This window comes from Dreissena polymorpha, chromosome 6, assembly GCF_020536995.1.
Source record: "Dreissena polymorpha isolate Duluth1 chromosome 6, UMN_Dpol_1.0, whole genome shotgun sequence".
Taxonomy (NCBI): Eukaryota; Metazoa; Mollusca; class Bivalvia; order Myida; family Dreissenidae; genus Dreissena; species Dreissena polymorpha.
In genome coordinates, this window is record NC_068360.1 from 36,712,062 (window position 1) to 36,856,240 (window position 144,179).

At 35.5% G+C, this 144,179-nt stretch overlaps 2 protein-coding genes and 1 long non-coding RNA gene across 9 annotated transcripts; all 3 read left to right on the top strand.

The window, feature by feature from the left end:
• Window positions 1-8,922: 8,922 nt before the first annotated feature.
• LOC127835028 (uncharacterized) lies at window positions 8,923-16,683 on the top strand. Its single transcript, XM_052361216.1, has 2 exons — window positions 8,923-8,981; window positions 14,320-16,683. Exon 2 carries the CDS (start codon window positions 14,398-14,400, stop codon window positions 16,498-16,500), a length of 2,103 nt encoding a protein of 700 aa, XP_052217176.1. The 5' UTR covers window positions 8,923-8,981; window positions 14,320-14,397; the 3' UTR covers window positions 16,501-16,683.
• Window positions 16,684-27,168: 10,485 nt separating this feature from the next.
• Window positions 27,169-102,178, top strand: LOC127835025 (uncharacterized). Of its 7 annotated transcripts, XM_052361213.1 has the most exons (10): window positions 27,189-27,206; window positions 52,097-52,179; window positions 56,153-56,291; window positions 62,235-62,368; window positions 65,993-66,079; window positions 73,689-73,827; window positions 78,908-79,041; window positions 86,817-86,898; window positions 92,880-92,954; window positions 98,102-98,237. In XM_052361213.1, exons 1-9 carry the CDS (start codon window positions 27,191-27,193, stop codon window positions 92,906-92,908), a joined length of 843 nt encoding a protein of 280 aa, XP_052217173.1. In that variant the 5' UTR covers window positions 27,189-27,190; the 3' UTR covers window positions 92,909-92,954; window positions 98,102-98,237. The 7 variants fall into 7 exon arrangements, with proteins under 7 accessions (XP_052217167.1, XP_052217168.1, XP_052217173.1 ...); XM_052361207.1 differs by lacking the exon at window positions 86,817-86,898 and having other exon boundaries at window positions 27,169-27,206; window positions 98,102-102,178; XM_052361208.1 differs by lacking the exon at window positions 86,817-86,898 and having other exon boundaries at window positions 27,169-27,197; window positions 98,102-102,178.
• Window positions 102,179-113,799: 11,621 nt separating this feature from the next.
• Window positions 113,800-130,221, top strand: LOC127835036 (uncharacterized). The gene is made up of 3 exons (XR_008028315.1): window positions 113,800-113,912; window positions 114,194-114,288; window positions 130,053-130,221. It is a non-coding gene; the product is annotated as an uncharacterized LOC127835036 (long non-coding RNA).
• Window positions 130,222-144,179: the final 13,958 nt, after the last annotated feature.

The following is a 144,179-nucleotide window of genomic DNA, read 5'->3' on the forward strand; positions in this document are numbered from 1 at the left end:
GAAGAAATTAGCACAGTGCGAAATGCATCCAGATAACTTATATGAGTTCAAGTGCGCCGACCATGAACAGCTTATCTGCAGTAGATGTCTCTCAAGATATCATAGGACATGTCAAGGGATCGAGGATCTGTGTGAAAGTCCAAATGTGTCGGACCAGTTGTCGGGTGAAACAGAGACATTGCAAAACCTTTTAGATTTTTCACATGAACTGATACTTACATTTGAAGAACGTGGTTCTGAACTAGTGACAAACAACAACGAAATAGAACAAGCTTGTAATGAGTTAGCGGAATCAATCAAAAACGAAGTTAACACAATTAACGAAGACACTAAGTCACACGTTGCCGATATTATAGAGAAGGAAACAACGGAGGAATACATTAATCTTTGTAGACTTAAGGATATGTCAGAAACAATCGTTACGAAAAATGAAGACTTGCTTGAAGTGGCTAAATCGTATGGCCGTCAACACGAAAAAGCAGCAACAATAAAATATTCGAGAGAAGAAATTCAAAATGTTCAACAACATATTAAGACAGAGAGTGTTCAAGTTGTGAAAGGAAATTGTATTTCTGTGGACGCTGCATTGCTGAGTTTGGAGTCGCGTTTGAAAATTACATCGAATTGTTCCGACGATCTGAATATATTTAACAGGGATGTAAATAGGACTGATAATGGACATATTCAACCAACAAACACTAGTTCGTTATCAGGTAGGGAATGCACTGATAAATTTAGCAGTCAGGCCGTTTCAACTGTATGTAACCGTCAGTCTGTTTCGACCTTGGACTTAAAACACTCATGCGTAATGCCAAAACTGGTTACAGCCAGTTCATTTATCGAGAAGATCAGTGGCAGTGTAGATAGTTACGAGGAAAGGTCTTCACAGACAGAAACAGCGTGCTCAGTTAATGTTGACACGGGCGACCTTAAACCTTTCATGATGAGAAGTGTTGGGACACATACAGGGTTCTGTATGAAAATCTCATCTGATACAACACAGTGCTCACTCAAGGCTTTAGCCTTGTTACCAAGCCGTGGAATTGTTCTTCTTGATGTTGCAAACAAGAAGATAAAGATAGCATCTGCTGATCTTAAGGTCATTTCTAATATGAAGTTATTTGACTATCCAACGGACATGTGTATTCTTATCAAACAGGTTGACGTAGTTTGGATGTGTGTTTCGTTTTCAAAGACAAGGGAAGTTAGAACATTTAAAATTAAAGACGATGTGCATATTCATCATATGTTTACTGTACAGACCAGGTTTCACCCTGTCAGTTTAGCAGGTTTCAAGAACGATGTGATAGTTCTGTCGAGGAAAACTCTTGATGAGGAATCTACAATTATGATGATGGAACAATTCACTGCTCCGGGCAATCCAAGCACTGTTTTGATCAATGTCGACGGTATAAACGACGCAAGTCGCATAAAGCCCGGAATAAATTTGTCGCTTTTAATTTTAAGGGACAGACACGTGTCCTGTTTGAAAATGCATAATGTCAATGGAAATATTAAACTAAGCAACGAACTGTGGTATTATAAATGTCATATGAATAGGGTATTTAAAGATGTAACTGATGTTACAATAGATAAAGAGGGAAACAAATATATATGTGTAAAGGATGCAAACAGCGTTCATCAAGTTTCTTACAGCCGTTTTTCTAACAATCGAATTATAATAGACAACATCAATACACCTACGTGCATAGTGGTTGACACCAATGGGTGTAGAATTATTCTGGGTTATGAAAAGGACGATAATCTATATGAATATCCTTTTGTTTAAAACGTATGTTCTTGTAACTCTTTTTAATAAAGGCTAAACGTGTCATGTGTTGTAATGGCTGTTGCATCAAATATCAATATTTAATTCCTTAGCAGACTCTTTATGCTAACTTATAACAGGTATAATATGTCTTGTATAAAAATGTTTCTTTAAACGATAATAAAATGTGATGATATGAGTGTCTTTTCAATATAAAACGTGTTTATTAACACATATTAAATGTTCAGTTTATTATTACTATAAGTTTTCTTCATGTAAGTTCATGTTAATAAAAGCAACATAACATTCTTGTAAATGTGTCATTACCGCTAAGCCGAGAACATATTCCATCGTAAAGATGGTCATTGATTGTAGCGTTTAATCTTTTCAAATATTTAAGACAACGTGCAAAAATCTACCCCTTGCTGGCTAACTTTGTCGGGAAAAATATGCAGTTATACGTTAAAACGCTTAGACGCTTATAGTTTATTTATATATTGTGAAACGCACAAAGTTTAAAAAGCTCATCATACCGGACATGAGTTTCTGATTTTTTTTGCCGTGATAACCTGACAATAAAATAAGTATGTTTTCGATTCTATTTTTAGTATAACTTACTTGGTATATTTGGTAAAACATAACAACATAAAGTATAATATGGAAATGTTTTCATGTGAGAGGCAATTGATGGTCTAAGCTTGTGTAAAGGTTTACGTATTTTCCCTTGAATTGATATGTTCAATTTACGAAATAATAAAGAAGACTGATAAATTGATTACAAGGTACGTTCCGAGATTTGAGAAAATTGATCAGGTGAGGCTAAGAAAATGAAAAATGGGCAATTTTTTAGTAGCGAGCCGTATTTTCTTTTTACGGCGGTACCGTATTTTATCTAAACAACATACACACTGGACATACTTGTGCCCAACTTTCTTCAATTTATGTTATGATGAGACCGTAACGTGTGTTAATAGAATTACAGAACTATGGTATTTGGCCTACAAACCGCGGCACGAATAACACTGATTATGCTGACAGAATGGCTCATGTCGACCGTAACATTATTTGTACAATAAGCTACCGCTTGCCTGTAATAATATATTTGTTTAAGTTAACAAGGAAATAGCAAAGTAGATGGAGCTTATATTCACTATAATATCGTATGTACAACTCGTATTGTCATTTCTAACCGACTCAGATACCGTGAATTAATTATTGAATCATTTTTAAAAGAGCGTGAGGTAACGTTGTGCTAATAAGTATTGACACACACATGTGTATATGAGCAAAAAAATAAACATAAGAACTTCAATGGGTAGCTAAATAAATAGAGGGATATTTGTTCATGTCAGTGTAAGATCGTTTGTTATTTCACGAGTGATCATAGAAAATATGTTTTTTGACGAGTAGCGCAGCCACAAGTGAAAATATTATTTTTCTATGATCACGAGTGAAATAACAAACGATCTTACACTGACATGAACACATTTTCTGTTTCTTTTATGCCTTTTTTAAAGAAATTTTTTAACAGCTGTTCCCTTTCGCTGAAAAGTTACCCTTTCTACCCGTGGCGTGCCTCAATACTTTTCAAAACACAAAATGACGTCATTAGTGTGACGAAATGACGTCATTATACCAGCGGAATTCTCCAGTTTAACTCTCTTACAATGTAAATAAACGGTGAAAAATCATAAAATAAAAATAAAATATGTTGGGTTCGGTGGAATGTCAATTTTAATTCACTCGTGATCATAGAAAAAATATATAAAATTATTTATGATAATCTAAAAATAGAAAAGGGAGTTCCGAAAATGTGTTCTTTTCACCGGTGAAAAAAACAATTTGTTTATTTTCAGTGCTGTTATTTCACTGCATATATGCCATATTTCATCATTAGGTATAAAAGAAAATTGTATCATTTTTCTGTTTCTATTTATATATTTTGGTATTGTACTGGTCTTGTAAAAAGAATAGCATCGTCTGTTAATTTCCTTATATAAAATTTTTCGTTTTTTCGAAGCTTGAATACGACTAATGCAATGTTTATGATAGCCCCGCCACGAAGTAAGTATGGAATACTGAAATTACCATAAATGTATTACATGCCTCGGTCACAAGGTTTAAAAGACTAATATAGCACAATAACTTCAAGAACATATTCCTCCGAAACCACAGGTCCACAAATCTTTAATATTTGGTGTGTAACCTTTAACAAATCTTTTTAACTGGAACCAAACTGTACTAATTATATAAAACATAGTCAATTCATAATATACAAAGCGTTGAAAACCCATACTCATGTTGTAAAAACAAGCAACGCTCAAAATATATATTTTCTATAAACTTCCTACATGTTTGGACACGCGAATTTGAGGCTATTTTTAATCATTTTGGGACACGCTATTTGTGTATAAAGTATAAAATGGGGTCAGATAAATCACGTTACCGATCATCTTACCGGCCCATTTGTTATTCATTTATGATAAACAATTTAATAATAATGTTAACGCCAAATATCTTTGTAAAAGACAATAATGGTCTCTATTCAACTCGAAACACACATCTTTTACAAATATGTGATTTATGCAATAGCTCGCTCAGTTAATAGAAAAGCAATCATCCGTGAAAATTTACGTTATTAAAAACTTACACATTCGAATGATTAAAACTAACATTTGGTTCCATTTACAAGCGTATTTTTCCAGAAATACAAATAGTTTTCGTCATTTCGGGATATGTTTGACTGAAAAAAATGATGCCAGGTCGCAAGATTTGTTTTGCATGCTGGATGCGATATGAATTTTGCAATAGCGCATCGTGTGTGTGCATTGTGACATGACACATCGTAAGGTGAATAGGTTGAAAGAACAAAATATCGTGTGATCATAACGGAACACCGTATCAAACCATAGGATAGTGCGTTTGTGATATCTCAATATTTAAGCGGTAGAACATTTATGATATGTACGGATAAATAAGCGAAATTTCAATGTCAGTGTAGTGAATATGACAGATTTATATTTACATCTTTTTAAGCAAGTGCTACTTTCTAATTTAACAGAATTTCTAATTTTGTTAATTTCGACATTGACTATTTGTTTTCATCCGTTGAGACACTGTTTAAATGAGAACGCACTAATAAAGGTTATTTAAACCCGGGGTTTCAAAAGCGCCTAGCGCCTTTCAGTATTATGTGTTTGTCCATTTTAAGCGATGAAGATGTTTATGTTTTAAAGGGCTTGTTCAGAAATTGACGAGATTACAATTTTACAACATTTTGAGTCAGATTCAGAAAAACACAAATAAAAAGACACACACACACAAAAGATATATACAGAGTTTTCGTTTTTTGAAAGAACACAAATAATAACAATATAAGTTTGATACAATTATAAAACATTACAAACGCGATATAATTGAATCATTTAAAATGTTGTATTATTTTCACATTGTGTAAAACAGTGGATTGCTTACATACCGTTAAGAACAAATGCTACAATATAACGGTCAGGTTGGTCAAGTGGTTAAAGCCCTTTGATTTAATCAACCGCAGTTTGAATCCCATTGGAGCAAAATTTTTTTATCTGATTTAAGATACAAATAATTATCACTCTGGCATGATAGGGCTCGTAAATTGCCTTCATTTTATCACAGCAGATTGAATAAATAAGTGGTACATATAATAAACCTTCGATTTTAGTAAATGGCTGAGATGATGATTCTTCTTGGGAGATACAAAACACTCCCATAGCAGCAGTTTTGTATTCATAACATGACAAGTGTCAACTGTTATTTCATTTGCAACTGTGTACCCTAACTTCTTTGATATTCCTTGCGTTCGCCATTCCTATCAAAAAGTATCCCTTTTTTAACTTATCTATACATTTCATGATGAACTCTTTTCACATAATGCAACGAACTAAAGGTACACGCTATGTTAAGTACACATTTATCATGCGTCGATAAACACTTATTAATATTAATACAGATGAATTCCGTATCTAATAGATTTGCGAAAATAACAAGTAAACGTAACAGGCATTTTTTTTTATAGAAAACAACATATTAAAACACAATACGCTATTGTCGGCTGAACAATAAATATCCCTGAAGCCCGGAGCAAAGCTGTACGTGATATTTATCAGAATAGTGTTTATCAACTGTTTTCGTATCTCAGGCAAAACACGCTGTAACCAACAGCCAAGCCTTGTAACGTCCATTAAATCATTATCGGAATCGGATATATGAGTGCGAGAATCGTTTGAACTTGCAGATATTGTTTATTCGTCCATTCTCGACAAAATGAGTGAGTGCGTTCGTTGTTCTGAAAGCTTTCAAAGGGGTTGAAAGCGATTTTAAACAGCCAAAGTTAAGCGCTTTTCGAGGGATAACTAGTATACTCCATAATGCTTTCTGAATACACTCTTTCAAATGACAATTGTTAGAAAGAAAAGGATTCAACCGGGCATTAACTGTTTTAAAGGCCCCGGTCATACCTATATATATATATATATATATATATATATATATATATATATATATATATATATATATATATATATATATATATATATATATATGGGCAGAATCGTAAGAAAACGGGTTTTTATTGAGAATATCACTGAAAATCCGTTTGAAATCGGTTGAAAACAAACAATATAGCGATTTTTAATTTGGGGGTCGAGTACGGTTAAGAAACGTTAAATCAATCTTAACAAACACAATTGCGGATTTAGCGGAGAGAAAGTAAGAACAAATGCAAATACATCTGTTACAGACGGAAACTGAGTTGCAACACTACGTTTTTGCTAAATCTATGTATTTATCTTCCATATGCTAATAATGTCTAGCGAAAGCTAAATATAGATATAATTTGCATAACTCGCGACGCTGCAATGATTTACGTCTATTGCCTGTATTTATGATATAATAATTATATATTATTTTATAGATTCAAAACCGATTCTGACCAGGTTTTCGATGTCAACCTCGATAGAAAATATATTTCAATGAATCTATGTAAAGTTTATCTCTCGCTATACGATCTATATGGAAAACAACGATCTATTCCGCGAACTGTCACTTTTAATTATGTTTATTTCCATACAAACACTCAAAATCATTATATATGTAACTGAAACACAATTTGGTACGGTCACATTCATCTGATTTATTTCAGGTATCGGAGGTATTCCTACTCACATTCTTTATATACTATTACAATAATAACTCAAAATCATATAATCATAACTGATATTGGATTTGGAGTTAATTGTTTCTTTCACGAAGAACAGCACAAACAACACCAGTGCAGACACCAACATGAACATCAACAAATTTGAAGAAGTGACCAGTTTCAATTACTAGGTACCAATCCTGGACACGACTTCCTGACCAAGACTCTGCACTAGGGCTAGCTACACGGAGGTCGCTGTCGAGGCTGTCAGAAGAAAAGGATAGACAATTTAGAAGAGTGGACGTCTCGCCCCATGGATGAGCTACTCATAGATGCCTACAACAGATCTGACTTGCGGAGAATCTCTGTGTCATTGTCTCTGATTCGCCCACCCCCCAAACGGTCAGACCGGTCACGGGAAGTATTATGATGATGATGTTTCTGGATAAAGATTGCGTGAAATATGTATAAACAATTGCTTGCCGCTTTGTTTGAGTGTGTTATCCTGGTAATAATGATCTCACACTAAAACATTTATTGAGATGACAAATACCCCGCATTGGCTAATGTAAAGAAGTTGCAAAACGTAAATATACGTAAAATAAATCTCCAAATGCGTGTTAAGTTTCGTGTTGATACGTAGAAAACTGAAGAACTAGTTCAGGACAAAGTACAGATGAACAATCGTGTAAGTATCCAGAATATGCAGAAGTTCAAGAGCACACGATCTTTAAAATAATATCGTGACCAACTCGAAAATTACATCTTATACTATGTATAAACAAAATATCTCTACGTTTTATGTTGATACGCAGAACACTTGCAGACAAGTACACGGCATAAAGTTCATATGTTTAGCGTGATATACAAACTGACCAACCTACAGACAGGGTTTTGCCAGTATACCATCAGAAACTTTGCTTGAGGGGCTATAACTGATATTGACGTTAAAATTCCATCTGAAAGAATTGACCTATTATAAAACTTTGTTTATGAAATTAAGCAATGTCAAAGGTTAGTAAGAAAACTCCACTTAAACTAAATTTGACTAGTTTATCATTCAACTGTTATTAATATGTATGTATTTATGTAACTCATAAGTTATACAAAACATTTAAACTTTTACGTCATTTGATGCGCTTAATTTTCTTATTTCGAGTCATATCTTAAGTTTACCAACTGTTTAGTTGTTGAACTTTTTTAAGCATAGTGGCTACTACTATTAACTTTGGAACATAAGAAGTAAAGTCCACACTTTAATGACAGATTAATATATTACAATTATAAACACACCAAATCACGGATAACCATGTCCTTGTCTTACCAAAGCAAATTGGTCAAACCAATTAAACAAAAAAAGTTATGTTTATTTGTTCGTTTTCCCATGATTATATCATATGAGATATTATTTTCATCAGTGGTTAGCCATTTAGTCACAAGTTGACCATGAATCATAAACATTGCGTACTAGCAAAACCATGTAACATTCCCCGGAAACATTCTTACAAGTTTTCGATTTTCGCAATCAAACAAACCGAACACCAATTTTTCTTTAACCATTTAACAACTTTACGGCAGATATATATTGTTTAAGGTTATTGCTCAAAATTATTTCTATCCAGTGAAATTAAAGACATGTTCACCATATTTTCAAGGTAAAGTTGCATTCACAGATTTTTTAAAGTTAACCCTGTTTTCAACAACTTTGAAAGGTTTGTGTGGCCAATGTTTTAAAGCATAGTTTTCTCACCGATGGCACAAACGTTGCAGACAACTGACGTGCTTACTGCAATTGGTATCGATTAATCTCTTTTCACATGAATGGCAGATTGTGAGCGTCTACCTTGCAACAATTTTGCAGGCGAACAACGTATATCTTGAAACCGAGTATTTCTGCACAGCTAGTTTTATCGATAGTTTCAACAAAAGTCGTTAGGAGTGTAAAATTCGTACGGACTCTAATTTATCCGCTATAAGAGTTTACGTGGCCGGAAACAGACAACTGTTGTGAAAGCTTTTGTGTACACTTGAACAAAGGTAAGAGTAGCATACATTTGTAAATCTCAAATTTGTATCGTGTTGATTACATGCTTTAATTTTAATTCGGCAGTAGTTTAGGGAAGATAAACTCTAAATCCATGTAAATTTATCATTTTAACGCGACTGTAGTCTTCTTAAATGTTAATCGAATGGCCTACTGTATGTAAATTTGGTATACGGAATATACGGACCATGGACCATACGGCCCAGACTATACGGCCCAGATAAGTAGACTATACGGCCCAGATTATCGGACTATACGGCCCAGATTTGCGGACCATACGGCCCACATGTTTCTTTAGGTCATGTACATTATTCTAAAACACAAATACACAACAATACTGTGCTACCATTGTACTATGAATGTGTTAAAAATAAATACATGCTAGTATGTGTTTCGCTTTTGAAAATAAATAACACGGGAAATGAAATAGTTATTATTTCTCTCAGATTTTAAATTCATTTTAATGTTGTCATCAACTATTTATGTAAGCAGTACACATCACGCAAACATTCACTTTAATCGACAGAATATATTTTAATAAAGTTGTAAATTAATACTTGTTAAATTTAAAACATGCCGCGTGGTGAAAACGGTAATAAAAATTTATAACATAATTATTAAATTTAATATATGCCGCGTGGTGAAAACGGTAATAAAAATTTATAACAACTATAAATTTAATACATGCCGCGTGATGAAATATATTATAATTGCAATAGGGGTATGACACTCGAATAAGTGACTCGTACGTTTGTATATTGGATACGCCCTATTTATGACACCTACTGATTGATCTTATCTATTACAGTAATTGATAATAGACCCTAATGGATTAACACGTCTGTAAGTACCAATTAAAGGTAAAGTGTGATAATCGTTATAATTGTATACAACAACGGCTTATGAAGCGAATGAAGTACCTATGCAGTGCAAACTCATCAAGGAAAAGAAATTGCAGCGGCATCAGAGTCGGCAAACACGTGCCACACAAGGGCGTTTGTGCGCGGCTTGGGACCGGTACGGGAAAAAAGAAATTAGTACGAGTGAGCTTCTGAATGAGTGCTGTAGACTGTATGGACCTGTGTAAATGTGTACGTGTGTTTGTTTGTTTGCTAGTGTGAACGATTGAGTGAAAATGTATATAGCTGTTTGTTTGATTGTATATAAAATATATTTGTTTGATTGTATGTATGTTATACAACTTTGTTCTTGTACATTTGTTTGCTCACATTTCACAAAATTGCTATAAATGTTGTTTTTTGTTGTACATATATATGTATTTGTTTAGAAGTGTTCTATATATATGTGCCTGAAATTGTTTTTTTATTTCTTGTCCATATATTAGTATTTGTTGTTTATTTTGGATGTCGATATTATATTAACAAACAATACAGGAATTTACTAGGGTATCCATATTTGTGTCCTTACACGATGAAATAATATAAAAAATGCTTGAATGAAAATGAAATACTATAATTTTAATATGTTCTTAAATTTATTCATACAATATTTAAAGGAACACTAAAGAAATATTAATTAAGATATGGTCCGTATGCTTTGCAAATCTGGGCCGTATGGTCCGCAAATCTGGGCCGTATAGTCCGCAAATCTGGGCCGTATGGTCCGATAATCCTTACACGATGAAATAATATAAAACATGCTTGAATGAACATGAAATACTACAATTTTAATATTTTCTTAAATTTATTCATACAATATTTAAGGAACACGAAAGAAATATTAATTAAGACATGGCCCGTATGCTTTGCAAATCTGGGCCGTATGGTCCGCAAATCTGGGCCGTATAGTCTGATAATCTGGGCCGTATGGTCCGAGAATCTGTAAATTTAATAGAACATTTATCTCAAGATCTTTAACTAAACGCAACAAATCATTTAACACAAGATTGCTATAATTTACATTTGTGATTTACAAAGTACTCGCAATGCACAATGAAATCGTGTGAGATCTACATTTACCATGGGTCAAGGTTGTGATTTACGGTAGATCTGTGGGTCCTGATAGTTTAATTGCTGTTGAAATTATCTGATATATTTAACGCGATACTGAACATTCAAATGTGTAGATGATAATGTGTCGATTTAAGGATTTTTTTAAGTTTAAAAAGAGAGCTAGCAACGCGTATCCTTGGTTTAAATCGCATGGAAAGTCTTTTTGAGGAAGTAAAGGATCTTACGTGATTAAATCTTTGCAATAAATGTAAGCATAGATGTGCATGTATCAAATTTGAGCCAGGTAGATCTGGTCTGCATAATACGTCTCTACGTTAACGCAATCGTAGTGAGTTATTATGATTTTGTCATGAATATGGCGTTTTATATGATTCTTAAAGAAAACAAAGTAAGATTATATGAAAATTTTAAAAGACAATGGGTAGGAGACAATAGAAAATACCTTTAGTTTTAGTTAAAATACATATTGATAGTTTACAGATTTTTAAACAGTTGTAATCGTTTTGACGCACTTATGTTTTAATGGTTTAAGGTAGGATATGATATGAAACTCATGTATATAGAAATTTAAACTTCATCTGCACCAGCGGCAGAGAAACCTTACAATAGCACGTGGTACTTAAATTATGGCAGATAACCTTTTTAAAAATTGAAATCTCAATACATTAAATAGACTACCACATAAATGTAATAAAAACAAACACACATTAATAAAACATTTGACTCCGTCTTGAAATGGTAAATGCAAAGCATCTGGGATTTAATCCGTCTTTATGGAGCTCTATACTTGAAACTGGGCCAGAGCTATTAACAATGTATAACACTTACAAATACATTTAAATGTTAATACAAATAGCCTTATGGCAGTACAATAGCTTAATAATAGAATAAATGTTAATTCATTTATCAATAAAATGACCCCATCATGGCATGGTGAGAGCGACATTACAGCAGTAACTTTTGTAAAGGGCAAAATACATAGCTTGGTTGTGTAACTTAATGTTCAGCTTAATTTGATAGCATATTCCACAAAGCCACGCTGTGGCACGGAGAGGCGGCTGCATCCACTAACAATTGCAGACCAAAACATCATATGTCAGAATAAGCTAAGTTTCTGCAAAATCATGAAATAAAGGTAGCCTAAACCAAGTTTATTGTACATAACATTATATCATCTTCATTAGCTGAATACATTTAATCACGTTCTTCTTAGTGCGTATTCATGAAAGCATAGCTTGGTACCACTTTATCTATGGTTGCAATGTTCGTTGGAAGTGCATGACGCTGTTTTCTTCACACATCATGCGGCGTCTCATCTGGGTCTACGCTGTTTGCCAAGGCCTTTTTGCTAAACGCTAGGCATAAATGGGCTAATCGGTATTCAACCACACACCGACATTTACGATGCGCCAATACCATGTTGAGAGCAATGAGTACGCGAAGAATCTGTAATTGATTTTATGAAACGGAAAAAGTGTTGAACGTAAGTGATTCAGTGTAAAATCGCAAATGCACTAGACATGAAGAGACAAAAATGACATTTAACACTTCTTAAATACTAAATATATTGTTTCAAAAAGATAGCAGACACGTATTGAAATAAATTTCGAAAATAAATTACATACTAGTATTTGAATTGGTTCAAACATATCCGCAAGTTATTGATAATGTGCACGTCAGAACCGAGACCGCCTACTTCATCCGCATTTACGATGCTATTTATAGCTGCTCGAAAGTGAAAGTATCACATCATGTCATAGACGCGATAAGCTCAGAGATTGTGCAGATACGATCATTTGGACCAATATCACACCATCTTTCCTTTTAATATGATGATCAAGTAACATTCAACTTTTTAGCGTTTTTAAATAATCACCTCATTTGATGCAAAGCGCGGGATAGGACTGAAAATGATTACGTCATTACCAATTAAGTTTAAACCTTTTTATTTTAACAGAGACACTCTGAAGTTCGTATCCTGTAAAGAAAAAAATAATTTGTTCTTTGGAACAATCATAAGAAGGCTCTGATTTTGGATTGAAACCATATTTTGTCGATGGAAAGGCGAAACCATATCCACTTAAACATTGGGGCCTATAATTACCGATTAGTTTTTACTTTCTGAGTGACGCACCATGTACTTCATTTGATATAACTGTTTCGGTTTTAAACAGTGCTTCATAAACTGTAATATCTTGCTATCAAAGGTTTAGAGTTCGTAGAGAGTTACCTCAATAACTAAGAAATTATTTAAGCAAATTTTATTAAAGATCCTCCATTATATACGTTATTAGTTTATCAGGTTCTTTACAAAAATAACTTTAGACCAACATATTTAAATTCAGTTTTTTACGAAACTCTCAACCATATTTTGCGATTAAACGCATTCAAATACAAATAACAATTGCATTTAATTAAGACTATAATATCCAATATATGAACAAATAATCTATTGACATAAATTTATAAAATTATTTAAAGTGGCCTTTTCACAGATTTTGGCATATTTTGAAGTTTGTCATTAAATGCTTTAAATTGATAAATGTAAACATTGGATCTTAAAAGCTCCAGTAAAAAATCAAGAATAAAATTTAAAAAAGGAAAAAAAGGAGCCGGTACCAGGGCTCGAACCAGTGACCCTCGGAGTCCTAGAGTTAGTCTGAAGTAAAAACGCATTAGCCCACTCGGCTATTCCGCCGGGTATACACAGTATAATTATGATATACCTTATATAAGCAATCTTCGTAGTTTCGTAAATTTAAACGACAACAACAGAACTCTCCAAATTATTCAATCGTTTCGCGTCGCCACGCTTTATATTTAAGGTTTTCAAATCGTCAAAAGATACATATAATGGCTATATTGGACCATGGTAAATGTTCAGTAATACTGTTTCCTCACAAATATCATAACTAAAACGAAAATTTGCGAATCTGAAACACATTTTTTCAATTTTGTCAATTAACCAAACCGTGAAAAGATCCCTTTAAAACCAATATATTGTTTTCATTTTAAGCTAGCGTGTTTTAAATGGCATTGTCTTAACTATGTCTGTTACATATGTATTTATGTTTTCACTTGAATAATTAAACGCTGTCTATGGAAAAAAAATCGAACGATGTCACAAAAAAAATGTTCCCGCAAAACAAATCATTTACAAAGTGTGACCATAAACAAAACACGGTAAGTTCTTATAAGGGCTTTTTTAATTGTAAATGTATTACTTGATGGGGCGCTGTTTTACTACTTGTTCGCCCATGCCGTGAGTCAAATAGCGATTTGCCCATCTATTCGTCCGACTGTTCGTCCGAATTTGATAACTATGTGTTTTTTTACCTCTTATTCGTTGTCTTTTTAGTTTCGGCGGATTGAACAATTTGTAGCAAGAAGCAGAGATCCATTTAAGCTTGAAGTAACTAATATCAAGTCGAAACAAATGGAGCAAAGCGGAGAAGCATCTTGCATGGACTGTCCCAACACAAGTAAACCTGCAGATCCTCAACAAGTTGAGAACCCTGATGGTATTTGTATAGCTGAGGAACAATCTTTAGTTTCAATTAACACAGAAGAAACATGTGCAAATGAAACTAAATATTGCGATTTGTGTTTATTCGATAACATTGAAGAATGCGCCATCGGATTTTGTATTAATTGCACCGATTTTCTGTGCAAAAGCTGCCTCGCGAACCACAAAAGGAATAAAGTTACACGCTCGCATAACGTATTGCAAGGGGAAGAAATGCCTGACAATTTTGAGCCTTTTCGTGCACTGCGAGCTCTTGTGAAATGTGAATTTCACCCTGAATACGACATAACGTACATGTGTGCTGAACACTTCATAGATGTATGTGCAATCTGCGTGACAGATAAACATCGCTTGTGTAAATTGGAAAAAGTGAGTGCATTAATTAATGAAGAAAAAGGCGGCCTAGTGAAAGAAAAATTAATGAAGCTAGAATTGCACATTGAACAATTAACCTTAAATCAAGAAACATACATGACGCACATGCAAGAAGACCAGAAAAGAGCGATTTCAGAAGCTCAAGATATTGCACAACAGCTAATAGAGCACATTGTTACACTCACTAACAAAGTGGTAGATGAGATCACAGAAATTGGAAATACAGAAATCAGCTTGACTAAAGCAAGATCAAATGATGCTAATTATATGAGTCAGGAAATTAGAAGAATGCAACAATTAATGGAAACAGCCACGAAATATGGCAGTGCTGAGGAATGCATTTTAGCTTCGCGGAACATTGATGCAAATGTAAAAGAAATCCTAACAAAATTGTGTGCATTGGAAATAAGTGACCACAAATATTTCTCAATTGACATTCTTAATGAAATTCATAAGTTGGATCGTCTCTGTAATGTAAGCTTTGCAAGTGGTGTGCAAAATAAACTCGTCATTGAACACGCAAGCGATGGATTTAGGGATGTTCTTGAATGCGATATATTAGATGAACAGAGTGACAACTGCACAGTGCGAGACGTTGGTACTCAGTATGAGACATCAATTTCAAAATGCAATAAAGAGGTACAGACATTTACAATCGCATGCGCATCTGCATCAGACGTTCTGCAAGCAACTCGACCTTTAACACATCATTCAATGCCGTCTCAAGTTGCAAGCAAACGAAGTGTGAGACCTTTTATGGAAAGGTCTGTTTCAAAAACTTCTTCAAAATTTGAAATAAAATCCCTAAATGACGATTTTAAATGTTCCGTAACAGCTATTAAAATCATGCCCGACGGGAAGATGTTTCTTGCAGACAGACGGAACAGAAAGATTAAACTATTGTCCCCAGAATTTGTAGTTCTTGACGAGTGCACACTTTCTGGACATCCAATAGATTTGTGCGTTGTTGAGGATGACATTTATGTCTGTTGCGTTGATGAAAAAAAGATCTTTAAGTTTTCTTTTAATGGCTTGGGACAATTGTGCCAGACGGGTGGTTATCCAACAAAGTTTTGGCCTGTAAGCATATCCCGTTTTGAAGAAAGAGTGATGATTTTGTTCTTGGCAATGTCGGGACGTTTTGATTCTAACAATCATGATGATGTAGAAATTGAAATAAGAAACGGAAGCAAAATTGACGCCGGATTAGAGTATGGCCCAGACGACCCCAGAGCTTCGGAGGATGAAGCGGACGACCATTATTTTATAGATTGGGCTAAAAGGATCTTAACGTTAGAGAACGGTTCGGTTGTACTAGCAGAGGATAATCGCGTTTCATGCTACGGCATTGATGAGTGTCAAAAGGAGATTGGTGACAGAAAATGGTTTTATAAATGTAATAGATCAAATCGTTTGGTTAATGCAAGAGGACTCGCAAATGATAGCGAAGGAAATGTCTATATTTGTGGCTCAGTGTCCAATAACATTCATCAAGTGTCTTCAAAAAACTACCGCCACAACAGGATAATAATTTCTGATATAAAAAAGCCGTATTCTGTATGTGTTGATTCAAAAAGAGATAGATTGATTGTAGGCTGCTGTCGAGATAATAACATCTATGTATTTGACTTCCTATAATTTAATCGATTTGGTGAACTAGGGAACCAACACATATTACTTTAAAATTCCAATTGTGTTAATATATCAATATGGTATTCGTAACTGTATTCATCATGAATATATATGTTCATGTACCGGTATGTATCATTGTAGGTATTTAAATTAAGTATCCATTATCAGACTAGTAAACAGCAAATCAAGTATCAATTTGCATAGTTCGTCTCTTCTAATACAACCAGCAAACATGCGTCGTCAATACAACGTCAGGTTATGGTCGGATTTTGGTTGGCTGGTTATCAACCAAATGCCAACGTTGGTCCAACGTTTAAATACTAACATCAATACAACGTCAGTAATCAACGTTGTACCAACGTTTTATATTGGTAAGAGTTAACCTTGACGATAACCGAGCCGGGGTGTTTTAAACCACTCCAATTATGAAAGAAAGGTAAATAATGTGTACAGTAATCGCTACAAATCTTCAGGTGCCTGATAAAAACTCTCCTGCAAAAATATCGAAATAGGTGGAGCTGCATTTCAAATCACAGATTCGTACATAATTTATTATGTTGTTTTTTCGAATTTATGTTTACATAATAGTGAAAAACTCAGTTTTTAATTATGTTATTGTGTCTTATTCTGTCAAAAGAAAACACAAATAGATGGTACATTCATGTAAAACAATGAACATTAAAATGCGAAACTGTGGGGCATTCGCTTAGCGAACCGGCATTTTCAAAAACCGAATGCGAAAAATCATCCGAAGAAAAACCTCCGATTCAACGAAAAAGAAAGAAATAAAGTGACCAGGAAAGACATGTATTGATTGGAGATGAACAAAATGTTCAAATGTAAAAAAAACAAGAAATGTGTTTGTCAGAAACACTATGTCCCCTTCTGCGCCGCTTTGATTTATTAAAAAAAATCATTTGGCAGGTTCAGATAATTATCTCCCTTTAAAGCTTATAACTTCCCTTGGATTAGTTTGTCTGACCGTTGACCTTTAAGAATGACCTTGACTTTTACCACTCAAAATGTGCAGCTCTATGAGATACACATGCATGCCAAATATGATGTTGCTATCTTCAATATAGCAAACGTTATGGCAAAATGTTAAAGTTGGAGCAAACAAACACACAAACCAACCAACCAACAGACAGGGCAAAAACAATATGTCCCCCACTATAATGTTGGGGGACATAAAAATCAGTGTGCTATGCAACTCTAACTTTAAACAAATATTTTTTGGAAACCTTCAATTGGAAATTTTTAGTCCCATTTGGGAACAATTTTTTTTCAATTGGGAATGGGGCCGAATACCGGATCCGATTTTTAACGGAAACAAGAGATGTGTTTTTCAGAAACACAATGCCCCCTATTGCGCCGCCTTGAAGCCATATATTTAACCTTTGACCTTAAAGGATGACCTTGACCATGACCTTTCACCACTCAAAATGCGCAGCTTCGTGAGATAAACATGCATGCCAAATATCAAGTTGCTATCTTCAATATTGCAAAAGTTATGACCAAGGTTTGATGCCGCTTTGAGACATATATTTGACCTTTGACCTTGAAGGATGACATTGACCTTGACTTTTCACCACTCAAAATGTGCAGCTCCATTAGATACACATGCATGCCAAATATCAAGTTGCTATCTTCCATTTTGCAAAAGTTATTCAATATTGCAAAACTTTAACCGTTGTTAAAGTTTTTCACAGAATGACAGACAGACAGGCCAAAAACAATATACCCCCGATCATTCGATCCGGGGTCATAAAAAACACTCCAAGCATGGCATAACATACAACAAAACAAAAGTTAAAGAATGTCACTAGAGTAGTAAACAAGGATATAGTGTACTGATGCTCATTGTTTAATATAACTTTGCTCCTTCATCAGTGTCACCTTGCAGCAAATACGTGGTATTGTGGTAGTCATTGAAATTAAGCCCAATCAAATCAAATGAATGAATCAAGTGACTTTCAATATTTGTTTGGATGTTTAAGACATTATCCGATATTATTAATGAACTTTATAATATTAGACGAGAATGTGTTCAATTTGTTCGCCCAATACAAGTTGAGCCTCGCCAATAAAGCTCGAAACTCGCTTTATACGAGAAAAAGGCGGCCAATATGGAAAGAAACACGGCCAGTACGGAAAAAGTCAGCCAATACGAGATTCAGCCAATGAAACCAGGAAAAACACGGCCTTATATAAGAATCGAAAATTTCGACAATTTTGGACGCCATTTTGAAGTTGTATGCTTATTTTTGGTGCAAAAGTTTAAATCTTTAAAAATATACTTAAAGCACTCAGTCCCTAATATATTCACCTCCCTTTTTCGAATATAACAATAGTGCAGTGTTACCACGACAGTAAGGGTCAATATTTAAGCGTATATAAATAACAACAATCGGGAACACTCGGACAATTCCGCCATATCGGCGATCGTCCCTCGGGTGTATTTGGTGGAAAGATATGTCTAACGCCTCTAGGCGGAAGATATTACACCGAAAATATAGTTCGGGTTACACACCACTAAATTTGCACTAAATAAAATTTCTTGAAGTGAAAACAACAACATTATTCAAACTTAGAAGAACCAGTATTTTTTACATTAATTACAACATTGCGGATGTTCTGCGACAGTGTAACAATCTTCAGTTTGGTAATATTAATATATTAAGGCATAACTTTGCCCTTGGAGATGAACTCAATTCAGAATGGCCTCTCAAAATAAGACATACTGTATTGGAAATGTTAAAACTCAGCAGTGGTGTTGTTTAAATATATATTATTTTTATCTTAAGAAAATTTAAGACACATATCACAGACATGCCCATGGTTTTGGGCCGGTACTCTTTAGCTGGGCAACCAAAACACTAAATATGGTCGACCGTGCAATTGTAAAAAGTTAGTTTCCAACACAGACTGCCATTACTGATATGAAAAATTTAACTGTAATATGTCTGGCAACATACTGTTCTAAAGAAAAATAATTAAAAAAACTAATATCCATATCAGTGTTAAGGCATTGGGAATGGATATGGGTGTGACAAGTAACAAGAACTATACACATTTACATCACAGAACATCTGACATCTACAATTACTGGAAATATATATTGAAAGTTAATATAAAGAGAGCAATACTAAAGAATATACAAATGTAGTAATACAGACAAAACAACCAGTTTTTAATGTTGAGATCTATGTAGTTGTTGGCAATTAGAGAACAATAGCCATTCTAAACTTTGAATTTTAAAAGTGTTAATACATGTATGTAAATCAGAACATAAGAACTTTTTTCCAGGTCACTTTGAGCTATATAAGTGCGTGCCAAAGTTAACACTCAGTAAATTTGTAAAACAACATTACATGTGCTTCTAAAAAATGACATATTAAAATTCTTTCAAGATCACATATCACCAGTAAATATTTGAATGAACCTGTTGGTAGATATAATGGATCAGCCCTGTTTTAGCATTACGTGTAAATTGGTTATTCAAATACTGTGCAGACACCAATAACACCTATGAACCAATTAAGAATACAGTTTTTTATGCCCCCAATAGGGTGGCATATAGTTTTTAAACTGTCCGTCAGTCCGTCTCTCTGTCAGTCTGTCCTTCCGTCCGAAAACTATAACACTGCCCATAACTTTTGCAAAATTGAAGATAGTAACTTGATATCTGGCATGCATATGTATCTCATGGAGCTGCACATTTTGAGTGGTGAAAGGTCAAGGTCATCCTACAAGGTCAGGGTTGGCATATTGACCGGTCAATTGAGTATTGAGCGGGCCGGCAGTCTAAACCCGGTTAAAACCGGTCAATACTAGTCATTACTGGTCGATTAAAAATTATAGCATTTAAACATCACAAAGGAAAACTTTAAGTTATTATATATTAAATCAATGATTATTCTGTTATTGATTTACTTTTTTGAGTTATTTATTGCTGTGAAAAAAATTACTTCTTTATTACTTATGGAAATGGCCTCAAATACATAAGGACTAAGGCAATATCTTTATCTCAGTGTATCACATCTGTTACTTAAGTATTATAACTATTGTAGTTACTATAGTACATCACTGATCTACAAGTGTATTGATATATCTATTTGAGAAGCAGATGAACACACAGAACTCTTCTGTTTTCTAGGGTTACAAATCTGGCCCCTAAACCTTAATTGGTAATAAAATGCATGCAGTGTTATGTCTCTGATATTGACAATGAAGCAAATATGCCCTTATGCTATTTCGTATTACTCAAACAAAAGGAGATACCTTGCTGTTAATTTAATAGTTACTTCTCACTTGTCTCCTTTCAGAGTATTAAGATGTTGTTTTTTCCTTTCATATTTAAAAGTTCAATTGGTCTTCAAATGAATAAGAAATCAAAGTTCTTAATTTTGCCAGCAAAAAATGTTTTCCAATTGTGGGTCTGCTCTAGACTCTTAATCTTTTAAATTATTTTTTTTCTTTAATAATTATTTATTATTATGGTTTTAATTTTTATATCAATGAAATTTTTCTCTCACTATTTTAATTAAGAAGAATTCTCTGAACATTCACTAGAATTGAAAAAAAGTTCAATCAACCACAAAAATCATATTAACCAACTTTGACTAATTTGCAAAATTTTGAGAGATTGACCTACAAATTGCATGAACAGGTTTAAAATAGTGGGTCTTAATAGCTTAAGACATTATTGGCAACATGTCTGTGTAATTTATATGATCAATAATGTTTAATTAAGCATGGAATAATAATAAAAATTGAGGGTAAAGTTCAATCGACCAGTATTGACCAGTAATGACCACTAAGGGAGTATTGACCGGGGCGGTTTTAACCGGTTAACAAGAGGGCCTGAAAGGCCCAAAGTCGCTTACCTGAGATAAAAAGAAATTACCTGTTCTTTGCAGCTTAAGATATCAATGGAACAAATGTTCTAACCAAGTTTCATGAAGAATGAACAACAAATGGCCCCCTGGCGGCCATGTTTTTTTTAACAGACCTGAACCATTTTTGAACTCTTCCAAGATATGTCTAAATTTCATGAAGATTGGGCAAAAAATGTGTCTTCTAGACTGTTCACATGTTTTCACTTTATACATATAAACAAAACCGCCCCACCCTCTGGCGGCCATGTTTTTCCACTGATCACGACCATTTTCAAACTCGTCCGAGACATCCACATAACTAATGTTTCGACAAAATTTCATGCTGATCAGGCAAAGCATGTGACTTCTAGAGTGTTCAAAAGCTTTTTTACTATATAAATATAAGGAAAAACACCCTCCCCTGGCGGCCATGTTTTTTTACCGATCCAAACCATTTTCTAACTCAACTGTCGTATCCAGGTGTGATAGTGCGGTCTCGTTCGCTTACGCAAGTGAACAGGTCACGGGACTGTTACGTAACTTAGTGAGCACTTATCTAATGCGGAAATATTTATTCGACGAACGCTTATTTCCGGTCAGGATGACACCACTGACTGGTTGTTATTCAATTAACTAAAGGCGTCCAGTCAGATACGCCTGAATACACTCAAAGAATTTATCTATAAGTGAAAACCAAAGCAGCTTTAACGAAAATAACTAACTTTTATTCTAAGAACTCGGAACATGAAGAACAATGACAGAGAATTAAGAACAGGTACAAGCCAAGTCTAAAGAATCTAAGTATCGTTACAAAAATGAACAAAATACAGCAAATACCTGAATGAATGTAAAAACAAGTTCACAATCCGTCAAAAAACTGATATAAATATTAGATAGTGTAAGTCTAGAAGTTGTTTCAAAAATCTAGTTCAGAAAATAGGTCTAACTTAATCTAAAGAACACAATTTATGGAGATTAGGAAACTTCAGTGAGTCAAATGTAAATAATAAGAAGAATTTACTTACTATTTATTGAAATAAAATAGAGTCTTTCTAATTAGAAAATACCAAATAAAAATAATCTAACAGTGCTCAACATTAACGGTTGTCCTATTGCCCCTGGCAAGTAAATGTTGGGTCCGGGCAAGTTATTTTATAATCTAGTTGTCCCCCCGGGAAAGTGCAAAAAAGAACAGAGCATTTAATTTAGACTTTAATAAGACTTTAATTGCTGTAATCATTTTTACTTCATGATGTCACTTTGCAGCACACTTTGAGCGTCTTCGGCTTCACTTACAACTGAGTGGCAATTTATTTCTCCAGTTCAGTGGTTTTCTCTTTCTTTATAGATCCAACTATTTCTGAACCAATCAGTTTCAGGACAGGTTGGGACACAGTGAAGTCCTTAATCTCTTCCTTATCGTATTGTTGTACATCTCCATGTACAACTTCCGGGCATTTGGTCTCCGCTGACATGGTCCCTTTGCCATAACCATCCTCTTCCGTGCTGAAATCAATCCGACTGATTAAATCAGCGCTAACATCATCCAGTATTTCACTCCAAATATGAATGTCAATATAAACATTTTTTTTTGCTGTTTTCGAACAATGTTCCGTGCCTGCTGGTAAGACACCCCTTGCGAAGATATCAATTATTGCAATGAGATAAAATGCCTCATACCGAAATGATAGAATTATTCGATATTAAACTAGATAAACAATACAATTCCACTCAATATCAGTTAATCTTTCCAATTATTACACCCTTCAACGCTACCATAGTGTTTAATTCAAATGACTTCAAATAGCCATCACACACAGTAAACAATATATATAATAATAACCCAGTCAATATGACTTCTATGGCCCAGCACGAACATTTACAAAACCAATATGACATTTTGGCTCACCATAGATTCCCCAAAATTACAATATTGGTACCACATACAATTGTTTACATTTGGTAAAAACTTAACAGCCCACCATAGAAATTGGTCTAAATGTAAACAAACAATGGTTAATAATTAGAACAAGTTAACAGGTGTCCCTTTTTATGCCCCCGGTAGGGTGGCATATAGCAGTTGAACTGTCAGTCCGTCTGTCTGTCTGTCTGTGAGCCCGTCCGAAAACTTGAATATTGGCCATAACTTTTGCAATATTGAAGATAGCAACTTGATATTTGTCATGCATGTGTATCTCATGAAGCTGCACAGTTTGAGTGGTGAAAGGTCAAGGTCAAGGTCATCTTTCAAGGTCAAAAGTAAAAAAATACAATCCAAGGGAAGTAATAAGCTTTAAACGGAAGTTAATTTCCAAACCTGCCAAATGATATATTGAAATTTTATTTCAAAGCAGCGCAATAGGGGGCATTGTGTTTCTGACACACACACACACACACACCCACCCACCCACCCACCCACCCCCCCCCCACACACACCCTCACACACACACACACACACACACACACACACACACACACACACACACACACACACACACACACACACACACACACACACACTTCTTAATGATATCATTTCAGCTGTTGTTATACATGTATTTATAATATCACATGCCAAAGTCGAAAGCGAAAGTTGGTGTAATATTTGTAAACATATAAACTTATAAAGTATTCAATAACCACACTATTTAGCTATTATCGATAACTTAATTTACTTTATCTTAAACCAAAACAAAAATTCAAGCTAAAGTTAGGTTATCCATAATATACTGACAAAATCATCCTGTAGGTTATTACAAAGAAACATCATAGTCGATTTGAGCGAATATAATATTAACAAGTTAAAACAGATCACATATGAATTTTAGTAAAACGAAATTGCTAAAAAGGCCATCTTCAGTTACTGTTAATGCAAGACACACTAGATGTCTACTCATTGTCAATACGGGAAGAGCCATAAATTGCATAAATTTGCAGTGCCCGATCACTCTGTACAGTTCAACAATGAGCTTATTCCTTTTGGATTCTGTTTTTTTCACAAAACCAGAGAGTATGGTTCACAATACTGTCGGTGAACTTGTAACAGATTGTACATTTACTTGCAAATTGCCTCGACATCGCCATTTTTTTACTTAGGATCTTCGTTTACTTGTGGTTCACAGAGAGTGACGATGAAGTCTTAGAAATGACGATGGCGGTAAGCGGTCTATCAGCATCAAATAGCTTTAAATCCTCGCGACATGTAATTTTATTTGCAATGTCTGAGCGTCTTTGTCTGTTTGTAATTCTAACACTGTTTTTTATTGTCCGTTTCCATGCCATCTTTCCGGGGAATACACCACTTTCCAGATATGTTTCTAGGGTAGGCATCAAACTGTACTTTTGTAATAGTCTGTAGACGTCAGGAATAAGCCCTTGCATATTTATGCACCCTAAGCAATATCGTGTTAGTCTATGTATGAACACTTTCTTGGCCAAGAATCTAACTGGAAGCCGACACAGTTGCCCGAAAAACTCAAGCTTCTCAAAGTCTATCAGTTCTTCCGCGGATTCAATGTTTAAGCATGAAAATGCAACATCGGTGTTTGTGTACCTACCGACGCTAAGAATTTGTTTAAAACATCTTCTATGGGATATTTCAAGTTGATTTATGTCACCATTAGAATAGTTGCACCATAGCGGCGAGCCATATAAAGCTTTGGGCAAGACCACATTAACATATATTTTACGAAGTGTTATAGGATTAAGTTCAGCAGGATTAAATCCACAATGAAGGATAGAATTGAGAGTACCTCTCATCTTTGACGAAGCTTCACACATCAGTGCACCGCTCGACATGTTACGGTCACATTTCAGTCCAAGATGTGTGTACGTTTCTGCTTATTGTATAGTTTCATGCCCGGGTGTCCAAGTACGTTCAGGTCGACTGAATCGCTGTTCGTTGAATACTATAACTGCACATTTTGATGGATTATATTGAAAGCGCCATTTACAAGAATAGTCATAGCATATTTTCATCATGCCATCAAGTGCGTGCTTTGAAAATGCAATTAGAATCATGTCGTCTGCTACTGTAGGACGGTTCATATTCATTCCGTACATACAAAAACCTAGACCAGAATGTTCAAGAGCATTCATTAGTCCATTAATATATACAAGATAGCAGTTCGGTGAACTTTTCCCGCCTTGGCGAGTTCCCTGACAAACAGGGAACCATTTTGATGTATGGCCACGATTTTTGACACAACTAGTCATGTTCGCGTATAATTCCATGAATGCGAGCAGTGAAGTGTCGTCTATTTTTGTTTGGAGCTTGTAAAAGAGGCCGTCATTCCACACTTTATCGAACGCTTGTCTCCCATCCAGGTAGCACACGTATAGCTTTGATCCATGTTCACGTGCGAAATAGACACTTTCACGTAACATGAATGACGACATCAGACAGTCAAGGCCCTCCTGGAAACCACCCTGTTGAATGTTAATGTCAGCCATCATAATTGTACTACATCGTTGTAAAAGCACAGATTCAAAGATCTTTAACACAATAGAAGTAAGGGTTATAGCTCTGTAGCTATCCGGATTGACCTTTGGTTTCGATCCTCCTTTATGTAGCGTTATTATAACACCACGCTTGAGAATGTCAGGAATGTACACTGTACGAAGAATTGCAGTGAAGAAATTAGCCAATAATGGCGAAATAGCACTCGCTACTGGCTTCAGATGCTCGTATGTTATACCATCATATCCAGGAGCCTTTCCATTTGGACAAGAACGTATACACCTCTCAATGTCTTCGGGCATTACTGTGGCGTTGCTGTCAGGTATCAATGTCTCACGCAGTTGCCGAACGTTTTGTGACACATGATCACGCCATTTGTCATCAAAATGTTCAGAGTTAGATGGCGAATATAGTCTTTTAAAATTAACCGCAAAGTAAAATTTAAGAATAAAACTTTGTTAAGTAAAATACTTAATTTTACTAAATGCAAACCATTTGTAAGAATTCGCATAATACCTATCTTTTTCTTTCTTCCTACTTTATGTGTTAAGGTAATGACCCGCCCAAAAACTAGAAATCACACTGACTCGTGACCTGTGCAAATTTCACACCCTCGCCCGTCAGTTAACCGTGACACAAATGTTGTCCAAACCAATCGCCTCACCCCACCCCCACCCCTCATTAAATGGTGCAATCTATACTGTTTACCCCAAACAAACATTGCAAACTTTTTCTGTTGAGATGTTGGTGTCTTCGGCCTCTATCAGATGCTGCTTGCGACCAACGGATTATGTCCAATTATCGGACAAAAAAAACCCTCCATAACAAACAACAAGAATACTGAGCAATGAAACCATGGACACCCGCACTCTAACATGTTGCGAAGTATGTTTACCGGCTGAATACAACAGCCACGTCTCCCGGAATTCGACGAAAGTATGTCATTAACTTAAAATTAAACGAATTTCTTCTTTGATATTTGTTTTTGTTATTGTTTATCCTCGTCGCTAATAAAGTGTCTCTTTACTTCTGCTCCTTGGAAATTGCTAGTAACTTAGTGTGTTATAACTGTAAACTATTGACTTATAACTTTGAACATGAACAGAGTCAAATGCTCCCTCAAATAATGTTAGTTTAAAATGTGTTTAAAAGACGTCTTGTCTCGTCGAATCCCAGCAGAAAGAGATTTGCGGTTTATTGCGATTTATGTGCAACAATATTTCCCAACTGCTAATCACATCGCTAAAGGTTACCCTCTTCTAAATCCCGAAATCACAACAAATATTTAAACCGTTACGTCAAAACCCACTTGGACTTGGGCCGTTCTAACCCGATATTTTTCAACTTCGACGAAACAGCAATGGATGGTAATTTAGGTTTGTTGTTACTTGATATAACGTTATATTTTTTCGTATTTTACGCTGTTTGTTTGTTTTTAATAGATGTTTTAGTTTATGCGGGATTAACGTTTACAAGCCGAAAGCAAAACAAATGTTTCTGGACAGTGGAAGTGCACACTGAATTGGCGTCAAAACGAAAGTAGCCAAATTATCTGATTTAGTGATTAGGAATTTATGTTTGAGTGAGTTTTAAATACGTCACAAGATAAATGAACTGTTTGTTGGTGTAATATATTACAATCATTTGTCCTTAAATAAAGTATGGTATCACAGAAATCCAATTTATATGAAAAGTAACATTGAAACTGCAATTTGGTCTTTAGTGAATAAGTCAATAACAGACGCCTGAAGACCCGCATTCGCTATATTCCAGTAACCCATAATTCATTTCGGCATAACCAACTGATGACTTCCAGTTGAACGTAAACATTGATTCTTCTTGCGCAATAACGAAAATAATCAACTTCGGTGAATACAGCAGTGTTTGACACTTACTAATCTGAGTGAGGAGTCCAAGGACTCCTAACTGTTGAAATTTAAGAGTCCGGACAGATTTCAAGGAGTCCAACAATTAAGACACTTGTTTTATATCATATTTTGCTATTAAAAAATGTCAATCCATGAAATGTTAAATTTTTATGGTATGTTTGTTTTAAGATCAAAGTTGTAAGTGATTGCTGTTTAATATTTGTTATATCAAATTGCAAAATATTTAACACATTCCAGTGATATTTAAGTTAATAATTTACTTTATCATTGTAAGATTTCAACATATACTAATTTCTATTATTCATTATGATTGCTTGTATAACCTCGATATTCAGGTTAAAAAACATTATCGGAGCCTTCTGTTTTGTTAGTGTCGTAGTTACTTAATCACATCGTAAGGGTGTTACAGCCCTATATTTCTCATTGCTTTATATATATTCCTTGTAATATTTCCAAGAACGTGGAAATCTGGGAACGCAACATAATTCTTTTTTTATTGTAATTTCAGCATTAGGTTTTTACACTATGAAAACATGTTTAGACAATATTTTGCATGCAAAGCACCATATCCACGAGGATTACACCCTGTTGCCATCATCAGTCTCTTAAGTAACTTGCCACGATATATTATCGTGGAGGTGTACATGGTAGGAACTGATTAGTGTGGTTGGTATGACAATGCCTACAAACTGCAATAAACCACTGAAATCATCAATCGATAGTGACACGGGGCATTCACGCTCAAATGATTCACAGCCGGTCCCATCTTCAGTACCTTGGGGCCATAAAACATACAATGTGTAACAAGAAATATCTTTAAAAAAGATATGCGGCGTTGATTGTGGTTGGAGTTTATGAAAGGTAAAGAGTTAAACGAATGAGATCAAGGATAGCGAATGTCTTTTTCTGTGCAGTTCTTAGCTGCATAACAGGCAGTACGGGATGTTATGCTCAGTTTTTGTGGCTTATTTTACATTATTACATATTGCTGGTTATAAACCTATAGATACAAAACAAAAGAATAATGGAAGTGACATTAAAACATACGAATCAACCGCCCATACGCGAAGTATCCGTACATATTTTAAATATTTATACGCGCATTCTTCAAACAAACCTGTTTTAGTGGTTTGTCGGGCATTGCTATTTGATTTGAGTATTAACAGTATCGAGAATCGTCGCGCTCATGCTTAATACATTAGTCAATATGGTGGAATAATTCTTGTTAAATTAATTAAAAATAATATTCATCATGGTATTGTTGAAAACACATTAAGAATCTATTATTGTCATACCATAATTATATCACTGGATATGTTCATTTAACATCCGCGAACTCCGGTCAGCACATAAGGTAGTCGTGAAGACGCAGCGATGACCTGTATATAAACTCTGACATTAACACACACGAACCGTGAACTGACAAAGGTGTAGAATCTACGCACAAATGGTATTGATGTGAAGAGTTGAGTGTGAAACTGTTCTATCTTTCATGCCTTTTCATAAGAAATAAAATTGTTTCATACTGAACACGTAGTAAAACAAGTGTTAGAAAGACGCGGCCATGTTTCCAATGTTCTGGCGGTGTTCTCAAATCAGACTAAATGAAGTGTATTCATTCGTGGGTAGCCGCGGGCATTTTTATGAATGTAACCTAAAGGTCACCTAAGGTCAAAAGTCACGTTAAACAGCTACGCCGAAAAAAAATCAGGTATTGTGTTGATTTTAATAGTAACAAAAAACTGTTTGGCGAAGCTAATTTTCTACAGCAAAAATATCAGTGAAAAAGAACGGCCACGATCCTTTCATAGTTTGCATGTTCCTCTATTACAACACGCACGGACAGTGACAGGGAACCAAAATAAATAATTTTCAATTCTTTTGTTTTTGTCCATGTGTTCAAGCAGAATGATTTGTGGCACATTTTTCGGATCCACAAAAATTCGGACATTCTGATCTTGCCAAACAAATAAGGAAATCAACTGATTTTTTTTTAAATTCAAAAATTTTAAAGGAGTCCGGCAGACTCCCATGACGCAAAAACAAGGAGTCCGAGTCTCCTTTTAAGGAGTCTCGGACTCCGGGACTTCCGTTTGTGTCGAACGCTGTACAGTATGTATCAAAATGTCTTTTTTGTCAGATAATGAAGAATATGTTACGTAAATTATATTGAATTGTGTGTATATGCGCTCAAGTAATTGTCTTTCGATGGTTTTTCAGCCGCTTTTGATTTTTTAGTGGTACAGTAGTGGGTGGGGGTGAAACAAAACATTTTCATTATTCGTTTAAAATTTTAGGACAACAATTGATTCACAAATGATTTGATTCAGATTCTATTTTGGAATCCTTCAAATATGCCTAATTGTCATGGACAAATACATGTAGCATGATGGTCCTGCTAACCAAGACTTTTTGTATGCCTGAAAGTTATAAATGTCCAAGGCAAGTGTAGACTTAAACTAAATCCAGCAATTAATCTGAACACCTTATTATAAGATTCTAGAACGTATACCTCTATACTGATAATGTATAAAATTAACCAAATACTACATGTTGGAATACTGAATTAAGCGTGCATTGTTCAAAATAATTTATTTTTAACTGAACCAGGGGCATATGTTGTATATGTCCCAGACTGAACATAAGTATAAGTATAAATATACCAACCTGTAGAAGTTTTATCTATTTTCTTTTTAAACAGACATATTGTTTGTTAAAATATTATATTTAATTCATATTCACTTATTTACTTATTGTCAATTTCTAAATATAATAAATCATATTTTTGCTTTGTTATTTGTACACATATTTGTTTTTTGTATAAATAAACAACAAAGAAAGTAAAAGCACTCCAGTTAAAATGTGCTATTCTTCTGTTGTTTTCAGACTTGAAAAGGATAAGTCGAAAGATTTGTTACTGACTATAAGGTTTGAAGCTGTGTAAGAAGTACATGGACACCATCAAACATCACGGAAGGTGTCATTATGCAGCCAGTCAAATATTACAGCCGCAGTGACAGACAGGGACTCTGGTGTTAATGGAAAGCTTTTTATCTCCAAGAACTATATAAACAAACCATTTTATATTTATTTTTGCATAATCAAAACATAGTGTATGTATTAACATAAGTGTAAACATGTATTTATGTTTTTTGCTTCTTTGTTATTACTGTTATTGTTGAGATACATATGCAATCTGATTATGCATGTTAATACAACAGTGGTTTCATAACAAACAAGAATTGTTTTTGAATTTGTATCACACGAAATAAAAATTGTGTATAGGGATGGGTGCAAATTCCTTTATGTATGGTAGAATCCTAACAAAACATGGGGTTTCATGTAGAAATCTTCTATAGTATCTGAGATAGAGACATCATAAACAAATAACATTGGGCAATAACTCTGATTTAAGAAAGTGTAGGGTTATGGTTTTTGTGCACTACAATTCTCCTCATTGAAAAGTTTGTGACATACAGATGGACAGACAACGCCAATTCTATATCCCTCCTCCTATGGCGGAGAATAAAATATAAACCCAACGACGCTTGTTTTTGTGGTCTTTTAAGTTTCTTTAGTTTCCAATAACATGCTCACATGGGTTTCTTTACTATATCAAAATGAACACTACATAAATAATAATATTACATAATAGTAAGCACACAAATTTCACATGTTAAATACAATAGTAATTTAGTATCAACTTCATAAAGAAGAGCAGCAATATTCACAATGTAAGTTTAATTTTTCAATTTTTGAATTTGCAAATCTTGCTATAAAGGCACAGTAAATCTAAGCTTACATATCACATCATATAAATTTATGTCCAGCAAAAGATGTTTTCTAGGCTACGCATCTATTCGAAGTAAATGTAAATTTGCTGTTCTTTGTTGTGGTGCGCAAGAGAATGTCTGTCTGATATGTTGAATAGTAGTTTGCACACCTCCATGGTCCATGTGGCATCCGATATCTTAAAATAGACAATATATTATATAAATAAAATTAAGTATAATAGTTTAGTCAAATGAATTTTAATATTTGGTATTATAATTTTATTACACAAGTGTCCTTAAGTAAATAGAAATAACTTGTTAAGCTGCACAGTGACAATAATTACATTTTATTTCCAGTAGCTATTTGTCAACTGTTGTTTACCATAAAATATATTATAACCAAGAATGTTAAATGTAATAAAAAAATCATCAAATACGTATTAATGTATTGTTTAACAGCCTTATTGCTATAGTGGTTATAGTGGTTAAATTCTCCACACAGTTCTATTTTTCAATAAAACAGCATTAATATACTTTACCCGACCCACCATAAACATTGATTATTGTGTATTCAAAAAAGTTATTCATACAGTTAACAACACAACAAAATCAATATTATACATATTAAAAATAGTTATCAAACACATCCAACGATTATTTCCAATATTATTTTTAATGATTACTGATTTTCTTACCTAAAACAATGGATTGACAATTTGCTTTTACAACGGCAGTAACGGAATATCCGAATAACGTTGAAACCGGAAGTCATCAGTCTACAACGGCATTATGGTCTATTGAAAAGTGGAGAATTCTCGAGGATCTGAACGTTGTCTCAAACAACATATTGACTTGACTTGTGTTGTCTCATGTGCAATAATAATTGAAACTGTCCAAAAGAATTGGCAGTTGGGCAATAGACAATTAAATTAGAAAGATATATTTATAATTTTGCCATATTTTAAGTTATACAGTCATTCATGCAGTTCCAGATTTCATCCAGTTCGGCATTTTTGTTAATTGTAAGGCTGGTAAGGATAGAGTACGTTCAGAAAAAATATTTTTTTCTGTAGTGTCATGTTAAGTTATGATTGTTTCGTCAAACAAATGCATGTTTGCAAACATTGGTTAAATTCTTGGTCATCAAGCGCTTATAGTTCCATAACGAGGTTTCAGAACGAGCGATTTCCGTTCACGTTTTTTTTAATTTAAAGTTGGATGTAATTATTGTGTTGTTCTGTGGTTCAAAATACTAAAAGGTTGGTGTTATTTAGTGAAATAATGTATATTGTATGTCTTACCAGGGCCCTCGTTTGGCCGTTTTTGGGGCCGAAATTCGGCCCCATTCCCCCCTTAAAAAAGTATACTTTTTTCCCCTATTTAAACTAAAAATTCCCCCCTCCCAAAAAAAATAATTTTTTTTTTTTTTTTTTACTTTTATACCTATGTTGGGCCATCCTTAAAATTCTTTTGTTTGGCATAACCCAACCGACCCACTAAAATTGGCCCAACTGAATTTTTTTTGTCACTTTCCAAAAAAATTTTTTTTGCTCGCCGAAAAATCTTTGCGCTAAATTTTGCCTTTCCGCTTTTTATCCTTTCCGGTTATTTGCGTCATTTAATTGAATGCTCTTTCAAGGATATCTAGAATAGCAATGAACAAATATGCGTACCGGTATTTATTTGAGTCGCCTATTTATTTGACATATGCATATGCGATTAATTTGACTTTAAATACAATTAAACCGCTCCTGTTTTTCTTGTATCCCTTTAATTAAAATACGCTGCTGTCGTTCAGGATAGTTTGGGAGTAAAAAACAAATTGATTAATTATCACCATTCAATTTCATTCGGCAATCGGCAGAGATGTGTAATATTATCACCATATAACTAATTATTTAATTATCACTCTTTAATTCAGATCGGTAAATATTCGGAAGAAAGATAAAGTGGTCAGCTTAGAAATATTTATTGAGGGGTATTGTCAAGTTTTTGTTTCATTTGTTTATCGCTAGCGACCGGCTGCTATTTTGAAGGCAGACTGCGATATAAAATGTGTACTCAAATTATACAACATCTGCGCATAAATAACCCAATATTATCCAATTGCTCCACCCTTTCTCATGTTTCATTCAACAACGTCATGTAATGTGAAAGCGAGCTCAATTTTGATTGGCTAGCTACCATGCGCACTTCAATAAAATAAGGTCAGGTCAAGCGATGTCTAATCGGGTACAGACTGGTTTTTAACCAGGTTTTCTGAAGGAAAAAACTGGTTATTAGATTGGCGAATGCGGGCGGGCTGGCTGGCGGGCGGGCGGAACAAGCTTGTCCGGGCCATAACTATGTCGTTCATTGTCAGATTTTAAAATCATTTGGCACATTTGTTCACCATCATTGGACGGTGTGTCGCGCGAAATAATTACGTCGATATCTCCAAGGTCAAGGTCACACTTTGAGTTCAAAGGTCAAAAATGGCCATAAATGAGCTTGTCCGAGCCATAACTATGTCGTTCATTGTCAGATTTTAAAATCATTTGGCACATTTGTTCACCATCATGGGACGGTGCGTCGCATGAAAGAATCACGTCAATATCTCCAATGTCAAGGTTGCCACGACTAAAAATAGATTAATTTTCAAACAAACTTACAAAGGGGGTTAATTTTGTTTGTTCATTTTAAAAGTTCAGTTTGAGTTGTCTCCCTTTATCAGATTTTTTTTCACAATGAAAACCTGGTTTTGTGACAATTTTGTCCCTTGTTGTTAATTGTTGGAATTACGAACACTTTCATTGAAACAAAGAGACAAATATATAAAACCAGTCCGGATTAAAATGGCGGATGTTTTCAACGAAATTTTACTAGAGTTATATTTTTCTTGAGCCAAATTCTCAATATTTTTGCAAATGGCGCAGATGGCTCAAATGGTGAACGACAGCACGAGCATTGCAAACGTGTTATTATAAGAATAAATGCTCACTATTACAGGGCTCGCGCTGTCGTTCGCCATTTGCGAAAATATAGCAAATTTGGCTCAAGAAAAATATAATTTGGGAATATGCTAAAATCTCGTTAAATTTCATTGAAAACATCTGCCATTTTATTCCGGATTGTTTTTTTTAAACCATTTTTTAGCTCATCTATTTTTTGAAAAAAAATTATGAGCTATTGTCATCACCTTGGCGTCGGCGTCGGCGTCGACGTTGGTCTCCGGTTAAGTTTTGCGTTTAGGTCCACTTTTCTCAGAAAGTATCAATGCTATTGCATTCAAACTTGGTACACTTACTTACTATCATGAGGGGACTGGGCAGGCAAAGTTAGATAACTCTGGCGTGCATTTTGACTGAATTATGTGCCCTTTTTATACTTAGAAAATTGAAAATTTTGGTTAAGTTTTGTGTTTAGGTCAATTTTATTCCTTAAGTATCAAAGCTATTGCTTTCATACTTGAAACACTTACTAACTATCATAAGGGGACTGTGCAGGCAAAGTAATGTAACTCTGACTGGCATTTTGACAGAATTATGTGCCCTTTTTATACTTAGAAAATTGAAAATTTGGTTATGTCTTGTGTTTAAGTCCACTTTATTCCTATAGTATCAAAGCTATTGCTTTCATACTTGAAACACTTACTAACTATCATAAGGGGACTGTGCAGGCAAAGTAATGTAACTCTGACTGGCATTTTGACAGAATTATGTGACCTTTTTATACTTAGAAAATTGAAAATTTGGTTATGTTTTGTGTTTAAGTCCACTTTATTCCTACAGTATCAAAGCTATTGCTTTCATACTTGCAACACTTATTAACTATCGTAAGGGGACTGTGCAGGCAAAGTTATGTAACTCTGACTGGCATTTGGACGGAATTATGGGCCCTTTATACTTAGAAAATTGAAAGTTCGGTTAAGTTTTTTGTTTTGGTCCACTTTACCCCTAAAGTATCATAGATATTGCTTTCATACTTGGAACACTCGCAAACTGTCATAAGGGTACAGTAAATGGACAAGTTGCATAACTCTGGATGTCATTTTTACGGAATTATGGCCCTTTTTTGACTTAGTAATTTTGAATATATGGTTAAATTTTGTGTTTCGATCCACTTTACTTAAGTATCAAGGCTATTGCTTTCAAACTTCAAATACTTTCATGCTATCATGAGGTTACTGTACCTGGCAAGTTGAATTTTACCTTGACCTTTGAATGACCTTGACTCTCAAGGTCAAATTATTAAATTTTGCTAAAATTGCCATAACTTCTTTATTTATGATTAGATTTGATTGATACTTTGACAAAACTACTCTTACCTGACATACCACAATAGACTCCACCCAAACCATCGCCCGTGCCCCCCCCCCCTTCCTCCCCCCTCCCCACCCCGAATCCCCCCCCCCCATTTTTTTTTTTTTTTTTTTTAAGATCATCTCACAAATAACCACCACACTCTCACACTATACCCCCCCCCCCACCCCACCCCCTCCCCAAATTTTTTTTTTTAAACGGTTAAAAAACAAAACAATTTATTTTGATTATTTTATGTTTGAAATACCGTCAAACCATCGCACCCAAGAACCCCCCCCCCCCCCCCACCCCCCTCCCCCCCACCCCCCCACCCGAATCTCCCCCCCTAATTTTTTTTTTTTTTTTTTTTTTTTAAGATCATCTCACAAATTACCACCACACCCTCACACTATACCCCCCACCTCACCCCCCCCCCCCCAATTTTTTTTTGAAACTGTTAAAAAACACAAATATTTATTTTTATTATTTTATGTTTGAAATACCCTCCAACCATCGCACCCAAGAATCCCCACCCCCACCCCCCCCCACCACCCCACCACCCCCCCCACCCCCCGATTTTTTTTTCCCTTTTTTTTGCATTTTTTGAACATAATGTAATAAATGTCCACACCCCCACACAATGCACCCCTCTTCACTCCACCCCTCCCTCCTTTGTGATTGAAAATGAGAGTCCCTTCACCTTTAAAAAGAAAATAGATGAGCGGTCTGCACCCGCAAGGCGGTGCTCTTGTTTCTCTTTGTTTCCATGAACGTTTTGAAGCGCATATGGTAGCTGGCCAATCAACATTGAGTTCGCTATGGGGTAATATTGGGTAATTCATGTGCAGATAATGGAATACACAGTTGAAATTGTCGTCTGCCTGCAATATAATGGCCGATGGCAAAAGTCGTATAAAAAATAAGCAAATAAAAATAAGCGTAACACTCAATAAATTATTTTTAAGCTGATCACTTTACAACTTTCTACCGTCTATCGATCTGAATTAAAGGATGATAATTAAATAATTAGTTACATGTTGAAGATGTTACACCTTTCTGTTCTTGATTGAAATTAAAATGTTATAATTACTTTGTTGTTTTTTACTCACAAACTATGCTATTGTAAAGTAATATGTCAACCAAATAGTATATTAATTATGTATTTGCTAGGTTACTTGTTTTCATTTTCTGTAGTCAAACGATATGCACATTTTCATGTGCAAAATGCGTACAATTTTTCAGACTCTAGTTTTCGGATGAAGTATTTTTTTTGTCGATTACAGGGCCGTCAATCCATTTTAGGGGAAGCGGGTCGCTACCCATAGCAGGGGGAATTTTCGCGGCGTTTCCCTTTTGGGGGGGATTTTTTACTTACTCTCTAATTTTTTTTTTTATTTTTTTTTAGGGGGAATTTTTCCCCCAAAAAGGGGAAAAATGTATACTTTTCAGGGGGGGGAATGCGGCTGAATTTCGGCCGTGGACTTGACAGATTGAGGGCCCTGGATTATATTATATTTTTGATGTTCTTTATACAAAAAATAGACTAACGAATACACGTGCGGTGATACGGACAGTTCAGAAAAATATTTACCAATTTCGTTTCATGAGGCAGAGACTTGGAGCTTTATTTGATAATTACCTTTCAGTTTGGTATATGTCGGAGTTCAATTTCAGAAAAAAAAATACTAAAAAAAAATAGAATCCCTACCTACCCACCCAAATTTACATGGGTTGGACTATAGTGGGGGACATATTGTTTTTGCCCTGTCTGTTGGTCTGTTGGTCTGTCTGTTGGTCTGTCTGTTTGCGCCAACTTAAACAGTTTGCAATAATTTTTGCTATATTGAAAATAGCAACTTCATATTTGGCATGCATGTGTATCTCATGAAGCTGCACATTTTGAGTGGTGAAAGGTCAAGGTCAAGGTCATCCTTCAAGGTCAAAGGTCAAATATATGTGGATAAAATCGCTCATTTTATGAATACTTTTGCAATATTGAAGATAGCAACTTGATATTTGGCATGCATGTGTATCTCATGGAGCTGCACATTTTGAGTGGTGAAAGGTCAAGGTCATCCTTTAAGGTCAGAGGTCAAATATATGTGGCCCAAATCGCTTATTTTATAAATACTTTTGCAATATTGAAGATAGCAACTTGATATTTGGCATGCATGTGCATCTCATGGAGCTTCACATTTTGAGTGGTGAAAGGTCAAGGTCAAGGTCATCCTTCAAGGTCAGAGGTCAAATATATGTAGCCCAAATCGCTTATTTTATGAATACTTTTGCAATATTGAAGATAGCAACTTGATATTTGGCATGCATGTGTATCTCATGGAGCTGCACATTTTGAGTGGTGAAAGGTCAAGGTCATCCTTCACAAGGTCAAAGTCATCCTACGAGGTCAAACATCATATAGGGGGACATTGTGTTTCACAAACACATCTTGTTTAAGGATGGCCTTGCCAGCTGGTATCGTGCTATGAACCTTTGATTACATGTATATTTATGTAAATTACATTAAAATACAGCAATTTTAAGTGTTGAATGGTTGGTGATAAGACCTTCTAAAATTCCCCTTTTCGCCCAAAACGACGCAAAATTCCCCCCTCTAAGGGCCCAGGCCCCAATCCCCCAAAGTGTAGCAAGGGCCCTGCTTACAGTCATCAATATGACTTTCCACTTTCATTTAAAGAAGGGAAACGCCATTTTGTAAAGGTCACTAGGTGATCAATTCCGGTATCACGTGACACATAACTCAGGGGCCGTATACACGGTACTGTAACTTCAACATGCGTATTTCATGCATGTTTTACATATTTATTCTGCTGTGCACTGCCTATTTTTGGTCATTAAACTTTGTTTACATGCACAGCATATATTTAAATTAAATATATTCATAATATTTTCCCCCATTTTTAATGTAAATAAATGAACTGACCAAGACAAACTGGTATCATTTCAAGATATCTGTACTGTGAACTCATTCCTTTGCATCCAAACCTGACGTTATGTTTATTAAAATGAGACATGGATCTCAATAATATACTTCTTTTGATTATACCTGTACTGTAATGTATCATACAGTATGCTGTCTCAGAAAATATTTGCAGAATATATCCCAACTAAAAATTATTACCAAGATAAAGTTAGAAAATGACTTTAAATAAATTGTCGGATTGTTTTATTCATGAAATATTTGGTTAAATCCTTGGTATATCATTTATATTTGCAATTAAAATAGCCATTCATGGGAAAGCAGAGCGAAAGAAGATCACCTCAATGTAGTCTGGCTGTCAAGTCGCAAAATCTGTTAAGTGGGTTATTAATTCCTTACATCAATTAAATAATTATACAGTGAAAATATGTTCACTTATATTGTGCATCTCATAAGGATACACATACTAGTAATAATTATTCTTTAACTTCCATTTCAATTGCTGTCTGTATTCTAGATGTGAACTTTATAAAACCAGACTACAGTTACATACATATCTTAACTATGGATTTAAATGTATGTTATTCTCATGCAATACTGAATGAACATACAAGATATCAATGGTAATAGTCTGCCTTTAACAAAATCTAAAAATATACAATGTTATTAAAACATGAACTGTAATTACACTAAATATAGTAATGTGGTTTTAGGTCACATGATTACATTGTGCTACAAGACTAGCCCTGGGGCTCTATTTGATTAGCATGGGTCGGTTGGTCTGTCTGTCGGTCTTGTAGACACAAGTTGAATTTGATTTATCTCGGTGGCCTTTCAACAGAGTGGAATGAAATTTTATACTTATATGCAATACCATACTCATTTGCCCGTCAGTTTTTTTATGAATTCACTTCAAACTGAACTGGTAGCCATTGTTGCTTAAGGTTGAAATTCAAAACGGCCAACCTATCTGACTGGTTACAATTTTGCTGTGGCAAGGTACTGTATGGTGGTATTATTCACATTGAGTGATAGCTCTCGTTTAGATTTTGACCAAAGCGTCATCTCTACATTTCTCTAAATTTCAGAAATATATGGCACAGGAAATATTTCCACAGGGAAATGTCTTACAGTGGGACAAGCTTTTTGATAGGCATAGAGGTAAAAGAAAACCTCCATCAGACAAGCTTCTAAGAACAGTTCTGTTTCTGTTTTTTTCTTAGACGTCGTCTGTCTGGTGGAGAAGCTCTGGACAGCAGATGTGGTCCACAACCTGTATTTAGCAAAAAAGAGGAGGAAATAATGACAACAAGGCTTCAAGAATTGTCTCTTGCATGTTTCTTATTATCCAGTGTGTGCGAGTTAGCTAATTTATGATATTCAGTTAGCTCTTTTATGATATTCGAAGAGATTAAAACGCATTGTATCGAGTAATTAATATCTCTTTTGTCACAAGGCTTATGGAAAGTCATCTGCTTAATGATGCAAGTTGGTGTTAGGTTGTAAGGAGTTCAGTGTATTTGAACCATTTTATTATATGCCGAGGCACTGATGTTTCGAGCAAACTATTTACTATTTACTTTATTTCATATTATGATCTCTTTTTGCACCATGTTATTCTTTTGCACAGGTACTGCTTTTGTGTGCATAATATGTACACCCAAACTTTATTTTCCTACCAAATATGTGATAATATGATGAACATGCTGGTTCTTTGATTCTTTTAACTAAATTTATCTGTGTATATATATATATTTATTTGTTTAAACCTTTCAATGCTGAATTTTGATATTTGGATTATTGTGTCTATGGACTAGACCAAATAAAAAATACCCAGCATTGAAAGTGTAATGTCAACAGGCAGTTTACTTGTTAGAAATAAAACTGTAACACAATAACTTTATCATGTTTTTATTTGCAGCCCACATTGTGTAACTATGACTGTATATCTTTGTCTCTTCTCTGTACACAATCTGTCAAAAGTGACAGTCAAAAAACTCTTTGAGATGATCCCTGATTGCGCACAGCTATACACATCTATTTTTATATATGAGTGTCGAAATTGATTGACTAGGATCGGAATTGGATACGTTGCATGCGTTTTTTAAATGCGTGATTAACATACTTACACTTGCTTGCATGATTTCATTTAAACAGGACTTAAATTGTCGATAAAAGAATTATCTTTCATCCCACTTAAAAAAGAGAAATATGTCTTATGCAATTGTTGAATTTAGCGCGAAAATGCGAAAGGATGACCGGAACTGCATGAATGACTGTTTATCTGTTAATTATATCCCTTATTCTCATATTGTCGGCCCTCCTCAGTGTATCGTGTCTTTGACAAAAAACCTTTCAGAAGAGCTGGACAGTAAATGTTTTTCCATTTTTAGAAGTTTTGATGTATTTGCTGTTTATTAATGACTATTACAACGATCTTTCTCATGATTTCAGGTTTTTGTTAGAAAGTTTGTAATGTTTATTTCAAGCCTTTATTATTATTTTTTCACATAATTGTGTTAGTTTGTGTTTAGTTTATTAGTAGGTTTATAAAATGTTGTATAGGCCGCTTATTTTTGAAAACAAATATAAATAATTTATGAGAAACACAAACAAGAGTTTCGTTATCCCATTAGGAAAACTATATATAAACAAAAGAACATGTGCATAGTAACAAACCTTAGCAACCAATCACAAGAGCCGATATGAGAAACTGTGTACATGATTCTGATTACTACATAGAGCTTAGTCTCGCCAGTATTTTGTTAAAACATTAACGGTCTTTTTTTGTTATGTTCAAGAAAACATATTAAACTACACACTGACGTATTAAGCATGACTGTTTTTAGCTCGACTATTATATATGAAAAATATATAGTGGAGCTATCCTACTCACCCGGCGTCGGCGTTGGCGTTTCCATTGGCGTTTCCGTGAGCATGCATATGTTAAAGTTTGCGTACTACCCCAATTATTTTCATTGTCCCTTGACATTGCTTTCATATTTTGCATACTTGTTTACCATCATGACCCCAACCCAATCTAGAGCAGACAACTGTATCAAGCATTTTGACAGAATTATTGCCCCTTTTATACTAATAATATGCATATTATTGATAAATCTATGTTAAAGTTTGCGTACTACCCCAAATATTTCCTGTGTCCCTTGACATATTGCTTTCATATTTTGCATACTTGTTTAACAACATGACCCCAACCTATAAATAAGAGCAGACAACTGAATAAAGCATTTTGACAGAATTATGGCCCCTTTTATACTTAGAATATGCATATTATTGATAAATCTATGTTAAAGTTTGCGTACTACCCCAAATATTTCCTGTGTCGCTTGACAGATTGCTTTCATATTTTGAATACTTGTTAACCATCATGACCCCAACCTATAAACAAGAGCAGACAACTGTATCAAGCATTTTGACAGAATTATTGCCCCTTTTATACTTAGAATATGCATATTATTGATAAATCTATGTTAAAGTTTACGTACTACCCCAAATATTTCCTGTGTCCCTTGACATATTGCTTTCTTATTTTGCATACTTGTTTAACAACATGACCCAAACCTATAAACAAGAGCAGACAACTGTATAAAGCATTTTGACAGAATTATGGCCCCTTTTATACTTAGAATATGCATATTATTGAAAAATCTATGTTAAAGTTTGACAAAAAAACACTTACCTGATATACCACAATGCACTCCACCCAAACCATCCCCCACCCACCCCTCCCCCAGAACCCCCCCTCCCCCAGAACCCCCCCCCCCAACTCCCCCCCCCAACCCCCCCCCCCCCCCCCACAATTTTTTTTCTTTTTCTTATTTTTGAAAGATCATCTATTAAATGATCACACACCCACATTATACCCCCCTCTCCCCCCCCACCCCCCCCCAAAATAATTTTTATTTTTTTTATTTTTGAAAGATCATCTATTAAATAATCACACACCCACATTATACCCCCCCTCTATATGATGGCTTACATTATACTGTCAAGCACTCGAATAGTCGAGCGCGCTGTCCTCTGACAGCTCTTGTTTTAAATCTGTTCACTTAAGATATTTAAATGATTTTACAATCAGGGCCGATACTACTGATACACACCCAAGTCAAACTCAGTAATTTCGTGCGTCAGGTTATCTGGCGGTTTTTCATTAGCACCCTCTGTATTTTGTTTATAAACAAACCTGCATGACCTACATGTCAAATCTGACCGAAAACCTCTTTCGCTGCCAGTAGGAATTGATTTTTAGTAATTTAATGCCCTAAAACTCAGACTTTAACAATATTTTATTTTTTATTGTTAAATTGATACTTTTTAAGAAAAAAAAATCGCACAGTGCTTGTAAATAACTGTTTATTATTGTACTTGATGTCATATTCCATAATGCTATATTTAATTTTCTACATACCTTATTGATTGTTATCCCCCGCCAGAGGCCGAGGGATATTGTTTTGGCGTTGTCCGTCCGTCCGTCCGTCCGGCTGTCCGTCCGGCACTTTTGTGTCCGTAGCCATATCTTGGAAGTGCGTTGGCGGATTTCATTTAAACTTGGTATGAGTATATATATGCATAAGAGGATGATGCACGCCAAATGGCATTGTACACCATCTGTTAAAAACAGAGTTATGGCCCTTTGTATCTTGAAAAAATGCTTTTTACTATAGGCACTTTTGTGTCTGGAGCCATATCTTGGAAGTGCGATGGCGGATTTCATTGAAACTTGGTATGAATATATATATGCATAAGAGGATGATACACGCCAAATGGCATTGTACACCATCTGTTATAAACAGAGTTATGGCCCTTTGTATCTTAAAAAAATGCTTTTTACTATAGGCACTTTTGTGTCCGGAGCCATGTCTTAGAAGTGCTTTGGCGGATTTCATTGAAACTTGGTATGAGTATATATATGCATATGAGGATGATGCACGCCAAATGGCATTGTACACCATCTGTTAAAAACAGAGTAATGGCCCTTTGTATCTTGAAAAAATGCTTTTTACTATAGGCACTTTTGTGTCCGGAGCCATATCTTGGAAGTGCTTTTGCAGATTTCATTGAAACTTGGTATGAGTATATATATGGATAATATGATGATTCAGGCCGAATGGCATTGTACACCATCTGATAATAACAGCGTTATAGACCTTTGTATCTTCAAAAAAATGCTTTTTTTAGTGTCAAATATAACACTTTTGTGTCCAGAAGTATTTAGGCGGGGGATATCAATTCAACGAATTTGCTTGTTAATTTTAATTTCATGTCAGATCTTTGTCTGTTCATGTTTAATTTATATTAGTGCTGTTTAACCTTTTGACCATGGAATCATCCGACAAACAAATAAACAACACTGACAGACAGTGGTGGTGTTTTTGTTGCAACTGCAGTTTTAAAAGTTTTTGTCATTAAAAGGCGATTATCCAATGCAGTAAAGTCAAATATGTTTGTCTTTAAAATCATTTATCTGATATACGTACATTCTAGAATTTTCCAACGCCAAATCAGGACATTCCATTAAAATGTAGGGACATTTGACCAAAAAGAGGGACACCTAAAACAATCAATCATGCCACCTTTTAGTGTAGTCAGTAATCAATATATTACATGTACTTACCAAAACCGATAATTTCTTGCCAATAAAAGATTAATGTATTCTAGAATTTCATTAACACAAACATTTTTCATTTTTGGGAAGTGAACACACATGCAAAAAATACTCCATAAAGTCAAATGTGAGGCATGCCTCTATTTATAAAGCAACACACTTTGCCTCTGACCTTGAAATGAAATATATGTTAATCAATACATATAGATGCAATTTGAAAGTGTTCAAAATTGTCATTAAATCTATAGTCTAGTTAGCAAGTCATTTATTAATTTTCAAACGGTACTGCTTTTAAAACCGAAAGTAGGATTTCTATACGTATACGTCCATTTTGACAAACGCGTATATTTTTAAGTTTCAAAGCACAAAAAAAGATTTCTACCTTATAACCACCAGATATATTCTAATTGGCATAGATCAAATTAAATCTATAGTCTAGTTAGCAAGTTATTATTTTTCAAACGGTACCGCTTTTAAAACCGAAAGTAGGATTTCTATACGTATACGTCCATTTTGACAAACGCGTATATTTTTAAGTTTCAAAGCACAAAAAAAGATTTCTACCTTATAACCACCAGATATATTCTAATTGGCATAGATCAAATTAAATCTATAGTCTAGTTAGCAAGTTATTATTTTTCAAACGGTACCGCTTTTAAAACCGAAAGAAGAATTTCTAGACGTATACGTCCATTTTGACAAACGCGATTATTTAAATGTTTAAAGTGCAAAAAAGTCGGATTTCTACCTTGTAACCACCAGATATATTCTTATTGGCATATATAAAATAAGTTTCTTATTTATACTTAAATTTACTATGCCAAATAAGTTGTTTGGCTTTAACATCAAATCGTGACAGGCCCGAATTGAACACGAGTATATCATGTAATGTGATGTGCACGCATCGAGCACTTTTGTAAAGTACCCCTCTGTTTATTTAACCAAATGTCAATTAAATTTAGATAAATGCAATATGTACGACCTATTTTTTAAAAATCAGTTGCAAAATGAAATTGAATTTATGTAAAATATCAATGTATACACAATCGGTGCTTGTGACGTTTTTAGCCCTTGGTTGTATACCACAAAAAACCGCATAATAGTATCTTAGAACTTGATTTGGCCATGAAATACAAAAACAGTTGGCTTTTATTTCACTAGGATGTTTATCTATAGCAATTATCGACCCCTATGATAAAAACAAAATGGTGCTATTGCCTGATAAAATAAAAAAAAATCTGATAAATTGCTGATGAGGTGTTTAAACATTACAGGTGCATTTGAGTAGTAGATATTGTTTGTTAATAGGGGGCATTAAAGGGTCATAGGCTTGGCACCAATCGACCGTCCCCGGTTTTAACCAGCGGTTTTTACCGGTTAAAACCGCCCCGGTCAATACTCTCGAAGCAGCAAGTGGTCATTACTGGTCAATACTGGTCGATTGAACTTTCAGGCCTTTTCCGCTCCTTTTTGGGAAAATGCCACACTGGAATTTTGGGAATTTCGCGTCTTAAAACAAACCATTTTGGGAAAAAAATTAATCCCAAAACTGGCTCAATAGGGAATAATAATCGCATGTAAATAGTGTTTCTTATATTTCAAAGAAGCCGTTAACTGGTAAATAATGACTATTTTGATAACATATTATTAAAATTTTACAAAACATTATGAACATGTGTGATAAGTGCAGGTTTTTTATTAAATCTGATTTTGGGGAAATGGCCTGGCCTTTTTTTGAGGTAAAAAAAATCACGCGAAACGCCGGATTTGGGGAAAATAAGGAAAGTCTTAAATAATCAATTTAACATATTTTACTGTTTTTTAAACAAATTCAAGGCAACAGATAATTTAATTACTGTATGCAATTTTTTTCTATTTTCTACACTGGGTCAGTTTAACATAGTATATTGAAAGGTTTACAAAAAAAAAAAAAAAAAAAAAAAATTTCTTTGGAATTCGGATTTTTTTTTTCAATTGGGGAAAAAAAATAACCAGATTTGCATTGGGAATGGGGCCGAATTTCGGACCCATGGCCAAGGGCGGAAAAGGCATGACTTTACCCCCAATTTTGATTAATATTCCATGCTTAATTAAACAATATTGATAATAAAAGTTAAACAGACATGTTGCCAATAATGTCTTTAGCTATTAATACCCACTATTTTATACCTGTTCATGCAATTTGTAGGCCAATCTCTCAAAATTTTGCAAATTAGTCGAAGATTGTCAATTGGATTTTTCTGGTTGATTGAACTTTTTTTCGATTCTAATGAATTATGAATGTTCAGATAATTATGTGCTTGATTCAACAAGAACCTGTCAATTTCTGTGAATTACTGTAGTTGTTCCACATGCCCCACTGTCCCCACAGTCTTCTCACAGTCTTCGCACCTATACGGGTTGAGGCACCCAAAACTGATAATAGGGCCTTAAATGGCACCTTTTTGACACGACCCCTACTTGTCATGTATTCTTGCCTAGATTTTTAAAAATTCTTTTTAAACAAAATAATGAAAAAATATTTTATTTTCCATTGATATCAAAATAAAAAACATAATAAGAAATAATTACTAAAAGAAAAAATAATTGAAAACAAAATTCTAGAGTAGACCCACAATTGGAAAACATTATTTGTTGGCAAAATCAAGAACTTTGATTGCTCATTCATTTGAAGACCAATTGAATTTTTAAGTATGAAAGGAAAAAAAAACCTTAATACAGTTAGGAGACAAATTAGAAGTAACTATTATTATCTCCTTTTTGTGTGAGTGATATGAAATAGCATAAGGGCAGATTTGCTTCATTGTCAATATCAGAGACATAACACTGCATGCAGTTTATTACCAATTAAGGCTTAGGGTCCAGATTTTTGACCCTAGAAAACACAAGAGTTCTGTTTGTCCATCTGCTTATCAAATAGATATATCAATAGATCAGTGAAATACTATGGTAACTACAATAGTAATAATACTTCAGTAACAGATGGATACACTGAGGTAAAGATATTGCCTTAGCCCTAATGTATATGAGGCCGTTTCCATAAATAATGAAGTAATTTTTTACAGTTTAAGTGTTTTTTTTTACAATAAATAACTAAAAAAAAAGTTTATCAATTACAGAATAATGATTGATTTAATATAGAATAGTTTAAAGTCTTCCTTTGTGATATTTAAATGCTAAAATTTTCAATCGACCAGTATTGACCAATTGAGACCAGTATTGACCGGTTTTGACCGGGAATTGACCGGTGAATATGCCAACCCGGATAAGAGATGGTAAATATAAGCCAGACAAAACTTGAATAGGGAATTGTATTGTGAACTTATACAATTATGTTTTTTTACGAATGTCGGGACAAATTGTCTCATACTGGAACGCTGGGACACATTCCTGAAAAGCGGGACTGGTCCCACTGAGATAGGGACGTCTACGAATATTCCTAAGTACCGCAATAATACAGTGTTGCAGTATACTATCAGATAATGTCTTAAAAATCAAAACAAATATTGAAAGTCACTTGATTCATTCATTTGCAATACCACATATTTGCTTCAAGGTGCAACTGATAAAGGAGTAAAGTTATATTAAACAATGAGCATCAGTAAACTATATCCTTGTTTACTACTCTAGTGACATTCTTTAACTTTTTTGTTGTTGTTTATTATGCCATGCTTGGAGTGTTTTTTATGTCCCTGGATCGAATGATCAGGAGTATATTGTTTTTGGCCTGTCTGTCTGTCTGTCTGTCATTATGTGGAAAACTTGAACCTTTAATTTTTGCAATAATGAATAAGTTGTGCAATATTGACGATAGCAACTTGATATTTGGGCATGCATGTGTATCTCATGGAGCTGAACATTTTGAGTGGTGAAAGGTCTAGGTCAAGGTCATCCTTCAAGGTCAAAGGTCAAATTTATGGCTCAAAGCGGCGTCAAAACTTTAACCTTGGTCATAACTTTTGCAATATTTAAGATAGAAACTTGATATTTGGCATGCATGTGTATCTCACTGAGCTGCACAGTTTGAGAAGTGAAAGTTCTAGATGCAATAATTCAACTCTCAGCTTTATAGCCCAAATGGTTGCTGAGAGTTGCAATGCGCTCTCTCTTGTCCATCGGTGCAAAATGTTATCAACAATGCAAGGGTTAAGGAACACTGCAAGAACTTATTAAAGTTTACCTGTCTAAACCACAAACTCATCCAAATGGTACCATTAAAGCAAGAAATAATAGCTTTTTATTGACTTAGTTTTTCTTTCGTACGCTGTATCCGCCATATTGGAAAATTGGCTCAATATTGGTTAGGTCGCAGTACACCAATATTTTGCACGCCGGGTTATATGATGAAGCCTATTTAAGTCAATAACGATGTGGTATTCGATACAGAATACACTGTTTAAAATTTAAACATAAAAATGTCAGCGAGAAAAGTGTGTTGAAGCATCGTCGTGTTTTTATAGGGTGCATGCAAAGGATAACATCCGTAGGTTGCCATTCAGGTAAATTTAACATGTTTATGAAGTTTATTCATTATTTTCCTCGAACGACGTCTATTTAGTGAAGCGCACGGATTCCGTGCGCTGAACTGGACCCATGTTTATGAAGGGGTGCATAATTATGGACTACCAGAGCTGCCATAGCAAAATTTTCAAAGGCTCTGGGAGTCAGTTTATATGGACTAGTGAAAGGTCATTGTCAAGGTCATCCTTCAAGGTCAAAGGTCAAATATATGGCTTCAAAGCAGCGCAATAGGGGGCATTGTGTTTCTGAAAAACACATCTCTTGTTTCCGTTAAAAATCGGGTCTGGTATTCGGCCCCATTCCCAATTGAAAAAAAAAATTGTTTCCAAATGGGACTAAAAATTTCCAATTGAAGTTTTCCAAAAAATATTTGTTTAAAGTTAGAGTTGCATAGCACACTGATTTTTATGTCCCCCACGGTCCCACCACTATAGTGGGGGACATATTGTTTTTGCCCTGTCTGTTGGTTGGTTTGTGTGTTTGTTTGCTCCAACTTTTACATTTTGCCATAACTTTTGCTATATTGAAGATAGCAATTTCATATTTGACCTGCATGTGTATCTCATGGAGCTGCACATTTTGAGTGGTAAAAAGGTCAAGGTCATCCTTCAAGGTCAAAGGTAAAAAAAACAAATCCAAGGGGAGTAATAAGCTTTAAAGGGAGATAATTATCTGAACCTGCTAAAAAAAAAAAAATCAAAGCGGCGCAGAAGGGGACATAGTGGTTCCGACAAACACATTTCTTGTTGTTTTTTTACATTTGAATTTTTTTTTCATCTCCAATCTAGCCATATCAGTTCAACCTTATTTGAAACAAAACAGATAAACACTTCTATTCTCAATTTGAAGCATTATTTAGCAAAACAGCAACAACACTTATTTCCCAATTTTAGTCAAAATGCCGTAAAGGTGAAAATAACCCACTGCCCTTGTGAGTTTCTTATGTATTTTTGGTGGTTGGTCATGAACAAATTGCTGTAATATGTTTAAATAATGTCTAATATATAATTATGTGTATCTGTGAATCTTAAAAATGATAAACTGAGATTGATAATGTTTGTTAATATATCACTTATTACTCTCTATTGTACCTCAATTATATACCCAATCATATTCTTGTATCAAACTGATTTATTATGCAGACATGGCGAAAGACCGTCATAATTTACAGGCCAGACTGCCCGATTGGCTTAATACTTCAAACGTGCATTTGCCTTGGAGAGTAGATGACCCCTACAGAAATTGTGTTCACAAGGTTAAAGGTCAAGGTCACTATCACACTTAGTGTGAAAATCGTTTCCAATCAGTAACTAGTCAACGAATTGACCGAATGGCTTGATACTTCACATGTGCATTGGCCTTGGACAGAATATTACCCCTATTGAAATTTGGGTCACTAGGTCAAAGGTCAAGGTCACTGTTACACATTAAGAGTTCAATAGTTTCCGATCAATAACTCATCAACTGATTCATGGATTGGCTCGATACTTCCCATGTGCATTGGCCTTGGACAGTAGATGAACCCTATTGAAATTGGGGTCACTAGGTCAATGGTCAAGGTCACTGTTACACACTTAGTGTAAAATCGTTTCTGATCAATAACTCGTCAACTGATTCACCGATTGGCTTGATATTTCTCATGTGCATTGGCCTTGGACAGTAGATGACCTTTTTTGACATTGGGGTCACTAGATCAAAGGTCATGGTCACTGAATAATAAGTGGGAAAAGCTTTTCTAATCAATAACTCGTCGACGAATTGACAGATTGGCTTGATTCTTCCCATGCGCATTGGCCGTGGACAGTAGAGGACCCCTATCGAAATTGGGGTCACTAGGTCAAAGGCCAAGGTCACAGTCAAACTAAGTGTGAAAATCGTTTCCGATCAATTAGTGATCAACGAATTGAGCAATTGGCTCGATATGTCACATGCGCATTGGCCTTGGACAGTAAATGACCCTATTGAAATTGGGGTTACTAGTTCAAAGCCTGTTTTGGCGGGCATATGTCTCCGACCGCTGAACACTTGTTTTATTTTATTATACAAATCATAACCCAAAGGAATTGAAGGGATTTAAATGACACTATTTAATAATGCTAGGTAGACTTCGAAACGAAGTGAGCAGTACAAGACGGTTAGAAACATTACCCTTTCTTTGATACATGTATTTATGAACTTATTGCCCCTTTTTAATTGTTTGTGTGAAAAGCAAGCTTATAAGAATAAAATCGATTGTAATAACATTCATATATCAATAGTTTACATAGATATTTCAGTTTTTTTAATAAATAAGTAACTATGTTCCTCAATTTTAAGGTTAAGATCACACTTTTCGGTAAAAGAAAATAGGTGGAATTTTAGGTGGAATTCAGCACTTGAACCGGACAGCTTTGGTTTAATTTCACATTCAGAGTAGCAGGTTTGATTTTCATTTGGGGCTTGTTTTGAAGTGACTGGTTGCCCTCCTTACAGAATCAATGACTATTACCTGCCTGCCAAACACATAGCATTAAAGATTGGCAGTGATATCAAACAAAACTGTTGTTCAGTAAAAGTGTCACCTAATATAGGTCAAAATTGTTTGCCCCTTTTTTTCAATCCATAGGCAAGAGAATTGTTAATTATGTTGTAGAATATATAGGATCACGTAATGGGAAGAAATATACAGAGATTTCCTGTCAAACAATGCTATTTGGGAGTACAAGCATTTACATGACTGATATAAATATCCTTATCCTAGAAATTAAATAGTATTATATTTACATGCAAGAGAAGGGGTTTACTACCTTCAATAAGAGGGCTGAACAATAATCTTTGCTTAGCATGGGAACTTTTTGTAGATCAATAGAATAATCTTATTGTAAATTGTAATGTTTGCTTAAAATGTTTAATACCATTGCTGTTTGATTAAATTTTTTAACTTTCAGAAGTCTTAACGGGTTTTCTATCATAACATGTATGTGTCTGTGTGTGTATGTTTGTATCTATATAATGTTATGCATGGATTTGATTTACCTCTATTATAGCAATACCTGTTTTATATCAAGCAAGCTAAATTGTGAAAGGAACTTTATTGCATATTAACAAATTAACATGTAAATAAACAATAGGTTGTATAATTAATGGAGGTGAAATAAAATGTACAGGTTAAAAAAAACACAAAAAAACATTCATAGACTAGACTCGCTTAAACAAATACATGTACTAGCTTGGTAAAGGACCACACTGCATATTTTCAGAAACACAAGACACTGAAATGTTCGACTCGCACACACAGGCTGTGACTGTTGATGTTATGCCTGAAGAACAAATTAAAGACAAGGTGAGAGTCTCTTAATTTTCATCTCTTCAATTGCATGTTTTCAGATGAGCAACATAGGACATTTCGCCGCATTGTAACATACTACAATATTTTGTAAGACACACATGTGAATAGTGATGTAACATATTCCTCACCCTTTTTTCGTCTTCAACTTTTTTTAGCTGACCTGAAAACATTGTTATTATGGTGAGCTTGTTGGATACTGTTGCATATGTTGTTCCATGCGTTTCAATGTGTGGGTCGAAGTTTTCTTCTTACAACCTTTACTGCTGAACAATCGGACAGAATCCCCTTTGTAGACATTGATGTGCCTATCCATATTTTGTCCCACTTTTTGGAGGGTAGGCAGTAACATACAGCACGTAAGACTGACAGTTAACCACAAATGATTGTGGGAACTGTGGAATAGATTGGTCATATTTTTCATGTCCATAGTATTGCCAACCAATATACTGGGTCAATTAATACACCATTCACCTCTCAATGTAATATAATGTTCCACCAAAGGTGAGGCTGGATAATGCCCAGGTAGAGGAGAAACACGAGTCGATGCTGAAATTGCAGCAGGAGCTAGAATTGCTGAATGTCCCCCAGAGCAATATCAAAATGCAGACGGATATGCAGCATCTGAGTGAAGAGATTATTATGCCCCCCTTCGAAGAAGAGGGGGTATATTGCTTTGCTCATGTCGGTCGATCGGTCGGTAGGTCGGTAGGTCGGTCCGTCCACCAGGTGGTTTTCGGATGATAACTCAAGAACGCTTGGGGCTAGGATCATGAAACTTCATAGGTACATTGATCATGACTCGCAGATGATCCCTATTGATTTTGAGGTCACTAGGTCAAAGGTCAAGGTCACAGGTGAAGGTCACAGTTACTGGAAATAGGCATTATAAGGATTTAGCATGGTTCAAACAAGAGAAACAACTACGGTTTATGCATGTTCTTTTTATTACAGATTTGCCTCCCTTTAATTCATTCAAAATCTCATTTTACAGCAGAGATTCCAAATCTGACCTGTAAATGAGCCCCATATTTACTGCCAGTGCTAGGTTACCTTTTCCCATTTGATCATTCTTAAGTATTGGTATTGTAATGCTGCTACTGCTGCTGCTACTGCTACTGCTACTGCTACTGCTACTACTACTACTACTACTACTTCTACTACTACTACTACTACTACTACTACTACCACCACCACCACCACCACCACCACCACCACCACCACCACCACCACCTCTACTACTACTACTACTTCTACTACTACTACTACTACTACTACTACTACTACTACTACTACTACTTCTACTACTACTACTACTACTACTACTACTACTACTACTACTACTACTTCTACTACTACTACTACTACTACACCACCACCACCACCACCACCACCACCGTTCACAGTGACAAAAAACGTATTCACACTATGGCTGCTACTACAACTTATAGCCCATATAGGGGGGCATGCATGTTTTATTAACTTTTGAGCTTAGTGTCTGATTTGTACATGCATTACTGTATTAACTCCAAACCAACGAGTACAAGTGGTAGGCCAGTATTACATGGACTGGTGTTCACTGTTTACACCGATTCACAACCCCATCTGATACTGGTCAGTATCTTGGCAAGTGGCCAAAGTTGGGAGCGGAATTAATGGTCTATTACATAACTTACTTCTGTGTGTGGTAAACACATGATACTGGTCATGTGGTCAAGTTGCACTTGTATACATTTGCCCAATACACAACACTAGCCTTGGCTATTTTTAAACAGATTGCATTGCTATCTATGGTGGTCATTGGCTAGGGGAGTTAGCTGCTATAAATAACATGTTTCATTACCATTAATAAATAAAACATTACAAATTGTTTGCACGTTTCACATATTGTCAAATAAGTCAAAATGTGTGAAAGGAATCCAAAAAATCAAAGACTCAATCATATAATGGATATAATTGATTAGTATAGGTCCTGATTGGTTTTTGCACTATTAATTGGATACATTTCACAGGTCGTTGACATAAGTGACATAAATTGTAGACAGAATGTATAGAGAATGTCACCTTAGTATTAATAAGTAAATGATTCCATGATACGTATTGGATTTTATTTCAAGGTCACAGTTACAAAAAACATATTCACACAATGACTGTCACTACAACGGAGAGCCCATATGGGGGGCATGCATGTTTTACAAACAGCCCTTGTTTCAATAAGGAAAGCTATCCTTGAAGAAAAGGTTGGAAATTAAAATGGTGGCATTTATCATTTATAAAAGCACATTGAAAATATTAGTTCATTTCATAAACATTTTGGTATTGTCCAGTTGTTATTTAATGAAGTAGCAATAAGAATAAAGCGAGTTTTACATCATTTAATAAACATTTGCAGTTTTGTCATGTATATGAAATTATTTATTGCCTGTTATTATGTCCACCATAAAGTCTGCCAATTTTTTAGTATGTTTTGTGTCCCTTTGTTGTGAGCCACTTCAGGTATTAAATGGAGATCTGTCTAACCCAAACTAGTTAGCAGCAAACATTTACTGTGAGCAGGTTTGCTATCAATTTAATTACATGAAGTATTTTCTGACTCTTTGCCAGCCAGTTTGTGAGATTTGTAAATCTTTGATAGTTGCAGATGCCTTACACAAAGCATGTTCAGTTAATTAACTTAATTTTGAGTTCACCTGTGCACAACCTGCTTATTGTTAGCTTTTGTGTTTGCCTTTTGTCTGTCGTTTTGTATCGTGCATTGTCAACATGTACCTTGTTATCACTCTAAGGGCAACATTAATTTCAGAACCTCATGAGACTTGGTCAGAACATTTTTCCCAAAGAAATCTTGACAGTGTTCAAAACTGGATCATGTGAGATACACAAACTAGGTCACTAGGTAAAATTAAAGAATTTCATTGTGTACACTCTAGAAGTTGCATTTATTGTTCAATCTTCTTGAAACTTGGACAGAACATACGTTCTAATATCTGGTTTAAACAACGGTGTTGGTCCAATGGAAAACATGGCCACCAAGGAATGAGGCAGTTTTCCTTATATGGCTATAGGTTAAACCTTGTTAACGCTCTATAGACCACATCAATTGTTCAATCTTGGTGAACATTGTCCCCATTAAATATGGGCTGGTTGATGCAAACTCAAAAACTAGGTTTCTAGGTCAAATAAAAAACATATTTAGTCCCTAGAAGTCACTTAAAAAAAACAACTTCTTGAACCTTGTCAGAACATTTGTTCTACTGATATCTCAGCCGTGTGCACTAATAAAAATATGCCTAAAAGGTAAATATTTATTGTTAAAATACTCTCATTATTTGTTATTCCACCTTCCAAGAATAGATATGTTCCTTCCGGCCGCAGGTAAATGCTTTAGGACCAATTGCCTTATCGTTTTTAAAGAGATTGCCCTTTGTTAATTTTTGTCTGGAGCATCTCTTGAAAACTAAAAGAGGTATCAACTTTAAACATACATTTCAGTAATTCACATTCAGGAGATGTGCCATGCACACGAACCATAACTTGTGCTCACCTATTTTTAGAGTTATTGCCACTTTGTACATTAATGTACTTAATCTCGAGAATCTTGTGAAAAATACTGTAACAGCTTGAAACTTAATATATAGGCAGATATCTTTAAGAGGGTGTGCAGAGCTCAAGAATTAAAACTTTAATCTGGAGTGATTGTCTTATGTTTATTTATATTTTGAAATTTATCCAGAGGATATCCTAACAAGAGGTATTTGAAGCCAGTCTTGGAAATTCACACTTTCTTATTCGTTAATGTATAAATACTACAATGCAGTATGCGCACCAGTTTGGCCAGTGATATACGAAATGTAAAAAAATGTAAATCAGAAAGTGAACCTTCTGGACATACATGTATATAAGGTTATATATCTGAACCTTCTGATCATATATAAAAAATATTCCTTATATGTGTTATTGTGTTGTTCAGGATGAGGCCTCACTTGAAGACGCATCCAAAGACGAGCAGCAGGATGTCATAGACAATAGTATGGAGGAAGGGGAGCTAAGAAACGTGGAAGAGGAGGAGAATAACAATCAGGCCATGCGTAGATGCAAGTACACAGAAGGTATGACAACCAAATAGTGTTATTGTATAATCCGCTACCTATGTTATTTCAATACATTTACCTCTTTATTCAATTTTGTGTTGATAAGAAACTGGCAATGTGAAGCCAATGGAGAAGTTCACAGCATCACTGTATTGCCATGGTTATATTCTGGAGTATGGTGATTTTATTTATTACTGTCAATATATCCATTTAAGTTGTAAATCAAACATATACAGGACTCAACAAATGCAAAATTTTCAGAACTTCACACGCGTTTGATGCAATCAATTTGATTATTACAATCAGCGTTGTGTAAACTTAAACAAAGACGCTAGTGTGTTGACATTTAAATTGCTTTGAGAAAGGTATATGAAATTTTTCTACTTTTTGTGTTATTTTTATGCCCCCGGTAGGGTGGCATATAGCAGTTGAACTGTCTGTCAGTCAGTATGTCAGTATATGTGTATGTCAGTATGTGTGTATGTCCGTCTGTCCGTCCGTCCGTCCGAAAAAACTTTAACATTGGCCATAACTTTTTCACTATTGAAGATAGCAACTTGACATTTGGCATGCATGTGTATCTCATGGAGCTGAACATTTTGAGTGGTGAAAGATGAAGGTCAAGGTCATCCTTCAAGGTCAAATGTCAAGTATATGGCGTCTGTCCGTCAGAAAACTTCAACATTGGCCATTACTTTTTCAATATTGAAGATAGCAACTTGATATTTGGCATGCATGTGTATCTCATGAAGCTGCACATTTTGAGTGGTGGAAGTTCAAGGTCATTGTCATCCTTCAAGGTCAAAGGTCAAAAAATAAATAAAATTCAAAGCGGCTTTCTCATGAAGCTGCACATTTTGAGTGGTGGAAGTTTAAGGTCAAGGTCATCCTTCAAGGTCAAGGTCATCCTTCAAGGTCAAAGGTCAAAAAAAATAATTCAAAGCGGTGTTATCATGAAGCTACACATTTTGAGTGGTGGAAGTTCAAGGTCAAGGTCATCCTTCAAGGTCAAGGTCATTCTTCAAGGTCAAAGGTCAATTTTTTTTTTTAATTTCAAAGCGGCGTTCTCATGAAGCTACACATTTTGAGTGGTGGAAGTTCAAGGTCAAGGTCATCCTTCAAGGTCAAGGGCATCCTTCAAGGTCAAAGGTAAACAAAAATTATAATTTTTATAAAAGCGGCGTTATCATGAAGCTGCACATTTTGAGTGGTGGAAGTTCAAGGTCATCCTTCAAGGTCAAAGGTTTTTTTTTTTTTTTTTTTTTTGTTCAAAGCGGCGCAATAGGGGGCATTGTGTGTCTGAACAATACATCTCTTGTTTCAACAATATATTTGAAATGAAATTCCCCCAGTAGGGTGGCATATGGCAGTCACACTATCCATCTGTCTGTTTGTTCAACTGATTGCATGTGCATTTTTTGTGTTGTTGTGTTTTTTTTAGGGAAATTTACATAAACTTAAAATGGTAATTTCTTTTGTGAATTTGTCATTTGTTTGTCAAAAAGAAAGATTTATCTGCTAACCTCAACTGTATGAAAAAAAGAAAAAGAATGAGCATGTTGAGAAATATGTGGATTGTGCCGTGGGAAGATTGGCAAGTCATCTTTGAAATAAACATGTTAAACTCTGACAAACTGGGCAACAAGTCGGGTTTATTCCATAAAAAAATAGTAAATTAATAGCCAGTAGATTGATTAGTTGTTTATGCGGTTTAGTTTATAGACCTTTTTTTTTACTTAAAAAAATGGTTTGAAGACAAATGGTAAATTGGTGTAGATCCTGTATGAATATTATTTTTATGCCCCCCTTCAAAGAAGAGGGGGTATATTGCTTTGGTCATGTCGGTCCTTCGGTCGGTCCGTCCACCAGGTGGTTTTCGGATGATAACTCAAGAACGCTTGGGCCTAGGATCATGCAACTTCATAGGTACATTGATCATGACTCGCAGATGACCCCTATTGATTTTGAGGTCACTAGGTCAAAGGTCAAGGTAACGGTGACCCGAAATAGTAAAATGGTTTTTGGATGATAACTCAAGAATGCATACGCGGCCAACAGGGCGAACTCTGAACAATATAACTGAAGCAACTGGTCTGTAATCCTAAATCTATAATTATCAGTCCAATGAAGCATCATCCTTTGAGGAAAATAAAGTGGATCAGTAAAAATATTATCAGAATATGAGATTTTTTTGTATATTTTGTATATTAAATATTGTGTTAATGTTTAATTTTGTTGATTAATATAAATATAAGCAGGACAGGGGAGGTAATACACTATTATATCTTTCTTATATACAGGGGAAACAAATGCAATAAGTTTAAATTTCATGTTTAATGAATAGAGGGTATTTATCATGTCAGTGTGAGATCATTTGTTATTTTTATGCCCCCCTTCGAAGAAGAGGGGGTATATTGCTTTGCTCATGTCGGTCGGTCTGTCGGTCGGTCTGTCGGTCCGTCCACCAGGTGGTTGTCAGACGATAACTCAAGAACGCTTGGGCCTAGGATCATGAAACTTCATAGGTACATTGATCATGACTCGCAGATGACCCCTATTGATTGTGAGGTCACTAGGTCAAAGGTCAAGGTCACGGTGACCCGAAATAGTAAAATGGTTTTTGAATGATAACTCAAGAACGCATACGCCTATGATCATGAAACTTCATGGGTAGATTGATCATGACTCGCAGATGACCCCTATTGATTTTGAGGTCACTAGGTCAAAGGTCAAGGTCACGGTGACCCGAAATAGTGAAATGGTTTCCGGATGATAACTCAATAATGCATACGCCAAGGATCATGAAACTTCATGGGTAGATTGATCATGACTCGCAGATGACCCCTATTGATTTTGAGGTCACTAGGTCAAAGGTCAAGGTCACGGTGACCCGAAATAGTAAAATGATTTTTGGATGATAACTCAAGAACGCTTTTGCCCCAAACCTCATCCCCCAATTTTTTTTTAAACATCTAATTAATTACCACACTCCACAGTATACCCCCCTCTCACCCCCACCCCCCTACCCCTCACCCGCCCTACCCCCGCACCACCTTTTTTTATGTCCCCCACTATAGTTGGTCTGTTGGTCCGTTGGTCTGTTGGTCTGTTGGTTGGTTGGTTTGCGCCAACTTTAACATTTTGCAATAACTTTTGCAATATTGAAGATAGCAACTTGATATTTGGCATGCATGTGTATCTCATGGAGCTGCACATTTTGAGTGGTGGAAGGTCAAGGTCATCCTTCAAGGTCAGAGGTCAAATATATGTGGCCCAAATCGCTTATTTTATGAATACTTTTGCAATATTGAAGAAAGCGACTTGATATTTGGCATGCATGTGTATCTCATGGAGCTGCACATTTTGAGTGGTGAAAGGTCAAGGTCATCCTTCAAGGTCAAATATATGGGTCGAAATTGCGCATGTAATGTCACTTCTGCAATATTGAAGCTAGCAATTTTATATTTGAAATGCGTGTGTATCTCAAGGAGCTGTACATTTTGAGTGGTGAAAGGTCAAGGTCATCCTACAAGGTCAAGCATCATATAGGGGGACATTGACACATCTTGTTTTAAACATTTAATAAATTACCACACCCACTTTATATCCCCCTCTCACTCCCCCCTACCCCCCTACCCCCCCCACCCCACCCCCCACTCCCCCCCCCCAAAATATTTTTTTAACATCTAATAAATTACCACCCCCCACATTATTATCCCCTCTCACCTTCCATTCCCCCTTCCCCACCCCCACCCCCCCCCATTTTTTTTAAACATCTTATAAATTACCACACCCACATTATACCCCCCTCTCACTCCCCAACCCCCCCTATCCCCCCACCCCCCCCCCACCCCCCCAAAAAGAAAAAAATATAATTTTTTAAATATCTAATAAATTTCCACACCCACATTATACCCCCCTCTCACTCCCCTACCCCCCCACCCCAACCCGCTCCCCCCCTCAATTTTTTTTAAACATCTTATAAATTACCACACCCCACATTATACCCCCCTCGCACCCCCACCCCGCCCTACCCCCCCCCCACCCACTCCCACCCAAAAAAATATATTTTTTTAATCATCTTATAAATTACCACACCCCACAGGATACCCCCCTCTCATCCCCCACCCCCCCTACCCCCCCCCCCCCACCCCACCCCCCCCCATTTTTTTTTAAACATCTAATAATACCACACCCCACATTATTACCCCCCTCTCATCCCCCTACCCCCTCCCACCCCCCAATTTTTTTAAACATCTTATAAATTACCCACCCACATTATACCCCCCCTCTCACTCCCCCACGCCCCCTACCACCCCCACCCTCCACCCCCTCCCCATTTATTTTTTTATTTTTAAACATCTAATAAATTACCACCCCCACATTATACACCCCTCTCACTCCCCCCTACCCCACCCCCCACTTCCCTTCCCCCAATAAAACATTTTTTTTAAACATCTAATAAATTACCCCACCCCACATTATTACCCCCTCTCATCCCCACCCCGCCCCTACCCCTGCCCACCCCCCCCCCCCAATTTTTTTGTTTAAACATCTTATAAATTACCCCAACCCCACATTATACCCCCCTCACCCCCCACACCCCACCCCCCAATTTTTTTTTAAAAGCATCTAATAAATTACCACACCCACATTATTACCCCCTCTCATCCCCACCCCACCTAACCACCCCACCCCCAATTTTTTTTTAAACATCTTATAAATTACCCACACCCCACATTATACCCCCTCTCACCCCCCACAACCCACCCCCCCCCATTTTTTTTAAACATCTAATAAATTACCACACACCACATTTTACCCCCTCTCACTCCCCCCAACCCCCCCTACCCCCCACCCCGCAATTTTTTTTAACATCTAATAAACTACCACACCCCACATTATACCCCCCTCTCACCCTTCACCCCCCTACCCCCCCACCCCCCCCCCCCCAATTTTTTTTAACATCTTAAAAATTACACCACTCCACATAATACCCCCCTCTCACCCCCTACCTCCCCCGGCCTCACCCCCAATTTTTTTTTTTTTTTAAATCTAATAAATTACCACACCCAACATTATACCCCCTCTCACTCCCCCCTACCCCCCTCCCCCCCCCGCCCCCCCCCCCAAAATATATTTTTTTAAACATCTTATAAATTACCACACCCCACATTATACCCCCCTCTCACTCCCCCCTTGATCATGACTGGCAGATGACCCCTATTGATTTTCAGGTCACTAGGTCAAAGTTCAAGGTCACGATGACTTGATATAGTACAATGGTTTCCGGATGATAACTTCCTTGAGGTCAAAGGTCAAGGTCACAGTGACAAAAAACGTATTCACACAATGGCTGCCACTACAACTGACAGCCCATATGGGGGGCATGCGTGTTTTACAAACAGTCCTTGTTTTGCAGCAATGTTTGTTTTATTTTAAAAAATGTGATGAAAAGTTTAATGATTGATATTTAAATAAAACCTTTGTTTCATTACTGAAGTGTGTTATGTAGACTTGCCTAAGAGAGTTAAATTGAGTCATATGGGATTTATGGAGCTTTTAACAACACTTTTGCCAGGAAGTTTAAAGGACTATTTCGAGTGGTGGAAACATTGCACATCCATTCAACGTAACTATGCATAGATTCAGATTAACGCTGGTTATTTATTTGCTATGTATTATTTAAATTGTTTGTGAAGATAAATAGAATATTATGTTTGCGTATTTCAATATATCCGACTCATCTCCCACGGGTAACATGACTCTGCAAGCCTGGCCGTGTAAGCCTTTCTTCAACCTGTTGGATAAAATCAAGTACACAATGACACTTACTTAAAATCCTCTATTTATTTGAAATCCTTTTCTCTATTCCAGTTATGTTTTGTAACTATTGAGTCCCTGTTATCATTATGTTCTGCAGACATTTTGTGATACTGATTGTGTGCCATATCTTTACAGGTCAGTGGTCCCCTCTTAACCCCAATGGCAAGAAGCACTATGACCGCGAGTTTCTGATACAGTTTCAGTTTCACAGCACCGCCACAACCAAGCCTGCTGGCTTTCCCGATATACCTGGCATTGTACTTGAAAAGGTATCTCATCAAAACGAAATATGTCAGACATCAAGACAATATCACTGGAAATATACACGATAGCTTGGTTATTTTCAGCACCAAATTGTGGCTGTAAATTTAGCCCCAATTTCGTGTTATTTTGAACAATCAGACACAACATTCAATATTTTCCATCACTGCAAATTTTCATATAATCAATGAAGTCATTATATAACTTATAACATAATGTACAGTCTTCACCATTTTTTCAGACAACTAGCCCAACTGATAAAAAGTGTTTGTGTCAATATAACAGAGGTCACAAAGGTCAAGGCTACATGTACACTCAGTTTGTAAAGGTTACATTTTTCGCCAATATAATAGCCTGACAATTCCTGTCTAAGCCATACTTTTATGCCCCGGATCGAATGATCAGGGGTATATTGTTTTTGGCCTGTCTGTCTGTCATTGTATGTCTGTCCCAAAACTTTAACCATGCTCATAACTTTTGCAATATTGAAAATAGCAACTTGATATTTGGCATGAATGTGTGTCTCATGGAGCTGCACATTTTGAGTGTTGAAAGTTCAAGGTCATCCTTCAAGGTCAAATATATGGCTTTAAAGCGCAGTATTGGGCATTGTGTTTCACAAACACAGCTCTTGTTGAATATATATTGACTGAATTTGAAATAACTTCAAAAAGTAAACCATCATAATATGACATGTCCCATGTAACAACCGTCTTCCTACCTCAAAGGTCAAGGTCACACATAATGGTAAAAATTCACGTTTTGCCATTTGATGGATTTTAAAATAACTTGACCCAAATGTAATTCATCATAACACGACCTGTCGCATGGTTCATTCCTCTCCCTACCTAAAAGGTCAAGGTTATGCTTCAAAGATAAAATTTGGCCATAAATGTAACATTTCATTTATAATGCTATTTTTTATAATTCCCAATATTCACAACCATAATGACATGGCATTTCGTGTGTAAAGCATGTGTCCTTATTTACCTCAGAGGTCAGAGTCACACTTAGACTTCAAATGACAAATTATGCTATAAAATAGCTCTTCCAGGCCCTAACGTTTCATCCTCAAACAATTCAGTGTCACATGTATTCCATATTTTATAACCTCAAAGGTCAAGGTCACACTAAGCGGTCATAAGTCAAATTGGCCATTTATAGTGTCTGTTTTACCCGAGCAGATGTTTTATAAGACAAACGTGGAATGTGGGGCATCCCTGCCCATGGACACATATCTTGTTTGTTAAGGTCTATACTATTGTTCTCTTACTAAGTCAGTAGCTTCTATCTTGTCAAATCTTCAATAATCGGTGTCCTGGTACTCAGGTAAGGGCTTAAGGGCCATGCTGGCCCTCTAGATACAAATGTTATGATAGAATGCTGAAAGCATAACCGACACATATCTTGTTTGGTAAGGTCTATCCTATTGTTCTCTTACTTAGTCTGTAGTTTCTATCTTGTTAAGTCTTCAATAATTGGTATCCTTGTACACAGGTAAGGGCTTAAAGGGGCCTTTTCACAGATTTTTTCATGTATTGAAGTTTGTGTTTAATTGCTTATATTGATAAATGTAAACATTGGATCTAAAAAGCTCCAATAAAAAAAGAAAATTAAAGAAAGAAAAAAAAGTAACCCTCGACTGGGCTCAAACCAGTGACCCCTGGAGTAAAAGTCTATTGCTTAGACCACTGGGCCATCCGTGCTCATACAATGTGTAATGTATTTTATTCTTTTTTAAGCAACCCTTGTAGTCACAAAATATAACAACAACAACAGAACTCTCCAAATTATTCAATCGTTTCGAATTGCAACGCTTTATAATTTTCAGGTTTTAAATCGTAAAAAGATGCATATAATGGATATTTTAGAGCATGTTAAATGTTCAGTATTACTGTTTCCTCACAAATATCAAAACTACAGCAAAAATGTGCGAATCTGAAACATTTTTTTTTATTTTGCCAATTTAGCAAAACGTGAAAAGGCCCCTTTAAGGGCCATCCTAGGAATTGATGGTAAAATGGTGAAAGCAAAACAGACTAAATCACCTTTATGTGAAAAGAATGATAACAAATATCAAAGCATTGCACTCTTATTTTACATAAAAACAATTCCACACGTTTTTAGCTCGGCTTTTTCGGAGAAAACCTGAGGTATTGTCATAGTCAGCTCGCCATCCGCGTCGTGCAAAAACCTTAACATTTTGTTAAGGTTTTGAACATTGGCTCTAAAATTAAATTGCTTTCACCTACAACTTTGAAACTTCATATGTAGATGCACCTTGATGAGTTCTACATGTAACACCCATTTTTGGGTCACTAGGTCAAAGGTCAATGTCACTGTGACCTTTAACAAAAAAAGAATTCTGACAAGCTTTCATTTATTCAAAACTGCACCCGTAGCCGAGCGTGGCACCCGTTATGCTGTGCTCTTGTTTTACAACATGTATTCAACAGAATTATGAAGCAAGGTTTTGTTCTGTTGATAAATAATGTGAAGTTCAAATGACCTGATATGGTGCAAACATATTTGGTACACAAATATTATGTTCATGACCTGTAAATAGAAGCAAGAAATGAATTTCAAATGCAACAAATGTACATAGTAAGATGTGTTGACAATTATGTCATAAGACGCTCTGGTGCTTTTACCGGACTGTTTTCATATTTTAAATCTTGCTAGCCAAAAAATGTTCTAAGGTTTAATAGTTATTCTGTAATCAAATAATGTTAACCAATTTACAGGTTAGCGGGCATAAAACATACAAGCTTACTTTAAATTTCACTTCCCCGTTCTGAATAGTTTTAGCAACTTCAGCCTTTCCTGATAGTAATTTACTTTGCATATGCATTGATATAAAACTTTGTTATACACATGTTGTGTATCGGAAATTTTAGCTGTTGTGTTTGTTAAATACTTTAAATACCATAATGAAAAACTATCCAGTCCGTTATCTTAACTACCGTAATTACTTTAAGTTCGGACTCTTAAAAAGTAATTAATTTCTTTTGTTGTCAAAAATGTAGGTACAACAAATATTTAAAAAATACAGGTGTCTGAAAATTTAGAGAAAAATACTGGCTTCTGAAAATAAAATGAAACTAAAAATATTGTATTGACGATCGGATCAGTATGCCATGTGTATATTGTCAATTGTTTCAGCGAATAAAAGCGTGTGTTTGTTAAATACAACAATGTATAGTATACATTACTTTTTATCTGTTTTACTTTAAGCTGTTGGGTGAAACAATTGTCTATTACCGGCATACATGATTATTTATCCATAAACATAAAATGTAATGGTCTGCTGCCAGGTTTTATGACCTTAATCCGGTGTAAAACGCATGATCAAAGTGTCACCACATAAGCACGACATGCAGAATTTTGGTTAAATAGTATTGTTAAATAAACTTTTAGAAAATGTATAGTCATTAAGTACAAAAACCAGTATGATAAAAAATTAAGAGTCGTGAAAAAAATGATTTTGACAAAAACGGAGGTTTCAGATAGGGTAATTACGGTGCTCAATAGAAAATTCACTATGATTCACAAATACTAGAGTTGTATTTAGGTTTGACAAACACAAGAGTGTTCTCTATGTTTCACAAATACTTAACTGTCTCTTTTTTCAGCCCATCTTTGCGGCTGGTAGTAGAGGCGCAGATTATATTGACTTCAATCCCAAATACTTCTGGCCAGGAAAATCTGGGGACAAAAAGGTGGGTGCTTGTCTTCCTTCCAGAACTAGAAAATTACTGGCTTTTGTAAAGTGAGCTAAACAAATCAGCTAAATAAATAAGAACACAGATAGAAATTAGCGGTTGACATTCGCCTGAAGAGAGTAGATTGAGATCCTGGAAAGAAATTGCAGAAGATGGAAGTCCGGCTAGACAGCTTTCTTTTTTGAAAAGCTTTTTAGCTCACCTGTCACGAAGTCTGGGTTGGGATTGTATTTGGGTCATCCTGGGTCAAAAACTAGGTCACTAGGTCAAATAATAGAAAAACCTTGTGTAGACAATAGAGGTCACAGTTTTCATCCAATCTTTATGAAATTTGGTCATAATGTTTATCTTGATGAAATCTGGGTTGGGATTGTATCTGGGTCATCAGGGGTCCAAAACTAGGTCACTAGGTCAAATTATAGAAAAACCTTGTGTAGACTATACAGGTCACAGTTTTCATGCAATCTTTATGAAATTTGGTCAGAATGTTTATCTTGATTAAATCTGGGTTGGGATTGTATTTGGGTCATCTGGGGTCAAAAACTAGGTCACTAGGTCAAATAATAGAAAAACCTTGTGTAGACAATAGAGGTCTCAGTTTTCATCCAATCTTTATGAAATTTGGTCATAATGTTTATCTTAATGAAATCTGGGTTGGGATTGTATTTGGGTCATTTGGGGTCAAAAACTAGGTCACTAGGTCTAATCAGAAAAACCTTGTGTAGAGAATAGAGGTCACAGTTTTCATCCAATCTTTATGAAATTTGGTCATAATGTTTATCTTGATGAAATCTGGGATGGGATTGTATTTGGGTCATCTGGGGTCAAAAACTAGGTCACAAGGTCAAATAATAGAAATACCTTGTGTAGACAATAGAGGGCATATTTTTCATCTGATCTTAATGAAATATGGTCAGAATGTTTATCTTGATAATATCTCATTTTGGATCGTATATGGTTTACTGGGGGTCAAAAATTGGGTCACCGGGCCAATTCTAGTAAAACCTTGTGTTGATGAAAGGGGTCACAGTTTTCATCACGTCTTAATGAAATTTTGTCAAAATGTATAAATAAATGAAATCTGGCTTGGGATTGTATAAGGGTCTGATAGAATTTAAGTTGATGTAGCAAGGTTAGTCAGGTGAGCAACTCAGGGCCATCATGGCCCTCTTGTTTACAGTTTCCATCTGTGTATCAATTAATGATTAAAAAGATGGAGTTTCGGATTCAAATAAGAACATGTGGAACAAATTCTTGTCAGCCTTGTTATATTAAGTATTAGATACTAATTACATATTCTTGTTTCTGGGCTCCTCTTCCTGTACATAAAAATGGTTGCCTCAATAAGTAACATACCCTAAAAACATTTTGTATACATATAGAGTGCTTCAAAAGTTGTGTCAATTTGTCAACTTTTCAAAATGTCTATGACATGATTATTTCAACTCTGTGCCTTTTCCGAAATGATGGCGCCGAGAGGGGGGGGGGGGGGGCATTCAACGCCACTTCAGTGACAATATCTTGTTTATGTATACTTAACGAGCAAAATAAGTTTTACAAAAATGTTCATCTCTGAAATGATATGGCCCGTAGGTGTGATTTTTGGAAACACCAGTTATTGCTCTTCTTCTAAGTTTGTAACCATTATGACTCGTGTGTGAAAATTTGCAACACTTAAGGTGTGGTATTAATGTTTTCTATAGACTTTCATGTTTAAATTTTGCCCATGTAGTCAGAAGTAACCCCAACCCAGGGGTCTTGACTATTATACCACAGGGCTACAGTTTCTGAGGAAGCATTCCTTGCCCTCTTGTGAAGAAGTTTGTGTTTTAACTACTTTGAATTGAAGTGATCGCTTCAGGGCCATCATTGGACATGTCACTCTAAAGATCATATGTTTCTTTAAGTCTTGATGAAACCTAGTTGGAATGTTAACTGCACTCAATCTAGACGGAGTTTAAGGTTGGGTAATGTGCTTCTCAACGCTAGTTTACCTGTTTAATGTTTAGAAAAACCGTTACATTACCGCTACAAGGCCCAGATGTATGAAACAATCATGATAAAAAAACTTGGTCAAAATGCATATTTTTACATTATCTAGGACAAGTTTGAATCTGGGTTATATGTGTCAGGTCACTAGGTCAAAACTCAATTTATGGAATAATCTGAATGAAACTTGATCAGAATGTTTATCTTATATCTCGGCTAAATAAGGGTCATGTGCGAAAACAAAACTAGACCACAAAGTAAAATCATAGTAAAGACTTCTTTCTACTCTTTGAACCCTAATTGTCACCTAATGATGATAAATCTGGGACACGTGTTTCAAAAACTTGGTCAGCATGTCAGGAAAATATAACAAGAGAGGGGATCTCCTTGTCTGCAACTTCTTTCAATAGGGGAAAAGCCAGATAGGTAACAACTGAGAAAAAGATGAAAAATCTGAAACCAACGTTTTATGTTTGGACCCAAATTGGTCGTTATGAATTAACTTGTCCATGATTACTTTAAATCTGTTAGCTATGACTCCAGAGGCAATTTTATAAACAGTATTTACAGGATAAATTGGGCGCCAATTTTGTATAAACAGTTTAGATTTACTGGCGTCGCACTGAAGTGCGGCGACTAGTATGTAATACGTTTTTTTTTTCGTTTATGGGAGGAGAAGTTATTTTACGGATTAATGTATATATTTTTGTTGTCAGAATATCTTGCATAGTGGTGTTTTTTTGTGTAAATTAGTGTAAATAAGTACTGCATTTGTGCCTATTAGATTTACTACAACATTTATTGCCAATAATGCAAAGCTAATTCTTTTAATTAATAACTGATCACAGGGACTGGGCAATAATAAAAGGTAACAAGGGACTGGGCAAATACGCGAACCGGTGAAACTTTCTGGTTTTGTATAAAAAAAAAAAAAACTTCTTAGTTCCACTATCCTAGCAACCACCTAGTTACTAATAAAGGCTCTATAGAGCGCGAAGGGCGACGCATATTATTAATTGTAATAATGAGTCTTGATAAAGGAAGCAGCCGCTTATCAATGAGGAGCACCATCACAGCACCCCAGTCTCATTACTATCAAGTCCTCCTACAGGTTTTTTTTTAAGAGCCACATATAGAAGGCCGCAGGCCTGACCCGTATCTTGCCAGTGGTATGGACCCTTTGGTATGGACCTTTAACCCTGCTCACTATCCAGCGTTTAATCTTCCTTGTTTACATTTGAACCGACTATTAATAGCTTATTAAAATCTTAGTTATTTGTTAGTTAGTTATTGATTTTTTAAGCGGTTCCGTAGTGAAGTGGTTACACGCTCGCTTCACATGTGAGAGGCCCAAGGTTCGAGCCCCAGTAGAATCAAATTATTTTATTTGTGTTCTATGTTAACTTTTTGTTTTGATGTAGACATTTTAGTTTAAATAAATATGCTGTTTTATTGTAACCATTTTTTGTTTTTATTATGCCCATGAAATATATGTGTGAGAGGGTGGGTGGGTTCGTAAACACATTACAACTTTTACAGTGTTTTCATATCAATGAGTACTCAACCCCTATCGTAAATGAGCAACATAAGAATAAGTTCAGAGTCATCTGCCCTTGAAGTTGAGAAAAATATGAAATTACGCTTACAAGATGAAGCAGATTTTTTAAAACCTGCACAGTTCTGTTCCATTAATGAAAACTGCACATGGATGGCAGTAAAAAAAAGGAAACCAATGTAAATAAAATGAACTATGAAATATTTGGGGGTTACAACACAAAATCATAGATAATGGTTATTTGGGGGTTATAACACAACATCATAGATTATGGTTATTTGGGAGTTATAACACAAAATCATAGATAATGGTTATACCAGTATCTTTTTCTATTTTTTTTTAAATAATCGGCCAATATATTAATATATACAGTAGAAAAAAAATCATTCCATGTAACGTCATTGAGTGCCTTTTACACTAAAATTCCCAACACCCTTTGATGCTTTGCATCAATACTTATCTTGTAACCCTTTGTCATACAGGTTATGATAACTCGAGTTTGTGTAATTGATAAATTTCCACTATAAAAAGCTTCATTTAAGGATCTGACAACAAAAGATACCAATTCTTTTCTAGAACATTTTATAAAAATCTGCATTGAAGCGAAAACTGCCTGGGCTTTTATTATTTGAAATATTTTTTAACTCTATTGAAGCTTCCACTATATTTATGATACCTTCGATTGAAATAGACTCGTTCTGGTTTCATATTGGACACTTTAATCCTGTTACATAGTCATTAAAGTCTTCACTTCTACATTCACTTTTATGCCCCCTTTCGAAGAAAATGGGGCATATAGTGATCGGACTGTCCGTCTGTCTGTCCGTCCGTCTTTCCGTCACACTTTGCGTTTAGGTTTCGAAAAATGCTCATAACTTCTATGTCCCTTGAGATATAACCTTCATATTTGGTATGCATGTGTATATGGACAAGGCCTTTCCATACGCACACATTTTTTTACCCCTGTGACCTTGACCTTGAAGTTAGGGTCCGCGTTTAGGTTTGGAAATCTGCGTTTAGGTTTCGAAAAATGCTCATAACTTCTATGTCCCTTGAGATATAACCTTCATATTTGGTTTGCATCTGTAAATTGACAAGGCCTTTCCATACGCAAACATTTTTTTACCCCTGTGACCTTGACCTTGAAGTTAGGGTCCGCGTTTAGGTTTCGAAAAATGCTCATAACTTTTATGTCCCTTGAGATATTACCTTCATATTTGGTATGCATGTGTATATGGACAAGGCCTTTCCATACGCACACAAATTTTGACCCCTGTGACCTTGACCTTGAAGTTAGGGTCCGCGTTTAGGTTTCGAAATCTGCGTTTAGGTTTCGCAAAATGCTCATAACTTCTATGTCCCTTGAGATATAACCTTCATATTTGGTATCCATGTGTATATGGACAAGGCCTTTCCATACGCGCAACATTTTTTTACCCCTGTGACCTTCACCTTGAACTTAGGGTCTGCGTTTAGGTTTTTTAATATTGAAGATAGCAACTTGATAAAAGGCATGCATGTGTATCTCGTGGAGCTGCACGTTTTGAGTGGTGAAAGGTCAAGGTCATCCTTCAAGGTCAAAGGTCAAATTTATGGCTCCAAAGCGGCGTAATAGGGAGCATTGTGTTTCTGACAAACACATCTCTTGTTTTGCTAATAAAGAGACTGTCATAACAAGTCCAGTATGGTTTCTACTCTCTTTATGAAACCCATCCTTATTTATAACTATTCTGTTGTCCTTTTTTTTTCACCTATCACAAACAACCAAACAAAAATACATATTAACCTCTCTTTTTTTTTAATCTAAAGGAAATCACAATGTCAAAAAACGATATATTAGCATATCTTGTATAACATGTCTGGACATTATTGCCGCTACATGGTATCACTTTGTTTTATGATCATATACATGTATACATTATATGTCTTTTATTGAATATAAAAAAAAATAAGTAAATAAAGAGACTGATAATAAGATGCTATTGTATTTAGGATACATTTTTGGTCACATATTTCACTATCATCTTCATTTTAATGCCCCCGAAGGAGGGCGCATAGTTATCGGACTGTCCGTCCGTCTGTCCTTCAGTCACACTTTGCGTTTAGGTTTCGAAAAATGCTCATAATTTCTATGTCCCTTGAGATATAACCTTCATATTGGTACGCATGTGTATATGGACAAGGCCTTTCCATACGCACACAAATTTTGACCCCTGTGACCTTGACGTTGAACTAAGGGTCCGCGTTTAGGTTTCGTAATCTGTGTTTAGGTTTCGAAAAATGCTCATAACTTCTATGTCCCTTGAAATATAACCGTCATATTTGGTATGCATGTGTATATGGATAAGGCCTTTCCATACTCACACAAATTTTGACCCCTGTGACCTTGACCTTGAACTAAGGGTGTGCATTTAGGTTTCATAATCTGCGTTTAGGTTTCGAAAAATGCTCATAACTTCTTTGTCCCTTGAGATATAACCTTCATATTTGGTATACATGTGTATATGGACAAGACTTTTCCAAACGCACACAAATTTTGACCCCTTGACCTTTAACTTAGGGTCCGCGTTAAGGTTTCGAAATCTGCGTTTAGGTTTCAAAAAATGCTCATAACTTCTATGTCCCTTGAGATATAACCTTCATATTTAGTATGCATGTTTATATGGACAAGGCCTTTCCATACGCACAAAACTTTTGACCCCTGTGACCTTGACCTTGAACTTAGGGTCCGCGTTTAGGTTTGGAAATCTGCGTTTAGGTTTCGAAAAATGCTCATAATTTCTATCAAAGCGTTTATAGGGGGCATATGTCATCCTATGGTGACAGCTCTTTTTCGTTATATAATATGATTATCATTCAAACTGATGTTTTCACTTATTAATATCATAGCCACACGCTAACCACCTGTGAGATGAACAATGACTTAAAAACATTCACATCCCAATTCTGAATAAATGGTACTGTTCATGTCAGAAGTGAAATCTTGGCCGTGTTCAAAACTGGATCATGTGAGATACACAAACTAGGTCACTAGGGAAAATTAAAAAAATCCTTGTGAACACTCTAGAAGTTGCATTTATTGTTCAATCTTCATGAAACTTGGACAGAACATTCGTTCTAATGATATCTGGGTTTAAAAACGGTGTCGGTCCGATGAAAAACATGGCCACTAAGGAGTGAGGCAGTTTACCTTTTTATGGCTATAGTGAAACCTTGTTAATGCTCTATAGACCACATTTATTGTTCAATCTTGATGAATATTGTCCTAATTAAGTATGGTCTTGTTCATATTAGCTAGGTTACTCTGTCAAATAAAGAAAAAATAAAGTCCTTGTCTTGAACCTTGTCAGAACACTTGTTCTACTGATATCTCAGCCGCATGCACAAAATAAAATATGCCTAAAAGGTTAATATTTATTGTTAAAATACTCTCATTATTTTTAATTCCACCTTCCAAGAATAGTTATGTTCCTTCCGGCCGCCGGTAAACACCTTAGGACCAATTGGTTACTTGTTTTTAAAGAGATTGCCCTTTGTTAATTTTTGTCTGTAGCATCACTTGAAAACTAAAAGAGGTATCAGCTTAAAACATAATTTTCAGTAATTCTCATTCAGGGGATGGGTCATGCACAAGAACCATTACTTGTGCACACCTATTTTAAGAGTTATTGCCACTTTGTACATTAATGTACTTAATCTGGAGAATCTTTTGTAATTTAATAGATTATTATAACAACTTAAAACTTAATATATAGCCAGATATCTTTAAGGGGATGTGCAGTTCTCAAGAATTAAAACCCTTGAGTCTGGAGTTATTGTCTTATGTTTATTTCTATTTTGAAATTTATCCAGAGGATAACCTAACAAGAGGTATTTTAAGCCAGTCTTGGAAATTCGGACTTTCCCAATCGCCAATGCGAGTATAAATACTACTAGGCAGTATGTGCTACCAGTTTGGCCAGTGGTATACAAAATGTAAAAAAAAAGGTAAATCAGGCAGTGAATCTTCTGGACAGATATCATAGAAAAAATATTCTGTACTTGTGTTATTGTGTTGTTCAGGATGAGGCCTCACTTGAAGACTCATTCAAAGGCGAGCATCAGGATGTCATAGACAACAATATGGAGGAAGGGGAGCTAAGAAACGTGAAAGAGGAGGGAAATAACAATCGGGCCATGCATAGATGCAAGTACACAGAAGGTATGGCAACCAAATAGTGTTATTGTATAATTCGCTATCTATGTTATTTCAATACATTTACCTCTTTATTCAATTTTTTGTTGATAAGAAACTGGCAATCGAGAAGCAAGTTCACAGCATCTCTGTATTGCCATTGTTATATTCTGGAGTATGGTGATTTATTTGATAACTGTCAATATATCTATTTAAGTTTTAAATCAAACAAATGTATAGCACCCAATACAGGACTCAACAAATTCAAAATTTTCAGAACTTCACACGCGTTTGATGCAATCAATTTGATTATTACAATCAGCTTTGTGTAAAGTTAAACAAAGACGCTCGTGTGTTGACATTTTAAATGCTTTCAGAAAGGTATATGAAATGTTTCTTTGTTTTGATGTTATTTTTTCAATAATATATTTCAAATAAAATTCCCCCAGTAGGGTGGCATATGGCAGTCACACTGTCCGTCTGTCTGTTCGTACGGCCGGCAATCCGTTTTCAGGAGGTTTTCCACGGTAGGCTTTAAGATATTGAGCTGACTTTTGGTTTTTGGGAAAGCTTACATGACCTACAGATGAAGTGGAAAGTTTGTTCCGGTCCTGACAAAGATACGGGCCTTTGACTGATCTTAATTTTGCCAAGGGAAGCAGAAAGCATTAAAGGGAGTAATATTTATTTATCATTTAGCAGGTACAAAGTCTATTTTTGACAAAAGAAGTAATATTTTATAAATGGGTATAATCCAAGGTAGGAGCTTCTATTAATAGAAAGTAAATAGCATGGATATTTGAGACAAAAGTGAAAGATACATTTTCTTTATAATTACCGTTTTCCGAATGTTTTTATCAACATGTTCAGATATTGAGCTGAATGTTGGTATGCCAGTGGAGTCTATATACATGCAATGCAGTGCGAAATTCGTTCCAGTCAATTGAAATGTGGAGAAGTTATGGGCCTTGGAAATTCTTTTCTATAATCACCGTTTTCGAGAGGTTTTGTTGCAACACTTTCAGGTATTAAGCTCATTTTTGGTATGTGTGTTTACCTACATGACCTACAAACGAAGTTTGAAATTTGTTCAGGTCCATTTATTTTTAGCAAAGTTATGAGCCTTGGACTTGAAAATATCTGTATTGTAACCTTTTTCCGGAGTATTTTTACGCAACGCTCACAGATATTAATCTGACTTTTGGTGTTTGAGTCTACCTACATGACTTACAGATGAAGTGTCAGTTTAGTTTTGGTAAATTGATTTAATTTCTAAGTTATTGCTTTTTTTATCCCCACGCTTTTTGAAAAAAAGGTGGGGATATTGTGGTTATCTCCGCCGTCCGTCCGTCCGTCTGTCCGTCCGTCCGTCTGTCTGTCCGTCCGTCCTGGCCACTATCTCCTCCCACACTAAAAGCACTAGAACCTTGAAACTTACACACATGGTAGCTATGAGCATATGTGCGACCCTGCACTATTTGGAATTTTGATCTGACCCCTGGGTCAAAAGTTATAGCGGTTGGGGTGGGGCCGCGTCAGAAATTATCACTCATTTTTTTAGGTTATTTTACATTTACTTCTTTATTTCTACACCGATTCACTTCAAATTGATACTGGACCTCTCTTATGACAATACGGTCAATCTCAACCATGCATGGCCCCATTCCCAACCCTGGGGCGCCCCGCCCACATAGGCCACACCCACCAAAAATTTCCATTTACTATAATTTTTTCATTTCTACACGGATTCACTTCAAATTGATACTGAACTTTTGTTATGACATTAGGGTCAATCTCAACTATGCATGGCCCCAATCCCAACCCTGGGGTGCCCGCCCACATAGGCCACACCCACCAAAAAATTCCATTTACTATAATTTTTTCATTTCTACACGGATTCACTTCAAATTGATTCTGAACTTCTCTTATGACATTAGGGTCAATCTCAACTATGCATGGCCCCATAACAAACCCTGGGGCCCCGCCCACATAGACCACACCCACCCAAAATTGCCTTTACTATAATTTCTTCATTTCTACACCGATTCACTTCAAATTGATATTGAACTTCTCTTATGACAATACAGTCAATCTCAACTATGCATGGCCCCATTACCAACCCTGGGGCGCCCCGCCCACATAGACCACACCCACCCAAAATTGCCTTTTACTATAATTTCTTCATTTCTACACCGATTCACTTCAAATTGATACTGAACCTCTCTTATGACAATACGGTCAATCTCAACTATGCATGGCCCCATTACCAACCCTGGGGCCCCGCCCACATAGACCACACCCGCCCAAAATTGCCTTTTACTATAATTTTTTCATTTCTACACCGATTCACTTCAAATTGATACTGAACTTCTCTTATGACAATACGGTCAATCTCAACTATGCATGGCACAATTACCAACCCTGGGGCGCCCTGCCCACATATGTCACACCCACCCAAAATTGCCTTTTACTATAACTTCTTCATTTCTACACCAATTCACTTCTAATTGATGATGAACTTCTCTTATGACAATACGGTCAATCTCAGCTATGCATGGCCCCATTACCAACCCTGGGGCACACCTAGGTTAAACATTCGGCGTGGGGATACGCGTCGGCCTCTGCCGCGCCATTTCTAGTTTATAAAATAACTTCAGTGGGACTATGAAGCACAGTCGGGGACATGGCGTTTCACAATTGCAGCTGTTGTTTGTATTTAAAAATATTTCAGTGCTGATTATACTCTTTTTGCGGGATTAGGAAAGAGTGGAATGAATGTGTTCAATGATGACTGATTGCAGGTGCATTCTTTGTGTAGTTGTTGTTATGCTCCCAGCATATAGTCGCCGCTTCGTCTGTCCGTGCATGGGTCCGTCCGTGCACAACTTTTTTCCGGGCTATTTCTCAGCAACTGATGACCGGAATTCAATGAAACTTTATGGGAAGCTTCACTACCAAAAGGAGATGTGCATATTATCAGCCAGTTATGGTCCGATGATTTTTCACAGACGTATTGCCCTTTGAAATTTTCCATTAACTGTACATATAGTGCAATTCTTGTCCGGGCGATTTCTCAGCAACTAATGACTGGAATTCAATGAAACTTTATGGGAATCTTCACTACCAAGATGAGATGTGCATATTATCAGCCGGTTCTCGTCGGATGATTTTTATGCTCCCCCGAAATTTATTTTGGGGGAGCATATAGTTGTCACTTCGTCTGCCCGTCCGTGTGTCCGTCCGTGCACAATTTTTGTCAGGGCTATTTCTCAGAAACTAAATACCGGAATTCAATTAAACTTTATGGGAAGCTTCACTACCAAGAGGAGATGTGCATATTATCAGCGGGTTCTGGTCGGATGATTTTTCACAGAGTTATGGCCCTTTGAAATTTTCCATTGTACATATAGTGCAATTCTTGTCCGGGTTATTTCTCAGCAACTAATGATGCGAATTCAATGAAACTTTATGGGATGCTTCAATACCAAAAGGAGATGTGCATATTATCAGCCGGTTCTCTTCGGATGATTTTTCACAGAGTTTTGGCCCTTTGAAATTTTCCATTGTACATATAGTGCAATTCTTGTCCGGGCTATTTCTCAGCAACTAATGACTGGAATTCAATAAAACGTTATGGGAAGCTTCACTACCAAGAGGAGATGTGCATATTATCAGCCGGTTCTCATCTGATGATTTTTCACAGAGTTATGGCCCTTTGAAATTTTCCATTGTACTTAAAGTGCAATTTTTGTCCGGGCTATTTCTCAGCAACTTATTATGGGAATTCAATGAAACTTTATGGGAAGCTTCACTACCAACAGGAGATGTTCATATTATCAGCCGGATATGGTCGGATGATTTTTCACAGAGTTATGGCCCTTTGAAATTTTCTATAAACTGTACATATAATGCAATTCTTGTCCGGGCTATTTCTCCCCAACTACTGACTGGAATTCAATGAAGCTTTATGGGAAGCTTAACTACCTTGAGGAGATGCGCATGTTATTTGTGGGTTCTGGTTTGATGATTTATTTAGAGAGTTATGGCCCTTTGAAATTTTTAAGTTGCTAAACCATCCATCTTAATATTTTGTCCAATGTTATGCCCCTCAAGACGTTTCCTTTTATCTGAATATATAGTGCAATATTGTGACAAAAAACATTTGGGGAGCATCACCCGTCTCCGACGGTTTCTTGTTCACAGAGTTATGGCACTTTGAAATTTTCCATTGTACATATAGTGCAATTCTTGTCCGAGCTATTTCTCAGCAACTTATTACGGGAATTCAATGAAACTTTATGTGAAGCTTCGCTACCAACAGGAGATGTGCATATTATCAGCCGATTATGGTCGGATGATTTTTCACAGAGTTATGGCCCTTTGAAATTTTCTATAAACTGTACATATGGTGCAATTCTTGTCCGGGCTATTTCTCCCCAACTACTGACTGGAATACAATGAAGCTTTATGGGAAGCTTAACTACCTTGAGGAGATGCGCATGGTATTTGTGGGTCTGGTTAGATGATTTATTTAGAAAGTTATGGCCCTTTGAAATTTGCTAAAAAAGTTGCTAAACCATCCATCGTATTATTTTGTCCAAAGATATGCCCCTCTAGACGTTTCCTTTTATCTGAATATATAGTGCAATATTGGGGAAAAAACAAACTCTGGGAAGCATCACCCGTCTCCGACGGTTTCTTTTTTTTGTAATTGACCCAGAACGATTTATTTCGAGTGGCAGAAACATTGCACATCCATTCAACGTTACTAGGCATAGATTCAGATTAACGCTGGGTATTTGTTTGCAAATCAAAACTATGTATTATTTAAATCGTTTGATAGGATAAATAGAATATAATGTTTGTGTCTTTGTGTATTTCCATTTATCTAACACATCTTCCACAAATTACATGGCTTTGCAAGCCTTGCCGCGTAAACCTTCAACCTGTCGGATAAAATCAAGCACAAAATGACACTTACTTAAAATCCTCTATTTATTTGAAATGCTTTTCTCTATTCCAGTTATGTTTTGTTACTATTGAGTCCCTGTTATCATTCTGTTCTGCAGACATTTTGTGATACTGATTGTGTGCCATATCTTTACAGGTCAGTGGTCCCCTCTTAACCCCAATGGCAAGAAGCACTATGACCGCGAGTTTCTGATACAGTTTCAGTTTCACAGCACCGCCACAACCAAGCCTGCTGGCTTTCCCGATATACCTGGCATTGTACTTGAAAAGGTATCTCATCAAAACAAAATATGTCAGACATCAGGACAATATCACTGGAAATATACACGATAGCTTGGTTATTTTCAGCTGAAAATTTAGCCCCAATTTTGTGTTATTTTGAACAATCAGACACAACATTCAATATATTCCATCACTGCAAATTTTTACATAATCAATGAAGTCATTATATAGGTTATAACATAATGTACAGTCTTCACCATTTTTTCAGACAAATAGCCCAACTGATAAAAAGTGTTTGTGTCGATACAACAGAGGTCTCAAAAGTCAAGGCTACATATACATGTACACTTAGTTTGTTAAGGTTACATTTTTCGCCAATATAATAGCTTGACAATTCCTGTCTTAGCCATATTTTTTTGCCCCGGATCGAATGATCAGGGGTATATTGTTTTTGGCCAGTCTGCCTGTCTGTCATTGTATGTGTGTGTGTCTGTCTGTCCCAAAACTTTAACCATGCTCATAACTTTTGCGATATTGAAGATAGCAACTTGATATTTGGCATGCATGTGTATCTGATGAAGCTGCACATTTCGAGTGGTGAAAGGTCATCCTTCAAAGTCAAATAAATGGCTTCAAAGCGCATAAGTGGGCATTGTGTTTCACAAACACAGCTCTTGTTGAATATATATTGACTGAATTTGAAATAACTTCAAAAAGTAAACCATCATAATATGACATGTCCCATGTTTGTAACAACCGTCTCCCTACCTCAAAGGTCAAGGTCACACATAATGGTAAAAAGTCACGTTTTGCCATTTGATGGATTTTTAAATAACTTGACCCAAATATAATTCATCATAACACGACCTGTCGCATGGTTCATTCCTCTCCCTACCTAAAAGGTCAAGGTTATGCTTCAAAGATAAAATTTGGCTATAAATGTAACATTTCATTTATAATGCTATTTTTTATAATTCCCAATATTCACAACCATAATGACACGGCATTTCGTGTGTAAAGCATGTGTCCTTATTTACCTCAGAGGTCAGAGTCACACTTAGACTTCAAATGACAAGTTATGCCATAAAATAGCTCTTCCAGGCCTTAACGTTTCATCCTCAAACAATTCAGTGTAACATGTATTCCATCTTTTATAACCTCAAAGTTCAAGGTCACACTAAGCGGTCATAAGTCAAATTGGCCATTAATAGTGTCTGTTTTACCCGAGCAGATGTTTTATAAGACAAACCTGGAATGTGAGGGCATCCCTGCCCATGGGCACATATCTTGTTTGTTAAGGTCTATCCTATTGTTCTCTTACTAAGTCAGTAGCTTCTATCTTGTCAAATCTTCAGTAATCGGTGTCCTGGTACTCAGGTAAGGGCTTAAGGGCCATGCTGGCCCTCTAGATACAAATGTTATGATAGAATGCTGAAAGCATAACCAACACATTATTATGACACATATCTTGTTTGGTAAGGTCTATCCTATTGTTCTCTTACTAAGTCTTGAGTTTCTATCTGGTTAAGTCTTCAATAATTGGTATCCTTGTACTCAGGTAAGAGCTTAAAGGGGCCTTTTCACAGATTTTGTCATGTATTGAAGTTTGTCATTCAAAGCTTATATTGATACATGTTAACATTGGATCTAAAAACTCCAATACAAAAGAAGAAAATTAAAGAAAGAAAAAAAAGCAACCCTCATCTGGGCTCGAAACACTGACCCCTGGACTAAAAGTCTATTGCTTAGACCACTGGGCCATCCGTGTAATATATTTTATACTTTATATAAGCAACCCTTGTAGTTTCACAAATATAACGACAACAACAGAACTCTCTAAATTATTCAATTGTTTCGAATTGCAACGCTTTATAATTTTCAGGTTTTAAATCGTAAAAAGATGCATATAATGGATATTTTAGAGCATGGTTAATGTTAAATATTACTTTTTCCTCACAAATATCAAAACTACAGCAAAAATTTGCGAATCTGAGGAATTTTTTATTTTGCCAGTTTACCAAAACGTGAAAAGGCCCCTTTAAGGGCCATCCTGGCCCTTTTGATAGAAATTTGATGGTAAAATGCTGAAAGCAAAAGAGACTAAATCACCTTTATGTGAAAAGAATGATAACAACAATCAAAGCATTGTACCCTTATTTTTACAGGGTACGTAATCACTAAAAAAATACGACTTTTTAGATGAATTTTTTTTATAAGTTCCAGGCGCATAAGTAACTACTAATTAATAATCTTTCCATTAAAACAATTCCACTCATTTTTAGCTCATCTATTTTTTTTTTTTTAAAATATGAGCTATTGTCATCACCTTGGCGTTGGCGTCGGCGTCCGGTTAAGTTTTGCGTTTAGGCCCACTTTTCTCAGAAAGTATCAATGCTATTGCATTCAAACTTGGTACACTGACTTACTATCATGAGGGGACTGGGCAGGCAAAGTTAGATAACTCTGGCGTGCATTTTGACAGAATTATGTGCCCTTTTTATACTTAGAAAATTGAAAACTTTGGTTAAGTTTTGTGTTTAGGTCCACTTTTATTCCTTAAGTATCAAAGCTATTGCTTTCATACTTGCAACACTTACTAACTATCATAAGGGAACTGTGCAGGCAAAGTAATGTAACTCTGACTTGCATTTTGACAGAATTATGTGCCCTTTTTATACCTAGAAAATTGAAAATTTAGTCCAGTTTTGTGTTTAGGTCCACTTTATTCCTACAGTATCAAAGCTATTGCTTTCATACTTGCAACACTTATTAATTATCATAAGGGGACTGTGCAGGCAAAGTTATGTAACACTGACTGGCATTTGGACTGAATTATGGGCACTTTATACTTAGAAAAGTGAAAATTTTGTTAAGTTTTGTGTTTTGGTCCACTTTACCCCTAAACTATCATAAACTATCATAAGGGTACAGTAAAAGGACAAGTTGCATAACTCTGGTTGTCATTTTTACGGAATTATGGCCCTTTTTGACTTAGTAACTTTGAATTTATGGTTAAATTTTGTGTTTCGATCCACTTTACTTCTAAAGTATCAAGACTATTGCTCTCAAACTTCAAATACTTTCATGCTATCATGAGGTAACTGTACCTGGCAAGTTAAATTTTACCTTGACCTTTGAATGACCTTGACTCTCAAGGTCAAATTATTAAATTTTGCTTAAAATGCCATAACTTCTTTTTTATGATTAGATTTGATTGATACTATGACAAAACTACTCTTACCTGACATACCACAATAGACTCCACCCAAACCATCCCCTGTGCCCTCCCCCCTTCCCCCCGAATTCCCCCCCCCCTCCGAATACCCCCCTATTTTTTTTTAAGATCATCTCACAAATGACCACCACACCCTCACACTATACTATACCCCCCCCCCCCCCACCCCCAAATTGGTTTTTTCTTGAAACGGTAAAAAAATACAAATATTTATTATTATTATTTTATGTTTGAAATACCGTCCAACCATCGCACCCAAGAATACCCCCCCCCCCCCCACCTCCCCACCTACCCCCCTCCCCCCCGAATTCCCCCCCCCCATTTTTTTTAAGATCATTTCACAAATGACCACCTCACACTATACTATACCCCCCCCACCCCACCCCCCGAATTCCCCCCTAATTTTTTTTTTTTAAGATCATCTCACAAATAACCACCACACCCTCACACTATACTATAATCCCCCCCCCCGAATGCCCCCCCTAATTTTTTTTTTTAAAGATCATCTCACAAATGACCACCACACCCTCACACAATTCCCACCCCCCCACCCCACCCCCCCCCCCCATTTTTTTTTTGAAACGGTTAAAAAGCACAAATGTTTATTTTTATTATTTGATGTTTGAAATACCGCCCAACCATTGCACCCAAAAATACCCCCCCCCCCCCCCCCGAATTCCCCTCCCCCTAATTTTAATGCCCCCCCCCCCCGCTTGGGCCTAGGATCATGAAACTTTATAGGTACATTGATCATGACTCGCAGATGACCCCTATTGATTTTGAGGTCACTAGGTCAAAGGTCAAGGTCACGGTGACCCGAAATAGTAAAATGGTATCCGGATGATAACTCAAGAACGCATACGCCTAGGATCATGAAACTTCATGGGTAGATTGATCATGACTCGCAGATGACCCCTATTGATTTTGAGGTCACTAGGTCAAAGGTCAAGGTCACGGTGACCCGAAATAGTAAAATTGTTTTCGGATGATAACTCAAGAACGCATACGCCTAGGATCATGAAACTTCATAGGTAGATTGATCATGACTCGCAGATGACCCCTATTGATTTTGAGGTCACAAGGTCAAAGGTCAAGGTCACGGTGACCCGAAATAGTAAAATGATTTTCGGATGATAACTCAAGAACGCTATTGCTTAGGATCATGACACTTCATAGGTACATTGATCCTGACTCGCAGATGACCCCTATTGATTTTCAGGTCACTAGGTCAAAGGTCAAGGTCACAGTGACAAAAAACGTATTCACACAATGGCTGCCACTATCTATATAGAAAAAAAGAATATCTCACTCAGCAAACCAAGAAACTTCTTGTCATGTCTTTAATCCAATGTCATTTTGATTATGCTTGCTCTATATGGCTCTTGTTGAATATATATTGACTGAATTTGAAATAACTTCAAAAAGTAAACCATCATAATATGACATGTCCCATGTTTGTAACAACCGTCTCCCTACCTCAAAGGTCAAGGTCACACATAATGGTAAAAAGTCACGTTTTGCCATTTGATGGATTTTTAAATAACTTGACCCAAATATAATTCATCATAACACGACCTGTCGCATGGTTCATTCCTCTCCCTACCTAAAAGGTCAAGGTTATGCTTCAAAGATAAAATTTGGCTATAAATGTAACATTTCATTTATAATGCTATTTTTTATAATTCCCAATATTCACAACCATAATGACACGGCATTTCGTGTGTAAAGCATGTGTCCTTATTTACCTCAGAGGTCAGAGTCACACTTAGACTTCAAATGACAAGTTATGCCATAAAATAGCTCTTCCAGGCCTTAACGTTTCATCCTCAAACAATTCAGTGTAACATGTATTCCATCTTTTATAACCTCAAAGTTCAAGGTCACACTAAGCGGTCATAAGTCAAATTGGCCATTAATAGTGTCTGTTTTACCCGAGCAGATGTTTTATAAGACAAACCTGGAATGTGAGGGCATCCCTGCCCATGGGCACATATCTTGTTTGTTAAGGTCTATCCTATTGTTCTCTTACTAAGTCAGTAGCTTCTATCTTGTCAAATCTTCAGTAATCGGTGTCCTGGTACTCAGGTAAGGGCTTAAGGGCCATGCTGGCCCTCTAGATACAAATGTTATGATAGAATGCTGAAAGCATAACCAACACATTATTATGACACATATCTTGTTTGGTAAGGTCTATCCTATTGTTCTCTTACTAAGTCTTGAGTTTCTATCTGGTTAAGTCTTCAATAATTGGTATCCTTGTACTCAGGTAAGAGCTTAAAGGGGCCTTTTCACAGATTTTGTCATGTATTGAAGTTTGTCATTCAAAGCTTATATTGATACATGTTAACATTGGATCTAAAAACTCCAATACAAAAGAAGAAAATTAAAGAAAGAAAAAAAAGCAACCCTCATCTGGGCTCGAAACACTGACCCCTGGACTAAAAGTCTATTGCTTAGACCACTGGGCCATCCGTGTAATATATTTTATACTTTATATAAGCAAACCGAATTCCCCCCCCCCCTCCGAATACCCCCCTATTTTTTTTTTTAAGATCATCTCACAAATGACCACCACACCCTCACACTATACTATACCCCCCCCCCCCACCCCCAAATTGTTTTTTCTTGAAACGGTAAAAAAATACAAATATTTATTATTATTATTTTATGTTTGAAATACCGTCCAACCATCGCACCCAAGAATACCCCCCCCCCCCCACCTCCCCACCTACCCCCCTCCCCCCCGAATTCCCCCCCCCCCATTTTTTTTAAGATCATTTCACAAATGACCACCTCACACTATACTATACCCCCCCCACCCCACCCCCCGAATTCCCCCCTAATTTTTTTTTTTTAAGATCATCTCACAAATAACCACCACACCCTCACACTATACTATAATCCCCCCCCCCCGAATGCCCCCCCTAATTTTTTTTTTAAAGATCATCTCACAAATGACCACCACACCCTCACACAATTCCCACCCCCCCCACCCCACCCCCCCCCCCCATTTTTTTTTTTGAAACGGTTAAAAAACACAAATGTTTATTTTTATTATTTGATGTTTGAAATACCGCCCAACCATTGCACCCAAAAATACCCCCCCCCCCCCCCCCCCCCCGAATTCCCCTCCCCCTAATTTTAATGCCCCCCCCCCCCCCCGCTTGGGCCTAGGATCATGAAACTTTATAGGTACATTGATCATGACTCGCAGATGACCCCTATTGATTTTGAGGTCACTAGGTCAAAGGTCAAGGTCACGGTGACCCGAAATAGTAAAATGGTATCCGGATGATAACTCAAGAACGCATACGCCTAGGATCATGAAACTTCATGGGTAGATTGATCATGACTCGCAGATGACCCCTATTGATTTTGAGGTCACTAGGTCAAAGGTCAAGGTCACGGTGACCCGAAATAGTAAAATTGTTTTCGGATGATAACTCAAGAACGCATACGCCTAGGATCATGAAACTTCATAGGTAGATTGATCATGACTCGCAGATGACCCCTATTGATTTTGAGGTCACAAGGTCAAAGGTCAAGGTCACGGTGACCCGAAATAGTAAAATGATTTTCGGATGATAACTCAAGAACGCTATTGCTTAGGATCATGACACTTCATAGGTACATTGATCCTGACTCGCAGATGACCCCTATTGATTTTCAGGTCACTAGGTCAAAGGTCAAGGTCACAGTGACAAAAAACGTATTCACACAATGGCTGCCACTATCTATATAGAAAAAAAGAATATCTCACTCAGCAAACCAAGAAACTTCTTGTCATGTCTTTAATCCAATGTCATTTTGATTATGCTTGCTCTATATGGTACCATAGTCTCACAAAAATGTTACAAAATAAGCTCCAAACCACCCAGAATAAGTTAATGCGGTTCGTTCTAGGTCTCGATGCAAGGGCACACATTGGGCCAGAACATTTTCGTTTGCTCAACTGGCTACCAGTCAATAAACGTGTAGACCAGATTGTTCTTGGCCATGTTTTTAAGATTCAAAATGGTTTGGCCCCTGACTATATGGGAGAACATTTTATCCCGCAGGCCTCTATTCATTCATACAGGACCAGGTCAACTCAAAAAGGTGCATTTGCTGTCCCCAGGGTCAAAGGTTTCGGGTCAAAGTCCTTTTGTTACACGGGATGCTCATTATGGAACAATTTACCCTCCAGTATTACACAGATTGACAGATTGCCTGTTTTTAAGTCATCTTTAAAAAATCATTTTTTAGAAAATCTGTAATTTTTTATGTGTATTGTTTGTTTTTTCGGCTTAAGGAATCAGTTTTAGTCAGCAATTTTTATCAAAATTGATCCTATCTTTCAAAAATGTTATGCATTCTCCATTTTTTATTCTATGTATTTTAGGATGGTGTAATAAATGATGCTATCTGTGATATCTAATATATTTCTTACACATTTTTTAATAGTGTATTTTTAGGATCTCATAATTAATAATGATATCTGTGATATCTTAAGTATCAAAATGGTCTGTGATATACATGCATAGTATTTAATATATTTATTTAAATTATGTTGGTCATTTTATTGATGTAATTTTGTTTAATATTTAAGTGCCACTCTATGTCATGCCACCAGCTCAAAGGACCACAATGGAAATATGGGTTTACCCATTTTTGTGTTATCCTTGGTGTTGGTATGTATGTAATGGTATATTTATTTTCATGTATGTTATATTTTATATTTTGTACATGTTGTAAATGCCCTTGTATGCATTCCTTGCCGAAATAAATCTATCTATCTATCTACTACAACGGGCAGCCCATATGGGGGGCATGCATGTTTTACAAACAGCCCTTGTTTTTTTTTTGTTTTTTTTAAGATCATCTCACAAATGACCACCACACCCTCACACTATACTATATACCCCCCTCCTCCCCCCCCCCCCCCCGAATTCCCCCCCTCCCCCCTATTTTTTTTTTTTTTAAAGATCATCTCACAAATGACCACCACACCCTCACACTATACCCCCCCCCCCCCCTTTAAAAAGAAAATAGATGAGCGGTCTGCACCCGCAAGGTGGTGCTCTTGTTAGTTGGTCGCATAGCGACCAGCTAATGTTGTTACTCAAAATATCAAGTCGTTCTACGGAAAGCCTACTACCTGCCACATCCGCGCGGAAAAGAGTTGTATAATTTATGCAACAGGTTTGAGTTCTCCAACTATATTCGTTCACAAATGGAAACATTATATGAATATCGTGTTAAATGTTATAGTTTTGAACAGAGCTTATACAGAAAAGAATCAATCAACAATGATTGTATTATACATGTCGCGGAAGAGATTGTTTATGAATGATTTAGATTGATTATGAATGATTAAAATAGTCCACTTTCTGCTGCGTCTTCATGACGTAGTATGCTTGCTCAGTCCATTCATAAGCTGAGGCTACTGACAGATGCGGCTGCTGATAAACAAGGGAGAGTCCAATTGCACGGGTGATAACAACGCAAAAGTATAATGTTACGTTTGTTAATCTGAGACTATTAATAGATTCGGGAAAACAACGCAATTGTATAATTTACGCTTGTTTTTATTCTCAATTTATAAAACGTTGAACATGAGTTCAACAATAACCTCAGGGATACGATAGACAACAACAAAAATGCTTCATAATCGCTAAAACTGAATATAACAAACAATTAAATATAACACGAATGATCTGTTTCGTAACCTCGTTCATGCTTCTACAGCGGGGATTTCTGGGAAACGTTTTGTTCTCAACAGTGTATTTACGGATGTTAACAACGCAATAGTATTAGGTTAAGCTTGTTTATATTCACAGTTCTCAATTTATAAACTTTTGACATAAGTTCACCAATTACTACAGGTATACTATAATAAACCTCAGAAATGCTTTATAATCGCTAAAACCGAAAACAACTAACTAGAACAAGAAATATCTTTTTAAAATGTAGTCGACGTAAACGCTGACTTTGAAATAAAAGTTTGCAATTTACTTTTCTAAAAGAATAAATAAATAAAATGAAAACAAAAGTTTAACTATTGTGGGTTTTTTTCACTTATAAGTTGCATATTCACCGCATGAAATGTGTGTTGTCAGTGTCAAACCACACATTAGTGTAAGAAGATAAAAAATATACTATGGGAGTGCACATCATATGTGTCTTCACATGCCTTATTATTAGTATATTTATTCACTATCGAAATATATCGTATGTTAATGTTTGATTTAAACGCAGTTTTCTTTCGACACATTTAAATCACTCTTTCATAGCCGCGTCATGCAAAAAATGGGTCTTGTGCGTTTCGACCAGCGTTTCTTAAACTCAACATGTGCATTTGCAAGGTCTGGTCAGAGGCTATGCTGTTCACTATAAAATCACTCAATATGTATGGTCTCATTATGTATCTCCTGACCAGACTGAGAGATGAGCAGGCTGTGTGGGCTATATATCGAGGGGTTAAAGCCAGAACGTGATAAGTGCACTTTTTATCAAAAATCACTTTTTTGCACTTTCATAAAGTTATTCCAACGCTCTACAATATGCACTATTCCCTGGAATCACATCTTGAATACAAAATAGTTTATTGGAAAGAACCAAGGTGCACTAAGTGCTTATCGACAAATCTGGTGTATGCCAGAATGCTTCAAGTGCACTTTAGTCATTTTGGCACAATAAGTTTTCATACATATTGAGAGGAAAAACATGTGCCAAAAGGATTTAAGTGCACTTAAATCATTTAAACATAAGCCATTTGTGCATATAATTTAAGGTAAAAACAAAAAATGAAGCCCTTACCTTGTTAAGAAATTATTGCATCTTGTTTATTTAAACAGGAATACACAAACTATTGTGCTAATTTGTAAATAGATAGGGAGAATATGCCTTTATTGGTGCTTATCTAAAATACATTATTCTCCCCATAAGATGGTAAAATAAGATTTGATCTAGAGGCTGTTTTACCGATTCCATGTTCTAGTGTGAGCCAAGTTTATTATAAAAGAAAAAGAAAAAGTTTCAATATTTTCTTTTACTGTTTACAAAACACAAGTTTGACATGTTTATTGTGGAACGAAACTGAAGGAAAATGCGGCTGTGAAGTGGGAACCTGTCTTCTGACTTACATGAAATCCCTTCCCATCACAGTAAAGAATGTCTGTTTTTATTCTGACTGTTGTAGTGGTCAAAATCGAAAATAGGTTATTACTGTTGCATTGAAAAATGTAAAAACATAGACACCATTGAACACAAGTATTTAGAAAGTGGACATACCCAGATGGAGTGTGATAGTGTACCTGCTTCCATAGAATGAGCAAAGAAATTTACATTGGTATATTTACTAATGGGAACCAATTGTGAGGGTTACACTAAAGAGAACTCCGTATGTTGTAGTGCCTATGAAATACTATGACGCTTTTTATATCAAGCATGTAGCTTAAACTGTAATTCCGCCAAATGTTGTAAATGTAAGTGGACAAAAGGTTATATGGACAAAAATAAAATTGATAAAACTACAATTGTGATCCGGGTGTGTGTTTTTTAAGTGCAGTTTTGATGACACCAGTTTTCAGTGTTGTAAACTCATATCCTCTATAAAATCAAATCAAATCCTCTATCAAAGGACCTTCTATAAAATGTGACATACAACCCTTGTAGATTCCAAACTTCCAATTACAGCAACAAAGAAGAAAGACCTGCCATAATTTCTTTGAAGGGATAATTCCTTCAAAATATCACCAGTATTTCAAGGATATTCCAGACCCAGATACAATAGAAGATAGATAAGATGCAGATGTGGAATAGAATATCTGAATCTTAACTTTCTTCCATTGTTAAGGTTGGAGACACATTTGCATATCCTGTTCAAAACTAGAATGCAAAAGAAAATAAGTATGTACTTCTACAAAAACAATTACCATTATGATTATTAAAATAAACTTGTTTTAAGTGCACATGTTTCGTTTAGTCTCGTAAAATAGATGCATAGCACAAGGCTGTTTTGCTTTAATGGCACTAAGTCCTGTATGGCATAGGAAAAGCAGCGTTCAATTCTTATGCAAAATAGCACCAAGTGCACTTAACACAGTTGTACTCTGAAAATATATAGGTTTTACGTATATGCCAGAATGTAGTAAGTGCTATTTTAAATACAAAAGCATTAAAATATTGTATGCAATCATATAATATGTTTACAATGTCATAACAATACTATTACCTATATTATAACCAAATATTATGCTAATATTCATATTCATTTAAAAGTTGTAATCTGTCAAACCTTAATTTTGCGTTTTTCTCCACTATTTGAAAAATGGAGTTATCACGTTCTGGCTTTAACCCCTCGATATATATGATGGGCTCATATGGAATAAGACCCACTTTCGCATGATGAGGGTCATTAAAAAATCTCATTGCGAATTGTAAATGGCACAGTCAAGCACTATGCTTTTCGATACAGAATTGAATTCAAAATTGCAAACTTGTAAATAAGTGCAGCCTTATCCCGGCATTCAGAAAAGATTTCCAGACGTGCTGGAGGAGTACGGCAAACATTGTGGTTGGATAATTTAACGATTTTCTTCTTATTGTGACACTATACACATTTTAACGCGTAATTGTAACTGGGCTACAATTTGTGTCGTTTGAACATTCAGAGAGTAGTCCGGAATGCCTTAAACTGAGCAGTGCTACATCCTTTGCGCTGAGCACAGACACAGTTATGTAGCCGAAGTTCAGAAGTTTTATTTCGAATCAGCCTATGAAATATTCGAAAATATTCATGCGTGTCTGCTGGCGTTATGTAATAGTCATTAAGATGAAAAGCTGAGTAAAACAGCTACGCCGAAAAAGCGCATGAGTGCTGTATATCTATGTTTAGGTAAGAGTTGTTGACACCGTGTGAACCGCTATATTACAAGTAATGCATACACAACAATGTACGGGTCAACAGGGCTGTCTTGATGAATACCTAATTCGTGAGTAAAAAGTATTGCTCGCAGATTATTATTTATTTATTTCCATCAATGATCTTTTTGAATATTTTGAATTTGTATACGGTGTCAAAAATCAAAAGTTTTGTCAAGTGAATTTTTATCATGAAATTATATTCTTTGATATTCAATATTTCAACAATATTTATTTAATATGTTAGTGAATGCAAATTGTCTTTATATTCAGTTCTCAATGATATTTTCATCATACTTTCTATGCTTTCATAACGTCGAAAAAAGGCCATGTTGTTTTTATTTTGTTTAAGTTATCTCTTTGAAATAAATCGAATGATAAAAAGTACACACAAAGCTCGACCCGTGCGTTATGACATACTCTTCATAAATGTGAATGGCGTGTGTTCATTTCAAACTTGCGATTAATTTGAAAAATGAATTGTGTCTTAAATTATGCAATAGCGAACGACTTCAGTGCCTTCAGCGCTTTGATTTACAACATGTATTCAACATAATTATGAAGCAAGGTTTTGTTCTGTTGAAAAATAATGTGAAGTTCAAATGACCTGATATGGTGCGAACATATTTGGTACACAAATATAACATTCATGACCTGTAAATAGAAGCAAGAAATGAATTTCAAATGCAACAAATGTACATAGTAAGATGTGTAACACAGTGTTGACAATTATGTCATAAAACGCTCTAATGCCTTTACCGGACTGTTTTCATATTTTAAATCTTGCTAGCCAAAAATGTCTCAGGTTTTATAATGATTTTGTAATCAGATAATGTTAACCAATTCACAGGTTAGCAAGCATAAAACATACAAGCTTACTTTAAATTTCACTTCCCCGTTCTGAATAGTTTTAGCAACTTCAACCTTCCCTGATGGTAATTTACTTTGCCTATGCATTTGGGAAAGTGCGATTATATAAGACTTTGATATACACATGCTGTGTTTTGGAAATGTTAGCATTTGTGTTTGTTAAATACTCTAAATACCATGGTGAAAAACTATCCAGTCTATTATCTTAACTACCGTTATTACTCTAAGTTCGGATTCTTAAAAAGTAATACATTTCTTTTGTTTTCGAAAATGTAGGTACAACAAATATTCTAAAAATAGAGAAAAATACAGGCTTCTGAAAATATAAGGAAACTCTAAAAATATTGTATTGACGATCGGATCGGTATGCCATGTGTATATCGTCAATTGTTTCAGCGAATAAAAGCGTGTGTTTGTTAAATACAACAATGTATAGTATACATTACTTTTTATCTGTTTTACTTTAAGCTGTTGGGTGAAACCATTGTCTTTTACCGGCATACATGATTATTTATCCATAAGCATAAAATATAATGGTCCGCTGCCTGATTTTATGACCTTAATCCGGTGTAAAAACCCATGATCGAAGTGTCACCACATGATCAGCTAGACATGGCAGAATTTTGATTAAATAGTATTGTTTAATAAACTTAGAAAATGCATTGTAATTAAGTTAGTATAAAAACCAGTATGATAAAAATTTAGAGTCGTGAAAAAAATTATTTTGACGACAACGGAGGTTTCAGAAAATATAGGGTAATTACGGTACTCGATAGAAAATTCAATATGATTCACGAATTCTAGAGTTGTATCTAGTTTTAACAAACACAAGAGTGTTGTCTATGTTTCACAAATACTTAACCGTCTCTTTTTTCAGCCCATCTTTGCTGGCGCAGATTATATTGACTTCAATCCCAAATACTTCTGGCCAGGAAAATCTGGGGGCATAAAGGTGGGTGCTTGTCTTCCTTCCAGAACTAGAAAATTGCTGGCTTTTGTAAAGAGAGCTTTTAATCAGCTAAACAAATAAGAACACATATAGAACTTAGCGGTTGACATTCGCCTGAAGCGAGTAGATTGAGATCCTGGCAAGTCATTTGCAGAAGATTGGAAGTCTGGCTAGGCAGCTTGCTTTTTTGAAAAGCTGTTTTTTTACAGTTTCCATTAGTGTATCAGTTAATGATTAAAAAGATGGAGTTTCAGATCCAAATAAGAACATACTGAACTGATTCTTGTCAGCCTTGTTACAAGTATATCCGCAGATACACAATTGTATGACAAATTGCTTCAAAAGTTGTGTCGATTTGTCAAATTTTCAAAATCATTTTGACATGATTATTTCAACTCTGTGCATTTTCCAAAATAATGACGCCGAGGGGGGGGGGGGTATTCAACGCCACCTCAGTGACAGTATCTGGTTTATGCATACTTAACTAGCAAAATAAGTTTTACAAAAATGTTCATCTCTCAAATGAAAGGGCCCGTAGGTGTAATGTTTGGTAAAACCAGTTAGTGCTCTCCTAAGTTTGTAATCATTATGACGCGTGGGTGAAAATTTGCAACACTTAAGGTGTGGTATGTTATGTTTTTTATGGACTCTCATGTTCACATTTTGCCCATGACGATGTTGTCACAAGTATCCCAAACCCAGGTGTCTTGACTATAATACCACACAGAAAATTCATAGCAAAGACTTCTTACTACTCTTTGAACCCTAATTGTCATCTAATCTGGGTCACATGTTTTTAAAAACAAATCACCACTCTAGAAGCCATATTTATGACACAGTCTTCAGGAAACTTAATCAGAATGTTTATGCTGACAATATGACAACCTTCTTATTTGAATCTGGGACACATGGGATCAAAATATTCATCACCAGGTCAATCTTTCAAGACGTGTTCTCCGTGAACTCAGATAAGCGGTTTAGGGCAATAATGGCTTTTTTGTTTTTCGAAAAATTGTGCTTTGTTTACAATAATCTGTAAAATCTCTTGTTTGAAACAAATGCAATCCTAAATTCACCCATGGCGGGGGATACTGTTATCAGAACTGTTCTTAATTCAAAAGTCACATAAATTCAATAGGCGTGTATTGTACTCAACAAGGTTTGTAAAGAAGATAACAGTTATATATTTTGAAATGTCGTAGAAATGTTGTTATGAAATTTCAATAACATAAGTTTATTTGTGATTTTTAGCTCGGCTGTTTTCGGAGAAAACCCGAGGTATTGTCATAGCCAGCTCGTCGTGTCCCTAACCTTAACATTTGGTTAACCTTTTGAACATCAAAGTGCTTCTACCTACAACTTTGAAACTTCATATGTAGATGCACCTTGATGAGTTCTACACAAAGCACCCATTTTTGGGTCACTAGGTAAAAGGTCAAGGCCACTGTGACCTCTAATATAAAACTTTAACAAAGGCTCTAAAATCAAAGTGCTTCCACCTACAACTTTGAAACTTCATATGTAGATGCACCTTGAGAAGTTCTACACGCCACACCCATTTTTGGGTCAATAGGTCAAAGGTCAAGGTCACTGTTACCTCTTATATAAAACTTTTAACATAAACCTTAACATTTCTTCTGAAAGCAAAGTGCTTTCACCTACAGCTTTGAAACTTCATATGTAGATACACCTTGTTGAGTTCTACACGCAACACCCATTTTTGGGTCACTAGGTTAAAGGTCAAGGTCACTGTGACCTCTCATATTAAAACTTTAAAATAGGCTCTAAAATCAACGTGCTTCCACCTACAACTTTGAAACTTTATATGTAGATGCACCTTGATGAGTTCTACACGCCACACCAATTTTTGGGTCACTAGGTTAAAGGTCAAGGTCACTGTTATAAAACTTTAACATAAACCTTAACATTGGCTCTGAAATCAAAGTGCTACCACCGACACATTTGAAACTTCAAATGTAGATGCACCTTGATGAGTTCTACACGCAACACCCATTTTTTGGTCACTAGGTCAAAGGTCAAGGTCACTTTGACCGCTAATGTAAAACTTTAACATAGGCTCTAATTCAAAGTGCTTCCACCTACAACGTTGAAACTTCATATGTAGATGCACCTTGATCAGTTCTACACGCCACAATCATTTTTGGGTCACTAAATCAAAGGTCAAGGTCACTGTTATCTCTTATATAGAACTTTAACATTTGCTCTAAAATCAACGTGCTTCCACCTACAACTTTGAAACTTCATATGTAGATGCACCTTGATGTGTTCCACACGCCACACCCATTTTTGTGTCACAAGGTAAAATGTGAAGGTCACTGTGACCTAAAAAAAATTCTGACAAACTTTCATTTATTCAAAACTGCACCCGCAGCCGAGCGTTGGCAATTGTTGCTCTTGTGATTAACGGTGGTTATACAATTTCATATGTAATGTAATGCAGACCAATATATGCAAGGTATTTCGCAGTGTGTGTTGTCCTATCTAATACAGTAAATGTCATGTAGAATCAGCAATGCAAGCCACCCAAAAAATGAAATGCAGCAATTAAACGAAAACTAATTATATGTTGATTTTTTGTTATGTCAATGTTAACATTCTCATGACCAAGGTTTCCTCGGGTAAATTTGATGAGACGCTACAGACTTAGCTTTTCCCCGTATCATATTATTACAAAAGTTGACATTTTAGGAACTTATTGATGCATTTTCAGGTACACTTAAAGATATTTGTAAACCATTTGTTTTTGCTTGTTGCAACACGTAATATGCATTATGCAATCATGAGGTATCATGTCATTTAAAGACTACACCAATAAATACTTAAAAGCTGAAAATAATGTTCCATACACATTTTTCACATCTTCAGAAAAAGCTACTTTTTAATTGGCAAACTCAACATTATTATTATGCCCCCTTCAAAGAAGAGGGGGTATATTGCTTTGCTCATGTCGGTCTGTCTGTCGGTCGGTCGGTCCGTCCACCAGGTGGTTGTCATACGATAACTCAAGAACGCTTGGGCCTAGGATCATGAAACTTCATAGGTACATTGATCATGACTCGCAGATGACCCCTATTGATTTTGAGGTCACTAGGTCAAAGGTCAAGGTCACGGTGACTCGAAATAGTAAAATGGTTTTTGAATGATAACTCAAGTATGCATACGCGGCCAACAGGGCACACTCTGAACAATATTACTGAAGCAACTGGTCTGTAATCCTAAATCTATAATTATCAGTCCAATGAAACATCATCCTTTTAGTAAAATACAGTGGATAAGTAAAAATATTATCAGAATATGAGATTTTTTGTATGTTTTGTATAATCAATATTGTGTTAATGTTTAGTTTTGTTGATTTATATAAATATAAGCAGGACAGGGGAGGTAATACACTCTTATATACAGGGAAACAAATGCAATAAGTTTAAATTTATTGTTACAGCATTTGCCTCCCTTGTAATATATTTAAATTTTACCGTATGTAAGGCTTACTGCATTTTTGTAATGCATACTACTACTACTACTACTACTACTAGTGCTGCTGCTGCTGCTGCTGTTGCTGCAGCTGCTGCTACTGCTGCTGCTACTACTACTACTACTACTACTACTACTACTTCTACTACTACTACTACTACTTCTACTACTACTACTACTACTACTACTACTACTACTACTACTACTACTACTACTACTACTACTACTACTACTACTACTTCTATTACTACTACTACTACTACTACTAATACTACTACACCACCACCACCCACCCACCCCTCTCCACCCCACCCCACCCCACCCCACCCCACCCACCGACCCACCAACCACCACCACCACCACCACCACCGTTCACAGTGACAAAAAACGTATTCACACAATGGCTGCTACTACAATTTATAGCCCATATAGGGGGGCATGCATGTTTTACAAACAGCCCTTGTTTAATATAGCAATTTCTCTGGGTTTGCGATTATAAATCAACTGTCTTTAGTAAAGAAAAGTTGCCAATCATAATTCTCATTGTGTACTCATTGTGTACTGTTGTAGTCACCCTATGTCTGACGTCGTGTGTTGTGGGTCAAGCATGGTCTACTTTAACCTCCTTACCACATTTTTCATCTTATCTTGATAAAACTCTGCCATAATGTTTATCTTGAGATTATCGAGCCTTTGTTCGACTCTGAGTCACTTATGTCCCACAAAATGATAACCAGGTTAAATCTTAAAAAACGTGTTTCCTCATATTTGACTCAATTTTGATGAAACTTGTTTAGAATGTTTATCTTAATAATATCTTGGAAATTTTTTGGGATCTGGGTCCAAAAACTAGTTTACAAGGTCAATCTTGTTACCATTTCAGGGGCCACATTTCTGATTCAATATTGATGAAGCTTGGACAGGATGTTCATATTGACAATGTCTAGTCTGATTTTTTATATGGATCACTTGTGTCCAAAAAAATACCGTTACACTGTAACGTCTACGAAAATTCTTGTTACCTCTCTGAAGGCAAAATATATGACTCATTCTTGATGAAACTTAGTCAGTCTGTTTATCTTGACAATGTCTTGTCCTCTTGTCCTTCATGTTTTCTGTTTTCTTTTCAATGAGTATTCAATGGTAAAAGATGAGATTGGAATGCATGGTATGCAACTGTATTCGATTAAACCTTTAATCAAGAATAGATTGTTTGTCCACTATAAGATTACCCGTTTCCAGTAAGTTTGTGTTTGCGTCTTAGCTAGGTTGATTAAACTCAGTTTGTGGAAAGATTGCAATAGTCAGAATAAGCAGATTTTGTTTTCATTTTTGTCTGTCTGTCCGTTCGCAGAATAACTAAAACATACTGTATGTGCTAATGAAATTTCATTCAGGAATATTATCAAGGCCTTGTTTATTTTTTCACATGTAGTAACAGGGTAATTTTACGGAATATCTTTGGCATTTAAAAGATCCCTCATTCCAGTAATAAGCAATTAATTTAACAAGCAAGCCCTTCTTGTTGAGAGCACATTAAGACTAAATTCACAGCTTATTGTGTGTGACGTATCAGGAGTCTGTAATATGCTTGATATTAAAATAGATTTTTTTCACGAAAAAAAACACCGATTTTGTCATGTTTTCATGTATTTCAGTACACCACCTCCACCGACAACTGCCAATATTTGACTACCACTTTTAAAGAAGCAAAGTCAATACATGTTGATTTCCATGGAGAAGATCATGAGTCTGCACTTATTTTTGATAATGCTTTAGGCCATCCGGTTGTTGATGCTAAAGTTACATTTGAGTTAGATAATCAGAAAGGTGAACCGGTTTTTGATTCAACGTCAAGTTGTCATAGAAAATGTGAGCCATGCTCATTTGATGATGAAATCCGGGAAGCTAGTGGATTTTGTGTTAAGTGTTTAGAATATATATGCAGTGACTGTTGTCGTGATCATCGAAGAAACAAAATGACAAGAGATCATTTGGTTTTAAAGGGCGATGATATGCCTGAAGATTCTACGCAGTATGCCAAAATGAATGAATTAATGAAATGCCCAGTTCATGCTGATAATGATATCTCTTTTAAATGTAAAGATCATGGGGAATTTATATGTTTGTCATGTTTTGCTGAAAAACATCGAACATGTGAACATGTTCTTGATATAGCAGAAAACGATTATGCCGAAGAATCTTCCCATGTTTTGTTAACTCAATGCGATGCGTTAAAAGCAAAATGCAGATTTTTGGCAGAACATAGGGAAGTTGCGGGGAATGTCCTTATTAAAGAGCGCGAGGCGTTAGAAAGTAAAGTGCATGCTATAGCAGAAGAGCTAAGATCACATATAGCTTTATTGGAAGCTCGTTTTAAAAATAAACTTGGAAAACTGTTTCGTCAAGGAATGTTTGCAATATCCAAGGAAACAGACCTCATTGGAGAACATCAGGCAAATATTGATGAACTGCGAAGCTTGGTTTCAACTGTAGGAAGCCATGGCTGTAAAAGAGAGGTCATTATTATCAATAAGCACATCCAAGACAGGCTAAGAAAAATTGATGCCAAATTATGCCAATCAACTGGAAAGAAACTAAGGCATTTAAAACTGACACAAGCAATTGATAAGACAAGTTTTACTTCACTGGCTACTTTAAAACTTGTAAATGAACATGTTATTGTACATGAATCTTTGATTCAGACACAGAGCAGTAGTGATGAAATTACTGATGCTTGCAAACATCCAGAGGAAGAAACAGAGGAAAATGAAGTAAAACCAATCAAAATGAAGACAACTAAATATAAAATAGGTGTTGGCAAGCCAGATTTATCAAAGCAACAAACCACATATATTCCTAACGTTAACACTTCTAAATCTACATCAGATGTTCTTAAAACTCTTACACCAATGCAGAACACATCCCCTAATCCAAATTGGTTTATCACAAATACTTTAGAAAAGAGGTCCTACAATATTAAACATAGTACAAATATTGCATCATGTTACATCATAGATTGCACTGTCTTGCCGGATGGACAAATTGCAATTCTTGACTATGGAAACATGTCACTAAAACTCTGTTCCCCTGACTTTGACATTACAATGATGCTGCAGTTTAATGACAGACCAGTTAGTATTTGCAGTGAAGCAATGTTCACTGATGACACGATAAAGATATTCATAAGCTTTGCAAATAGCAAACAGATAATATGCTATAAGGTAACTCCAATAGCAATTGCAAAAGCAGGTAATTTTTCCCTAAGTATGTATCCAATATGCATCAGAATGGTGAATTGCAGTCTGCTGATATTGGCATCGAACAGGAAAAGACTAGACAATAACTTTGCTAAATCTGATGTGGTTGAACTTAGTTTGCGTTGTCAAAATGGAAAGATAATTAAGGAAACTAAATTTAACATTTCTGATGGTTCAACTTTTATGCAATCAAAGGTTATTTCGGTTTCTGGGTCGACCCTTGTATCAATTGCAGGAAGGGAAGTTGCAGGTTACCACTTTGATCCTAGCTTAGACAGGTGGATTGGGATGAAACTGTGGTTTTTGGCAACAGATCAGTTACTGACATATGTTGAGGTTGATGCGGATGGGAATGCTTACATTTGTGGCAAAGACAAAGATGTTGTTCAACAAGTGTTGATTTCTCAAAATCGACTCTCAGTGAATAGGAACTTTGTAACTGGTGTTCACCTAGCTGCTTGTTTGTCAATCGATTCAGAGAGACATAGGGTTATTATTGGTACTAAACACGACGAAATTGTGGTGTGCACATATTAATATTTTTTTAAATAACTGCACATACATTTGATTTTAGAGCTTAATGAAGCTGAAAATTGAATTTTACAAGGTCATGTTAAAACCATTAATTATGCATAATAACTATTTTTGTGTACTTTTTCTACCATTATCTTGAAGCTCAAGCACGATTTTTACAATTTGTGGAACATAGTTAAAACTTTCCTCCAACTTTACATTAAAAATGAAATATACATATGTTACATGTAATTTTGGAGTGATTGATTTTGTATAGTATGGTTAGCATAATTAAGTGTATAAACTACTCAAATGCCCAAATACGACGGATGATTCAAATAAGTTGTGGGTCGTAATGAATTCACATCTTTTTCATTTAAATCCGATTTTAGCTAAATGACTGCATTGTTGACATATCGTGATATGCATGAAATATGTCAATAACATTTGGAATGTAAATCTGATTATGGGAATATGTGACATGTTATGTTTATTTTGTTGTTTATTTATTGTACTTAATGCGTAGTATGGGTATTTAAAGTTGAAGTGCCTTTGTTTTATGTGAATGATATGTACATATGTAAACTACCATTTGTATAATGTAAAACATGTGACACATAGCTAGAGTTGTATGGAAATAATATGTGTGGAAAGTCGTGTTGATTATGTATATTATATGTCAAATAGTATGTGCAGTGCAAGTACGTAAATAGTATGTGAAATTTCATGTATATGATGCGAACAATATGTAGATTATCATGTGCAGTATTTAAAACGTAGATAATATGACGTGTGTATTATGTAAAGAATCTTTGGAATGCCTATTGAATTTCGTGAATATACAGTTTTACATGCATAATATATGGAATTTTCTGTGTAGAGAGTGAATAATAAGTACAATATCCTGTGCATTATGTGAATAATATGTGGAATGTCCTGTCATTATTTAGCTTGACTATTATATATGAAATATATATAGTGGAGCTATCCTACTCACCCCGGCGTCGGCGTTCCCGTTAGCGTTAGCGTGCAAATGTTAAAGTTTGTGTACTACCCAAAATATTTCCTATGTCCTTTGACATATTGCTTTTATATTTTGCATACTTCTTTACCAACAAGACCCCAACCTATAAACAAGAGCAGGCAACTGTATCAAGCATTTTGACAGAATTATTGCCCCTTTTATACTTAGAATATGCATATTATTGATAAATTTATGTTAAAGTTTGCGTACCACCTCAAATATTTCCAAATATTTCCTATGTCCTTTGACATATTGCTTTTATATTTTGCATACTTCTTAACCAACATGACCCCAATCTATAAACAAGAGCAGACAACTGTATCAAGCACTTTGACAGAATTGTGGCCCCTTTTATACTTAGATAATTGAACATTTTGCTTAAATTGCCACAACTTCTTTATTTATGATCACATTTGATTCATTCTTTGACAACACAACACTTACCTGACATACCACAATGCACTCCTCCCATAACCATCCCCCATGCCCCAGCCCAAAATCCCCCCGCCCCCCCCAAAAAAAATATATTTTGTTTCCTTATTTTTGAAATATCATCTATTAAATGACCACACACCCACATTATACCCCCCCCTTTCCATTATGGCTTACGTTATACTGTCAAGCACTCGAATAGTTGAGCGCGCTGTCCTCTGACAGCTCTTGTTTAAATATTTTATTAATATGTAGACTGCCGTGTGTTTTTTTTGATAAATATGTAACATATCATATCTTTGACATGAATAATTTTAAATTTCATGTCTATGAAGTGAATTACATGTGGAAATTTCTGCATATTGTGGGAATAATGTTAACCATAAACTGTTTATTCTATAATATGTATATTGTCATGTGTATGAAGTGACTATTATGTAGAAATCTTTTGTTGTATTGTAGATTGTGTAAATCATACATGAAGATAATACAGTTCACGAAGTATGTTCTTATATCTTATATTATTTAAGCCAGGTTCAATATTAATATGAGCCCTGTAAGAGGTCATCTTTTTGTCGTTCATATTTTTATGCTCCCCCAAAATTTTTGGGGGGAGCATATAGTCGCCGCTTCGTCTGTCCGTGCGTGTGTCTGCCCGTGCACAATCTTTGTCCGGGCTATTTCTCAGCAATTAATGACCGGAATTCAATTAAACTTTATGGGAAGCTTCACTGCCAAGAGGACATGTGCATATTATCAGCGGTTCTCGTCAGATGATTGACATTTTCCATTAACTGTACATATAGTGCATTTCTTGTCCGGGCTATTTCTCAGCAACTTATTACCGGAATTGAATGAAACTTTATGGGAAGCTTCACTACCAAAAGGAGATGTGCATATTATCAGCCAGTTCTGTTCGGATGATTTTTCACAGACTTATGGCCCTTTGAAATTTTCCATTAACTGTACATATAGTGCAATTCTTGTCCGGGCTATTTCTCAGCAACTAATGACTGGAATTCAATGAAACTGTATGGGAAGCTTCACTACCAAGAGGAGATGTGCATATTATCAGCCGCTTCTCGTCGGATGATTTTTCACAAGGTTATGGCCCTTTGAAATTTTCCATTGTACATATAGTGCAATTCTTGTCAGAGCTATTTCTCAGCAACTTATTATGGGAATTCAATGAAACTTTATGGGAAAATTCACTACCAACAGGAGATGTGCATATTATCAGCCGGTTATGGTCGGATGATTTTTCACAGAGTTATGGCCCTTTGAAATTTTTTATAAACTGTACATATAGTGCAATTCTTGTCCAGGCTATTTCTCCCCAACTACTGACTGGAATTCAATGAAGCTTTATGGGAAGCTTAACTATCTTGAGGAGATGCGCATGCTATTTGTGAGTTCTGGTTAGATGATTTATTTAGAGAGTTATGGCCCTTTGAAATTTTTAAGTTACTAAACCATCAATCGTATTATTTTGTCCAAAGTTATGCCCCTCAAGACGTTTCCTTTTATCTAAATATATAGTGCAATATTGTGACAAAAAAAACAACCTTTGATAAGCATCACCCGTCTCCGACGGTTTCTTGTTTTTAAATAATGTCAGTATTTTTTAACATTATGCCATGGGTCAATGCTAGTGCAATCCTATAGGTTGTTGCTATAATTGGTTAATTTTCATAATAAAGTGTGTGTGTTTTATTGCTCATGGTGAGCTTTTGTGATCGCCTTTTGTCCGTCGTGCGGTGTGCGGCATCAACATTTGCCTTGTAAACACTTTAGAGGCCACATGTATTGTCCAATCTTCATGGAATTTGGTAAGAAGATTGGTATCAATCATATCTTGGATGGATTCGAAAATGGTTACGTTTGCTTGAAAAACATGGCTGCCAAGGGGGGGGGGAGGCATTTTTCCTTATATGGCTATAGGAAAATCTTGTTAACACTCTAGAGGCCACATTTATTGTCCGATCTTCATGAAACTTAGTCAGAAGATTCACCCCAATAATGTCTTGGACGAGTTAAAAAATGATGCCGGTTGGTTGAAAAACATGGCCGCCAGGGAGCGGGGCATTTTTCCTAATATGGCTATAGTTAAACCTTGTTAACACTCTAGAGGCAACATTTATTTTCCGATCTTCAAATCTCTTGGTCAGAAGATTTTTCCCAATGATATCTTGGATGAGTTCGAAAATGGATTTGGTTGCTTTAAAAACATGGCCACCAGGGGGCCGGGCATTTTTCCTTAAATGGCTATATATACCTATAGTTAAATCTTGTTAAAACTCTTGAGGCCACATTTATTGTCCGATCATCATGAAACTTGGTCAGAAGATTCATCCCAATAATGTCTTGGACGAGTTTAAAAATGATGCTGGTTGGTTGAAAAACATAGCCGCCAGGGGGCGGGGCATTTTTCCTGATATGGCTATTGTAAAACGCTCTAGAGGCCACATGTATTGTCCAATCTTCATTAAATTTGGTCAGAAGATTGGTCTCAATGGTATCTTGTTTTAGTTCGAAAATGGTTACGTTTGCTTGAAAAACATGGCAAGGGGCGGGGCATTTTTCCTTATATGGCTACATATGGCTGTAGTAAAATCTTGTTAACACTCTAGATGCCACATTTATTGTCAGATCTTCATGAAACTTGGTCAAAAGATTTATCCCAATAATATCTTTGACGAGTTCAAAAATGATGCCGGTTGGCTAGAAGGCGGGGCATTTTTCCTTATTTGGCTTTAGTAAAACCTTGTTAACACTCTAGAGGCCACATTTATTTTCCGATCTTCATGATACTTGGTCAAAAGATTTGTCCTAATGATATCTTGGATGAGTTCGAAAATGATTTCGGTTGCTTAAAAACATGGCCACCAGGGGGCGAAGCATTTTTCTAATATGGATATATATTGCTTTAGTTAAACCTTATTAACACACTAGAGGCCACATTTATTGTCCGATCATCATGAAACTTGGCCATACAATTTGTCCCAATGATATCTTGGACGAGTTCGAAAATGGTAACGGTTGGTTGAAAAACATGGCCGCCAAGGGGTCGTGGCATTTTTCCTTAATAGCTATAGTAAAACCTTGTCAACACTCTAGAAGCCACATTAATTGTCTGATCATTATGAAACTTGGTCAGAAGATTTGTTCCAATGATGTCTCTGACAAGTTCGAAAAAAGTTCCAGTTGCTTGTAAAACATGGCCACCATGGGGCGGGACACATGTCCTTATATTGCTACATGAATCTTCATGAAACTTTGTCATAATATTTGTTAAAATAATATCTTGGATGTGTATGAAAATGGTTCTGGTCTGTTGAAAATCGTGGCTGCCAGGGTATTCACTAGTCATGAAAGTTGGTGATAACATTTGTTCTAATGACATCATGGGCTGCACAGAACAGATCAGTTCATTTGAATCTCAGGTGAGCGATTTTTGGCCTTTCAGGTACTCTTGTCTCAAATTCGGGGACGGTATTCGGTCTTATTTTCAATAGAAAAAAAAATATATTTTTCCCACATGGGACCTAAAACATCCTTATTGAAGGTTTCGAAATTTTTTTTTTTTTACATCTCAAAATTTGGTTAAAATTTTCTTTAAAGCATCATTAAGAGTTGCTCTTCAAGTTTTGTACAAATATGCCCCTGTCATCAAAACGTTTCCCACATTGGGGGTCGCAAGCTTTACATAAACTTGTTTGATGAAATTCTTTGAAAATCTTGTCTTGAACCACAAGACCCTATGCTTGTATATTTGATATATGTAAATATATAAAGGTTCGCCACAAGGTTTATTCAACTATTTTACTATTACTATTACTATTTTAAATCGTAATGTCTGAAACTGAAATGTCCATTTAGTGTTTTCATATTTGATAAGTGCCATCATCTAGTTGATGTTTGGGAATAAAAATTATTTGATCAACTAACAAAGGAACAACCTATTCATAGAAGAAATCCCCCTTTATATTATACGTCAATTTCCGTCGAAAAGGAAAAGAACGATGCACCCCACTTTTAAGATTTAACACTCATTTAAGTCACTGACAATGTTCTCAATCCTTAAATTGTTGTGCAAAAACACGTTAGTTAAAGCATCTCGTTTATCGAGTTTATTCTACATTATGAAAGAAATCTACAATTCAATCTCACAGGTTTCATTTAAGCCATACAACCAAACACGTGTATTCACACTTAGTAGTTAGTAATAATCTATCCTAAACCCAACAATACGTCATACTTTAATGCAATTGTGTTTCAAAATGGCCAGACACTCGCGTTGAACTCAATGAATGATGTAATCCAGTGTCATCATGTCAGCAGGCAAGAGAGTGCAGTTTGGCGATTAGGTCTGCATTCAGTTAAAAAGCAAAACAAAACGATGTATTTGATTAAATACTTATGGCTGTTGTTCTTATAGGTTACATTGATTTGAAATATTGTTTTACTGCATATATATATATATATATATATATATATATATATATATATATATATATATATATATATATATATTGAATTTTAAATACAATAGATGAGGATGTTAACACATTTTAGCGAGTTATATCTTCTACAAGTCGTAACTGCATTCGACATTGGATCGAACGTGACATGCACACAAAGTAGTCCGCGATATACATGACGTAGGCAAGTAAAATGCTGTCCGTTTGTATACATTGATTAGTGTATTGTGGTAGGTTTTGGAGGAATGATATCAGTTGTGTTTCACAAGAACGGGAAGGTCTAAACCGGTGTTGGAGGTCATATACACAGGGCCGGATTAAGCTGTTTTGGGGATCAATACTGCACATATTGCGGGGGCCCCCTTCCCTCTGGTCCCCTTCTGGATATTGAAAATCATACTTAATACTAAAACTACGAAGATCAGAAAACTTGCAGTTGAACACAGTTGACAGTTACATTATATGTATACCAAAACATGTTAAACAATATTTTACAAAACTTAACATACATGTTACATATAATACATACCAGCCTATACGTCTCTTCTACGACAGTTCAGCTGGCCAAAGTCATCGATCAGCTGTGTGACGTCTAGTTCTCGGAGGACTTGACATTCAAAAGACAGTGGCCTCAATGCTGTCAACCTTTCCTGACTCATGGTGTTCCATATATAGTTTTTCACGCGTGATGAAGTTGAAAATTGACATCCTACTTTTACAGTTATTAACTGGAATTGTGAAGTATATTCGTACAGCGATGGCAACGTTTGGAAAAGTTGTCAGTAGTTGACCTCCATCTAACTTCAGCAGTTGACTCATGTGGGTGATGGCCCTTTGAAGTGAGCGAACTCGTCAACAGATGACACCTCAATGTAATCTGGATAAGACTCCACTTATATGTCTTGATGCGTTGCACATTTCCGTATATAATCCAAGGTGAGAGACTGTTTGGCATGGAACCAAACAGTTTGTGAAGACCAGAATTATGCCGTACCATTTGGGTCAAAAGTACAAATACGCCAACAGCTAAAAATAACTATTTAGTCGCTGCGGTAACAATTTTGTCACAGCGGTGACAATCATGACTGTTGGTATATTTTTATGCCTGCTGTAAACTTTATTTGTTTGGGTCAGTTTTCAACTTATCATTTTCCTCGTAAGTTGATATAGATTTATTCTTAGTAAACCAGCAACTTTTTTGAAGAGTTTTATAGAGATCGCCAGCTGTTTGTCATACATATCGGTTTGAGTAAATAAATGGTTAGTGAATAGTACATTTTATTTGTTAAATCACACTTATTGGCATATCATCTGCTTTATCGCAATTAGATCATAGGGAATCCATTGTTAAAGACTTGTGCTATTAATCCGTCATCGCCTGTTTAACGGTCCACTGCCTTCACGGTATACCCGGTTTTATGACACTTATCCGGCTGTAAAAACACGCACAGACGTTGAGGCAACGGAAAATAATAAGGTTTCTGAAAGTGTCACCTAGATTATTAAGAATATTTGTCGGTGTTTAATTGCTTTCACGGGAGGGTTTTTGTCCGCAGTTGCAGATTCACAGTTTGCTATTTTGATATATATTATTATATGCCATTAATTAGTTAATTAGTTGCATGCTAACGAATTGTTAGTTGTTAACAGAATTTTACTTTCATTTTCGCAAGGTTTTCAGAAACTTCCCGGAAAGCACGTTTTTTGCATGAATGAGCGTATGACGCGAAAAGCGTTGCACTGTATCGTATTGCATTCAATCTAAATTTAAATTCACTTGTCTATAAATGGCCTCGTTGTTTGAATTGATGTTGTTATTATATTGGATTATCGGATGTATATGCACATTAGAAAGCGGTATGTTTACAGTTAATGAAAACACATTTTCTTTCAATTCTTTCATTTTCAATACACAATACACACAATGGGTAATTTTGTCGGATTAATGAATGCAACACTAAGTGTTTAATTTCTTTTAGGGGAGGGATATTGTCCGCCTCCGTTTTTTCATGGGAGGGTTTTTGTCCTCCCCCGTTTTTTTTCATGGGAGGGTTTTTGTCCGCCCATGTTTATTCATGAGAGGGTTTTCGTCCGCCCCCTATGAAAATGACGGGAGGGTTTTTATCCGGGAGGGGTTTTGTCCGTATTCCGATTATTAATACTTAATGAAGTTATAATTATATAAACATGAAGTGACAATTCTTAAGTTAGAACGGATACAGCTTTAATAAAAATATTCGCCGTTTTGCAAAACGTTATTTTATTGGTCAGGTTGGCTTAGCTCTTATCAAACTCTTTGGGTCAGACAAAGTATCACCGCAGTTAAAAATATATCACCGCCGTGATAAATTTATTACCGCAGTGACAAAATTGTCACCGCGGTGGTATCTTTTTTTAGCTGTTCGCGTTTATGTACTTCTGACCCAAAGGATACGTCATACTCAACCGCTTGCGAAGTTCAACATTTAGACAATCAACTATGCTGTAGAATATGCCGTACCATTTGTGTCAAAAGTACTAATACGCCAACAGCTAAAAATAGATATCACGGCTGTAATAAAATTGTTACCGCGGTGACAATTGGTTACTGCGGTAACAATTTTGTCAACGCGGCGACATCTATTTTGTCACTGCGGTAAAAATTCTGTCACAGCGGTGACAAATTATGACTGTTGGTATATTTTTATGCCTGCTGTTACATTTATTTGTTTGGGTCAGTTTTCAACCAATCATTTTCCCCGTAACAACCCGACTCTAATATATCAAAATCATGTCAACCTTTCAAATCTGGGGGTCAGAAAAATAAGAGTAGCGAATAATATTTATTTTTTTATTAAAACAGTGTGTCGGAAAATTTGTAGTAACCAAAACATTAGACGTGAATGTCTAGCTTTTTAATTGTATTGGTATATATACGTCAATACATCCCTTATTTACAGTGTTGTTGCTTCCACGTGTTTAAAGTTATAGCGATTTGTAAATTTTTATATTCACATTTTATCTGGTAAGTATATATAATAATCAGATAAAATGTGAAATTAAAAACCAATCCTTGAATAATTTACAATATTAAGTAATGAAAATTCTAGTCTACTCAGAACGTGTTGTCCATGATTGGCCTGTGTTGACTTCAAAGGCTAATCTGGGACGACACTTAACGCACATGCATGAAGCCCTGTTTACCCAGAGCATTGTTAGAATATTTTATTGGTTCAGTGGGCCCTCAGAGCCCTTGGAAGGCATTGCCTGTGACGTGGACTGCTCCGGTGTGAGTGTGGTGACACTTCTAGCTGACCTTACCTACCCTTCACTGAAATCATGGGGTGAAGACCTGGCAATTATCTTGCTTATATACAGGAGAGACCGAGAGCCAAACTGGAAAGGCCATTGCCATGGCGGGGTCCTTGTTGCGATGAATATCAGTTTATGTCTTCAGATGCGAGGGAACTGCAGAAAGATTGCGAGATAGTTTGGGCCGAAATCACAATCCGAAACACAAGGAAAATCCTAATTGGCTCATTGTACAGACAACAGCCAAACGATGATACACCACTGGAACAACTCCTTAAGCAGAATAATTACAAACTCAAAATCCATTATTATTCTAAGTGGAGACTTAAACCTTGGTAACATTGACTGAAAAATCCTCAAGCTGCAACCCGGTAAAAAGAAATATGAAACAAACCCAAAAACGTCTTTATTCAGTAGCTGACCTATCTTTTACTCAAATTCTTGATCTTTTTCTTACAAACTATCCTGCTATCATCGGAAACCTGGAAACAATACCGCCTATCGGTGAAGCTGACCATGACATTCTCTGTCTAGAAATTACCACCTCTTTTAGAAGATAGAACCCTAAACCAAGAGAAACAAGCTAATTCGTTGAATTGATATCCCCCGCCAATATGCTTCTGGACACAAAAGTGTTATATGTGACACTCAAAAAAGCATTTTTTCAAGATACAAAGGGCCATAACTCCATTATTAACAGATGGTGTACAATGCCATTTGGCGTGCAGCATCCTCTTATCCATATTATATACTCATACCAAGTTTCAATGAAATCCGCTAAAGCACTTGCAAGATATGGCTCTGGACACAAAAGTGCCGGACGGACGGAAAAACGGACGGAAAGACGGACGGACGGATGGACGGACAACGCCAAAACAATATCCCTCCGCCTATGGCGGGGGATAATAAAAAAATACTCAAAAGCAGATTGGCTTAAAATGAAAACGGACCTACAACAGACACAAATAAAATTATTAAATCAAACATATGCTGACCAAGACATAGACTCTATTTGGAATACATTTAAAGATGAACAACCAAATACCCTCTCTAAACTTCTTTGGGTATCTAAAGAACTAAACGCAAATATCCTAAATCTAAAAAACGAAACCGTATAAGCAATAGCCTCAAGAAACTAAAAAGCCAAATCCAAAACGAGAAGCGCCATGCATATTGGCTATAGGCACATTGGTAATTCATTGAAAACCTCATCTTTGACATCCCAATCTCAAGACAAGATAACCCATTACACTCTAATATTCCAAAAAAAAACATTATCATATATCAAAACTCAAAAACTGAAGGCCAGAGCATACCCCCACTTAGAGAAAATGGTGTCTTTAAATTGAAACCACAAAATAAACCTTATATCCTAAACAGATTCCAAGAAGCCTTCACAGCGGTCACCTCTGAAGGTATTCTTGACAAAGGTCCCAGCCCTCTTTCATCCATGCCAGACATCAACATCTAAGAAAATGGAATTACTTTACAATTACAAAACTTTAAAATCCATAAAGCCTCAGGTCCAGATTAAATACCCTGCAGAATACTAAAGGAATGCAGTACAGAAATATCCCCAATCCTTGCTCTAATCTTTTAACAGTCCCTGTCCCTTGGAAAAATCCCATCTGATTGGAAGCATGCACATGCATGTCAAGTCTATAAAAAATTGAGACAAACACAATTCTATAAATTACAGGCCATTATAACTTACATGCGTTTGCTGTACAATACTTGAACATGTCATCGCTAGCTCTCTCATGTCACACCTTGATAAAAATAATATTGTAGCCTTAGGCCAGCCCCCCCCCCCCCCCCAAACGGCACGCCAGTTTCTCAATGTATGATCTTTCTGTATTACGCCATTTAACGGCTCTTTCGGAATTGCAGAAGAAATGTTCTGTGTGATTTTACCAGTTTCCCGATGTATATCGAATTGTAACCGTTTAGTTTGCTTTCATTTACTATGCTATCAATTTTCTTTTTGTGTTGTATATCCATTAGAACCATTAGTTTCTCTGTTTATTATACAACTTGCCTGTATGGTCATGATAACATTTGGACACGTTTGACAACTTTAAAGAGAATGCAAAAGCGTTTGTTGCAATAGACGAATATAAGGATTTGAATAAGCGTAAGAAATGGTGGAAACTATTTCGTGACGAGAGTTCAACACCAGATGCGAATTAGAAGCAAAGTGCACGCAACAATTTTCGAATTCATACATTCTACTTTGACGTACCCTTTGGGTCAAAAGTACATATACGCAAACAGCTTAATATAGATATCACCGCGGTGACAATTTTGTCACCGCGGTAATAAATTTATCACTGCGGTGATATATTTGTAACTGCGGTGATACTTTCTCTGACCCAAAGAGCTTGATAAGAGCTGAATCAAACTGGCCAATGAAATAACGTCTTGCAAAACGACAAATCGGCGAATATTTTAATTGAAGCTTTATTCGTTGTAACTTAAGAATTATCACTTTATGTTTATATAATTATAACTTCATAAACAATAATATTCTAGGTGACCATTTCAGAAACCTTCTTATTTTCCGTGGCCTCAACATCTGTGGGTGTTTTTACACCTTGCGTTCTCTATAAAACTCTTAAACAACTTTCTTGTTTACTTAGAATAATTCTATATCAAATTAACTTATCAACTATTTATTATTTATTTTGTTGTGTTTTTGTTTTAAACCATGTATGAGTAATTATACATTTGTAGACCACACTCGACAACAAAATAAAGGTTTAGAAAACCTTAACTATGAAATCCAACTTGGAAATGAGAGGAGGCATAACATCGCAACAAGGACCCCGCCATGGCAATGGCCTTTCCAGTTTGGCTCTCGGACTCTCCTGTATATTGTACATCTATCAGGGGAACAGAATTCATATGGCGACGAGACAGTTGGATCAAGCCAGGTTTCCATTCCAATAACTACATCAGGGCAAGCAGATTCTACAAGGAGGTCTAGTTGTGTGTTTTTTTTTCTTAAGTGAATGGAAATTTTGGCTAATAATTCAGAGGTTTGTCAATGTTTTTAGTTTTTAGGTTGTTGTTGTTTTTCTTGTTGTTTGAGTTTGGGTTTAGGTGAAGATGTGGCAAAAGGTTACTTTTTCCACAGGAACCGCATGGCCATCTCGGAGTTCGAGGTCCAGGGTTGAGCTCTTCTTGGTTTGAGAGTAAAATTTTAATGATAAGATGATTTTTTGTTGGTTGGAGATAAGATGCATTTTGTTAGTAGGTAAGGCTTTTAAAGTTGGAAGATCCAGTAGTAGACTTGTTTACTAATTTCAGTAGAATTTCTATCTGGGGAGTGTATTTTTGTGAGATGATTAGAGTTAAAATTATTTTTGATAACAACTTTGTTGGGAGTTTTTAACAAGTTGAGTAGAAAATGAGAAGTTTTAGTTTGTTTGCCATTGTAATGGTTTATTTGAGGCAGAGAAAAAAAGATTGAGAAGATTTCAGAAGAGATTTGCTATTTTATCAAAACCATGCTATCAAGGGACGTCACTATTGTGGTTTTGTTGTTGTTGTTTATGAAGTTTTCTCGTAAACAACACCTGTTACTACCTACAATTACGTAAAAGAGCGAATAAGGAAGCTTTGCTTGTAGTAAACAATACAAAATACACTTAGCTTCAGTTTTCCGGTAAGTTCGGAACAGTTGGATCAAGCGTCGTATTATAAAACTATAAATTTGTACGAGCAATCTCATTCGGTATAAGTCGTTTTGGATAAGCCTTAAAAATAAAAAGTGAAAAAAAATCATTTTGAAAAGCAGGTCTTAAAATCAATCTGACAAAATAAGCTTGGCTTTACTACGATTTCCGGTATGAAGCGCTGTCAATGTAAGTAATGTGTTATCAATAGTCACTAGTGCGGTCGTCGGCTTAACTTTGCAATGTATATGGAAATTAAATTGACAAAGGACAAATATTATGTATGGAATATGGATACATTTGTATTACTTTTGTTGAAGTTATATTTTGAAATGCAATTTAATTGCTTTTCCTTCATTTTGTTTACAAGCGAAGTTATGTCAAAACACTTAATCAAATAATAAATCAAAATTTTATCAAAATACTCGGAGCGCTTGCGTTTGACGGCATCACGAGAGCCGCGTTCTTAATGCAAACAAAGTGATCGAAATCACGAGACGCTCGATATAAGGGAATCGTATAATACATGTTTATCCTAACCAAATACAACCGTTTCTACTAACCATCCAATTGAGTAGCTGCGTCTTGATCACTCATATCGTATAATTGCACTCAGTACTTTGATTTTTGTTTGACGCGCTTGATATAACGAAGATATTGTATTTCAATCATTATCGTCTCACCATTTTGCATTGTAACGCGGATGTGACCTACTTAGAGAATTTACACTCGGTTACGTCGACAGTTTGAAATCATACATTGCTCGATTTCACAACATTTTGTGACTTGAGGTGAGTGATATTTAAACTTTTAACAAGTGTTATGATTTCAGGGTGAATGGAATGTACTTTAAATTAATTCATAATCAAGTAGGCATGTGTGCTTTATCGTGTATGTCCATACATAGTATGATCGACCGGTTTTGTTTAGTTAATTTTACTTAAAAAGATAGAAAAGTCTAGTTCGAAATAAATATCAAAATGGCTGTTTTTGAGTAGGTATATGTCATACATAACTTGCGTACGAATGTAATATAGTTGAATGCGTTTGTTCGGTTTTACCTATTTGGTAGACAAAATGGCATGCTGAGCCTTACGCAGAAGGTGTATGTGAGAGCAAGGAACGACAACTCTGCGTGGAGATTGATGATGTCGATGATCCGAATTGGTTCGTATTGTTACATGTTCTACTGATTTCTATTCATTATTTATTTATTTTATTCAAGTGATACGGTAGTGACAGTTATTATAGGAATCGCTGATTTGTGGAATTTATCTCTTCATTTCGCAATTTTGTGTTTAATAGAATTATTGACGTTTCGCCCCATTGCAGTTTCGTTCAACTGAACTGTGCATACATTGGTCGAATATTCACATATGTAACAAATATGGTTAACTGAAGAGCTTAAACTTATTCCAGATACATCTTCGTTGTAACTCATGTCCAGCACATTGTTATTGCTGTCCTTTGGTTGTCTGATGGCGGACATGTTTTTACTTATGTCAAGTGTTGTTTCAGCAGAGATACTTTTCGTAGGGGTTGTCGTGCAATTTACCGTAGCAAAACTACCGTCCATTCCAAAAACTTATATTGATTCGTACGCCATGTTTCTGTAAAATAGCAATAATTTAGTTCTATATTAATGTTTCCTAAGAAATGCAGAGAGTGAAGATAAATCACCACAATAATCATTATCATGGTCGGACGAACCATCTCTTGAACCTCTTTATTTTTGACACGTCGAATATAGTGACAACTAAGATTGAAAATAGTGAAACATATTAATAGGAACTCTTTTTGATAAATAACTTTTTTTACATGGCTTGCAACTTTAATTGTTATGTTAATCCTCTTTTGATAACAGATTTTTTGCAAGTTTCCAGCACCACCATATCATATAAAAATGTCAATGCCGCCCAAACAACGAGTACCTGCTTTCGAACCCTTCAGTGTACACCATTAAAAATTAATTCGCCCCATGATTTGAACATGGTCACGTGACTTATTACAGCAGCCAATTTGTGTAAATTGTCAAGCAAAGTTGAGAACGAAAATAAGATCATTTTTTATAAGTTGTTTAATGTAAATCATTACATATTGAAAAAGCATTGAGAAATACTATGATTTTTACACGTTTAATAATTAATTTGCCGCTACAAGTGAGTCGGTGTAAACGAATTACTTATACACAATAAACGGCGACGAAGTGCGAGTGCCTGCATGCGTATGAAATGTAAACAAATGAAGGGTTCGAAAAGAGGTGAGGTTCGAGAAGAGGTTCTTAAACAATACTATCACTCCCATCATTCAGGGATGGGAACTAACATTTCACTATTCGTTGCCAGCAAGGGCAACCATCTTTAGTATGTTGGTTGCCCAGCTAAAGAGTAACGAGCCCATATGTACATTTTGTGTCATGAGTATCTACTTCATTCTTTGAATAAAATAATAAATAATTACATAACATTGCTCACATGACACACTTTTAATGCATAATGTATACTTATGAGCCTGGATTTAATGCCTTAATAATGAATATTATTTAAATCATTATTTATCCATGGTCGCCAATTTGTATTCAATTTTAATTGTACTGAATTGTTTCAAGCTTAAAAAGTTAGTTGCCCAGCCGGACAACCAACTTTTGAAATTGAGTTGCCCAGGCCAAAATCTACTTGCCCCTGGCTCACAGGCAACCACTCATTTCCATCCCTGAATCATGATGATCATTATCATCGTTATCATCGGTCAAGTTTGTATCATCATAAGCAACAGCAACACCACCGGCAGCAGCATAAACTGTTCCTACTGGCAATCTGTGTTAAATTATGTATGACTTGAGAGAGAAATAAGGAACGATATTTTCTTCAACTTTAAAATGAAAGGGTAACCTTGATTTTGGATGATTTAGAATTTGCATTATTTTTCCAAAACATAGGCACATGTATATAATGTACACTTACGTGTTCGAATTACTGTATTACTATAGGCCATTTAACAGTGGCTATATCATGAATGCATATTATTATGGAACAAAGTTTCAGCTAAAAAAAAAAGAAAAATAACGGACATAAATACCTGCAAATTATATTCCTTAAACCGAAAAGAGTATTACAAATTCTCCACAGTCTCTTCACTTTTATTAACCAACACTTGTACATGCATGTGTGTGCCAGCTATCTATTTATACATAACACATTCTAACGTTGTTTCTTACCAAGACTAACCGTCAATGTTAAACATATGTAATCAATGAAGTGCAAGAAACTGTTTCGTTGTTGTTTAAAACATTTAGGAGGACGAAATAATGACATGTTAAATTCAATCACATATTGAAAATCCCAATAATTGATACATAATAATCGCTATATCATACAAATGATTGATTCAGTTTATGCAATAATTGATACAGAAGTAGAAGCACGCGTGTGTAGTATTAAATGCATATATCTGATGTCACAAAGAATCCCTAAAAAATACGTTGTACTGATCGAAAGTGCACATTCTTAATCTAACGTCTGATGTATAAATAGTTCTTGTTATCTGTTAAAACGCCAGTACAACAAAGATTTCAAAACTAGATCATGACAATTTGACGAGATGTTCGGTGATCAGTAACGCATTTCATCTTTTTTTAAATACATACAATGCATAACAGCATGTCTGAGAAATCTGCATTCAGATCTGAATATTAATAACTGTTTGAAGACCATCATAATGACAAACAAGGAAATAATTTACCTTTCTAGCAACGCACGTATGTCAAATATTCATTTCGCCATGACAATCACATGGCAACATCCGGGTATGATACAATTAGTTTATACACTGAATAATAACAGCCGTCTATTTTTATATTTATGCTACATAATGCACACAATGACATATGATAAAAATAACAGCCCGCCATGTTTATATGCATCCCCAGCAGGGATATACAATCGGCTTTAAATTTTAAGTCTGTCCACCCGTCAGTTGGTGTGTCATTATGTCTGTCACAAAAGTTTTAGAACTATATCACAGAAAATATATAAGATTTCAACATGAAACTTCATGGGTCTATAGATATTCATGAGGAGAAGTGCAGTGCAATAGAACTATAAACCAACACTTTTTAAATAAGAGTTATTGCCCTTTATTGTTTTTGTGTCCAACAACTTTTCATGGCTATATCTTGGATATTTTACAGGATTACAACATGAATCCTCATGGATGTAGATATATTTATGAGGAGTGCCATGCGCAAGAATAAAAAACAAACACTCATCACTGTCCTAGATAAGAGTTCATGCTATTTGTTGTCATGTTTGTATGATGTTACTTTTCAGGGCTATAAAAAGTATATTCCAGATAAGATACATGTGCATTGTACAAGATTTCAACATCTAAAAATATCATAGGTGTAGAGATTTCAATGAGAAAAGCTATGCACGAGAACCATAACCCTACACTTTTAAAAGGAGAGTTATTGCCCTTCATTATTTGCATGATGTAACTTTACATGACTATATCTTAGATATGATACAATATTTAATATGAAACTTCATGGATGTATATACATGTACATGTATATCAATAAGAAGAAGTGCAATGTACAAGAACCATAACACCACACTTTCTTAAATAAGAGTTTTTGCCCTGCATTGTTTTTAGCTCGACTATTATATATGAAATATATATAGTGGAGCTATCCTACCCACCCCAGTGTCGGCCTGAGCGTTGGAATGTTAAAGTTTGCGTACCACCTCTAATATTTTCAATGTCCGTTGACTTATTGCTTTTATATTTTGCATACTTCTTTACCAACCTATAAACAAGAGCAGACAACTGTAATAAGCATTTTGTAAGAATTATGGCCCTTTTTAGCTCGACTATTATATATGAAATGTATATAGTGGAGCTGTCCTACTCACCCTGGTGTCGGCGTTCCCGTTTCCGTTAGCGTTAGCGTGCAAATGTTAAAGTTTGTGTACTACCCCAAATATTTCCTATGTCCTTTGACATATTGCTTTTATATTTTGCATACTTTTTTACCAATATTATCCCAATCTATAAACATGAGCAGACAACTGTATCAAGCATTTTGACAGAATTATGGACCCTTTTTTACTTAGATAATTGTTTGTTTAAATTGCCATAACTTCTTTATTTATGATCACATTTGATTCACATTTTGACAAAACAACACTTACCTGACATACCACAATGCACTCCACCCAAACCATCCCCCATGCCCCAACCCAGAATTCCCCCCACCAAAAAAAAAAATTTCCCTTATTTTTGAAAGATCATCTATTACATGACCACACACCCACCATTATACCCCCCTCTCTGATGGCTTACGTTATGCTGTCAAGCACTCGATGAGTCGAGCGCGCTGTCCTCTGACAGCTCTTGTTTCACTTACACTATGCATATTATTGATAAATCCATGTTAAAGTTTGCGTACCACCTCAAATATTTTCTATGTCCCTTGATATATTGCTTTTATATTTTGCGTACTTATTTACCATCATGACCCCAATCAATTAACAAGAGCAGACAACTGTAACAAGCATTTTCTTAGAATTATGGCACTTTTCCACTTAGAATATGCATATTATTGATAAATCTATGTTAAAGTTTAAGTACAACCTCAAATATTGTCTATGTATCATGTCATATTGATTTTATATTTTGCATACTTCTTGACTTACATGACCCCAATCTATAAACAAGAGCAAATAACTGTATTAAGCATTTTGTAAGAATTATTTTCCCTTTTTATACTTGAAAATTGGTTAAGTTTTGTGTTTAGGTTCACTTTATTCACAAAGTATCAAAGCTATTGCTTTCATACTTGCATCACTTACTATCTATCATAAAGGGACTGTACAGGCAAAGTTATGTAGTTCTGACTGGCATTTTGACAGAATTATGGCCTCTTTTGTACTTTGACAATTTAACATTAGATTAAGTTTTGTGTTTAGATCCACTTTACTTCTAAAGTATAAAGGCTATTGCTTTCAAACCTCAAATACTTTCTTGCTATCATTAGTGTACTGTACTTGGCAAGTTAAATTTGACCTTGACTTTTGAATGACCTTGACTCTCAAGGTCAAATTAATAAATTTTAATTAAATTACCATTACTTCTTTATTTATGATCAGATTTGATTCATACTTTGACAAAACAACACTTATCTGACATACCACAATGAACTCCACCCAAACAAACCCCCACGCTCCACCCCAGAATCCGCCCCCCCAAAAAACAAAAATAAAAAAATAAAATTATTTTTCCTTTTTTTTTGAAAGATCATCTAATAAATGACCTTACACCCACATTTTATATATGAACCTGTATCATACTTGTAACACTTACGTACTATCATAAGAGAACTGTGTAGTCAAAGTTATGTAACTCTGACTGGCATTTTGACATAATTATGGCCCCTTTTATACTTAGATAATTTAACATTTGGTTAAGTTTTGTGTTTTGGTCCATTTGACTCCTAAAGTATCATAGCTATTGCTTTCAGACCTGGAAAACTCGCTAGCTATCGAAAGGGGACTGTACATGATAAGTTGCATAACTCTGGTTGGCATTTTAATGGAATTATGGCCCTTTTTTGTCTTAGTTACTTTGAATATTTTGTTAAATTTTGTGGTTCGATCCACTTTACTTCAAAACTATCAAGGCTATTGCTTTAAAACTTCAAATACTTTCTTACTATCATGAGGGCACTGTATCAGGCAAATTGAATTTGACATTGACCTTTGAATGACATTGAATCTCAAGGTCAAATTAATAAATAGTGCTTTAATTGCTGTAACTTCTTTATTTATAATCAGATTTTATTAATACTTTGACAAAACAACACTTACCTGACACACCACAATGGACTCCACCCAAATCATCCCCCATGCCCCACCCCAGAATCCCCCCCCCCCCAAAAAAAAGGAAAAAAAAGGTTTGCTTTTTTATAGTATTTTTGAAAGATCATATAATAAAGGACCATACCCCCACATTATACCGATCTCTTCTGGCTCTCCAACCCCACCCCACACTCCCACCCCCCCTCCCCCCAAAAAAAAATAAATTGAAACATGGTAAAAAAACACGAATATATTTGGAAGATATTGCTATCAAACTTGAAGTAAAATCGTATTAGTTTGTTTTATGTCTTTACTAATGTTCAATAGATTTTGGAAAATATACCTGAACTCAGAATCGTCTGTAAAGTACAACTTTTTTAAAACATTAGCGATCAATATGTTTCAATCATAATCCTCTTCCACTTAGAATATGACTATATTACCTTGACCTTATTGAATATGAACAATTTCCCCATGATGGCTTACATTATACTGTCAAGCACTTGAATAGTCGAGCACGCTGTCTTCTGACACCTCTTGTTGTAAGATGTAACTAGTCAGAGCTAAATCTCAGATACTATTTAAGATTTGATCATGAAACTTCATGACGATATAGATATCAATGAGGAATTATGCTTGCATGAGAAAAATAAACCACACACTATCTTATATAAGAGTTATTTCCCTTGTTTTTTTAATCTATACATAAAATGTATTTGGTAGGGATATAAATTAAATAAATTGATTATTGGTTTTTTATTTTAACACTTTTGTACCTAACTACATAAATATAGTACATTACATTTTTTAATAAGGAGTAAATAAACTGTTCGAGATGACACTCAGAAGTACGGTAACAGACACAGGAAAGTTAATTTCTATTAAATTGATCATACTTTCATAGAAACAAATGTGTGTAATTAATCAATATTCATAGATTGGAATATATTTTATGCTCTGTATTTATGTTGTTACTACATTGATCCCTTTAGTTGACAATCTTAGCAACTGATTTATGCTTACGACTGGAATACACTTTGTTGGAATTTTGGGAAACGCTTTTATATGTTGATGCCCTGTTAACTTTCAAATCTGATTTATTGTTAACAGCGTCTTAATGAACTCATTTTACTTATTTTATTTAAATATTTATTAACGAGTATATTAATATTTGAATCGATCGCATTATGAATTTCAAGTTTGCTCCTTTGTCAAAATATATCCATGTAAAACAAAGTATGGTGGCGGCCATAGAGCCCTGCTGGCAAAGGTAAAGATAGTAATAATATGATGTGAGGAACAAATGTACTAGACTTTGTGGCGTGCTGTATGTTTTGTACTATAAAATAAAGGCCATTATTCAATTGTTTAAAAGTAACAAGATAGCAGATGGTAAAAGGAATTGCTCACATGATAATGTTTCTGATCTTTCATTTATCCTTTATTTGTACATGTAGCCCATACCGCCTGTTGCTAATTTTCTTGCTGAGTAAATTTAATATTTTTTCAGCATCTATGATTGTTTTTGCTTTTAGGATTTTAAGGATTTTAACTGTATTTCTGCATATATCATCTCTTTTGGCAAACAACTTTATTTTATTTCGGAAGAAAAGAGTTGATGCTGCGCTTCTAAAAGACCGAGATCACAGTAATGCAAAGATTCGATTACCCAACACAAACTGTGCTAGTTAATTGATGTTTGCAAATTCTTTTACGAACCGTCTGTAAAACATGTAGACATTTTTAAGTCTTAAACGTATGATGCATTCAACAATTACATATTGCCATTCACGCGACAAGTTTCTGACCAGTAAGTATTCAAGTTTGCATATAACGACCCATTTTTTTTATAACGTGTTCCTCGTTTCGTCGACATTTTCATTTCTTAAAACTGTCATTAATATAATATGTTCGTCTTTAAATAAAACAAAATCCACAAATATCGCGATGACATGCACATTTCTATTGTGCGTGCGAAGAACACTTAAATGGAGTGTTATTAATAAATAAAAATAAAAAAAACAGAATTATGGAATATGTATTTATGCTCTGCAGCATGGTACATTTGATCATTCTAAAAAAAAACCGTTTGAAGTGACTAACACATATTCTCATGGTTACAGATGAATTATTATCTGCAGACTTAATCAAACATCATAATTATATTAATTACACCAGTATCGTTTAAAAAGTTCACGTTTCGTGTCAATTTCTACAAGAACATGTACGTGTATAATAGATCAGGAACATTTAGGAAAAACTCAGTTGACAATCAGCTAGCTTTTTAAAAAGCCATTCATCGCTTGCATTTATGATACCAGAAAATAAAGCAAAAAGACCGTGCTACATACACAACATGATTACACGGACATAACAATGGGGTTAGAACCACGCGGTACGTCGTATCATGCATGTCGCGGACGGGAATACGACTGCAAATAAACGATGCAAGTCGTATGCTTTTCCAACAATCATCACTCGCTTGCAAACGGAGATAAAATAACTGCGGGATGTTGTGGGATTTGCGACTTAACGGGCCTATAACTTGCATATAAGACCATTTGAACTCATGTGAGGTATCGTATTTCAGCTGCGGAATGATTTCTATTTTAGATACATTTTCCGCCTTCGATTGTTGATTACCGAACTGTTTATACTTTTAATTTTCGTATATATTCAATCAAGTAGAAACAATATAGCATGGCTTATATTAAATTGTTTGACTGCCTATACAATCAATGAAGTTTGATGTGTTTTGAATTGTAAATACACATACTTTATTTTCGATGTTGATTATTTTAATTATTGCATAATTGGAACACACACTCATAATAATTTTGGAAACTATTTTCCACACGCCATTCCTCGTTAGATTTACCGTTATTTATTGAAGCCTCTTTGTTGCACAGGATATCGGTCACTTGCCTTTAATTAAGGACCGGCGGATGTTTCTCGCCCGTTGATGTCTTTGTAGGTTTTTATTAATAAAATAACTGTATATAGCCATTAGTTGCCGCAACAACAGCTGCTATAAGGTTGGTGACTATTTTTAATTAAATTGTATACGTACAGTGAAACCAAACAAAAACGTGTCAAAATATATAGTTAAAACTATTGCCAAAAATACTATATAAATTTTGAATACATGTTGTTCGGTACGTTTAATAAAACTAGTGCCTAATCTTCAGTATAACTCATTGAGAGTATGTGATGAAATGGGCTTATGTGGTTCATTTAAATTGTCAGTAGGTGATTGTAGAGGTAAATGCTTGATATCAACAACTTTATATTCAAGACCAACATCTGTCAAACAGTTATTATTGAATGATATGCAAGCACCGTGTTTCCAATTTAAAAAAAAAACAAGAGTATGCACAATTTTGTTCTTATTATCGAAAGTTAAAGGCGATTGCTTTGTATTATCAGCTTACATTTTAGAAAAGAACCTCTTTGCAGGATATTGTCGCATTGTGCACAAGTAGGTTATCTATAAAACATTTTGTTGTTGCAATTCGTATAAGGCTGTACTTTGACAATGAACAACAATTTAGCAAAATATTGAATGCCTCTTCCACTAAGATATATATTCCCTCCTCTTTAAAAGTATGTTTCTTGTATAGCTTGCAACAAATCATTACCAATGTCAGCGAACTGAGTAATTTGTTTTGAAAGATATTTTAAATTGGAGTTTTGCTGATTTGCACGGTAATAGACCGTCTCTAGATCAGCAGTGACATTTCGAAACATTAAACAGACTTAATACCATATTGTCTTAGCACTATAGATACATTTTAACCCAATATATACGAATTAAACTTCTATGGAGAAAGCTACAACTTTTACAATTAATTGAATGTGTTTTAAAACATGAAGATCCACCAGCAATGACCTGTCCTACCATTATTATTGTTGTTAATACAATGACAGACATCATGTGAGAATGCTGTATACGTTGTATGGTTCAATATTTTGAAAATCAATAAACATAATACACGTTATAAATTGTCTCATATTCCCATTCTAAGTTGTTGTTTTGTCTAATCCGTGTTTAACCTGTAATACAACATTTCATTGATGTACGGTAGCAAAAATATACAAATTAGTAGCAGCCTGATTGCATCCGTTAGCGTCTATGCATATTTACACATAACAAAAAGTTTGCAAGTAAGCAACAAACAATAAATTTAAACGCACATAATTAAGCAAAATAAAAAAATTAAAGCGAGAAATCGATGCTTCAAATTACAATTTCTGCACTTAAAACAAATTATCAATATTGTTTATAATAACACATTCGACATGTACATGTACTTCCAAGTACACGCTAACTGTTGTTTTTTTTCAAAGCGAATGTGTAGTGTGCAAATTCAAACAATACAGACAATAACCAAATGGAACGGGATGTTAACGTAGTGCGCAAATTGGAAGTGATAAGAGTGATTTATTTTTCAACTTGTTCATCTTCGTAGTATACGTTTAGTTGTGAGATGTTAAAGGTTTCCCCGAAAAACAGGCCTTCGCGTGCGAGGTCATAGTGGGTGGGGAACGCGACTGCTCGTGGATTTCGAGTTGCTGGAACTTTCTATGGAAGCTGCTTTTGTGCAATATTCAGCGATTTTGCAAGCTGTGTGTTTGGAGTCGGAGATATATATTGCTGAGATTAATGATGTTTTGTACGTTCTTGTGACCAATGATCTGCATTATATATAGAGAATAACAGGTTTCTGTCCCATCGTTTGGTAATATATCAGGCGAGGCTTAGAATAATATAACGGCGAGTCTTGCCGAGCCGTTAATTTATTCGTGCCTTGCCTTATATATTACAAAACGATGGGACAGTAACCTGTTTTTTCTGTTTATCACACCACATTTTCCTAAACATCTGCAACACAATCTACTTTTATATTTAAAATGTACGGATCCCCGCTGATTTTGCTAATCCGGCTTATACACGTTGACCTACATGTAGCAACGGCGTTCTAAAAGACGACACAAATAATCGCTTATTTTAAACATCGTATAGAGAAAAAGTTCTTTGCACTACGAATGGGAAGAGTACACCCGCATTAATTATAAACGTCTTGAATTGGTGATCGGGAACAGACTGCAGCGACAAATTTAATCGAAGAATTTACTTCACCGAATAGTTTGGAGACGCCATTTTGGAGATGTGTTGAAATTGACATTTTTATGATGTGACAATATTGACATAAGCGTGTTCAATCGTGTGTTTAAATAGATGAGGATTAGCATACAGTTATCATTTGTCTTGATGTTCTGTGCAACACTTGCAATGACTATATTGATATTTAAGATGTATTGTTCCATTGATGACGTCATTTGACTTCTGGAGTGCGGGCTGTGTTTTTTTTTAACCTGATTCATGTTGATAGAAATTGTTGACTTTATTGCAACTCCAACCATTGAATGATATAAGAACTTCCTGTTGACTATGATATAAAACAATATATCAGGCAACGTCATATCAGGCAGATATCAATGCGGTGGCATGATAAATAACAGTGGGAGAGCACACTGAATCCCACATCGTCTGCGCCATAAAGTATGTTTCCTGGTCGAGTGGTTGGTAAGTTTCATCGTTATACATGCACACTACACATGTTTCAGTATTTGTGCTATTGTTGACACATATTTACATGTTGATGAACCAACGGTCAATGCCATTAGTCCTACTGCCATTGGTCTGTGTGCTTGTTGAAAGTAGAATGGGTTGTTTAGCTCCGATAAGCCAATGATGTTGGTGTTTTGGGGATATAGTTTCTGAAGGTGGGCTTTTTTCATCTTTGTGCAGCAACCTCGGCCCCCTTATTTGTGAAAAAAAATAGTCGAACACTGTTCAAATTCTGAAAAAAAAGAGTCGCGCACTGTTCACAATTGTGAAAAACGAGTGACTATTCAACATTGTGAAAAAATGAGTCGCACATTGTTAAAAAAATGAAAATATCAGTTGCACAATATTGAAAATTGGGAATAAATGAGTCTTGAAATGTACACAATTGTAAAAAAGGAGTCGCGCAATGTTAAAAATTGTAAAAAATGAGTCGCGAAATGTTGAAAATTGTGAAAAAAATAGTTGCACACTGTTCAAAATTGTGAACAAATGAGTTGTGACTGTTCAATATTGTGAAAAAAATAGTTGCACATTGTTCAAATTTTTGAAAATATGAGTCTCGAACTATTCAAAATTGTGAAAAAAAGTCGCTAACTGTTAAAAAATTGTAAATAAATTAGTCGCTAACTTTTTTTAATATTGAACATTTGCATCGCGAATTCCTCAAACTTCAGAAAAAAAAGCCATTTGTTAATGAGGAAAAAGTCTATTATAAAAAGGGATTAAAGTTTAAAGAAATTCTTAATTATTTTGTATTTAAAGTTGTTTACTGCCATTTCATATGCCTATATTATCATTTTTAACCAGGTTTTCCGAAGGAAAAAACTGGTTATTAGATTGGCGAATGCGGGCGGGCTGGCTGGCGGGCTGGCGGGCGGGCGGAAAAAGCTTGCCCGGGCCATTACTATGTCGTTCATTGTCATATTTTAAAATCATTTGGCACATTTGTTCACCATCATTGGACGGTGTGTCGCGCGAAATAATTACGTCGATATCTCCCAGGCCAAGGTCACACTTTGAGTTCAAAGGTCAAAATTGGCAATAAATGAGCTTGTCTGGGCCATAACTAGGTCATTCATTGTGAGATTTTACAATTATTTGGCACATTTGTTCACCATCATGGGACGGTGTGTCGCACGAAAGAATCACGTCAATATCTCCAATGTCAAGGTCACCACAAATTAAAATAGATTTATTTTGAAACAAACTTACAAAGGGGGTTAATTTTGTTTGTTCATTTCAAAAGTTCAGTTTGAGTTCTCTCCCTTAATCAGATTTTTTTTCACAATGAAAACCTGGTTTTGTGACAATTTTGTCCCTTGTTTATAATGATATTGTGTGCCTGTCTAATTTGTAATTTGTTCAAGTTGTGCTATAAAAATGTTATTTTAATAATCTCTGTTTTGACATTTTGTCTCTTGTTGGATTTGTTAAATTTAATTATAGTTGTGTTTTTTTTTTTAATTTTAATTGCAGAAAGTTGCAACCACATGGGTCATGATCATTCAATGATTCGCCAAAGTTCTTGGCAATACAATTCTAGCCTCATCAAATGCACCGGTCTCAGTCTGCCTCTGATTCTCAAAGAAAACAAGATATACCACCTCTGAATTCCCGCACAGCTTTAAATCAACCCATCTAATTACGTATTTGGAAATGTAAAACTTTTTTCAACACATTTATTATTGACAAAAGTGTTTTTGTTTTATGTTATTGTTCTATATTTGAATGCTATAGATATTAATTCAAATACATGGTCTAATAATAATTTACAGATCTATATTTTTACTTTAAAAGTAATTGTGCAATGAGTGTTTAATTGTGTTTTATAAAGGTTTCTTTATTTCATTTTCAGGTTAACTAGACTACCAATGTACACAAAAAAATTGTGTGTTGTAAACAATGTGGAGACGGAACCAGTTTTATGTACATTTTTATTTCAGACACTTAAAAATTTAATAGTTCATGTATTATTTTGGTATAGCAGGTATTGACTAAGAAAGCATCTAAAGTTCAGTTTTTATTAAGAATTTTCTTTTTCGACATTAATTTATTGTTATTTATATTTAGACAACCCTACCTCAACACATGTGGCACTTTCAATAGTTTGATGTGATTGGTTTATAATCCTGGGCTAAGTGAAGTTCACCACCATTCCTTTAAATAGTTGACGTGATTGGTTTATGATCCTGGGCTAAGTGAAGTTCATTACTGTTCCTTTAAATAGTTGACGTGATTTGTTTACGATGTTAGGCTAAGTGAAGTTCAATACTGTTCCTTTAACTATTTGACGTGATTTGTTTACGATGTTGGGCTAAGTGAAGTTCATTAATGTTCCTTTTAAATAGTTGACGTGATTGGTTAACGATGTTAGGCTTAGTGAAGTTCAATACTCTTCTTTTAAATAGTTGACGTGATTTGTTTACGATGTTGGGCTTAGTGAAGTTCATTTGTGTTCTTTTAAATAGTTGACGTGATTATTTACGATCTTGTGCCAAGTGAGGTTCATTACTGTTCCTTTAAATAGTTGACGTGATAATTTTGCGATCTTGGGCTAAGTGAGGTTCATAAGTGTACCTTTAAATAGTTGATGTGATCGGTTAATGATCCTGGACTCAGTGAGGTTCATTAGCGTTCCTTTAAATGGTTGACGTGATGTGTTTATGATCCTGGACTCAGTAAGGTTCATTAGTGTTCCTTTAAATAGCTGACGTGATTCGTTTACTATCTTGGGCTAATTTAAGTTCATTAGTGTTCCTTTAAATGGTTGACGTGATCGGTTTATGATCCTGGGCTAAGTGAAGTTCATTAGTGTTCCTTTAAATAGTTGAAAGTGATCGGTTTATGATCTTGTACTCAGTGATGTTCATTAGTGTTCCTTTAAATAGCTGACTTGATTGGTTCATGACCTTGGGCTCATTGAGGTTCATTACTGTTCCTTCAAATAGTTAATGTGATTGGTTTACGATCTTGTGCTAAGTGAATTAAATTGAGGTTCATAAGTGTTCCGTAAAATAGTTGACGTGATCGGTTTATGACCCTGGGCTCATTGAGGTTCATTACTGTTTCTTTAAATAGTTTATGTGATTGGTTTACGATCTTGTGTTAAGTGAAGTTTATTAGTGTTCCTTTAAATAGTTGACGTGATTGGTTTATGATCTTGTACTCAGTGATGTTCATTAGTGTTCCTTTAAATAGCTGACTTGATTGGTTCATGACCTTGGGCTCATTGAGGTTCATTACTGTTCTTTCAAATAGTTGATGTGATTAGTTTACGATCTTGTGCTAAGTGAAGTTAATTGAGGTTCATTAGTGTTCCGTAAAATAGTTGACGTAATCGGTTTATGACCCTGGGCTCATTGAGGTTCATTACTGTTTCTTTAAATAGTTTATGTGATTGGTTAACGATCTTGTGCTAAGTGAAGTTCATTAGTGTTCCTTTACATAGTTGACGTGATTGGTTTATGATCTTGTACTCAGTGATGTTCATTAGTGTTCCTTTAAATAGCTGACTTGATTGGTTCATGACCTTGGGCTCATTGAGGTTCATTACTGTTCCTTCAAATAGTTGATGTGATTAGTTTACGATCTTGTGCTACGTGAAGTACATTGAGGTTCATTACTGTTCCGTAAAATAGTTGACGTGATCGGTTTATGACCCTGGGCTCATTGAGGTTCATTACTGTTCCTTTAAATAGTTTATGTGATTGGTTTACGATATTTTGCTAAGTGAAGTAAATTGAGGTTCATTAGTGTTCCGTAAAATAGTTGACGTGATCGGTTTATGACCCTGGGCTCATTGAGGTTCATTACTGTTCCTTTAAATAGTTTATGCGATTGGTTTACGATCTTGTGCTAAGTGAAGTTCATTAGTGTTCCTTTAAATAGCTGACGTGATCGGTTTAAGTTTATGGGCCAAGTGAGGTTTATTAGTGTTTCTTTAAATAGCTTACGTGATTGGTTTGAGATCTTGGGCCAAGTGAGATTCATTAGTGTTCCTTTAAATAGCTGACGTGGGTGGTTTATGATCCTGGGCTCAGTTAGGTTCATTACTGTTTCTTCAAATAGCTGACGTCATTGGTTTATGATCCTGGGCTCATTGAAAGTCATTAGTGTTCCTTTAAACAGCTGACGTGATTGGTCTGAGATCTTGGGCTCAGTGAGGTTCATTACTGTTCCTTTAAATAGTTGATGTTGTGTCACTAACATTTCCACGCTTGACAATAAATACAGACACGACAAAAATGAGGACAAAACCAGCATAATTGCATTTAAACTTACCTCAACTGGAATAATCCAAATGTATACCTCTTCCTTTCTAGGTATTGGTACTCTTCATTTAACTTCCACATAATAAGCAAAGTGAGACGGACGACTGCGCCAGTGTTAACATTTTCATGTATTTGATTTATTTTTCATGAAAATACTTTTACGTTTTCCAGATTCTCAGCAATGTTGCATGGTGCAATCGAGCAAAAGAACTATGCGCGCACATCGAGAAGATATGTGACATGAAAATATACACATCTTCAGTGGCTATAAACCGTCTCGATTCGATGAGAATTTTATCAAAGCATTTACGTGTAACATATATGCCGAAATTTATTTGAATACATGGCGAACGTTTGTATTTTTGCTATTCTAAAGTACTTTTTGTGCCCATGCGGCTCAAAAGAAGAATGACCGATAAAACAAAAACTTAAATTGTAAATATAAGTTATAACAAAGTGTAATTACTGTTTCAGTTTGTATACAAATCTTCAGTAAATCAAATATTCGAAGATTTGTAGGCCTATCGCCTATTGCAATCGAGCAACCTCCGCGCATTTGACTGGAACCAGCATAGCTGGATAAGATCTCTGCCTTCATAACCAATCACGTGATGATAGCCTAGCCAATTGGTATAATAATTGTTGTTGTCCTTTTTTACATTTAAGTAATTATTTTTTATTATGAACCTAAACTTATTCACTATTTTCAAATTATAAAAGAAAATGATTCTGCTTTTCATAGTATAATACTCAAACCAAAAAAATAAAATTCTACCAAATCTGGTAGGATTTTCTTGTGATCGCAGAGATTGTATGTGAGAAAAGGATCGATAACTCTGTGTGGAGATTTGCAATCGAGTGCTCTCCGTATTCGGATATGATGTCTCGATACCGTGTCAACCACGCGCGTAGTGGATATTATTGATGGTGTGTATAAAACTATCGCTCTTGCGTGATTAAACACGCTGTAAATAACCCATTATGACAAGGATTTAACGGGAATTGAATTAATTTTTAAAGGCATATCGTTTATTGCAGCATTGTTAGCAAAAATGAAAAAATAAAAATCCGTAACCGCTCGATACAAGGTAATCAGAGGATATATATCTTCATACTTAAAAGACAATTAACATAATCAGAAGTTGTACTCAAAACAATACAGAATCAGCATATCAAATACATTAAAATAACACGTGATCGGTATTAGTACTAAACTTACTATCAAAAGTAATAATATATCTATTTTTGGGGAAATATGCTTGCATGGAAAAATGTACGGATACACAGAACGCCTGTCACGACTGTAATTCGACGCCGTAATAATAATACGTGTGATTATAAGAAACTGTCACGCATGGACAAATATTCTGAAATACAGAACACCTGTCATGAATATTATGTGTTCTTAAAGCGAGTGTTTCAGAAGAAATGTTATATATATATGAATTAAGCATCTTGAGTTTTTACCAAAACAGACATACACGACGCTATGATCACAATGACATGCTTGATTCAGCTTAAGACTTGTGTATACATTCGTACACGCATTCGTACACGTACGGAAAACGCAAAGGAGCTCAACATGTCTGAACAATAATTAACAAAATAAGAGCGTCACGCTTATCAAACAATTGCGTTTATCTTGAATGTGATTATTTAGTTTAAACCTGTTTATTCTAGCTCGTTTGCATAGAAAGCCTTATGCTTATTTGAAACGCTCTCGAATCCGCTTACTGGGACTAGAACCACTACTTTGTGTCTATGGGGTAAATCTAAACAACGCTCTCACAGTGGTGATCGGACCCGCTACTTTCCGATCGCTGGACGGACACAATATCCACTACACCATTGCGACCGTATAATTATGTGATTATTTAACAGATTGACATAAAATGATACAGGTTTTTTTGTCAGTGCCTTATGGAAAAAATGAGTTAGGTGATGTAGTATAAAATACAATGACGGGCTTTCAATTTCATAAGTTGTATAAGCAATCGTCCGGTTAAACAAAAATATGCGAAGTACCTAAACGCAAGGGCACCGACAAAATACTGGTTATAATGAGCAAACGTGAAAATGCATTATAAATAAGCTTTTCGCTCATTTCAGCATGTTAAAAATGTTGTAGAACACTAGAATTTTATATTTTTCCGATATTTATTATTTGGTTATTGGATAAAACTAAATTAACACAACTCACAATGTATTAATGTATCTGATTACATACGTTGCCATTAAAGTGTACATTAACACACTGGTACTCCACAATTAATTTCAGGCGAGGTTATTGAAGGCAAGTGAACGATTGCCTTTAAACTGCAGGACATTGGGTGAATACACAACAACATTTAACACAAACTAAAGTAATGGACTAAGTTTTAAAAGAATGAAATAGAAATAATGGCATAAGCGCAGCAGTTTTGATGCATTAGAATCTCATATAAGGAGTAATGAATTGTATTGTCGAATCACATCTTACCAACGTGATCTAGTCTTTCAGGGAGAATGTGTTTGATTTATGTTCAGAATATGTTCTGCTCACGGTGCGTAATCTTGTAATTATTTTAAACGTTTGAATTAAGTTGACAAAAAATCTAATGAGCAGCGGGCTGAAATTCTTTTTTGTTCATTTTAGGCAATAAACATGTTTAATTTAGATAGAACCATGTCGGATGTATCCTTATCCGTAGGAATTATTTCGCAGTTTTATTGACCTAAGTTTCGTTAAATCCTATTCAATTAAAACTTAAATTACATACATATAGTATAATATATTTACAAAAAATAACACCCTGCTCTGAATTACCATTCAACAATAAGACGGCGACCCAAAAAACGTCATTGTTTAACTCAATTGTATTTTCAGCATTAAATATTTATCTCGTTTTATTTAAAAGATCATACAGACTCAAAATCAAGGAATATTTCGTACAATATTTCAATAAAAGAAAGTTAATACAATAAAAATCAATGTTCCTTATGGCAATAGCCTAATTTGAACGCTAGATGTGGTCTGGTAAATTAGATTTAACACATCATGCAAAATGCTATTGTTTTTGTTTTGGTAGGAAAATATGTTCAGCACATGAATCGATATCGTTGCGGGAAATGAAAATGGAGTATATTGAGCACCAAAAAAATATAAACAAACATTTTGTATCTTGTTAAATCTGTGGAACCGTACCACATCTAGCGTTGAAATTTTGGTTATTGGTATAAGGAACAATTTTACGAAATATGTTCCGTTACGAAATATTCTGTTGATTTTGATTATTTATGTGACTTTAATAATGACGCTCATAACTGTCAGCAACTTACATTGCCTTCGCTAGTCAGAACCATAAAGTTACTAGAAATGATGTTTCGTTATTATTATATACATGAACAAAAGTAAATTTTATTTAAAAACATGCATTTAAAATTACATCATTATATAAACATCAAATTGTTTCGTTATATCCAAATACTTATACTATATACTAGCATACTAAAACGAGCACTACTGCTTTGAACAAGAATTCGAATTCGCATAAACAACACTCGTGGTCGATTCCGACACACTCCGCAATGTATTGTACGTACACGTCATTTGGATGTCAAGCACGTATTAGTACTCCCGAAAATGTATTAGTATAAAGACTGCCAGACTGAAACAAGTGAGATGTTGCAGTGGTTCTCACCCAGACAGTGTCACCCATGACTATCACGACATAGGCCTGCAGTGAAGAGCATTGGTAAGCTGAAGCAGCCCCGTAGTGAGCTGAACTCTGTAGAGACTTGCCGTTGTGTACAATCTCCAGATAAACCCATTTGTTATCCTGGGTGCAATAGTGGACGGCAAAATGGTATAGACCGGCAACTGATGCGGTGAACTTTCCTGTTACTTTGTTATAGCCTTGACCTTCGTTGACCTCCACTCGTGTAAAAACTACATCTTGACCAGTTGAGACAGTTATAGTGGAGGCGAGCTGGGCACGAAACAGTATTGTTGGGGTCTTCAGATCTTCTGGAATAACAAAGCTTACAAAGTGAAGTGTTTGTTGTGTTGGATTCGTTTCATATAAATATAAGTTCATAGGCGATTTGATTCTTACGTGGTACTAGTATACGTTTTAATATTTATGACACCCGTGTGCCTTTTATTAAGCGGTATTGACCAGTTTGTGAATTACTGATACAGACTAGATATTCGGGTGAGTTTTTGAAGATACATGTACATATTTAATTTTATTCATACTGTTTAGTTTGACGAAATAAAGCATCGCCAATTAATACCATTAGATAATATTTTGGGGGGATTGAATGGCAGGTTACCTTTTGATGTGTATTTCAAAATGATATAGTGGATATGATTCCTTGCAAATCTGTCTTGCAAAACTGCACAATGTGCGAAATATTGATTAACAAATGTGAACTGTGATTGAAATCATACACATGATATTTATATAGTACAAACAATATCACCAACACAGCAACAACCGTTTGAGAATCGTATGTTTAAAATACATAGCCATTAGCCTTATTTACGAAATGGAGTTGTAAAATGCTTAAAGTATGCCTTTCAATTTTACCTTTAAAGCGCTCTACTCTGCCCTCCATTTCTTTAATCGAACGATGAGTCATAGATTCAGACACGTTTGCCAATGCTGTTTTAATGGAATCGCCCAATATTGCTTCCATTGAAATCTGCTTACGTTCCATTAATTCAATAGCAGTGTTGACTTTATCGTTTTCATTTTGAAGCTTCCTTAATGCATCCACAACTTTTGTATTAGTTTCCTTTATGTCTTTTAGCGTTTGTTCCAATGCAAGCTCATTGCGAATAACTCGCTCCAACAACATCTCTTCATAATGATATCTCGAGCACACCGGACATGCGGGCTCCGCTGCAAATGCTGTCATGGCGAGATTTAGTACATAAACAACAAATTTCATGTCTTTCTTCATTTTAGATCCGACAGGTTTCAGGTTTGCAATTGTTTTTTTTTGAAAACGCGACTTCGTCGAGCCCATGTGCAGGATACAAATGACAGATAAACATTATCGTTGGTAGTTATGCGTCTTAAGGTATAACAAGGCCAATGAAATACAATTGTTTAAATTAGGTAAACCTATGGTTTAAAGCAAAGTCGCATCGTTTTGGTAAATGTATTCGAGAGGAAATGAAAGGACAAAATCATCATACATTTTGCCAATTGTCTTTAATTATCTTAAGTTTGAGAATGAATAAATGATGTACTTACGATGTATTTTGTTTTTGAATATTGGAACTCCGTAGAAATCATCAGAAGAGAAACGTTTGTTATCACCTGCGCTTATTTATTGCATCGACCAACTGTCTATACAGTACAATAAAAAACATTCAACGTCACAAAACTAAACATAAAAACCATTCAAACTTAGTTCACTGTCTTGAAAAGGTAAAAACAAAGCATTCTGAGCACAACAATATTATTCAGTAACTTTGATATCACCGCTCGGTGGAACATTATAGCAAGAAAAAGTATTGTATGTATACAAAAAATGGTATAATGCAGAGTGTGAGCGAAAACGCAAATAATTAAAGGATGCTTTATACAAATATAACAAAATTAACAATGAAACGAATCGCCAGTCAGTTTTCGAAAAAAAGAAATCATACAAATATTATAGTCGCAAATGTAAGTCATATTTTAATCGAACGTTAGGGCGCAAGATGGACAGCATGAAATCAAAATCACCTAAAGAAATGTGGACAATGTTCAAAAAAAGGTCCGCAAACGCGAACGGAGAAACAATTGATATAACACAGTTTGTTGAACACTTATTAAACCTTGCGAAAAACGAAGGTAATTAAAATAATGAGAACAGTGTAAATTTTGTTAGCAATTTTTACAGCAACCATAACTCTGAAAGTTCCTACCCTGAACTCAAAAAACCAAATATCACTTGAACAAATCGTTATGGCCACGAAACGATGAGTAAGTAACAAGGCTTGTTCTTCGAACAATATAATCTACGAATATTTTAAAGAAAGTGTCCATGTAATAGGTAACGCATTGGAATTGTTATTTAATCATATTTTCAAGTCCGGGAAATTCCCACACAGCTGGTCAACGGGTCTGATTACTAACCTATATAAAAAAGGCGATCCGTCTATACCCAATAATTATCGAGGTATAACACTTGTGAGTTGTTTTGCAAAGTTATTCCCTAATATACTTAACGAACGCTTACCAAACTGGGCTACAGCTAATGACATTTTAGCAGACGCACAATTCGGTTTCAAGCCGGGCTATAGTACTGTAGACGCAATATGTGTGCTTCAATCATTGATTGAAAGTCATATAAATTATAAACAAAAACTATTCTGCTGTTTCGTCGATTATTTAAAGGCATCTGACTTAACGGATCGTATGCATCTCTGGTTCAAACTAATTAAGTCTGGTATCGATGGTAAATTGTTGTCGGTTTTTCGATCTTTGTATAATCAATTTCAATTGGGTGTTAAACATATGAATAGTATTTCATAACTTTTCGAGTCCGAAATCGGTTTATTACAAGGTGAGATATGTTCCCCGATAATGTTTTCATTATTCTTAAATGAGATTGAGTTGCACTTACAAGCTGATATAAATGCGGGCATAACTATTGATCAAGTATCAATCTATCCTTTATTATTCGCCGACGACGCAGAATTAATATCTGAATGCGCTGAAGAATTAAAATCTTCTCTGAACAATTTGCTTGAGTATTGCACGAAGTGGAATATAACGGTCAATGTCGACAAGAAAAAAGTTGTCATCTTTCATAAAGGCAGATTAAAAAAATGATACAATTGGGTGTATAAAATCAATTCTCCTGAAAGCGTGAACAATTTAAATTATCTATTAATAGTTATGTCAAGCAGCGGCGCATTTATACAAGCAATAAATACTTTGTAAGGCAAAGCGCTAAGGGCGATGAACTCATTATTTATTGTTACACAATCGTTGATTGTACCTATAAAATCATGTTTAATTTGTTTGATGCATATGTTGCCTCGATTCTTAATTATGGTAGCGAGGTGTGGGGATTTACTAAAGCTGAAAATATTGAGCGAGTCCAACGCAAATTCTGCAAATAGCTATTAAATGTGAAAGCTTCTACAAATTCAAATGCTTTGTGCCGAAGGAAGAAGATACACGATGTATATATGTCGATATTTACGAAGAGTTAAATATTTCTTAAAATTGTTTCACGAAAAATCGACCAACTGTATTTTAAGCAATATCATTCGTGGACAATTTAAAGATGCATGTGATTACCCTCACAACAAGTCATGGGCATCAAATGTTCGAAAACTTTTGCAAGAGACCGGTTTAAATGACGTATGTCTGTTAATGTTAACAGCTTTATTTTAATGTTTCGCAATAGATTACAGGATCTGTTTATTTCAAAATGGCGAACTGATGTTAATGACATTTCATAACTATTTTTTTACAAGGAATTGAAACCCATTTTTGAAAACACATTCGACATGTACATGTACTTCCAAGTACACGCTAACTGTTGTTTTTTTTATTATATCAAACAAAATGGTCTATAAAGAAAACTGGTTTCATCCTACAAGAAGCTGTGGTCTTGACCTTTGACCTATTGAGCTAAACTTTAATAGGCATTTCCCTTTTCTACCGAGTTACTAGCAGAGACATTTGAATGGTCCTGGGGAAAGGAACTGTGTAGATATTATGCGGATAGTAATTTTGCCGTAACACGCTATTGTGATATTGACAAATGACATGTTGACACACTGACTGCAATTTTACCGGGTTCTTTAGTGAACCTGTGAGTTTCTCATGACCCCCGCATGCAAATCATCGATTGGTAATGGAGCGTCCTATAGAATATTTAATTGCTTAAATTCAAGAGATAAGTCGCCAACAATAGACTGACAGGCTGGTTAAGAATGATGCACTATATCATGGTGTTAAATAGTTAACGTTTCAAAACTGACGTAAAACGCATTGACACTTAGCATCGTCCCTTTATTTAACGATATTTATTTAATTACAAAACGTAATTCATATATGGCCAGTAGTTTCACAGCCATTCTTTGAGCATAAATTGATTAATTATGAAATAGAACATGATGGTTAACATTTCAAAATCGTGAAGTTGATAATCAGAAGGTATAAATAATTAGCCCCTTTGCAAGTAAAGAATAATGTTTTTCAAGAGAGTTGTTTACAGATTGCAAAAATGACAAATGATTTCGTTTATGTTTTTTGTCACAGGTTTAGAAATAAAAAGAAAACAATACTCTACTTCAAGGGAGCGAAAGTACACTAATGGCATACTGATATACCGATGAGTTAACAGGCACGTTGAAGTTGCCAATCAATATTCCAACATATGTTTTCTCCGTACATATATTTGTATCGAAAATAAATTGCAAATAAAAAAAACATTATAATGAATCCGATGTTGAGTGTCAAAGAACGATTTTGTTCGGTTTTAAATGCAAAATGTACATATCGTAAAAATAATGTGTTTTTTTGTTGATGAGACTGTTTTCGGAACTTGAAGTTAAGCTGCTGATCAACGCCTTAACATGTATAAATAATTCAGTATTTAATAAGTTGATGAGGTCTATTTATAATAATAATAATCATTGTTATCACATTGTATTGTATCCGCTAGACTTGGTATTCGGTACCCGACTGTATCCTTAATATCACGTAATCCAGTTCAGACGCTTGGTAAAACCAACGCTCACAGTACTGCTACCTGATCACATTCATCAAGTGCTACAAACACGAAACCATCAAATAATTTAAAGTGCTTCTGTTGATGTCTTTAAAATGAGTTAAAAAACGTGGATAGTTTTCATGACTAATTTAATTCATTACTCACAAAAACAGTCTAGATGGTCGCTTCGTTATGTCATTCGCCTTTTAATCAAAAGAAACCTGTTCCGAACTCAGATTGAGCAAACTTTCATTGTTTTGTTTTCTGTCTGATCTGTTATTTTTGTAAACATACTGGAGTTCTATATTTCCGTATTGCAAGTAAAGCAATTTAAAGAATGTAATGACCCACTCGAAAACGATGAATTGTTTGAACAAGTTGCTTTTATAGTTATGCCGTAAATTCACAAAATTTGGCTTTGGAGCTTTTTATTAAATTTCGTTAAATTGTATTTGCTGACAAAAGGATAACGGTCAAAGCGGAGACCACTTATATTTAAACCCTGTATGCTTCTTTTCGGCTGCATATTGCAGCTATATTTTAAATTCATCGGACTGACTTTCTTGTGCACTTTTCTGCAATACAAAGGGGTTTCTTCGTGTTTATTTAGACTGATTGTTATAATGAAAGACGCATAAGTTGCTGACAATTTTTTATGCAGGACCCACCATCCCGACTTACAAGTTTTATTCATTGTCCTGGTCTACAATAATGCTCATGAAAGACACACTGCATGCACACAGGAACTATAGAGATTCGCACATAGATTCACGGAATAACACGTATGATCAGCGTTCCTAGTCGAATACATTTTAATGTTCTGTGCTGCTACAGATGAGATGTTTGCATTGGGTTACATTTTAGATTGGTTACTATAACATAACTATCACAAAAATCAATATACCGTTTAAGATTCATTTTGTCGGTTTAAGCTGCGAAACAATTTTGAATAGTATAATGTTAGATGACACAAATCGCACATGCACAACTTCATATTAATACCTGCAATCGTTAATGATGTACATTAAAAGTAATAGATACAAGCATTTAGATATGTTTGTGTCTACCGAGAGACCGTTATACATTCAAAAAGACAGACTGGCCGACACACACTTTTGACTCAAGTATCATGCAAGAGGTTTAAACCATAACATTACAATGTATGGTTTTGTGATCGACGCGAAGCACTTAATTACTGAAACTAGTTAATTGCCGTGAGTCGTTCTTTTTGCGTTGTTTGGTGTAAGTCCCAAAACTTACACTAGTCACTACACTAGAAGCCTTAAGGATAATTAACTTTGCTAAAAATATGTACACAAATGAAACATTTCAAAACTAACTATGATATGGTTATGTATACATATTATCTTATATCAACATGCGTTAAATGCAAGGGCCGAAATGTGTGTATAATTGATTACACATTCTGACAAGAAGTTGCATACATGAAGATGTTTCGTTTAAATAACGTCATAGGAATGTCCCTAAAAAATAAAAATGTTGCTTTTTGACAGAATAAAAAACAGGTCAGATTGAAATAAAGGAAAAATGAAAATCTCGAGACATCATCAGTTGACAAAGTCGTCTTAACGCATTATAGTCCTTTTAATCATTGCATTTGAATAATAGCAATACACTTATTTCTAATACCATTCAGAACAATACATATATAACGAATATATAACATGAAAGGATTACTCAAATCGGGGTCACCGCCTATGAACGTTTATTTAAAAACATTATTTTTTTTTTATCGGTTGATGGATAGTCTTTCTACAACCTTAGCCCATTTTTTCTCACAAAACACACGAGGGAAACTTACGATAAACCAAATTGTTTTTTTATTTAAATAAAAAAGCAAGAAAAGAGAGTAATACTTTGATTTAATTACAATATATATATAGTTCATTTACACGTTGTTAAAGTCGATTTGGGCATACTTAAATTACAAAACAGTTCCAAAACGTGAATATGAAATAATGGTATTCAAATACCTTTAACCAAAACGAGAAAACATATTGTTAAACCAAACTGTTGAATGTATATATAACTGTTGCAAATATATTACGAATATCAATTTTGAAAAAATGCATAACTTAAAAAAGATAAGTTATGCGAAATCATAATGTCAAGAATTCTCAAGTACCAAACTAATTGGGATATATATATAGGCATATCAATCAATTGTTGGACATTACCTTCCAAAAAATAAAAATAACACAATATAAACCACAATCATCACCTTTGTCATAAAGACTAGTTTGAACTTGAATATTAATAATAGTTGATTGTAAATCTAGAGACGCAACATCATTACTTGAAGACTAATAAACCGGAGGGGACTTATTGTTTGCGCTCTGTGTGTCCGTCCGTCAGTCAGTCAGTCCGTCACACTTTTCTGGATCATGCGATAACTTTAAAAGTTCTTCATATGTTTTCATGAAACTTGAAATATGGATAGTTGGCAATATGGAGATTATGCACGTCATTTCATTTTGTTCGTACGTCAAACATTCTGGTTTCTATGGCAACACATAAAAAAAAATAATCTGACAATGGTGTTGTTTAACCGGTAGGGGACCATATTGCTTGACTATTGTCTTGTTGATTCTAAGTTATGTGTGATCAATCTTGTTTACTAACTTTTCATTGAGTTTGAAATACTAGCTGGGTTATTCAGATTTTCTCTCCTTAAAATGTATATGAACTTGCTTGATTCACATATATTGTTTAGGGATCGTTGGGTGTTTTAAACGTATGGTCTTATTAAGACATTTACTGGTACTTTATTGTAATTGTACTGTTTACATACGCCCTACAATCAATTCAGAAAACTTACTTTTCAGACAATGTCTAGTATCTTGCAGTCGGCGAAAACATAACCATATTTTTCAAAACTAAACATATTTTAATTAACCGATGTAAACAAGAGTTTATTTAAATTTATTGACCTTGGATAAAGTGTCCTAAAATGTGTCAATCGCATCTTGTGAGTGATAGGTGACACGCGTGATTCAATCATCACTGGATTATTCTACGAAGCAATTAACTGCTGATAATATCAGCTTGATTTACATTAAACATACCTATGACAGTAGATTCATGTATTAAAATGCATTTAAATATACATGTGTTAATAGACTGAAAGGAGGTATGATTCTTGAACTTCCGTAAAAATCTACATCAATATAATATGTTTGTGATTTTGTAATATCTTCAATGCCGTTTACGTAGTTGTTCAAAAACAAATGGAAATAACAATTACAAATGAAAAAGTATACGTACTGAGGTACCAGTTAATATATTGTAAATACTTGTAAACTAAAGAAATTGAAGAGGTGTTATCTAAATGAAGTCACAGGGGGCCAATGTACTTTAATAGGCTCTGAAAAAGTGGCATGCATAACTTAGTGACAAATCTTTAAAAACAGACATAATAATACACACACTAAGTATTGCTAGTGGGACTTTTCAACACAAAATGTGTATAACAATCGTTTTTTATTTCTTATACTTCTCATATTAAGGATAAATATGTAACAGTATTCATTGGGTTGAATTCCTAGATGTGTATTATTTTGTTTTCATTCCATGTGAGCATTGCTATCAATCTTTCACACATTCTCAATGACTTACTTTCACAATATTATTATACGGGACACTTGCAATAATAAAAAGCTCAGCTATATGACACCCAGGGTCATATACTCATAAAGGCACCAATCATTCAAGAAGAACAAGGCATAGTTAACAGGTATTTCAGAAAGAACTCTGCGGAAACCATCATCATTATCATCATCTATACATTGAGGGGTTTGGCAATTTTGGCAGGGGGAGAAAGAAAATCCCATTAAGAAATCCTCCTCGAGTCAGGTCTGCTGTTTGCTGCTGAGAGTAATTTATCCATCGGAAGAGAGGTACATTCGTTTCTTCTGACGGCCTCGACGTTGACCTCCCTCTAGCATGCCCTGGCGAACCGGCTTGCGCAGAGAGTCGTGTCAGGTGACGTGTCCAAACCAAGCCAGCTTTTGTCGTTTGACGGTCGCCAGTAAGGCCTCCTGTGGACCAACAAGTGTTGCAGTCAAGTTCCTGACTTACTAGTTGGTTTTGTGCTCCGTGAAGGAGATGCGGAGCAGTCTTTGGAGATATGTATGTTCACATGCTAGTACCATGCGGTTTGTATCCGCGTGAAGGATCCAGGTGTCGAAGCCGTAGAGAAGGACGAAGACAACAAGGGAATCGTAGAGCCTGTACTTGGTGGGAAGCTTGATGGAACTGATTATCAACAACCTGCCCATTCTTACAATCGCTGCGGTCGCCATGACAATTCTTTTTCGGACCTCAGCGGTACTGGTACCATCCTTGGACAGGGTTGCGCCCAAGTACTTGGCGTTGGGCGGTTCTTCTTGCTTCTGGCCGTTGATGGTGATTTCTGCACTGGTGTTCGTCGTGCTCTTAACCATGATCTTCGACTTCTCCGTTCTGACCTCTATCCCATATGCTCCTGCTCTGCCATTGAGTATGTTGGTAAGATCTTGAAGTTCACTGCTGGTGCTACTCATCGGGTCAATGTCATCAGCGAATCTCGAGTTGAAGATGGGTCTTCCAACGGTGCAGATAGAGTCGTGATGGTAATAGAGAGACTCCATCATTATCTTATCTTTTGAAGGTAAAGGTTGAGCAGGACGGGAGAGAGCAGACAACCCTGACGGACGCCCACTGATGTCCTGAAGAAGCTCCTCTTCTGTCCGTTAAGTAGTTCTGCGGTGCTGGCGTTTCCCTAGAGTTCTTGAATGGCTTGCTCCAGACCTTCGTCAATGTTGAATGCTCTCATAACATGCCATAGCTCATGATGTCACACGCGGTCGAAAGCTTTCTTAAAGTCAATGAATTTGTGAAAATGGTCGCGTTGATGCTGCAGGTGTTTCTCAATGATGATGCTGAAAATAAAGATCTATTCCACCGTGCTCTACCCAGCTCTTTATCCGGCATGCTTTTGGCCAGCAGTTCCTCTGCCTTTTTTTTCAATCGATTAATGATAATGCGTAGAATGGGATGAAATATTAGGCTGCTGGTGCGTTTATTCTTAGAACAACTTGAGGTTGCTCTTTTTCAGTAGGGGTATGACCGGTGACGGGGTCCCTTCCTTGGGCCACTGCTTTTCCTACCAGATATTTTGGCATAGTACCGTCATTGCTGCTGTCGTTATTCTCGTGCTTAATGAGCTCGGAAGGGACGTTGTCCACTACAGGGGATTTTCCTGACGTAAGACTAAGAACTTCGTCCTCAGACTACGCACTGCCTGAAAATCAGTGGATCCGTAAAAAATCGCAACCATGGTATGTTCTGATTTAACATCTGTGTGTGCAGCGTCGTATGGCATCTCAGGCACGCCGATGCTACTGCCTCGACGGACATGTGCAGACCATTCAAATCATATGACAAAATACCGCAAGTTGTTCCACAATTAATGAAACTAAGGCAATCGAGGGCACATAACTGCATGTAACATTATATCATATTGTCAGTTGCAAACATGCTCTCATCATCTTCTGAATGCACATGACAGTAACACAGGGAACCGTTTCA

Bases quoted from the DNA above. Each gene is read 5' to 3' on its own strand.
- LOC127835025 (XM_052361207.1), top strand. The intron at 56,292-62,234 runs GTATGACAACCA...ATATCTTTACAG, and splicing joins TAGATGCAAGTACACAGAAG to GTCAGTGGTCCCCTCTTAAC. The intron at 66,080-73,688 runs GTGGGTGCTTGT...TGTGTTGTTCAG, and splicing joins GAAAATCTGGGGACAAAAAG to GATGAGGCCTCACTTGAAGA.
- LOC127835028 (XM_052361216.1), top strand. From the start codon at position 14,398: ATGGAGCAAAGCGGAGAAGCATCTTGCATGGACTGTCCCAACACAAGT.